This window comes from Amborella trichopoda, chromosome 4 (genome assembly GCF_054954075.1).
Source record: "Amborella trichopoda isolate Santa Cruz 75 chromosome 4, AtrichopodaSantaCruz75HAP2 v2.0, whole genome shotgun sequence".
NCBI lineage: Eukaryota > Viridiplantae > Streptophyta > Magnoliopsida > Amborellales > Amborellaceae > Amborella > Amborella trichopoda.
The window spans coordinates 48,539,706-48,682,014 of record NC_142339.1 but is presented as its reverse complement, the minus strand read 5'-3'; the positions used below and the strand labels follow the sequence as shown (position 1 = coordinate 48,682,014).

The 142,309-nt window shown below is 36.9% G+C and overlaps 4 protein-coding genes and 1 long non-coding RNA gene across 9 annotated transcripts; 3 read left to right on the top strand and 2 right to left on the bottom strand.

Annotated features, from left to right (window-relative positions):
- The first annotated feature begins 9,296 nt into the window (after positions 1-9,296).
- Positions 9,297-11,302, top strand: LOC105420402 (uncharacterized). The gene has a single exon (XM_020665323.2). The coding sequence runs from the start codon at positions 10,195-10,197 to the stop codon at positions 11,008-11,010; it is 816 nt and encodes a 271-aa protein (XP_020520982.1). The 5' UTR covers positions 9,297-10,194; the 3' UTR covers positions 11,011-11,302.
- A 28,882-nt stretch (positions 11,303-40,184) lies between these two features.
- On the top strand, positions 40,185-53,385 carry LOC18431017 (uncharacterized). Of its 2 annotated transcripts, XR_002280398.2 has the most exons (7): positions 40,185-40,423; positions 41,912-42,002; positions 42,208-42,389; positions 43,868-43,895; positions 44,022-44,130; positions 44,986-45,142; positions 52,996-53,385. XR_002280398.2 is itself a non-coding variant. In XM_011623865.3 (6 exons), exons 1-6 carry the CDS (start codon positions 40,244-40,246, stop codon positions 53,075-53,077), a joined length of 672 nt encoding a protein of 223 aa, XP_011622167.1. In that variant the 5' UTR covers positions 40,185-40,243; the 3' UTR covers positions 53,078-53,385. The 2 variants fall into 2 exon arrangements, 1 of the variants encoding a protein (XP_011622167.1); XM_011623865.3 differs by lacking the exon at positions 44,986-45,142.
- A 6,062-nt stretch (positions 53,386-59,447) lies between these two features.
- Positions 59,448-77,134, bottom strand: LOC18431026 (pesticidal crystal cry8Ba protein). Of its 4 annotated transcripts, none has more exons than XM_088865424.1 (23): positions 77,023-77,134; positions 76,397-76,467; positions 75,535-76,077; positions 72,564-72,811; positions 72,166-72,246; positions 71,873-72,007; positions 71,602-71,720; positions 66,235-66,537; positions 66,050-66,137; positions 65,799-65,904; positions 65,557-65,670; positions 64,675-64,838; positions 64,362-64,479; positions 63,903-64,127; positions 63,603-63,787; positions 62,775-62,942; positions 62,323-62,428; positions 61,550-61,687; positions 61,269-61,433; positions 60,925-61,125; positions 60,623-60,817; positions 60,465-60,536; positions 59,448-60,020 (listed from the first exon to the last, which is right to left on the bottom strand). In XM_088865424.1, the coding sequence occupies exons 2-23, from the start codon at positions 76,436-76,438 to the stop codon at positions 59,865-59,867; spliced, it is 3,672 nt and encodes a 1,223-aa protein (XP_088721550.1). In that variant the 5' UTR covers positions 76,439-76,467; positions 77,023-77,134; the 3' UTR covers positions 59,448-59,864. The 4 variants fall into 4 exon arrangements, with proteins under 4 accessions (XP_088721550.1, XP_088721549.1, XP_011622182.1 ...); XM_088865423.1 differs by having other exon boundaries at positions 77,002-77,102; XM_011623880.3 differs by lacking the exon at positions 77,023-77,134 and adding an exon at positions 76,792-76,911.
- LOC148782543 (uncharacterized) lies at positions 62,979-63,516 on the top strand. The gene is made up of 3 exons (XR_016054635.1): positions 62,979-63,060; positions 63,304-63,355; positions 63,433-63,516. It is a non-coding gene; the product is annotated as an uncharacterized LOC148782543 (long non-coding RNA).
- A 15,228-nt stretch (positions 77,135-92,362) lies between the features above and the next one.
- Positions 92,363-115,788, bottom strand: PGI1 (phosphoglucose isomerase 1). The gene is made up of 14 exons (XM_006841161.4): positions 115,148-115,788; positions 113,551-113,673; positions 109,971-110,069; positions 109,768-109,851; positions 106,970-107,113; positions 106,819-106,884; positions 106,574-106,642; positions 106,324-106,431; positions 98,122-98,174; positions 97,899-98,037; positions 95,020-95,176; positions 94,800-94,878; positions 93,074-93,140; positions 92,363-92,937 (listed from the first exon to the last, which is right to left on the bottom strand). The coding sequence occupies exons 1-14, from the start codon at positions 115,697-115,699 to the stop codon at positions 92,803-92,805; spliced, it is 1,875 nt and encodes a 624-aa protein (XP_006841224.1). The 5' UTR covers positions 115,700-115,788; the 3' UTR covers positions 92,363-92,802.
- Between the last annotated feature and the right edge of the window lie 26,521 nt (positions 115,789-142,309).

The following is a 142,309-nucleotide window of genomic DNA, read 5'->3' as shown; positions in this document are numbered from 1 at the left end:
CAAAGATTCAAGATTGTAGTCTTGGGTAAAACTATGAAAGCAAGTATGAATTTCATCAAAGTAATGAACCAACATTTTGCAAAGCTCAATCTGTGTGATGGGATGAATTTCAAAAGGTGGCAACAAAAGCTTATGCTTTTGTTGATCCCACACTTGAGGTGGCCTATGTAATTACAGATAATATGTTGGAATCGCCATCACCAAATGAAGAGAAAGACACCAAATTATCCAAATATCGACAAAAATTGATGGAGGACATTTCATATGCCACTACGTTGAGAAAATGCTCCATAGGTTTAAGCAAACTGATAGTACATCAGTCTCTACACCAATAGATCCTCTTATAAAGTTAAAGAAAAATGAAAGGAGATATATATCTCAAATAGAGTATGTTAGAGTGAGCGGTAGTTTAAATGTATGCAATGAGCAACACAATGCCTGATATTACATATGTAGTGAGCAAACTTAATAGGCATACATGTTGCCTTAGTAGCATGTTATAATATTGCATGTAGTATGTGAGTTATCCCAAGGTGTTGAAAGAATATAGTGATGCAAATTGGAACGTAGAAATCCAAGCTTTACTATCCATATCAGGATGGTTTTTACTTTGTTTGGGGGAGTGGTATCATAAGGTTCAACTAAGCAAACTTGCATTTCGCGCTCTACAATGGAGTCGAAATTTATTACTTTAGATTTTTGTTGTGAAGAAGCATAATGGCTCAATAATGTTTTAGATGACCTACCAATGTAGCCCAAACGAATGCCGACAATTACAATATATTGTGGCAATCATGCTAATATTATGAGAGCATGTAATGAAGTACAATGATAAATTTCCACACATTGCGTGCAGACACAATTACATACAAAAATTAATAAGAGATGGAGTAATAAATCTAAAATTTATGAAGCTAAAGGACAATTTGGCCTATCATTTGACAAAGAGCCTTGCAAGGGATGATATTGATAAAATATCAAGGAAAATGGAGCTAGAGTCCATAAAGTAATTTTCTACAGCGGGAACTCAACCTAGTCTCTTGTAACCTCAAAATTCTAGATTCAATGTGGTAATAACAATTGGATGTATGATTAGTTGATTAATTGACGAATCATTATTTTAAGCACCCATTTTAACGAAATCCATATTGTAGATAAGTCTAATAATGACAGTAGGTTCAATTAAGCTCTTGATGATGTTTATGGACTTTTTATAGGTCCAAGTATTTTAAATATAGAGAAAGTCTTGATAGAAATACCTATATAAGTGTGGAAATGCAGTTGCTTCCTATAAGATGTGACTTGTCTCTAAAGCACTTATGACATCGGGATATAAGTTCGATGATATAAATACCAAGCCTAAAACATGTTGGTGGATAAAGACACCAGAGATGTAATGTATAATATTGTGAGTTATACTATTGGTCTGTTGAATAACTTATCTGGTTCAAGGTTATAAGCTTATGATAGAATTTTATGGACTTTGTATCGTATACTCGAAGTGTAGGTTCAAATTGAACCATACCCTCATGGTATGCAAATATTATACAGTTGTCTAGTATTTTTCATATTATTTTGAAATACTAGAGGAGACGTTAGTATTTCAATATTATGAAATATTTCAAAATAATATAAATATTATTTTTGCTCAATTTTTAAATCGATAGAGAGAGAAAGTGGCGGGGTTTATTCACACGTTGAACCCATGTTGAAGAGTGAAGTGAGGAAGGAGTGCTTTTTACATGGGAGCACTCTCATGCCTTATATTCATTGAACAAAGGTATGAGTGTGGCTGCATGTGTCGATCATGCGAAGCGCAAGGGCGCTTGACGACGCACTTTGTACTTCATTCAAATCGGCGAATGATGCGCCTCTCGCCCAAGCTCGTGTATGTGTCAGGCTCGAGGCTCGATTAAATTTTGTGTGACGCAACTCGTGCCCACAGATGTGCGTGGAAGGAGATCCAACAGCTAAGACACTAGCTGTTGTGATGAAGGGTATGTTCGCAAATCTAACGGCAGATAGCCGTTGGTTGACTGTTAGAGACCCAACAGCCACATGTCGTGTGAACAATAGTGATTGTTCACATGATTATACACTTTTAACAACCATTTTTCACTATTTAAAAGGGATGTTTTACTCCATTTTAAATCACCTTCTTGCTAATTTGATTTTCTCTCTCAACATTGTCTTACTCCTCTCTCTAAAAATACAAAACATGTACCACTTTCTCTATCTATATCGAAGCAACTTTAGTGCTTAATATACTTGCCTAAATAATTCAAAATTAGGTGAGTATCATCAATGACTTTCTATTTCCAAATATCCTAAAGACTGGTTTGCCCATGTTACTTTTTGCACACTATTATTCTACAATAAGAGGGCAAATTACAGTATTGAAAGAGCACGTCTAGTATGATTGCAAACAAGAAAATCCTCTTTCTTTTAATTTATTTCTTTACTACATACTCTATCCCCCGTTTCACCCACAAACAATCAACAATAACTATCAGGGAAAGTATATCATAGTCACCATAGGAAATTTGTAGTTACAAGGTTTTTTGCAGTCTAATCAATGGGTTGGAACAGAGTGGAGAGAGAATAAGAGCCAACATGTAAGTTATCTAACATGTAAGTTATTCCATGTTTAGGCAAGTTTTGCTATCTTCATCATTGTCCAAACAATTGATGTGATCACAATAATCCTCATGACCACAAATTCTTATAGTTACATAAAATATTATATATTTTCCCAATAATCTCACGGTTCTATTCAAGGGCACGCCAAGTGTGGGATGAGTTGAGGTCATAGTTACTAATTATGACCCATGTGGTCATAGTTACTAAATAGTTCATGATTTTGCAATCAATGAGTTGGATAGTGATAGAGAGTATTGTTCACCATTATTCAATTAATTGAAATTTACATCCATACTCTCCCTCCATTACTGTCTATGACGATTAATAAGTTCATCATTGTGGGTTAATGATGAATATATGGATATATCATATAGTATATAGCTCATGAAAACTGTTTTCTATTAATGAATGTGTGTATAAGAGAGAGAGTTGTGGAGGTAAAACTATTACATTAACCAACTCCCCAAAAAAAAAAAAAAAAGAAACAACTACATTATTATCAAAAAAATTAGCTCAACAATAGAAATACTCTCTAGAGTTACAAAATAATGCTAGAAAGTCCTAAAAAATCTTCCAATTGTCCAAGTTTCAATATAGATACATTTAGTCAATTACATTCTTTTAACAAACACATGCCTTAAATTAACTCTATACAAATCTTTATTTTTTTTATCTTTAATTAGACTCGACTCTTTTCATAGTTAGTGATATTCAATTTTCCCACAATGCATATTACTAACAAGTATAGTTAATTATATTTACTTTCCCCTCAATGTTATTAACAAGTAGTATCCTTTCTTTCCTTCTTCTTTTTTTCTGTTATTGAAGTACTGGCTTTACTTATGAGAAAGTATTAAGCCTTAAGAGACAACCTAAACTTCATGTAAAATCTATTGTTTACTGAATAGGTAATTATGGCCAACAAGAAGTAAAATTAACAATATGTATACCTTTTATTTTTTTACAATGCCAATAATATTATTTCATAATAAAACTTCATAAACCAGATGGCATATTATTTCATAGTAAAACTTCATAAACCAGGTGTAACCCACGTTCCCATGCTAGTAAAAACAATGCAATGCCCCATTTTTCTCTACATTAGCAAACCATTGACCATCAACACAAAATGATATGTAACCCCCATATGGCATTTTCATGCCGTTTTGCAAATCATGCATAAATACGCGTAAATGAACAAAAGTATTTCATTATTACCAGGGTACACTGTAACATTTACACCTCACCTGAAAGTCATCCAAATGTGAATTTTTTTGTACTTAAACTTTGTACATAGCCTCATAGCATCCCAACATACAATCAGAAAGTAAGAAAATAAAATTTATATTAGGAGAGAGAAAATATAATCAAAGCCCATGATTTTTATTACCGAACAGATGAGCTAGGTCATGACCATCAGAACCATATAAGAATTGTGTATTAAAATCAAGTTTGTTAGAATAATGGAGGAGCTTATATGAACAGAGACATAAAAAGTGAGACTCTCCAATGTTGTAGAATTCCTGTCATCGTCAAATTCTTTTCCCAACCAACTAGTGTTGGCTCAATATTATAAAATAACCAAAAGAATGAATCTCAAAACTTGATTTATTTCGAGAAAACTAGAAAATCTAGCACATTCAACACTCATTTGAGAATGAGAGACATTACTTAATAGATGGGTTGGGCAGGAGGATAATTTTAGAAAAGAAAAAATTCTTAAAGGCCTTCAAAGAGCTGGTGACATGAGAACTATAGCTATTTTATTACTATTATCCTTATTTATTTTTAGCATTATCTGAGGATTTTCTATTACTATGTACAAAATTTACATGTTTTCAGAAAATTTCAAAGGAAGAATATGTTGAATCAAAATATGTTCGTAACAAATAATGATCTGTTTAAGCCTAGTTTGACACTGGCATAAGCTTCCACATTCCTGTCTCTGTAAGTATGTGGCAACAGCATGTGTGGATTACTCGAGATATCACTAATAAGAGTCTCTACTTAATGGAAATGTTTCTATGTGAACCCAACAACATATGAGTTATATGTGACTCTACTTTTTAGCCGTTCGATTCCAAATTGATGGCTACGATTGCTCATGCCACATTGTCATGCCAAACACTGTTCTATTTGTCATTTTTTTCTACAAAATATTTCTGGATGAAATTTTAAATATCCCATCATATAATTAGGGCGAAACTGGAAAAAATAAAAAACAAATATTTTCTATGAAAATAAATAACCAAAATGGCCCTAAATTTTTTAGGGGTATTCTGATAATTTTTTTTATCACTGAATATATATATATATATATATATATATTATCAAGTGTGTCCCTTTCATATCTATGTATACCCTAGATTTTGCTTCAAAAATTATTTATAAATAATAATACTAATAATAATATGAGCCATATGATCAAGATCTGACAGTTAAGAGCCAGCTTGTGACATTGTGACTCTAAGCCATCTCAGCCATCTACTCTGATTTGATGGTTGAGATCAAGGGTCACAAATACTATATATGCGGGTGGGGTTACATAAAAATCGAAACCTCAAACCTAAGGGTCCTTGGATTGGTACACGGTGGGATGGTACGAAATGGAATCATCCACCATTTGTCCCCATGATGAACAATGGAGCTTAGCCAAATTCTCTAGCAACAAACATTTGAGTAGATATCCATTGTCCATTATTTTGAACATTGAGTGTACTCTAATCCCTATGGGTACGCTGTATACTTTCATTTCCTAGAATTTCAAATTTCAATGGAACATATCAATAAAATCATCAAACCACCTGAAAAAGTGTAGTGGTAAAATCGGCCATTTTACTTGCAAAGTAGTCACTATATAAACATCTTTTAACTCAGGTTACTTCTCAATAATTTTGTCAAAATGTTAAACTAGTTTAATTTAGATTTGAAACTTGGAACAGGTGGCTCACTTTATCTAAATTGGACGGCCGGATGGGGAGAAGTATAGATCTTCTATACAGTAGGGGAAGTATAGAAATCTTTTCCTTTATGTATTTGCCCATATATAAATCGCATTGGTCAAATAATATAGATACATTCTGTTGTTCTGGGTTTTAAATGAGGAATGTAGTTTTTAATTAAAATCTCTTGGGTTTGGAACCTCATACAAGTGGGATTCATTTTGCTATTTGGTTCATGCGGCATGAGCCAAATGATAATGCCACCTCCACGTAGTCAAGGTTCTAAATCTAGAACATGTATTAACAATAACATGTATTAACAATTATATAAGGAATCAGTCATATACTGTAATAAGTAAGGTCCATTCAACAAACCACCATAAAAAAAAATTTAGTGCTAGAAAAACCTTCCAAATGATCATCTTAATTTCGATATATATGGATATGAAAGAAAAAGATTTCGAGTCATAATCTATTTTTAAAATTTACAAATGTTTATAGATCTACTCGGTTTGCATCATTTTTTAAACTTCAAAGTTTATATTAAAAAAATTTCATACAGATACCTAATTTCTATATAAATTTTCCAATCACCCCTTCCCGTGTTTTTCTTTCAAGTGGCATTAGAGTTTCCTTAAATATTTCATCTTACCTCCACTCCCCTCTCTACCTTCTTTTCTCACATTTTTTACGTAAAATAAAATTGCCACTAACAAATTAATATGTGCTGAATAAAGTCCTCACTTTCTTTTATCTCCTTCGCCCTTTTTAACCGTCTCTCGGGGTAAAGAGAGAGAGAGGGAACATATCATGATAGAGCGGGTAAAGAGGGAGAGAATCACGGGAGAGAGGATGGAGCATATTATAATGAGAGAGAGAGAGAGGAAGCGAACCACTAGACATGGGTAAAAAGGGTAAAAGAAAGACATGTTCTTACTTAGCATACTTTTAACTTGTTGATGCCAATTTTATGTTAAAACAAAGTGAGAAAAGAGGTAGAGAGGGGATGGGGGGTAAGTTGAAATATCTTGGAAAACTTTAATGGTGCGTAAAATAAACATATGGGGAAGAGCTATAATGAAATTCATATAAGAATTAGGGATCATTACGAAATTTGCCGCTCTCGTGGTAAAAGTACATTTCCATGTCATAATAGGGATTTCCCTCGTGGTAAAAGTACATTTCCATGTCATAATAGGGATTTCCCTCTCCGAACCTACATCTTTTGTCAGGGTTTATAAGTTATTTTGAAGGTTGGCTTCTTATATAAAACATATCCTTTATTAAAATCTCTTGCTCATGATTTGAGATCTAACTTGGAACATATTTGAAATTAGAAACTCTAATCCGTGTTCAAGATCATCAATAAGAAAGAGTATTTACACCATTTGGCTTAAGTGGCTCAAGCCTAAATAACCACCACTTAATGCAGATACTGAGAAAATACCACTTTGAACTTAAGATGGTGAGCAATTTCATGAATAATTCCTAAAATCTAAAAACTTTGTGATGCCATTTCGTTTTCCTGGTCTACACGATAATGGTCTCCTTTCCATCACAAAAATATTTTGGTGCTTGAAATTGAGGAGTCTTACTTGTTTCTATGGGAATGACACATTAATGTGACATGCACTGAATGCAATCTTGGCATTTTATTGCTGTGAATTGACAGGCCACTAACTCGGGGTTAGTATTTCCTCCACAGGCTCTAGATGCTTAAAAGGAGCACCTTTTAATAATTCAGATTGAACCATCCTCGCGTTTGATTTCGGATGATGTATGCTCATTGTAATTCTTTTTCCAATAATAAAGATGTTAACATTTGTAGGAAAAAAAAGATTGAACCATTCTTATTTAAGGGTTAAAAATAAATTTTATTTTAATTTAAAAATATTATTAATCTGAAATTTGGATTTTAGCCTCATTTTTTTGAGTAGAATTAAATAAAAATAATAAAAATATTTTGAATAAAATATATTGATTAAAATGAATTTAGGGGTATTTTGTTATTTTTATTTAATATGATTTTTATTATTTATTTAGTTTTATTTATAAAAATAAACCAACAACTTAAAATTTAGAGAAATATTTTGTTTAAACAAAAATAAAAATAAAATATGAAAGTGATACAAACTTTAAAGATATTGAGAACTTCTTGAAACCATAGAATTCCTTGATACAAACTTTAAAGATATCGACAACTTCTTTTTCATTTAAGATGTGAAAAAAATTATATAAGGTGTCTAAGAATAAGGTGAACCTAAAACCCACTAGAAAAGGTTGTTTCTATGTTGGAAAACCCTCAAATTGATCATCTCGACCTCAAGATTAGGGATTTTTAATCCTAAAAAAAGTCTATCTTCAAACATATTATATGAACTGAACATTTTCAAAATTTTCACATATCTATAGCTCTCCTTAATCGTCACCATTTCTGAAACTTTAAATCTCATAATTGAGATAATATATTTTCATATCATCACAAGGCTTTGCAGCAATTTTCAGCATAGTTTTGAAGTGCACCTTACTTCAATAGTATATGATTGACATCTTATACAGAAAGGTTGGAGTGTGTATATTATGTTCTTACAGGAGCATAATACACATTTACTCCCTCGAGCACAAGAGTAACTTGAAAAGAGTTTTTTTTTTTTATATATCCAAAATGTTGGGAAGCATAAAAAAAATCACTAGAAGATTATATTTAATAGAAAAAATTTCAATTTTGAGTTCCCTTGTACTTAGATCTCGCCCTTCAAAAATAGGACTTTCGATTCAATCTTAAGACACTATTTCTTTTAAGTCCATAGATAATGTAATTTGGATTCTTTTATTGAATATGGAATATGGTTGAGGTACCTTTCCTGACCCCAAATTTAGGTCCTAGCCATCAATACGAAATAAAACAAGTTGAAATCCATCCTAAAGCTGCATGAAAAACCCTATTCCAATTGGAAAGCCGATTGTTTTGAAAACTCAAGATCTTTTTTTTTTTTTTTTTTTAAGATTATTTTTCCATGGTTGTCATCATCGTCAAAGCCTTTTTTCTTAATTAATTGGGGTTGGCTATATGAATCTTTGTCCGTCGTTCTTCTCTATTAAGGGCCATACCTTCAATGAGACTATAAATCTTCTTATCTTTTCTCATTATTTCCAATCATGTTTTTTTGGGCATATTTCTTATCTTTTTTTAGTCTCAAAAATTCAAATAAAATTATTCTAAATAATATTATTCAAATAAAATTATTCAAAATGGGTGCTTCACCCGAGAGAATGAAAGTACACTTGGCTTTCTTGAGGAATATGCTCTTCATGCCCTCTTAATATTATTAGGGAAATTTATTAAAATACCTATTAGAGATGAAGTATTTAACACCTTGCCTAGTTGAAACTATTCCAACTCAAGAGCATGCCTTTTTCTATAGGCATTTTTAAACTAAACCAAAAGATATGGGCAAAAACTTAATTTCTTCATTTTTTTTTTTTTTGTATTTAGCCGGACCTGATTCTTGCCTTGGAACTATGGAATTCAATAAATTTTAATTGGTTCATGAATGGGAAAAAGACTACTAAGGGGGCCCATTTGGGCCTTGTGGTAGTCCTACTCTTTGATAAACATATTTATTAGTAGTAGAAAATATTTCATTGATAAAGCATGTTTGCCTTTTAACTATCCTTTGATAAGCATATTTATCTTTATAGACAATTTCAAAAAATGTAGTATTAAGTGGTCATGCTCATGTTTATGATCTTCTATTTCTCTTTCCTATTAAGAAGTTCTTTCCACATGTAATGAAAGAGGTGTTATGACCATATTTGTACCGTGCCATCTCGCCGATCACTCGTTAATGGGTGTGAGTTACGGTGCATCCAAACAGGGCCATAACGAGTGCTTTTGTCTTATTTCTTAAGTGGTCACATGAAGTGGAAGACTTTTATGCAGCCTTCCCTTTGATGTGGATGTATCCTAAATGTGAAGATTTTTGAAGTGCTCACATGGAGTAGAAGACTTCTTTGCAAGCGTTTACATGGGTTCGTCTCTTTGATGTGGATGTTTCTTCAACAGTGTTTTCAAATATGCAAGCCAATTTCTGCTCGCTATCGGTGGATAGTTGGCAAGTGTTGGACCACATACCCGCTTGCCAACTATCTTAGAAGATAAGATACGGCCTAGAAAAGCGAAAAAAAAAAAAAAAAAAAAACATTTAAAAACGGTCCGAGGATACCATTTTTTGACCGAAGGCATTATGGGAAATTTTAAAAACTAAACAGTAAGTGACCTTTCTCATAATTCATGGCCAAAATTGACTCATTTTGTATTTTGTTTATTTATTTTGTGACCATACATAAATTACTCTTTCTGTATTTTTTTTCTATTATGTACAGATGACTGACCAACTCGAGCTCCAGAGTTGGATTTCTTGACCTGGTATAGGTCTCCAGCCAATTTAGGGTTGTACTCTGTTTTTTCAAACACCAGTCCAAAATATGAAAGTGCTAGAAGGAAGTCCCCAAAAACTTCTGATCATCTTAACAGTGTGAAGTTAGTTCACCTCATCACCCTTGTATCATCCATCCTCGTCCAACTCTTAAGAATTTGTCTCTTTTTTCCATGACCATGTTGTCATCCGAACCAGTGCTGTCTCATCGTTGCTACTTTGTGATGGTCATCTTCTTTGCTTTCTCGACTACTCTGCCCGTTTGTGAATGTCACAGACCATCATTAAACAACTTCACCGATCTACAAGCATTGCTATCCTTCAAAGACCACCTTAGCTCTGATCCCTGCAATGTGTTGGGTGACTGGAACACCAACACATCATTTTGCAACTGGATTGGAGTCTCGTGCAGCAAGCACAGGCAGAGAGTCACCATTTTACAACTATTTGATAGCAGCCTACAAGGCATAATCACCCCCTTCCTAGGGAATTTGTCATTCTTGCGGCTTCTGTCTCTTGCAAACAACAGCTTTCATGGCCACATACCCACTGAAATTGGCCAGTTGTGTCGCTTGAAACTCCTCACTCTCAACATAAACCAAATGAATGGAGAGATCCCGCAAAGCATCGGCAATTGTGAGAAGCTGAAGGTGTTGTCACTCTCTTATAATGGGTTGGTTGGAACCATTCCTAATGAGCTGGGTCTTCTAAGGGAGCTAAAGAGATTGTATCTTGGAAGAAATTACATTACCGGCACAATCCCGCCTTCACTCGAAAACCTTACTCGTTTGGAGGAACTCGCACTCGAAGAGAATCAACTCTGTGGTAGTATACCACATGAGATAGGATTCTTGGGAAGTTTGTTTGATTTATATCTAAACAAGAACAACTTCACGGGATCCATCCCGCCTTCACTTGGAAATCTTTCTAGCTTAGAGCAGCTCGTTATGAATGAGAATCACCTTCAAGTTAGCATACCTCAGTGTTGAGGATTGATGTCTTGTATTCAGAGGAAATAGATCTGACAAGGTGGAGTCAAAGAGACGACTCCAAAGGACTGTTAAAATCCCAAAATTTTTGTATCCGTACATGGGGTATTTTGGTAATTTGTACCATCTGCCTGGGACTCTATATATTGTTGCGATGGGGATTCTTTTAGGGTTAAGGAAAAAACAGAGATTTCTTTGTAATACGGAAGCAGAGAGAGGCGTGAGGAAGAGATTTCTTTGTAACCCTATTCTTCATTGCCAGTAAAGAAGCTCTCATCACGTTGTCGAGCAATGTATATCTTTGCATTCTGGTTTATTGTCTCTTTTTGTGCTTGTTTCTTCTTTCCTGTTTCGTGGATTGTTTTTCATTTCTGCAAATTGGTATCAAAGCCTACCAAGTTATTCCGCTTTTTTGGGGTTTGCTATCACGATGACAGGAAAGGGTTCAAGCGTCAAGTATGACATTGAGAAGTTCAATGGAAAGAACAACTTCACTCTTTGACAATGAAAGATAAATGATCTTTTGATACAGCAAGGTCTGACTAAGACTTTGCTAGGCAAATTGAAGAAACCAGCAAAGATAAACGATGAAAAGTGGCAAGAGATTGAGGAAAAGGTGGTAAGCGTGATCCGTCTGAATCTATCAGATGACGCCTTGCGTTATGTGGTGGACCTCGAAACTGCTCCGGAGGTTTGGACAAAACTCAATAGTATTTACGTGATGAAATCCCTAACGAACAAGTTGTTCTTGAAGAAACAATTGTATTCTTTTTAGATGGAAGAAGGCACAGATCTGATTGAACATTTCAGCGAGTTCAACCAGATCATAAGCCAGTTAGCAAGCCTTGAGGTCGAAATCGAGGATGAAGACAATGCCCTACTTCTGTTGGCTTCGTTTTTAGGATCATACGATCACCTGGTTACGACTCTACTATACGGGAATGAGTCTTGAGACGGACGAAGTCATTGCTACTCTTTTGTCAAACGAGACAAGGAAGAAGACTAGCAGTATTAAATCTCAGGGAGAATGTCTCTTTGGAAAATACAAAGAGAGTCATAAAAGGGGCAGATCAAATCAAAGGGGATTAAAAAAGATCTGGAAGCAGAAGTCGATCAAAATAAAAAAGAAATGGGAAGGGCAAAATTACTTATTATTACTATAAAAGGGAAGGTCATATGATGAGAGGCTGCACGAAAAGAAAGGAGGATATAAAGACAAAAAAATAGGAAAAGCATCTGATGAAGTTAGTGTGGCTGATAGCTCTGACAGAGATGATGGAGATCTTCTCTCTATATCTTCAGGTAATAATCAATTTACTGATTCTTGGATTTTAGATTCTAGATGTTCTTTTCATATGTGTCCAAATAGAAACTGGTTCGAAACCTATAAATCATATAATAGTGGGTCTGTTTTAATGGGGAATGATACGGTCTGCAAGACCATTGGACTATGAACTATCAAAATCAAGATGTTTAATGGGAAAGTATGAACCTTATCAAATGTGAGGTATGTCCCACAATTAAAGAAAAACTTAATATCCTTGGGGGCCCTTGATTCGAATGGTTGCAAGCAGTGTTTTAAAAATCGGCCAGTCGAACCGGACTAGCCCGGTTCGACTCGGGAACCGACACAGCCCGTGCCGGTTCCGATACAAAACAGGGAACTGCCCGGTTCTAGAGAAGAACTGCCAGGTTTTAGAGAAGAACCGCCGGTTCCAATCTGGTTCTACCCGGTTCCCTCCCTGCACGCATGCGACACGCACGTGCACGAGTGCGACACGCACGTTACCCTAATATTTCTACACAAACATTTTAATCAATATTACATAGGTATTTATATACCAAAGTGGAATACCCATCTTTCGATGTGGGATAATTCCCAAACATCATTAAATGAAAAGGGAATTTAAATATATTCTATTAATCATCAAATTATAACCACATATGGTGAGGTGGCGTGGTGGTTAAGACCTTTGCTTCTTCATGTGATGTCTCAAGGTTGAGTCCACCTGTGGCATTATTTTTTTGTGTTGTATAGTTTTTGTTGTATATATTGTATAAATATTTTTATAAATAATATAAAAAGCATAAAAAAATAAAAACAAATTAATTTTTTGTATAGCAGTTAATTTTTGTTGTATATAGTGGTATAATTATTTTTTTAAATTATATGAAAGGCATAAAAAAATAAAACATAAAAAGTTTATTCTATTTGAAATCTCCATCTTTCTACTAACAATCTCTTTCACTAAATTTATTATAGAAACCTAAAAAAATAAATTTTTGAAAAATTAAAGTGTTATTTCTAAAATTTGTACGCATTTTATTAATTTTTACATTGATAACCAAATATTTTATTTTATTTATTAATTTTTACATTACAAATCATGTAATGTATTATTTTTCTTACAGTTGTCAAAAATACATTTTAAATTAGATAATATTATAAAATATTTTTAATTTGTTATTATTTGTTTAATAAAATAATTATAAAATGTAAACTAATAATTATAATTCCAGTATATAATATTATAATTAGTTAGGTTTTAATAATTTTGGATTATAGTTAGTTAGGCTGTAATAATTTGGATTTTTTTAGCGGATTAGGGTTTTTCCCCAAAGCGAGATTTTAATGGCCATTCTTTCATTGATTAGTCTACTCTTTATAATAGTCCATGTATAATCATATATTTTATCTATGATAATTCTATGATTTTTCTTTTATGTGATGCAAATTTAATGGTTAACATAAGTTTATACAGGGAAAGAGCATCTCAATATTCACAAATTGATGAAAAAAATGAAAGTTAATAATGTAGTACCTTCATTTCTTATTGGATTCCTAAAAAACAATATTTATAATGAATTTTAATAATTTTTTCGGATTTTTTTGAAGCTTTAATTCGACCGATTTAGCCGATTCTCGATCCGGATCGTCAATCCGGATCGGTTTTTGAGATGCCCGATCCGGGTCATCGATCCGCTTTTTAAACCATTGGTTGCAAGTATACAACAACAGGTGGAGTCCTCAAAGTTAGTAAGGGATTGATGATTGTCATGAAAGGTTAGATGACTGGGAACCTATACATGTTGATAGGGAATATAGTTACAGGTGGAGCTTTTGTAACCACAAATGTAGAGTCCAGCACAGATGACACAAATTTGTGGCATATCTGTTTAGGGCAAATGAGTGAACGAAGTATGATGGAACTTCATAAAAGGAAATTGTTGAAGGGTGTTCATGTAAACTGGATTTATGTAAGTACTGTGTTTTTGGTAGACAGTGTAAGATTAAATTTAGAACTGCAAATCATATGAGCAAGGATATACTAGACTATGTACACACTGGTGTATGGGGCCCCTCACCAATCAAATCCAAGGGTAGGGTAGAATACTTCATTACCTTCATTGACGATTACTTAAGAAAGGTCTAGGTCTAATTCATGAAACACAAAAGTGAAGCATTCACGAAGGTTAAACAATAGAAAGTAGAGGTAGAAAGGAAGACATAAAAGAAACTGAAATACTTGAGATCAGATAATGGAGGGGAGCACAAGTCTAAAGAATTTCAAAAATTTTGTGAAGAAGAGGGGATTGTATGTCACTTTACCACACCAAAAACTCCTCAACAAAATAGTCTAGCTAAGAGGATGACCATGACTCTTCTGGAAAGAGCTCACAGTATGAGATTGAATGTAGACTTGAAGAAAAATTTCTAGGCAGAAGCAGTTAACATGACATGTTTCATCATTAATAGGTCATCATCTACAGCAATTGATTGTAAAATTCCAGAGGAGGTGTGGACAGGAAAGCCGATAGATTATTCTATGCTGAGGATCTTCGGATGTCCAGCCTATGTCTATATGCATAGTGGGCAACATTCCAAATTAGACTCTAAGTCTAAGCTGTGCATCTTTCTCGATTATGAGAAGGGAGTGAAGGGATTCAGGCTTTGGGATCCTACTTCACATAAGGTTGTGCTTAACAGGGATAATGTGTTTGATGAATCTCACATGGTGAAGTCAACCAACATGTAAGATGATAGAGTGCAAGTAGATGAAAGTGATGGTGAAAGATCGACAATCCAGGTGGAGGTAGAAGAGTCTGAAACACCAGAAAAGAAAGAATCATCTAGCAGCATACCAAAACATCAGCAACCACATGGTGAACCCTATAATCTAGCAAAAGGCATCAAAAAACGTGTTCACAAAGCCCCTATGAGATACGACTTTAAAGACATGGTAGCTTTTGCTCTAACAGTTGGTACTGGGGAAATATCCTCTTTTGAAAGTGATGCACATAGTGATAAATGGATGACAACCATGATGGAAGAGATGAAGTCTCTACAAAAAAATAAGACCTGGGAGCTTGTCGAGAGGCCTAAGGGAAGGAAAGTGATTGGGTGTAGGTGGATCTTTCGAAAAAAAAAGGCAGTAACAGAAAAAGAATGTGAGAGATTCAAGGCTAGACTCATAGCAATGGGCTACGCTCAGAAGGATAGAGTGAACTACAATGAAATACTCTCTTTGGTTGTCAAGCATCTTTAATAAGGCCATTACTTGCGTTAGTAGCCATGTTTCATTTGGAGCTAGAACAGCTTGATGCGAAGACATCGTTTCTTCATGGTGATCTGGAGGAACAAATCTTTATGGAGCAACCTAAAGGCTTCAAGGTGCATGGAAAGGAAGATCAAGTTGCTTGCTCAAGAGATCACTTTATGGTCTTAAGCAATCTCCCAGGCAGTGGTACAAACACTTCGATTTTATCATAGTGTAAATTGGGTATTCAAGAAGTAAGTATGATTGTTGTATTATTTTAAAGTTATTGATGATAATTTCTTTATTCTCTTGATGCTTTATGTTGTTGACATGCTCATCGCCACTAATAATGCATATGACATAACCTCTCTCAAGTCTATGTTAAGTTTTGAGTTAGGTATGAATGATCTAGGAGCTGCTAATAAGATCCTTGGTATGGAGATTCATAAAGATAGAAGTGCAGGTAAACTCTGGGTAACTCAGAAAAGGGATGTTGAAAAGGTGTTGGAGCGTTACAACATGAAAAAAGCCAAGTTAGTTAGCACTTCATTGGCGAGTCATTTCAGGTTATTTGAACAATAGTATCTTACTACAGATGAGGAGATAGTGCAGATGTCTCTGGTGCCCTATGCTAGCGCAGTCGAAAGCCTCATGTATGCTATAGTTTGTAGCAGGTTGGATTTATCTCATATTGTTAGTGTTGTTAGTCGATACATGCCATGGAGCATTGGAATGTAATTAAGTGGATTTTCAGATATCTGAGTGGGATGTCAGATATCAGAATTATGTTCCCGCAAGAAGAGAAGCTCTGCAAAACTTTTGGGATATGTCGATTTCAACAATGCGGGTGACTTAGACAAGCAGAGGTCTACTATGGGATATGTATTCACACTAGCGGGTGGACCTATTTCATGGAAGGCAATCCTTTAACCCACGATTTCCTTTTCTACGACAGAGGCAGAGTACATAACAGCAGTTGACGCTACTAAGGAGGTGATCTCTTTGAATGGTTTGGTTCGTGTGTTGGGGTTGGAGCAAGAAGGCACTGTGCTGCATTATGATAGTCATAGTGCCGTAAATCTTGCAAAGAATCAAGTGTTTCATCCATGGACAAAGCACATTGATGTGAGGTTTCATAAGATCAAGGAGCTTGTGTTAAAAGGAATCATTCACTTGAAGAACATTCAGACGAATGACAACCCTGCATATATACTTACAAAGGTGGTCGCTACGGAGAAGTTCAAGCTTTGCTTGAACTTCATTAATGTCACTCATTATTGAGAGTGTGGGAAGCACCCCATGACATGTGGGGGTGTAGTCGCGTACCTTTATATAGGCACGGGGATGAAGACATCTTCAGGTTATCTTCAGAGTGGCTCAACAGAATTCAAGCCAAGGTGGAGATTATTGAGGATTGACGTCTTGTATTCTGACGAAATAGACCTATCAAGGTGGGGTCAAGGAGCTGACTCCGGAGGGTCATTAAAAGCCCGAAGGGCTTGAGGCTCGGAGATATCAAGGGAGACCTTAGTAATGTTATCATCTTAGGCCTTCTCCATGTGTAATTTACAAACAAGATTGCTTTCATGGCCAGCTGGCAATCCATCCCTTATTTACTTTGTACAAAATCGCTTTCAGCAAGGAAATAATGATTCTCAACACTTCACAAAGCTCGTTGAAGAGGACCTTCTCAAGGATTGTGCATACAACATTGAGAAGACTAATGGTATGAAAAATTTTGTATCCATACATGGGGTATTTCGGTAATTTGTACCATTTGCCTGAGACTCTATATATTGTTGCGATGGGGGTTCTCTTAGGGTTAAAGAAAAACAGATATTTCTTATTAATATGGAAGCAGAGAGAGGCATGAGGAAGAGTGTTATTGTAGCCCTATTCTCCATTGTTAGTAAAGAAGCTCTCATCTCCCCGTGGACGTAGGCACGTTGCCGAACCACAATATCTTTGAGTTGTGGTTTATTATCTCTTTTTTTTGTGTTTGTTTCTTCTTTCTTGTTTCGTGTATTGTTTTTTCGTTTCTACATCTCTCTCCTGTTTTGCCACTCAAAAAATTCAGCTTTCAATCCCTCTAGCTATAGTAGTTGCATCCGAATCTCAGAAACCCAAGAGGCAAAAAACTCTTTATTTTAAATCTTGCTGCAGACTGATGTCAAATGAGAGTTGCAGAGAAATCTCTTCTAAAAAGGTTTAAACTCCAAGTTCTCTTTATTTGGAGCCACCCATTTTATGAGAACACATGAAAGATTGGCCACTTGTATCTTACTTCCCCTCTAAGCCCCTCATTCTATAAGAGAAACTAGAAAACGAATTATTGGGCAACCCAAACCAATATTTTTGATGTTGGGTTCTTTTTAAACATGTAATTTTAAGCTTCATGTTGGAGAGGTTTAGCTGTTTCAGTTGATTTCTTTAGTGGGTGAAGAATATGGTAGGTGGTGAGGGATCTAAAAAGCCATTGCTTGGAGGGACTGGGAGAAAACCAAGGCTTTCGCATAGGATTTCTTTGAATACATTAAGGGGTGATTTTATTTCCATGCTTCCTGAAAAGGCTAAGACTGGATTGGATCCAGAGAAACCATTCCACATTGATGTGACCAAAATCAAAGGGCTGTCGGAAGGTGAGTTGGGATTCTGTGTTTTGACGTGGAGGAGTGCATTTCTTGGAATTAAGGCCTATTACCTTTAATTCTTGTATCAAATGTGCTTGACTTATTTTGTTCATCCTTTACTGCTTTGTTGTAATTTAGTGATAGTATTGAGGTATTGGATTTCTGGATCTAGCTGAGCCCCTCTCTCTCTCTGACGTCGATGTGTCTATTCTTCCCTTGTTTTCTGTGAAGGAAAATCTTTCCAAATTGTTCAATTATTCTATGAAAATTGTCATGCAACCTAAAAATGTATGTAACTATGGCAATAATTGGCATCTGTTACTCTTGGGTTAGATTATATGTCTCAACTTAATTGTGTTCTCCCGATTTATATATTTCCTTCTTGTTAAACAAAACTAATATTGAAGTATTGTGCGACGCTATGTTGTGGCAAAGGCCAAAGTTTCATAGCTTTCAACTATTTACTGTGAAAAGTGATTGATAGGATTGCAATTTAGCAAGCTTCTGCATTTTCAAATACAAAAAAAAAGATAATTGGAAAGTAGAGCAGTGGGACTAAAGCTAGGGATGCATTTTTCATCTTTCTTATAGAAGACCAACTGTGAATTTGATACACATTGAGCATTGCCAATTTGCATTTTATTCTACGCTCTTATCATGGAAGAGGTAAAAACAACCATTCATTGGACATAATAAAATTTCACATGCACAAATGCATGCTTGCATGTGCGCACAAACACACATATTAGAGAAATCGTATTCTTAGCAGCATTTGTTTTATTTTCTTTAACATTTTGATAAGATTTTACTGCACCAACGGAGAAAGAGTACTATGAGAAGCAGTTTGCTACTCTAAGATCATTTGAGGAAGTGGACTCATTGCATCTGTCCCATAGTATTGATGAGGATGAAGAACTTGAAGAGCACGCCCAACATGAACATGCAATGAAGATATTGAACATTGCAAATGTACTTTTGCTAACTTTTAAGGTAAATGTATTTTCCCATTTTGGGATGTACAACATCCGAATTTTTGGGATATTCGCGCCAATTTTCTCGCTTACTGGCGAAAAGTTATTTATTTGTTTTTTATAAAGTTGGGAAAAACACATCATACCCCTTTTACTGTCACCTAATCCCATAAGCCACAAAGTTGAAAAGATTGACTCACTATTTGGACGTGATTGTTACCGTTCTTACTGTTGCCTTTTACTGTTTATTAATTGATGTTTATTATCGGTTATTTTATAGGATATTATATTTTGTTATTAATATTTTTTGTGTCTTTTTTATTAATAACTGAAAATTGTTTTATATTGATGAAATTGTTTGTTTTATATAATTATTTGTTGTTTGTATCATGTTGATACATTGTATTCCTTGTATTGGCTAAATATTGTTAAACTTGTTTGTTTGTATTAAATTTTTTTGTTTATTTTGTATTTATGTGAGTATTTGTTGTTTTCTTTTATTTAATATTTATTAGTCTAAACTACTTCAATCTATTATGTAATACTCAAATTTTATGAACCCTAAAGTAATTAGAAATATCCCAATTTTTTGTAATTTTTTTGTATTAATTTTTTGTAACAGAAATTTTGCTATTAATTTAATACAGTAGTATTGACGATGGCTACTGAGGGAGTACAACTGGTATTCCGATATGGGGGGTCATTTGAGACGAATGCAGATGATGGATACGTTATTTATAAAGGAGGAAAATTGAAGATCACCAAGTATAATGGGAATAGTTCCTTGGAGGAACTAAAAAATCATTTTGGAAATTTAACCAACTGTGATCCAAACAAATTAGCTATTATGTACCACAACACAAGTCTATCTAGTGGGCTTGATTTGATTGATGTAAGTGATGATATAGATGTATCTTTTATGTTGGGAGGAGAATCTTCAAGAATTGTAGTATATATTGCAGTCATAATGGAGTCACAACAGGAATATGTTATTGAGGGCCCATCTTCAAGGAATAGGTATATCTATAATTTATTTTTTCATTTGTAAATTACTTTATTTTAATCTTATTTGTGCCTAAATTGTTGCTTTATCTTACACTGGCGTAACACTTTACCTGAGCAAGATCAAAACATTCAAGTAGCGCCCAACCCTAAGCTCGTATCAGAGCGTGATATGGAGGATATTGAACCACTAGAGAGTCCATGTAGAGGAGTTGGTAACAAGGTTCAATTGAATGTTGGGTAATTTTTTGAAAATGTTAATGAATGCTGGCATCATCTTGTTGATTTTGTAATGCACAACAATTTTGTTCTAAAGTTTGACAAAAGTGAATTAGGATGGGTGTGGGCAAGTTGCAAGGCAGAGGGATGCACATGGCAAGTGCGGTGCTTACAAGTTGGCAATACCGCATACTTTAAAGTGAAATCTATGGTTAAGGAGCATGCATGTAGTGGTCCAATGGGGAGAGTCCATCAGCCACTAGCTCGCAGTGATTGGGTGGCAAAAAAGATTAAAGGTCACCTTCTTAACTAATCACAAATTAAAACAAAAGACATTGTAAAGGATGTTCAACGTGATCATAGGGTCAGGCTTTCCTACATGCAAGCTTGGCGGGGAAAAGAGGTTTCTAGAGAGGTGATAGATGGATAACAACAATACCATAACCTCCGCTTGTATATTGAGAAGATCCGAATAACCAACCCGGGAACCGAAGTTCGCATCCACACAGATGAAGGCAGGTTCAAACGACTATTTATTGCTTATCGTCCATGCATTATGGGTTTTGTTAATGGATGCAGACCACTAATTGGTATTGATGAGACATTCCTAAAAGGAAAGTATCAAGGTATATTATTGTGCGCTATCGTGCTAGATGCAAATAATGGGCTCTTCCCATTGGCATTTGCAGTGGACGAGAAAGAGAACTACTAGAGTTGGTATTAGATTCTGAAATATATTGAGTGAGCTATTGAATGGGTATCCTAATCTGCCTGCCTTTACCATTATATCAAATTGATAGAAAAACCTGCCAGAAGCAATAGAAAAATGTTTTCCATCATTCTGCCTGCGACATATGGTAGAGAACTTCAAGGGCTTTATGAAGAAGTCAGCAAATACTGAAGTATTGTGGATGTTGTTTTAGAAGGTTGCCCTTAAAGTAACCATTGGTGGCTTTGAAAAAATAATGTTTGATATACAGTATGTCGACCTAAAAGCATATAAGTGCATTAAGAATATTCCTCCCAAATTTTAGGCAGATGCCTATTTTTTAACCTCTAGATACAACCATCTTACCTCAAATATGACCGAGTCTTTCAATGCTTGGATTTTATCTGCTCGAGAGAAACCAATCATTACAATGTGTGAAGAAATAAGGGTACACTTGATGACCAGGTTTGAACAGAAGAGGGAGTTAGGTAATGCTTTGAGCGGCATGCTAGTACCGAAGGTCCAATAATTACTTGACTTGGGAAAGATGAAGGCTCAATTTTTGCATACAGTTATATTCGCTATGGACACACAGTTTGAGATCTACTATCTTGGGAAGAAGTACGTTGTCGATTTAACGTATTGGACATGCAGTTGTAGAAAATGGCAACTCAATGACATTCCGTATGCCCATGCTATTGCTGTCATTAACCATATGCATTTGGATCCCACTGTGTACTGCCTTAGGTATTTCACAGTGGAATACTTTAAAAGGGCATTTGAAACTCCCTTTGCACCTGTCTCGGATAATATTGAGTTGGCAAGTATTTACAACCGGACAGTGTTGCCACCAAGGACTACATGCCTTCTCAGTAGTCCAAAAAAGAAACGAAGAATATCCGAGACGGAACATCCAATCACCAGGCCTTTGAAGTGCAAAAGATGCGGCGTAAATGGTCATAATAGGCGGACAAGCAGAGAACCGATAGAGTGAATTACTTGATGTTAATATTCTTAATATTATGTTACTGTACTTGTTGTACTTCTGTGTTGTCATAAATCTTGAAATTGAGACTTTGGAGCCCCTATTGAAAGCTATTTTAGATTGCAAATAGGCCATGTTAATTTGTAAAGGCTTCAATCAAAAATAAAAAAGTTGCATATAAATGAGAAATGCGGAGCATTCATAACAACACGACTACTAAAATTACAATTGTGCCTCAGCTTCAACATTTCTCAATTTGAGTTAATAGAATAATTGATTGATATTAATAGTTCACATGCTACTAATAAGTTGATAAAGCAATGACTTATAAGTGATCACATGCTACTAAATATCAATTGATAGTTCAAGTGTTAGAATGTTGTACATCCGAAAATGTCATTGATCACTTATACATGTGAAGTAGCAGAGAGATTAATTTGGCAGTAAATTTTAATGAGAATTAGGGAGGACCATCACTAGGATGGCCATTAATTTTGAACCAATATGCAAATTAGTGACTCAACCAATAGCCACTAATTCATATTATACAATTTCAGCACGTTAAACATTGTTACTATTTCTATCTTTAAACATTATTACAACATAGGCACCTCATATAATATCATTTGAATTTCGCAAGTAAGAAAGTAGCAATACTTAACCAAATTGTACTTAACAAAATTCATTGAACAGAGGTCAAAATGACCAATACATTACATTGCTTAAAATGAACAAAATTACAAGGGTCAAGATCCCATTACACTGGTTGCCTTCTCTTAGGCTGATGCTGTGTCTTTTGTGTGTTATATCTTCTGTGTTCTTCAACTGCTGGTTGTGTGGATGGAGCTAGGTCTTCTACAGCCCGACTACTTTCACTCACTCCATCATGACCGGCCTCGTCAGGTACACCTTCGTCATGATATTCACATTGTAAATTTTTCATCCTGGCTTCTATCATCCATATCCACATGCACAAACTTAGACATTGTTTCAAACGTGTTGTTAACGTGATTATACCCTTCAGGATTTTACTTCTGTCTAAGTGTAAGTGCCTCTGCTAACATGACTGTAATGCTTGAACTGTACTAACCTGCACAAATAAGATTACCTAATTAATATATTTAAACAATTACATGGAACTAATAGGTAAGTACAAGACTATAAGAATTTGTAGGTTAATATAAACATACCAACTGGTCCTCATAACTTCTAGGTCTCATTATATACTGTGATTCATGAGCAGGAACCACATCTTCTTCTTCCTGGTTATGAGGTTGCAATATGTCTTTGGGTGAGTTAGCGACATTATGTACTAGAGGATGAGACACTAGGTTGTACCGAACATTGTACTCTTCTGGGGCAACCCATTGTCAATATGTTCTTCAATTTTAGACATCGTACGGTCATGACGAGTTTCTCAGTGTTGGATTTTGTCTGCATTCACGGTTCATCAATCTTGCTGTCCACCTTGTCTGCTAGCCCTCTTACCAATAACCAAGGGATTTTTAGGAATGCTCTGTTTAGCTCCAAATTACCGGCGTACTCGATTTGGCGTGTACAGTTCGGCAATATCGTCAAATATGAGCATTGTTATGTACATTGCAGTCTCATATGCCTGCTGCCTTTCATCTGAAATGACCTCATCAGGCTTGAAATAGGGATTCCATATTACCTGTTATATGATATGCAATCAGTCAATATAAATAATTACAAATACTTAAATAAATTTGAAAGTAATCAATATCAAATTATACACTAACCTCAGTAGGTTGGAGGTTATCAAATTATTGTCTGATGGGAGGCATTAGGTTATGTGGATTGCCATGATATTTTTTCGGTGGCTTCCATCTTTTGGCCCTAGGCATATTTGGAGAGATACTATGCGGTATGGGCCTCATATGCATAATATACTCATACGACCAGCACTGCAATAAATTAAGATATGATAAATATTAAATATTTTAGAAAAAAAAGTCTAAACTATTACGCTTATGTCATATACCCAAAAAAAAGGTTACTTGCATGAGAGTGGTTGCACTACTAAAATGTCTTCGCTTGAAAGTACAAGCTTTTCCAAGTGAGCAATAGAGGAATGCAAGAGCTGCAGCACCCCAAGCATATCTACTGGCTCCCTCAATATCTTCAAAAACTTGTAAGTACCTTATTGGCAGTGTTGAAACTAATGCATCAACGAATATGGTGACACTGATGAAGAAGAGCAGATATGCTCGAGTAGATCTATAAACTTAAACATGGCTTGCAGCAGGTGACAATTCCCTAAAATTTGCCTTCAACCATGTATGCCTCAGGTTTGTTATGTTGTCATTAGGGACTATACCCAAATTGTCTTCTATATCTTCTATATACTGTCGCAGGTCACTGATGGGATGACATGTAACTGGCTCGCCATCTACAGCCAGTCCTAATATCTCATATACATAAAAAAAACATTGGTGTTATCTCACCAATATGAATGTTGTAATGGAATGTATTGGCTGAATCCAAAGGATAATCAATTCGACTTGGCCAAATAATAGATAACGCACCCAACCCAGACGCGTTTACTAATTGAACTTGCTCTTATGTTAGATGTCATTCATTTAATTGATAACTCTTCTCATCAATTCTAATTTCTTGTTTCTCCTGAAATACAACAAGTAGACAACATATTAGTCCCACTACATATACATGTACTTCTCATAGGATGTTTGAACCTGACTACAATTTATTCGAAAAATAACAAAATAATAGAATGGGCAGATGAATATATGCATATACATATCCTTCCCATATGAAATATGATGCATGTTCTGGATGAAGTTGCAAAAACACAATCTGTAAGAAACACACCCAATAAGCATAGACCCAATTAGTTTGTGCTATTAGGAGTATAAACCCCCAAATTAAAAACATATTTACAATTCTACGGAGACCATAAAATTCCAAGTTCTCAAAACCCACAAATTTTAAAAATCTAATTCAATCACAATGGAGCCACAAATTAATTCAGTCTATACTAAATTCACAAGAAATAACTACTATGCTTTAGTATAAACCCTGACCAAAAATCAAGTGGCAATCTAAATATAAAAAATCGACCCACGTACCTTCACTGTGTGAAATGGCTTCAAAATCCAAGAAGTATTGTCTTCTAAAGACGTACACTATTGAAAATCAAAGTCTATAAACTATTTACTAATCTTTAACAATGAGATGTCAAATTGGTGCATAAAAGAACTCACAGATCAAGAACACTGAACCAATATTCAAATACGCAGAAAACAGACTTGCGGAAGTTAAAATTTACATTCGAGCGATTTTTGGATTTTCAACATCCGAAAATTCCAAAAATTCTGATGTTGAACATCTGAAAATAGGAAAAAATATTGTTCCAGTTGGGGCTAATTTCAGATGTTCAACATCCGAAAATCTCATAAATTCGGATGTTGAACATCCGAAAAAGGGCAAACTTGTCTTTTTTAAAAAATAACGTTATGGAAGATAAAAAACGAACACGTCTGTAATAACATAAACTATTTGGTGTAATCGTAATAACGTAAACTATAACGGATATGTACGTAATTTTCTCTAAAACAAATCTATTAAATTTTTTTGTCCCATTATGTACATGATAGATATAGATAGTGGGAGTTCAATGATCTATATTTTATTTAAATAATATGCTTTTGCTTTTGTATATGAGCTCGTGTCTCCTTTTGCTTGATAAAGTTATAAGATGTCATGTATGATACTGCATGATGTTTCCAGAAATCAAAATATTAAAGCACTAGAAAGGATTTATCAAGCAAATAAAGAAACCACGAGGAGTCAACTTGCAAACTATATTAATCATCTTTGTCATTTAACACCAAATTGCATGCACCCAAGGAGATATTAAGGGAGACCTTAGTAATGTTATCATCTTAGGCCTTCTCCATGTGTAATTTACGAACAAGATTGCTTTCATGGTCAGCTAGCAATCCATCCCTTATTTACTTTGTACAAAATCCCTTTCAGTAAGGAAATAATGAATCTCAATATTTCCCAAAGCCTATTGGAGAGGACCTTCTTAAGGATTGTATATATAGCATTGAGAAGGTGCTTCAAAGATTTTCGATGCAGAATGTAAAGTGATGCGCAAGGTTCGTCACAGAAACCCTGTAAAAATTCTTACTGCCCGTTCCAACTTGGGCTTCAAAGCTTTGGTTTTGCAATTTATGGGCAATGGTACTCTAGAAAAGATGGTTGTACCCTCGAGATGAATCACATTGTAGACTAAGTTTTCTCCAGAGGTTGGACATCATGATAGATGTAGCACAAGCTTTGGAGTACCTCCATCATGATTATTCTTTGCCAATTGTTCATCGTGATTTGAAACCCAGTAATATCCTTCTCAATGAAGATAGGATTCCACATGTTGGAGATTTTGGACTTGCAAGGCTGATTGGCGAGGACCACTTTGCTAGCCAGATGAGCACCCTAGGTACATTCGGATATATTGCTCCAGGTACAAATCTTCAATGCTTGGGTTCACATAGACAATCTTATTTTTCACCAACATTTCATTATAGTATCCAGTTTGTTCTTTCTTATTTCTTGCTTCCATCATTCCAAACCCAGTTACAAAGCAAACTGCAATCAACAAAATTATGCCATCAAGAACCAATAATTAAAACAAGAAAAGAAAAAGAGAGAAAAATTGATCAAAATACATATAAGAGAAACTATTTAACATTTTATCCATATCTTTTGATTGATTTCAAAGTACCCACAAAGATATAAAAGACCATGAGTTGGAACAGATAAAAAAAGGGTAGATAGTTAAATTGTTGAAAAGTTGGGCGTACTTTGCTAAATTTTCTATGGAAAAAGCACTAAATTTTCTATAGAAAAAGCACACAAACATTTATATATAGATTGGAAAATTATTTAGAAAAGGTTACATAGATTCAAGAAATGGGTTTGGCTCATTTTTTTCTGATTAACAATTAGAATATGGTACAGGGAGCAGCGCATCAACCAGTGGAGATGTCTATAGCTTCGGGGTAGTTATGCTGTAGACATTCACTAGAAAGAGACCGACACATTCTATGTTCTCCGACGATTTGAACTTGCCAAAATCGGTGGACAAAGAATACCCAAGCAATTTACTGCATATTGTGGATCGCAATCTGTTGACTGAAAACTATAGCCATGAAAATGCTAACTCCTCGAGGCAAGAATATGTAAAGTCAAGTCTCCAGATCTTGTCAGCAATTATTTATGTGGCCCTATTGTGCACTAAGAAACGACCAGATGAGAGGATCAATATGAGGGATTCCGTCTCAATGTTGAAGAGCATAAACACACCTTCAAACGCATCTCTAATTGTAGGAGCCCCATATGATATATTCTTGCTAATTGTTGTTCTACATTTCATCGTTGTTTCATTTTCTTGAATTTCTTGTTTAAGGTTAGTTGTAGTTGGTGTGTTTGGATGGGCCACTTGTGTGCATTATATAGTACTTGTAGACGCATCTAATTGAAGGAGTCTCATATGATAATACGTTTCAAGTTCTTGCTAGTTGTTTTTTTACATTTCATCTTTCATTTCCTTTTCTTGAATTTCTTGTTTCAGGTTAGTTGTAGGTGTAGTGTTTGGATGGGCCACTTCGTGCATTATCTAATATTTGCAGAAATTTATGAAGTTATGTTTCCAACCAGGGTTTCCGACGTCGATTCAAAATCCATTCAATCCCTATCGGAAATCGATAGGACTATTCCTGACCATTTCCCTCTAAGAACCAGATAGTTGTGTGTGAAGGCCATAGTTACTGGGAGCTCCCCAACAGGGTGGCGATCGGGCTCCGGAATCCAACTCCGGCGTTTCATAACACGACTCGCTCCCATTTTATAGGGTACTCACACTGATGCACGAATAAACTCGATCCCCACATACCATGGTGCACGTTCATGAAGATTGTAGATCCCGTTCCCTAATAAATAAGGTCCTCAAACCCTGAAATTTAGGAGCGTGATCCCTGTGTACATGGAACTCCATCCTTATCAAGTGGTGACCAATGAGTTCTAGAATAAACCAGAATGAGATCTTGTTTATGTGGGAACAGGCTGCAGTGCTTAATGAGAACATGAATACATGTGTAATGGGGTTGGGTTCTTGATACAAGTGGAGTTATGTGATGGGAGCACGGACCAATCATGTAGAGAACGTGATCCGTCCTTGAATGCAGTTCAATCATTTCAAAATAGGAACACGATTCGACTTCAAATGGGATATCATTCCTATTCTAAATGAAACCGTGATCTTATTGCATATGGGAACACGGTCCTATTGTATATAGACCGCGTCCCCATTAAAAAAGGATCTAGATCCTATTGTATTGGGAACGAGCTCCACCTTCATATGGGATCTCGTTACAATACTTTTACCTGTAGTCCTATTGCATATGGGAACACGATCCTATTATATATAAACTGTGTCCCCATTAAAAAAGGATCTAGATCACATTGTATTAGGAACGCCACATTGTATTAGGAATGCGCTCCACCTTCATATGGGATCTCGTTCCAATACTTCTACCCGTACCAGAACTCGCTCCCCTAAAGCCCGATGCTCCCATTCCTAACCCCGGAGCCATTCCCGCTCCCAGTAGCTATGGTGAAGACTACACATACTCATAGGCCCTTATCCCCTTCACCTTCTTTTATAAACGCTGCCTCCCTTAGAGAATCCCCATGCTTCAACAGTGACCAACAAATAGGGTGTAACTTTCTTATAAATCCCCTTGCTTCAACAGTGAACAAACGAGTTGTAAAAAGATAAATAAATAAATAAAAAATCCTCAAAATCTCATTAAAAGAGTGAAAACTAAAAAGTGATATCCTCTTTTAACCAGTCCAAGAACACAAGTACACAACTTTTGCAGGAAAATGCAAATAATCAAAGTAGGTATGAATACTAAAAAAATTCAGCTTCCTCTTAAAAAAAATTTCAAACAAAAAAGAAAGAATTATTATCAAATTTCTCCTTTTGTGGCAGGTAAGCTAGACACCAAATCTAGGAGGACAAATTTGGACAGTAGAAAGAACCCGAATTTTAGAGAGAGAAAGAAAACTGGACATACAATTTCAGTAGTTCTAGTTAGAGAAAGTAATGAAGATAAGAAGTTGTAAGGGGCCCCAAATTTTGGAAGGGGGAAATAAAGGGAAGTCACATGAAATGGAAGTGCAAAAAGGAGCCTTGATTTCTAGAGAGAGAAAGAGAGTAGGCAGAAAATTGGGACTTAGTTGTCGAATGATAAAGAGAGAGAGAATGTGTGAAGAGTGTAGAGCTAAATAAACGTTTTTAATGCACATGCATATTTTAAACTCAACCAATCAAACGTGTCTCTCTTAAGGACTCTCAAATGCTTTTCTTTTTTTTTGTTGAATATTGACTTCTCAAATGCATATTGATATTATTTACTCAATTTATCACATGTCCTTCTCCCCAAGGCCTTTGTGCATTAAGTATATAATGACAAAATTGGTAGTTGAACCGTGATCTCACAAATTTTATTTTACATACTATTAAAAAATTGTGCTCCCCAGATTGGGCACAAAGACTCCACACGTGTTCAAGAGTTCATATTTTTCTTTTCTTTTCACTTTTAAATTCAAAATATCACAAAAATGTATTTCTTATATGTTTTGGATTTATCCAGATGGTATGAGAAATAATTTAAGAGTCCACGTTTTTATTGGCACGTATATTTTTATCCATTTTGGATAACCAAGATAGGGAAGATGAATTGTTAGCTGTGAAATGAATGAACCTGGGTAGTTAACTAATCTAATTTGAATAAGATTTGGGGAGTTTCTTGATTTGCTAGTTTCTTAATTTAAATATTGTTTGTGAGTGGATTTGTGTAATGCCTATATATAGATGTGAGTCAGAGTAGATCTAAAAAAGCCATCATAAAAGGTTGTTTAGATGTTGAAAAATCCTCTAATTGATCATCTCAACATCAAGATATATGAATCCATCATAAAAAGTTGTTTAGATGTTGAAAAATCCTCTAAAAGAAAAAAAATACGAAAAGAAAAAAATATTTCAAGTCTGTGAAATAGTGTATCTTGCAGCACATTATTTAGACTATCCATTTTCATGATTTGCATGTGTTTATAGATCTAGTTGATTTGAACTATTTTTAGAGTTTAAAATTTTATTATTAGAGATGAAAATAGATTCTTAAGCCATTGTAAGAATTTTTTATATCAAAATTACATTTATGATAAATTTAGAGTTGTGCCTTAATTGAATTGTTCAATATTGCAACCTTATGCAAACCACACCCATTGTATAAAATTTTATAAATATCATTAAAATTTTTGCATCTACTTAATTTGTACAAAAATAAAATTAGAATGTTTTTGTTACAAGCATTGTAATACAAACTTTGTAAACAAGTTCTTGTAATAAGATTTTTAGAACATTATGGTAAGGAAAAAGAATTGATTATGCTATAAATGTAATATTATACCAAAAATATTGGTATGTTTTCGAATTTTTGAGCTCATATGATATATTTTTAGGTTGTTTTTCTTATCTCTCTAATATTTCAAATCTAAATAAGACCCAACATCGCAACATGGGATTAGAAAAAAACTACAAAAACAAAAGATAAATTTTTAACTAACTGTAAGGATTTGGTGAATTGTGTTTCTTCAATTGAGTATTACAACATGTTATATGCAATTTAGTCACAACCAACTCTAAGATTGTAGGGATCTTAATTTTGGAATGTACAACAAACTATCCAAGTCTATAGAAAATACAACTTGTGATATCAATTACAATCTACAAAAAGTGTAACATGTGGTATCAATCCAATCTACAGTTACGATATCACAATCTAATCACCCAATATATCTATTGCCATAAGGTGATTAGTAGTGTGGTAAATAGGCCTATCAATATTTGACCGGGTTTAAAAGTGACATTGTAATGCTCCTCGAAGTGAGGAAGCGGATGGCAGCTCTTCTTACCGCTAACAAGGGAGGGAAAATAGCCCGCTAGACCCTATATTCCATCTGATGAGAGAAAACTTAGAGGAAGTGCATAATGGGGAGAGCAACACAATATATATGTTAAGTGTGAGAGACATGCTTGGAGGAGCCACCACATGCATTTATAGAGGGGTCAATGTGAGTATGTAAAGCGGAATTGATATGGGTGTAAGAAGCATAGGGGCACCTGGTGCTAGTTTTAGTGGGGTGGAGGGGACATTAGGGGCTAGTTTTTGCATCAAATGCAGAAAAAATTCATCCTCTATTGTACAAGAGCACATGGAGACCAAGTAATGAGCACAGAGTAGACCTGCTTGGCCCACTACTCCGGGTTCCATCAACCCATCCTTTTCTAAGGTTAAGTGGCAGCCTATAAACATTGCAACTAGCTTTTTTGAAGGTGCTAGTGAAGAAAGAAGACTATAGGGGAATGGTTCTATGTTAAAGGACCCCCCTTCAATGTAGCCAATAGCCGTAAAGTTTTTAATATTGGGTGAATATTAGATGGTATGGTAGTCTATTGTTTATGCATAGTTTGGTGTCCAAGAAACATGGCTAGGGGGCTTCTATATCTCAAAATTTGGGATTCGTGGAATAACTTCAAAACATAAAAGGGAGAAAGTATCAATAAATTGTCAAACTACCTTACAAAAGCATTAAAGTAGTAAGGTTCTAACTATCGGATTGCTACTCTAACCATCAGCTCGTACAGTGTAGTCGGGTCATAAGAGACATTGATTCTCTTACACTCGGTCTCTCGGGTTGGGGTCATCCTGAGTTAGACCATTTTCACTACTCTAACCACCGAGTCACACAGTGTTTGGGTTGTGAGGGGCTTTCCTCTCTCTTTCTCTCTCGTTCACTTTCTTCTCTCCCTTGATCACTTTTAAGTAGCTCTTTGATTTAGTGACATAGTTATAAGCTCAGTCCCGTAATTCCACTTTTCAAATCCTCCGGGTACCAAGGCTTCAAATCTGGTGCTTTTTTTTATCTCCGGCAATACCTATTAGGAGAGATTACGCTGGGAAGCTGCCCAATTTTCTTTGGTCGTCTCTTCACTCTTCACTCCTTTTATCCTATTCACTTTCTTCTTCTTTTCTCTTATGAATCAAGTTTTTACCAACTTATTCTTGTTCCCTTCTTTCTTCCCTCTTATTTCTTTAACCACTCCCATAAAGCACATCAGAGAAGAGGACATTGTATTTGGATTTCATAAACAATTTTCAAGTGAGAATCCAGGAGAGGTGTTGAGTTTAAAGAGGGGGTCAAATTCAAACTGCACCGCTGGACAATCGGAGGGCTGTCATTCACTGATCTAAGAGGGCAATTGCCGGGGCTTATCCCACGAACTCAAACCATGGGTAAGGTAGGTGCTCAAATCCATCTCTTCATTGTTTTAAAATCCTCTCATAGTTGGACATACCCATCCGCACGTGACACATGAGATGCACACGTCTCGCGAGGTCAGGCGGTTGTTCAATAGGGGGTCAATTGAACTAGGGTCCCCGAGGAAGCCCGGGTGAGGTAGATCAAGGCCCGACTAGTTTGACCTTCTTTGAATCGGACATTTCTTCCAATCAAAGAAGCGGTCAACCGTACTCATCATCCAAAAACTCTTCAGGGGAAAGATTTCTATAAAATTTAGGGAGATCAATTTTAATACTTGAATCTGACTCCCTACGTTCATACCTCCATGCATCGCGGGTCGATCACACGGTTCCTCCCTATCCCTATCCCTTTCCCTGCCCCTACGCCAATCTTATCAGACTCGGGGTGGTTGGCTGCTCGACTCTTCGTTAGATTCACACTCCTGTCGACACTGTCACACATCATGCAAATTTGGATGATCATACACATAATCAGGATGCTCTATCCCAGATTCAAGCCTCGCCTCGTGGCCATCTCCATCAAGACCCTCATGATTTGGATCCATCAAGACGATAACTTCTTCATTTGTGACACCTTGCTGTCAATCTCTCTCCTGTAGCAACTGTGCAACTATCTCCGTCAAGTTGTTGATCCTTCGATATAAAGCGGTATACCCACAGCCACCATGACCTACACGACCAACCATCGCAGTCGTCAACCGTTGCTCTGATACCACTTAATGCAAAAGGAGCCCAAAAATTAAATCTGCCCTTCTTTTGATATTGAACACCCACAATCAAATGGAAAATGTATCTATATTTCCCCTACAGCATAGAAGATCTATGTTTCCCCTACCATCCAGCCATCCAAGTTTGATCAAGAGAGCCACTCACCGTGTGATTTTAGATCCGACGTCTCAAAGTATTTTATTTTTAGTTTTTTTTATACAAATTATATGAATATGAAATTAGGTACATGTCATCTTCTCATTGGGGAGCACCTATAAAAAATATTAAAAATAATTTTTTGATAAAATATAATGACCAAAATACCTTTTAAAATTTTAGGGGTATTTTGTTCATTTTATTTTATTGAAAATATTTTTTTGATATTTCTTTCTAGTCCTAGTTTAATAGAGGATTGGACGTACAAAATTTGGTATCAAAATAGTCTATATAAAAAATATTACAAATAAAATAGTGTAGAAACGTGACATTGTGATTGGGGCAACCTTTGCCCTCCATTCAAAATGAACGGTTGGATAAGGGGAAATATATAAGTTTTATATTGTTGGGGAAGCACATAAAACTTGTCCCAATCAAATAACTCGGAAGAATTTAAAGTGGTTGTGAATTCAGCATCAAAAAAAAAAACCTTTTTTCTTCAAATAAAATTCTCTACAAAAATAACCAATTCCCCTCCAAAGAAGCATGTCCCCCGCTTTTATTTTCCTCCCAACTACAAACCCACAAAAAAAACTCTCTTGCCGTCTATCTCTCTAACAAACTTTCTCTCTCTCTATGACGTGTGGGGCCCACAAATCTCTCTCTCTCTACTTTCAGCTATCAACCATTCAACTATCCTACTTTAAGTTACCTCCTATATGGTAACTTACTCACTACCCCAACTTCTTAACTAAATATGCCTTCTCCCCCCATGCTTTAAGTCATAATACAACCAATCAATAAATAAAATTCAAACCATGCCTCAAAATAGAATAAAGTTTAAAATAAATCAATTTTTTGAATTCAATTTGCATCAAGGGTTCAAGTGGGTCAAGTGAAATGAAGCGTGTGGGTTTGAGAGAGCCGAATTAGATTAAAGCATATGGGCTAGGGAGGTGCGAATGGGTTGAGAGGGGATCAAGTAGGCTAGAGTGGATTGGAGCATATGGGCTTGAGTGCGTCGACTTGGTATAGGTTTTGTAAGCAAGTAGGGAAGGAAGGGCTAACTGAAATTCGGCAAAATTTTAGTAATACCTCCCCTCTACGGGGTATGGACGACGAAAAATAAAGGTGCTTAGTGGTTAACAGAAGCACCCTAGACGAGTTCACTAACGGGGTTTGACGGATCTAAGCCCGCCCGAGCGGCGCTTTGGAAGAGCCTCCTCTAGGGCTAACCTAAGCTAAGTAGGAGTTATGTGGGTTAGGTTAGGTGGGCTAGGTTGGGTTTGGATTGGAGTATGAGTAGGGGTAGGGTATAGGGTATGGAGTACGATACGGTATCATGTATAGATTATTGTAGGGTATATGGTGTGGACTATGGTAGGGTATGGGACATGGAGTATGGTAGTGTATGGGATATGGTGTATAGTAGGGTATGGAGTATGGTGTATGGCAGGATATGGAGGCGCGGTTAGGGTATGGAAGTGTGTTCAGGTTACGACTTGGGTATGGATGATCCTTTGTTAAGTGTAGAGACTTAACCGAGGTGGGTTAGGATTCGGTTAGGCTAACTAGAGAATGGTTTACCTAGAGTTAGGTTTGGGGTAAGGGTAAGAACTCTTTTACACAAAAATTTTCTCTCTCATCTTTTAAGGTAATAGAATTTCATTAATTTCAAAGTGAAAATAGTCATCTTTAACTTACAAGAGTGTTTTTGGGGTTTACATAGGGCTCCCCCTTAAATATGGGTTGATGCTCAAAACTTGGGGGAATTAAGTAAAAAGAAAAAAGATGAAAAATACAATGAAATTAGGGTAAACAAAAATTGTCAAAAAGGCAATGAACAATGTCCAAAATTCACAATTAGGTCATTAAAGATGGCTTCTTCCTAACCACATGGTAAGGGATCTTGTTTTTAGACTCTGTGACATTGAAACAGACGAACTACCATCAGAAAATGTAAATCATTCCACCACGATCATTTATATATATATTTTACATGAAACCATGGAGATTTGGCGGAGTTTTGGTTGTTTTGAGTTTTATGGTTTTCATGCAAATCTTCTTCAACACTCTTCAGTTGATTTCTTCAAGAATGTCGGGTTTATTAGGGATTTTTTGAAAGAAAGACTAATGCGATCTTAGCGGGGGGGTTTTTATTTATTTTTCTTCTTTTCACCTCTTTTACTTTCTTTTTCTTTTCTTTTGGCAAAAATCACTTACAAGTAGTTTTATTACAACAACTCTTGCCTCAAAGAAAATAAAAGCAACAAATCTAATATCTTAAAAACCTTAATAGCATTAAACCAATTTTCTTTAAACAAAAAAAAACAATATCCATAATTCTTATGAATATAATTAAATATGACAAGAAACTAAAAGAGAGTGCCGGGATTACCTCAACCCCCACACCGAGTCACCACCATCCAATGTCGCCGAATCATTGATCAACATTCAATCTCAACCCAGAAAACACGTTTAAGAGAAGCTACACTAATGGAACATGAACCCTTTTGATCACAAACTCAAACCCTAGGTGAATTCCCTTAACAACCTAGTTTGAGAGAGATGGATTCTCTTTTTGCTACACCCTAAAACCCTTAGCCATAAATCCATAGTTGAGAGATGAAAGAGAGAATAACTCCATAGCCTAAACCCTTAGCCCGTTTTCACAATGTGGGAGAGATAGATATCTCAAAGATGAGAAAGTGGGGCGTGCCCCTTTTTGGCTTGAGAGAGAGAGAGCTAAAGATAAGGTATGTACAGATTTTGGGTAGAGACCATCCCTTTTTTATAGGTTTTAAACAAAATTAGGGTTTCTTAGGGTTTTCCTTGACTTGTCTTTTCTTGTGAGATTGAATATGAACCGTTAATCTTGGGTGACTTGTGGATTGAGAGATTTGAGCTATCTATTCCATAGATGGATCATCAACATTATGGAAGGTACTATAACCTTTATCCCCCTTTTTTAAACCATTTTTTCTTCAATAAAAATTAAATAAAATAATTTCAAATATAATATTGTGTATACCAAAATAATGCACAAACCTTCTCATGCTTTCCAAAATTTTATTCAAAGCTTTCTTAAGCCAATACTTTTCCAAAACACATAGCAACTTGGCTTACAAGCCAAAGTCACTTATCACAAAAATAGAAAGCTTTTAAAATGGTGGGGTGTGCCACCCATGAGAGGATCTCATAGCCCCACCATTTAGGCCATGATGGGCCCATATGCACAATGAGCTCCCATGCAATTTTAAATAATTTTAAAACTCAATAAAATAATTGTAAAATTTATTTGATAAATAAAATATTCAGAGATCTAGAAAAATTCATATAATAATTCTAAAATCATATATATCATAAAATAAACATAATTAAATTTACTAGATAAAAAAATGATCCATATGGTCAAGGAATTAAATTAATAAAACACTGAGGCACTCCACCTTCAAATGTGGACTACAAACCACACTTGCCTTTTCAAACCGACCAAATGTTTTTCATGACCCACAGTCCATGTAGGGGTTCATTAGCGTGTCACCAAAGTCTGGCCGATGATCAAAGGAGTCATAATCTCAGTTTGTAGATTCATATTCTCCTCTAGGGACGTGCCAATGTCACCTAGACCTAATGCAACCACAACTTCTATGACGCATAGGGGTATCTCTCGCACATGCATAAGCTTCACCCTAAAAAGTGGTTTACTTTTCCGAAATGGTCTATCATTATGCATGTTGTGTGATGGTACATGGATGAGACTATGACCCCCGTATTGAAAGCCACTATCACACACAAGGGTCACATAGTCTCTCGGTTTGCTCATCTAGGTATACTTTGACTTCATTAATGGATGACCTATTAAAACCCTTATCCGTTAATTTTCTATGCCCATGTAACATAGGGTTTTCCCAACTGACTGTCCTAGACCGTCAAATACAAATCAGTATCAATAAACATAGTTTTATTAGTATGGTCCACGAGGGACCACACTCCCATTGAGTTCATGTTCCACTATATCATTTCATTTTACCAGCACTCATAAGGCCTTTAATGGTCACACTCACCCAACAATTTTCGGTGGAAAATCAGAGTGAATCTTGCCACAATTGTTTTGTACCAAAAAGTACGAGAAAAGACCTTCGATCAGCAAAGTTACGGCTCTGGCAAGTTGCCGGAAATCCAAAATTATGCTACAAACAAACTTGTGCCCACTTGCGAGCCCCAAATGCTCATTGATTTGGACTCTGATTGTGACGTTTCTTATGTCACGTATTTGAATTACAATCGAAATGCACCAAATTTCAGCTTAAGCAAGAGATTCAAGGGCGCAAAATTTGCCAACTTTTGATGAAGCGTAGGATTTTGCCGTGTTTGGTACTGTATAAGCTTCAAAATCCTGAAGGATGTCCATTTTTTGGAAAGTAGGGCCTAGGAAGATCCGTTTGGCACGAATATTGGGAGTCATGGGTTTTATAGACTTCTGAGTTCATCCGTGATGGCCCCGAGGCCATTGAGTACACCAATACTCATTTTTCTCACCTTCCTCATTTCTCCTTGTTGCGGCGCCCCATTGGGTTGAATTTAGGGGAGTGTCTTTAGGGTAACAAGGCCCATCTTTATGCTCTTTTTTGGGCCAAAATGACATCATACAGGGGCTCTTCAAGGCACGGGCCTTACTACGGGCTCTATAGCAGTCTGGACACCATGATTTTTATTGAGCGGGTTCCCGACCGGAGAAAAGTGGGGGTCTTGGTGGTGTGTTTGAAGCCTAAAAGTCGTTGTCGCAACCGCTTCCTCTATTATTCGCATGGGAAGCGTGGTGCAGCAAAAATGCGTGCAAAGAACTTCTTGTTGTTAAGGGTCTATATTGCTAACCCTGGACAACAAGAAGCATTGTCATAATCTGGTCGCTTCGTGTTGCCACTTAAAATTATCCAAATACCCTTGCTTATTAGTGTTATCAATCTTAAAAAGGGGTAGTTTAGCTGTTTTAATAGTTTTTTAGGAGACACGTGATTGAAATGAAACTTAAAAGGAACTAGTCTAATACTAAAAAAAGTGTTACATAGGATGAGTAGACCACAATGCTTTTGTAATTTCGTTTGAATATTTAAATAATAGTTTCTAACTTTAGACTTAACGCTAGATTTGATGATCACTCAAATGCACAGTTCATAACTCGTCGTTGGGGGAATTTTATTTGAGCATTTTTGGCTTCAAATCCCTTTCTTCTTCTTTTTTTTTTAAAAAAAAAATTACTACATGGAAATTAAATATGATACGAAAATTTTAACATTATGAGTAAGGCTAGCCACATGCCGACCCAAGCCTGAATCTGCCTACCCCAAGCCTAGTCAATGTCCCTATAGGGTTGGCCTAAGCTTGGTTCGGACTGAAGGGGTTCTGGCTCAAGCTTGGACTGTCTAGGTTGGGCTAGGCCTAATAAATTAATTGGGATTGTATATAATGAGAAGTTTGATAGCTTGGATGTGTCACAAAGTTCTAGAAAATTTCTTTTAAAGTTTAAGCTTGATTAATGGAATAATTGCAGCTACCCAATTTCACATCCAATGGTCAAGATTAATGTTTCACCTTGTACCAAAAATAAATAGTCTCATTCTATACTTTCTCATATTAGAAAGGGAAAAAAAGAAGAAAATAGACCTATCTAGGTTTAGCTAGGCTCAATAGCTTCTAAAGGAGAAAAGGAGAAAAATAAGGGAAAAAGTTAGGGCCGAGCTGACCTATTCTACTTGTACCCTTAGCTTGGCCCCTAGCTCTAACTTTTCAGGGCTCGGTTGGGCTCAGGGGTGTAAATGGGTCGGCTTAGGTATGAACCCATTCCAACAAGGTCCCAACATGGACTTGGACCTGACCTGAGTTCAAGTCTAGAAAATTTAAAAAATAAAAAATGAATTTTGTATTGTATAATATATTTTTTATATATTTTGTATGGGGCTGGATCAGCTTGGACCGAAACCCGGTCGGATAGGGCCCAAGCTAGACTGGGACCCATACAAGGCCATGTCCAAGTCATTTGGACTCGGACTCGACCTGATTGCCATCCCTACTTGGGCTTCCACCGTGAATATCATTCTAACCTTGGAGGCAACCATGTTTTAGAGTGAACTGCGATGAATCTTTCTGGCATTTAATATTTGACGAATCATATTTAAAGAGGGAAAAAAATTTATATAAGGCTGAGGCTCTAAACAATCAAATTAAAGCTCACATAAAAAAATCACTAGAAGAGGTTGTTTCAACTCCCTAAAGGCCCCATATCTATCATATCGACCTCAAGATATATGGATATGAGAAAAAATGGATTTGAAGTCTTATAAATAATGCATCTTGTAATGTATTTTTTAGATCCTTATTTTTTAAGATTTTTAAGTGTTTATAGCTCTGCTCCATCTACACTATTTTTGGAACTTTAAATTTCATAAGTAAAGATAAACATAAATTTTCAGGCCATCTTCATTATTGAAACAACCTCTCTAGATACTATTTGTGCCTTACTTTGATTGTTTAGGGCCTCAGCCTCGTACGAACGTCACCCTCAAAAGAGAGGCTTCAATCATTCAAGCAGATTTATTCATTCACGGCAGCAGAGTTTTTAATTAGCGTCGTTCTTTGGTAAACCCGCACTGTGCATTCGAAGAAGAAGAATGAGGAAGGAATACAAGACGTGACCTTCCTTCTCAGTTATAAAACAAAAACGCACGCGGGCGCGCGTACAATCAAAAGCAAAACCAGACATCGTTCAATTCAAGACCTAAAAGGTCGCATAAAAGGACGCCCTGCGAACAAAGGGCCTGGTCTTCGCAGAAGCGAAACCAGGCATGCTTTACAAGGAGCAGAGGAATTAGGGTTTTAATGGAGGTCTCGTCTGCTTCGGATCAAGGCGACCAGGTCCGCGTAAAGAGGCAGACGTTGCAGGCGGTGCTTGAGCAATGCCAGAGAGCGATGGAGCTTCTGAGGACGACTGCTGACCCCAGAGATGGAGAGGAAGTGGATGAGGGGACCGCTCAATGTTGTGATTCCGAAACAGATGAGGTAACTTGTGTGTTTTTTTCGCAATGGATTTAGGATTTTTGTTTTGCTTCTATTGAATTGTTGTGAAATTGACTCTAGGGATTGGGAATTAGTTTAAATGTCTGATATCTGCAGAAAATATTGAAGTTGATGTGTTTTGGACCTGCTGCAATGAGATCTTAAATTAATGATTGGAATGTTGTATTAATGGGATCTTGGGGCAAGTCTGAGCTGTTTGTGTCTGTGATTTCTTGAATATTTGTGATTTTGTTTGAATGTGAGAGCACAAGGGTAATTGTGATATGTGATTTTCTCCCCCTTATCAGAGTAATCGACTTTGGGAATGCCGCTAAAATTCTTTGGAGATGCGATCATTGTAACTTTGTGGATGGGATTATAGTAAGACTCATTTGTTCTTAGAGCATGTTGGGTGCCCATAATTGACTGTAATGGCCCCAAAATATATTTAATTTTTGGTTTATAGGATTTCCATGAACTAGGATTTAGGATTCTAAGGTTTCTGTTATAGAAAATTAGCTTGATGTTACAAGAATGTTTCTGGGATTTCCATGGACTAGGATTTAGAATTCTAAGGTTTCTGTTATGGAAAATTAGCTTGATGTTACAAGAATGAAGTTAGTGATCGTAATTTGCCCATAATGGATGTGTGGGATAGCCATGTGCATCCCTTTTTTTTATTTATTTGGGATGAATATTCATGTGTTTCTGTTTAGAATCATGTGATAGTTGTGAGCTTGAATTGCACAAATAGACAAACATAATACTCCCCGAGCTGTTTCCTCAGTGGTGTTTGAACAATTGGCATTGCAGACACACATACAAACAGGGCTCCTCAGTATGTTATAGTGGCACTTCTTTCTGGCCAAATCCCATTTGGATTGTATGAATTTCTGAAATTTGTTATTCATATCCTACTATCTAACAAAATCATAGGATTATAACCTGCTTAACATAAGAATGTCCCTTCACATGCTTCACTCCTGCCGCCCACTGCCATTCCTATTTATATTCCACTTGCATTTTTTAGTAATTGAGGATTGGCGCTATATTAGATAAAGGAGCGGGAGGAAGCATTGTAACATAGGCCTTATATGAAACATTATACTCGCTCATGCCCTAGCTCTTTAGAAGAGTTTTTATGGGAAACCTTATTGGTCTGAAACAATGAAGTCTATAACAGTTGCTACCCAAAATTTCAAAAGTGAGTCAACACACTTGGTTAAACAGTTAGCTAAGAAAAACTTGAGGTTTATCATTTTTGTTCTGGGTCCCTTAAAAGTTCAAGTTATTATGATGCACAAATGATGCATTTGTGCTTCTTTTTTATCTTCTGGTTGCTGTGTGGATAACCTGTATGCTGTTGATGTTCCTTTGTTTATCATACTGGCTTATTAGACGTTAGCTACCTTGAGGTTGTGATTTTATCTTTAGTATTTGATCCTTGAAGCATTTTTTTGAAGCTGTCTTTTTAATTTTTCCTTTGTGCAGCTATGTGATCTTCTCAGATCTAGAGTCGAATCGCCTGAGTTTCTTGAAAAGTTGGGATCCATTCACATGTCAGTTCCTAATTGTGCAGCAGGTAGACCTCTTAAATGCTATCAGATTGCTCAGTCAAATCGTAAATTATGTAGGCCATTAGGGAATGCCAATGGTGTGGTATTGGATCTTGGGCTCACCACTGGTTTTGGGCTTTCATTATCCTGTCAATAACTTTTGTTCTTATAATTACGAGTTTTCTAGTTGTCCATCATCTTCAAACTTTGCTGACAGATTGTTATATATAGGTGGCACAGAAGAATGCAGCACTTGGGATGTGATTAGTAAGACTGATTTATGGGAGGGTGAAAATATTAATGGAGAAAATGGACCTGACCAGGAAGATTATGTTGTGGTAAGGCAAGAAGACATTGTGGACGGAATCGCGTGCTTCATGGCTGCTTATCTATTGTCACTGAAACAAACTAAAGTATGTTGGTTTCTCTTGATACATTGTAATTTTGAACTGGATTGTGTTATTTTTTAAGGTTGCATCATTGTAATGTCCTAGGTCCTTATTGATGTCTGTATGGTAACTAATAATAGAAATAGTGTCACGGCAGGTTTTTTTTTTTTTTCTAGGAAAACCTCAATTTTGCCATTATAGGTTTTTAAAACTTCAAGATTGCTACTGTATATTTAGAATTTTTCATATATAGCATCCCCAAAATTTTCACAAATGCCACTTTTCATATATAGCATTCTACTTGAATTAACTCGCACCTCCTAACAGGTGTTGTATTGGGTCTGGGACGCACATAGCTATCCTACCTAGGTCTACTTTCTCTCATCTTATCTCCTATTGGAGCTACACTTAAGTTCTGCTGGATGTATTCATTTCAAATTCTATTGCTTCTTGTCTTGCCACTCATCCATCTCAACATCCTCATCTCAGCTACACTCATCCTATAGGTATATTATTTCTTAAACGCTCAACAGTTCGCCCCATAAAGCGACACTGTTCTCACAGTTGTCTTTTAGAACTTCCCCTTCAGCTTCATTGGTATGTGGCAATCACATATAATTCTGGTTGCACATCTCTTCTTTGCCCACCCAACTCTAATTCTATGTGTGACATCTTCCTCAATCTCGCCATTTTCCTGAATTATCGATGCAAGATATTGACAATGCGCTCTTGTTGGTATTTCTTGGCCGTCAATCTTAACTACTTCCTCGTCTCTACTCCTATTATTATTAAACTTGCACTCCATATATTGTGTCTTAGTCCGACAGTTTTAAAACTTTTAGATTCTAGAGCCCTCAAAACAGTTAATGTTAAATCTCGTATTCAATTTCAATCTAAATGTTGAAAGAGTGAGGATGTTTGAAACTGTGTGGGAGTGAGATTCTATGGGGTTTGGGCTAGAGAGAGAGAGAGAGAGAGAGAGAGAGAGAGAGAGAGAGAGAGAGGAGGGAGAGAGAGAGAGAGAGATTAAAGAGATAGGGTAGAAAGAGGCAATGGGTTTGGGACTTTGGGTAGCGTGAGGAAAAGAGCCAATGGGACAATTAAGAGGGATATTTTGGGAAGCATAGTTTAAAGTCATAAAAATCGTGGCATTAGTGAAACAGATGGAAAACCTGGGTGGCATATTTGGAAAACATTAAACTCAGGCAGCAATTTGGACTTTCTAAAAGTCAGAGGAAAAATGAGGTTTGCCCTTTCCTACTACTAATCATTTGTGGATTTTAGAGTTCAGTCAGTCCATAACTGCTGTTTGTCATTCTATATAATACACATTCTTCATTGTATTGGTGATTTTTTCCGTACATCTGAAATTATAGAACTGGCTGCTAAAGAAATGTTTTAAACCACCTTACAAATAAGCTATTTACTAAATTTCAATTTTATCCAGTTGCAATTTAGAAATACCCTGAATGGAATTTGATGGATTTCATTATGTTTTGCAGGAATTAACACCCAATCAACTCCAAGAAGGTAAGAGTTAGGATTGTTTATACTTCAGAGGGTTACTATGTGGACTCATACTCTTCTTCTTTCCATTCTTTTGTCAATTGAACATATTTTTCCTTTTACATGCTTCTAACACTAGTGTCAATCCAGCTCTGAGCAAAACATTCTCTGTCAAAAAGAAAAAGGGGAAACTTCAGAGAGCATGGGATGGAAGCAAAGTTATCTACAATGTAGCATCTTGGGGAGCCACTGCCATTGGGTAGGTTAAGGTTCTGCTTTGTGTTATTTAGCAACAATAAGACATACTCCTTTTATTCCACGTTTAGGGCTATCTGTGTCCATTGTGCATGCTTGAATTCCTGAGCAGTTTGTGGCTTCAAGAAGCAATAAAAATAAAATATTTTTTGTATATATATAATCGCTTCTGAATAATATGGACATTGGCTTTCGTGGTTGTACTAGAGTATTTCTTACATTATGGCCTACTTGTCAAATGAAGCAAGAATGTTCATTTATATAGTGAACTTTATTTATCTTTGGATTCTCAAATACTTCATCTGATTATCAAAGTTTCAAGTCACGCATGCATTTCCTATTTTTTATGACATGTATCCATACTTATGTTCCAAATTTGTAGGTTTTTCCATTTCATAGTTCCAATTTTGTTTGGTTTGACCTAGAAATGACGTGTCCATTATTTATTTATTTTCAATAGGAGTTTGAGCACCAGATTTCCTTGTTTTGAAGAATGGCCTGGATGCTATTATTCATGATCAAATGACATTTCCATGGCATTTCTAATGTCATTCAGTTCTCATTGTTGATTTTAACTTCCTGAATTAATTAGAAAATTTCTGGTTTTCTTTGGATGGTGTTTCTTGAATGTAAAGGAACTGTTATACTTGTAGACTGAAGCATGTCATATCGGTTATTTAAAATGGTGCATGGCCGCTGTGCATTTTGAGAAACGCATTTACGGTGTCTTTTGAATTCTGTACTTAGGACGGTTTAGCATGTAATTCTGATATCTACTAGAGGTTATACTTTCCAGTTCTTACGGGGGCTGCATATGCATTTAAATTTATTATGATCATATTCTTTAAATGGGTTGCAGATGATACTATTTATGTTGGCAAAGACTACAGAGATTGTCGTACTGTGTCTTGATATTTGTTCTAAAGTTGGATCTCAAAAGCAAACTGAAAAAAGGGAAAAATGTTTCAGAAAGTAAAATGCCTGGATAAGTCAATTTATGGTCCAGAAAATCATGGGTATGTGTATGTCTAGTGTTGTCTCCTTTATGTGATATGTCTCCATGTAAATATCATGGCATTTTTGTTTATTCGTTTTGCATGTTGATGTATTATTTTTTTAATTGAAAGTTTGTTTAGTCATCAATTACTCCTCTTTTAACATTAGGAAACAAATGGTATATTAGTGATACATTAAACTCCAACTACTGACAATAACTATAATTTTTTTAGTTGGAAGCTTTTGTAATTCACTTAATGGGGAATGATAACAAACCATCTTAAATACAATGGTATTGAGATAGTAGTGGAAATTGGATCCTCAAGAGTGAAGAGTGGGCAGACAGATAGATGAGAGAAATGAGAGAGGAGGGCAAAGGTGGGGTGCTAAGAAAGTTTTATATTGGGAACATGGTTTGATTGTATGAATGAATGCAGAGATGGCACATGGTCTCTAGGGAACACGGTCTGCTTGTGAAGAGCTTTAAAGGAACAGTTGGGTCAAGAAGGAGAGGATGACAGGCATGTCTTGGGAGGAATGGATTTGTTTAGGGATTGAACTCTTGTTTCTTTCTCTAGAGAGAGAAAATAAGGTGTTGAAGAAAGAGTTCAAGGTTGCTGGGAATTTGTGATTCTCTGGTGGAAGATCATTGGAAATGGTCGCAGTAACATACTCAAGGAAGACTTTCTGGTTTGGATTTTGGAAGATGTGAGGGATAGAAAGGGAGAGACCATCTTGGTGAGGTGAGGGGTCTGTGGGAGAGTGTTGCCTATAGTGGGGTCTACAAAAAAAATACTTGTGTAACACCCAAACAACATCACAAGAATAGAAAAAAGGCTTTGTATTTTTTTCGATTTGCACTGGAAAAGCTTGCAATTTTTTTAATAACAAGTTACTTTTATTTGACATCTAGCAACAATTTTGAAATATTTCTGAATTGGGTTCATGAGAGGTGAGGGCTTGTGTGTCCCAGGCAATTGCTAGCTTTGCTTGAAGGTAGGGCTAAAGGGCATCTTGATATAATGTCAATACCGAGTATCTTATTGTCTTGAAAAGCAGAATTTCTTTATAGTAATCTAAAACGTCTAGCTGTTACTTCTGAAACCAACGCCTCCCAAGAATATTTTGGAGCAATCAATAAATATTACAGTTGGGAAAATGTGATTCATCTGCTTTTGGTGTGGTGAACTTGTGTCTGTGTGCATCATGGCTGCCATATGCCCCAGCATAGGAAGAAAAATCAGTTATGGACAGGAGTTCAAATTCTTCAAAACCTTCGGTTATTTCTTGGATTTGCAGAGCATGACTGACAACTTCATAGAGATGTAAAATCGAACTAACAAACAGGAAGAAAGAGCAAGGTTCTGATAATTTGATTGAAGAAATGGTGGGATCTTACATATCTTTAGTTAAACCAGGGAACTCAAAACAATAATATCCAATGCCACTCTCAACCTTCTTTCTTGACCCATTTATAGACCTTAAACCCTAATTAAAGAGGGCTCCTAATCAAAATAAGCTTCTAATCATGAACTGATGGCCTTGCCTTTGAATAATTCTGAAATGTGCAGTACACGTGCCGCCTACATCATATATTCACATGGTTGTTTTTGATCTGTCACACTGGTATAAGTTTCATGGCCAGAAAGGTGCTTATGTAGGGACATGGGTTTCTGGCGGAGGTTTCTAATTGATGTAGGCTTCATTCAGCATTGCATACAAAATGACTTTGATTCTCTCCTTTCTACTGTAGACGTGGGTTTCTGGCATGGAGGCATTCTCGTGCGCTCGATCCTACACCCTCCATCCAGCTGCCATCCTCTCCCATCGTACCCTCTCCATTCCATCATTTGTCGTCACCCCTATCTCTCTTAGACTCCACACCGCCTCACCTCCCTCCTCTGGAAACTGAAATCCTCTTTCTCGTTGTTTTAGTCTCCTTGTCCCCTAAACCTATCTCCTGCTCTCATCCCTCCCTATTACTCCCCTCGTCACCTCCCCCCAGCCATCTCCTCATCCCCCCCTTGTCCCTCCATCATGAGCCCCTCTTTCCGAGGTCCTTCCCCCATCCACCTCTACCTTCACCTCCCCTGATGGAGCCCCTCTTCATTCCTGAGCTGACCCTATTCCCCTTCACCCAACTCTCCTCGCCCCCCCTTCCTCTGTGGCAGCTGAGGCTTGAGTGCAACTCTCACCTCTCTGGGACCTTGTTTCCTGGCACCGTATGCAGACCCTCCTTCTCCTCCTTCGCCCATGGCTCACAACAACAGAACCAGACAAGCTGTTGGAACTCGCGGACGTAGAGCATCTCTCCCTCCGGCATTGTCCCCCTCTCCACCCCCTCTTTACTTGGAAAGCACCCTCCCTATCCTACCCTTTCCATGGCCCTTCTCCTTGCCCACCCTCTTTCCTTCGATGCTCCCTCTTATCCAACACTTCTTTGCATGCACCCTCTTACTCCCCCGTATCTCTCGCCTTTCCTTGCACCCCCCCCCTGATATCTGGCCTTACCCCCAAATCAACCACTCAGCACTCTCCTTCCTTCCCCTCTTTCCCCTCTTGCGCCTATTCCCTGCATCCCGCCTCCCCCACCCCGTTCCCCCCCATCCCCCGGTGCCCCTCTTAGATCTGAGACACCCCCCCTTTTGCCCTCCCTTCGCTCAGTCCCCGGCTCCACTACCCCCCCACCAGCAATTCTTATCCTGTCATCTTTGGGCCCTTCTGCGTATCGGGAGCTTCCAGCGAGCAATTTCTCAGCCCTTTCTTCTCTGGCTCCAAGTTCATCCTCCTCGTCCTCATCCGCCCTATTGGTGGGATCCAGTTTTATCTCAACCATGGATAGAGCACATGGCGATGCTGACCAGGTACTTCGCGTGATTGGCTTCAAGTTCGACAGCTCCAAGGACGATGTCGAAGCTTTCTTGAGATCCAATACCCAAACCAAGTTCAAAGTAAGTTCCAATGGTTCCAGAGAACTCGCAAACCTCACTAGTGGTGTAGATTATGACCATGGGCTTCCCCCTTCCTCCAGAGCTCCGTCCTCCCCGATGGCTACACCTTCTTGAGCCACTCCTAGACGGTCAGGAGATCTCTCTCCCTCCCCAGAATATGAAAATTCTTGTTTGAAACATTCGGGGCCTTGGTTCCTCTCAAGAAATCAAGACATTTACTGCATACTGCTCTAAGCACTCCCCTTCCCTTTTGGCAAGTGAGAGGTTGCAGAAATCAAGACAGTTCCTCTCAAGAAATCAAGACAGATTTCCCTCACCCTCTCTTCTCCTTGTTAGACAAGTGTGGGGTCACAGACCTGCCAGTTGATCGTGCTCGAAGCCGAAGGGGCCTCAGGTGGAATATGGGTCATTTGGAACGACCCCTCCTCCATTGACCTTTCCGTCTGCCTATGTGCCACCCACTCCATTACAATCGCCCTTTCCAGAATTTTCGATGGTCTTCCATGGAAATTGTTAGCAGTATCATCATCATCATCATAGCCTTTTCCTAATTAATGGGGGTTGGCTACACGAATCCTGGTCTGCCATTTTGCTCTATTAAAGGTCATTCCTTCAGTGAGATTCCAAATTCCGACTCCGCGAGATCCCTCTCTTTGGCAAGAGCTTGATGAAGCGGCAGCCCAACTGTCATCCTGGTAGTGCATTGGAGGAGACTTCAATGTCACCTGATGGTCCCATGAGAGAAAATCTTCATCTAGGCTTACACCAGCCATACTTGATTTCGCAGACTTCATTGGACGACATGACCTCCTAGATATCCCCCTTCATGGATCTCTTTACACTTGGTCAAAGCTCATATAGATTTCTGTGTTCACCTGATTGGGACACATATTTTCCTGGGACTCTCTCTTTAGCTCTTCCCAAAACCACTTCAGGCCACAAACCAATCCTGCTGGATACCTTACCAATCCCCAAGGGACCCATGCCCTTTGAAATGGTCTGGATAGAGGAACCCAGTCTCTCTTCTTTCCTGCCCCTCTGGTGGAGGTCCTTCTCCCCACTGACTCAAGGTTGGACACGGTACAGACTTCAAAAGAAGCTGTCCTTAGTCAAAAACTCCCTGAAATCTTGGAGTAGACAGCTGCTTAGCAATTTCCAGGAACAAAAACAGTCTCCTCTCCTTTATTCAAGGCCTCAATTCGACTGAAGAAACCCCCACCCCCTCTCTTCCAATGAGTTCCTTTTTTGGTTCCAATCCAAGGGCGACTATCATTTCTTACTCAGAAAGGAAGAAATATTTTAGGCGCAACGCTCCCGGGTTAAATGGCATAACTGTGGAGACCTTGACACAGTCTTTTCCATAGGATAGCAATTGCAGGAGGAGGGTTAACTCCATATATGAAATCACATCCCACGGTATCACCATAGATAACCCACCTCTCATCGAAAGAACTATTACAGAATATTTCCATAACCTCTTCAGGGCTCCAGGTCGCCCAACTCCACTCCCAAAGTGGACGACATGTTCTTCCTTACCCTCACCTCAGATCAAGCAGTTTGCTCGAAGACCATTTGCTGAATTTGAGATTCTTTTTGCCATTTGCGCCTTGGGACAAGACAGAACCCCTGGACCTGACGGCTTCCCATTGGAAATTTTTAAGCGTTTCTGGGACCTCATGCGCCCTGATTTTCCATCATTCTTTGCGGATTTTCATACCTGAGGAATCATTCACAAGTGCATGAATGCAACATTCATAGCCCTCATTCCCAAGATAGAAGGAGAAGAGGAGCTCAAATATTTCAGACCTATTAGTCTCATGACTAGCTCCTGCAAAATTCTGCTAAACCTAGCTTCCAGGCTTAAGTCAGTCTTAATTTCCGTCATTTCCCCCAATCAGAGTGCGTTCATTCAGAATCGTCAAATTTTGGATGGAATCCTCTTAGCGCAGGAATACATCCACTCCAGGATCACCTCCAAAACCCTAAGTCTAATAGTCAAACTGGACTCGGAAAAGGCCTACGATCACATTGATTGGGACGTGCTTGTTGAAGCCAAAAGGAGGATGGGCTTCGGCCTTAGTTGGAGGAAATGGATTCGGTGCTGCATTTGCAGTCCCTATTTTTCCATTCTAATCAACAGTTCTCAGAGTTACTTCTCCTCCTCTAGGGGTCTCAGACAAGGAGATCCCCTCTCCCTCTTTCTTTTTGCCATCGTGGCCAAAGTCTTCAGTAGAGCCACCACTAGGCTGTACCAATCTGGCTTAGTAGAGGGTTTCAAAATCGGCGCCAATGGGCCTATCATATCCCATCTGCAATACGCCGATGACACACTCCTCTTCTGTGAAGCTTCAAGCAATCAGATATAAACTTTGCTCCTCTTCCTTCACTGTTTCCACTTTGCCACTGGATTCAAGATTAACTCGGAGAAATTAAAGATGATAGGCATCACCTTGAACCCCCTCACTCTTCAATCCTATGCTGAGTTGGGGCTGTGGTATTGATACTCTCCCCTCTACCTACCTCGGCTTACCTCTTTGCCACGGCAAACCCAAAAAAGCCCAGTGGAGTCATTTAGTCAACAAATTCGAGCGGAAATTGGCTACATGGAAGGGCAGATACCTCTCTCCTGCAGGTAGAACAACTCTCATTAAAGCAGTACTCTCTTGTGTCCCTATATTCTAAATATCCCTCTTCCATATCCCTGCTTCTGTGGCTCACCGTCTTGAACAGTTGATGCACAACGTTCTGTGGTCCTGAGACAGGCCCCCCAAAAGTACAATCTCTTAGCCTGGAACCAAGTATGCCAACCCCGAGCCTTTCGGGGTCTGGGGATCCGAAATCTTAAAAAAAACAACTTGGCTCTCTTAGGCAAATGGTGGTGGAGACTTGCCAATCAGAGTGGCCAACTTTGGCACCAAATCTTCTGCCACAAATAGCGCATGTCCCCATCTCCCTGGTCCATCCCCAACAGACACTTGCACTCAGCCTCGGGGTTTTGGAAGTCCATTTTCCACTTCTTTCATCTCTTCATAAATTTCATTCGCTTTCACCCAAAAGTAGGATTGAAAGTGAGGTTCATTAGCCTTCTGGTTAGGGCATACCCTCCTCTCCTCTCGCTTCCCGCAACTCTCCGTCTAGCCAGAAACCCTGCAGCCTCCATAGAAGAGCTTTGTGCCACCACAGGCTCCTCTAGACTTTGGAACCCAGACTTTCGCAGACCCATGTGGGATGTAGAGCTCCCAGGATTTCTTGAACTCTCTTCGCTCCTCCATTCTTTTCCCTTACCAAACCAAGGGGAGGATCAAATCATTTGAACCTCTGCTCCGTCTGGGATCTTCTCGGCCTCATCTTTCTTTCACAAACTAAACTCCCCCCACTTTGGGAATCAGAAAATCGTCCCACCATCACAAAAGCCTGGAACTCTTTCAGTCCTCCCAGGATTCAGGTCTTCAATTGGCTTGCCTTGTGGGAGAGAGTCCTAACAGTTGACCAACTTCAAAGAAGAGGCATTCAAACCGCCAACAGATGTGTGATGTGCTTTTCTGAAGAAGAGTCCATCTATTCATTCACTGCCCTTTTGTGGGTAGCATCTGGGAGGACCTACTTTAACTTTTTGGCTGGCTATGGGTCACCTTGGCATCGGTGCTTCACCTATTCCAGCAATCAGCTCATCTTCCTTGGCCTAAATTAGGAGCTTTGCTCTGGAAGGATACGGTAGCAGTTGTTCTCTGGGTTCATCGGGAAGGAATGAAATAACAGAATTTTCAGAGGCCAATATTCCCCCGACACAAAACCAAGGAATCTATCAAGGGCCTGGTGATTTTCTGGGACCAACCACAGCCATTTCAAGCTCCTATCAGCCTCGGACTTCCTCCTCGATTGGTCCAACATTCTTTACCATAGGCTCAGGAGGGTGCCTCATTCCTCTCTGTGAAGGCCCCCTGAGGAGGGCAAAATCAAACTCAACTTCAATGGATCCTCTCTTGGCAACCCAGGACCGGCAGGAATAGGGAGTATCTATTGAAATCATGTCCCTTGTCTCCTTTGCCTCTTCTATTGGTATTGCGGATTCCACCGAGGCTGAAGCCCGTGCTCTCCAGGAAGGCCTTGGACTCTTCAACCCTTCTTGGAGCTCTTCTCTAGTAGTGGAAGGGGACTCCAAAAATATCCTCTTCTGGGCCTCTCATTAATCTACCCAACGTTGGAGACTTTGGGCTATCTTTGACGAGATTTCCGATCTTTGCAGGCATATGCATCTCTCTTCGATGCATACCTGGAGGGACGCCAACCAAGTGGCCGATGCACGAACTAAGCAAGGAGCCTCTACGGAGTAGTTTTATGCCGAGTGTTATTTTGCGCCATTTTACATCTTGTAGTTGTAGCATCTGCAGGCTGTTTCCATTTGCCTTGATTTCTTATGATGTAATCCTGCTTTTTTAATTTTTGCTTTGTCACCTTTCTTGATGACGTGTAACCCCTTCCGGGCAATTTTTGTAGTACTTCTACTCTTAATACAATGTTAAAAGTATAAAAAAAGGGGATCTAATGGCTAACTTATTATTATGCTTTGAGTGTATGTCCTTGATTTTTATTAACTGGCAAACAGCATAGGAGAAAGGAAAAAAAAAAACATGCATGGGCTTGTCTACTAAGTTTCATCATTAGTTGCTTCTAGAGTCCCCGGTCTTCACCTGCATGCAATAGAGAGGCTGCCTTAATGGATGTGTGAAGAATAGAGAATATATTTATTGTGGCTATATTAGGGCTGTTGCATGATTTGATCCTCTTTTACATCAATTCAATAATACCTTCCGTGTGATTCATTACTAATCAAAAAAGAAAATTTGTTTCCACTAGGATTGATGTCCAAGACCAGGCATCTCACTGTTTATCTACAACATTAACCCCCCGTCTTGCTGCAGGATATACCAGAATCCAGCTTTGTTCAGGGCAGCCTCTGCGGCCTTCTGGACTTCCTGTCATGTAATATCAAAGCTATTGTGAGTTTCCTTTGTGGTTGGAGAAGACCCACTAGGGATTTGCTCTTTGGCACTCCATGAACCCTTTCGTGACCAAAGATGTGACGCCATTTCAGTGATCAGGAAATTGTGAAGGTGATTGATCATGCTTCCATATGTATTCTTCTGTATATAAATCTCTCGTCTCTCTCGCAATTTCTCATGACATTTGGCATTATTTGATATCTTAAGCTTTGTACATAAATCCATGAACCAGTTTGCAATCGAATTAATTTCCATGTTGAGCATTGCTCCTTGGCATCATCTGAAAGAAATGGTTGGTGTTTCTTGTGCTATGCCTCTCGGATTTTTATCATTGCAGCCGCTGCATTTTTTGAGACTAAGTATACCATAAAACATGCGCCTCATTGCATGCATCTTAAATGTCTGTAATGCCCTTGATCATGCTTTTTCTGCCCCCATTTATATTTACCATTCTGGTGGATCTATGTTATTTGAACGTAAGCCGACACTATTTTCTGCACCAAGTTATTTTGTTGTTAATGTAATATGCAAGTTCACTTCCTTCCCAAGGGAATGGGCTACACTAGTGTGGGGTTTTGTATGCATGCAGTGAGTAGGTTGTACATGATGTTTATAAACTTTATTTTTATTAGGGAAAAGTTTATATAGAGACGAGGCCCTAAACAATCAAACTTGAGCCTACCACAAAAAATTCACTAGAAGAGGTTGTTTTGATACCCAAATATCTTCAAATTGATCATCTCGACATCAAGATGTATGCACATGAAAAAAATGGATTTCAAGTTTCGGAAAGTGTATTTTGTAATGCATTTTTGGACCGTCAATTTTCAAGTTTTCATAGATTTATGGATCTCCACTATTTTTTAACCTTTAAACTTTATAAATAAATATAAAAATATATTTTAAATCTATCACAAAGACTTACAACATTGACCATTTGAAGGTAGGCTCTAATTTGATTGTTTAGAGCCTAGGCTCTATATAAACTGCACCTTTTATATTAAGACAGATAAACTGCAGCTTTTATATTAAGACAGCGAATATAAGTCTTATATGTTTAGATAATTCCGTGGTTAGTCATATTTTATTTTATTTATAGATTAAGACAGCGAATTTAAGTCTTATATGTTTAGATAATACCGTGGTTAGTCGTATTTTATTTTTTTTATATGATGGAATTCAAAAGCGACGTTTAAAGTCCTCAAGAATCAAACTCAACACCGCTTGCAAGGATGCAGCTTTACGTCAACGCTATTAGCTATTTGATTGTAATAGCTTCCCGCTACTTACATATTACATTATGTCTTTATTTTCCTTTAAGAAAAAAAGGGAGTTGGACTTGGGCGGGTTACTCAAGACTCGGCCAAGGCCCAAATGAATATTTTGGCTGAGTTGATTTTCTAAACATTGTATGCATTTATTTAGGCAGTTTGAAGTTTGGAGAATAATCTCTAGGGAAAGTTTTCTATGATCTTTCTACAACATAGAAGTTCTATTCTCTTTTATTAAAATCCAGCTTTCAATTTTTTATCAAGAGAGCCACTCATCGTTTGATTTTAGATCCGATGTTTCAAAGTATTTTATTTTTAGTTTTTTTAATACAAATTTTCTGAATATGATATTTAGTACATGCTATCTTTTCAAGCGTACCTATAAAAAATATTAACAATAATTTTCAATAAAAAATAATGATTAAAATACCCCTTGAAATTTTTAGGGTATTTTGGTCATTTAATTTTATTAAAAATATTTTTTTTATATTTTTTGTTAGTGTGAGTTTAATAGAAGAATGGATGTCCAAAATTTCCCACTTTTCCAAAATGCAGGCACATACACAACCAATCAAATGATACATAATTTGAGTTTTATGTTTTAAACTGAGAACTATAAATTCATTTTGAAAGTAAAATATGGCATATTCTTCAAGGAAAAAAAGAAACTAAGAGAATCAATATAAAATTGAGATTTGTTCAACTTTATTTATTATGGCTACGGTGTAAGCATCGATGGGCCCATGGGAAAGCGGGTGCGCTTCACAAAATAGTACTAATGGAATACTATATGGGAATGTGCTTTCACATGGGTGGATCCACTTTTCCATGAACCAACAATGGAAAGTGGTGGTCTGCCATGAAAGTTCTTTATCCAAAAGAAATTTACCATGGATCAAATTACCACATGTTATAACTTATTTTATTAAAATTTGAACCAGAAAATCTATGAATAAAATACACAATTAAATAAAATATCATATAAATCATTATCATAATCTTGCATGTCACTGAAACCTCATTTATTAGGACTTTGAAATGAGTTCTTCGTGTTTTAAGAGAGAATATACTGCCCATCTCTGTTTGCCAGGGGTGTAAATGGAATGGGCCGGCGGTTCTACCCAGACCCAGCCTGTTAAGCTAATAGGCCTTTGATTGCTGAGCTAACCCAGCCAGCAAGCCCTATGAAGCGGCCCAGACCTTGGACATGTCGGCTACCCGACAAGATTACACCTCTACATAACTTAGGCCTTGTTGGACCTCATACTAAGGACCGCCCTGGCCTGTTAGGACAACAGTCCTCATACTAAGGCCCACTCTGGCTCGATGCGCCCTTTGCCAAGCACGAACCCATCCTGTGACATATGGGCTTTAAAGGCACCCGGGCCTGCCGGGTTTCACGCCTTACTCTTTGCCTTTCATATCTTTTATTCCAAAAAAAAAAAATTGAACTCTAAAAGTTCATAATATTTTGAATAAAATTAATAAATTGCTACTATAATTTATTTTAAAAACTTTAAAATTTTAAAATTTATATTTAATCTTGATCCCATGTATGAAAGGGGACCTGAACTATAAGCAGATGATCCTACTTTGAGAGTAAACAAGGCTCACATCTTGATGTCCTTAAGGTTCTTAAGTAGTACCAGATCTAATTGTCCTTGAATCAGGATTTAGCAGTAACTCTTTGGCCTGGAACACTAATAGAACCAAATCTATTCGTCGTTCTTTAATTTTCACTAAATTAATTTTATTCTGCAACAAAAAGAAGGCTCGCTGTTAATAACCCCTAATTTAAAGACACCAAAAATCGATTCTTTACAATTATTTTCTTTCATATTTTTTTGTACTTTTTTTTTGGTTTTAACACATTTTTGGCCGCCCGAGACTTGTCTAGTTCGAACGATTGAACTGGCTGGTTTAGGCCAGTTGAATCGCTTCCAGGCCCATGTCCAGTTAATTGTTCTGGTTTGATTTTTGATACATAGAACAACATTGGTGTGTTTGGCCTCCAAACAATGGAAAATTGTTTCATGCGGGCTGGAACGCACTTCTACATATGTTGCCAAAAAAGTGTAAAACATCCATCTTAAAGATGGATGCAAGTAGGTGTTCCATCTAAAAACAATGGAAACTAACTGTCCAAATGTTTTGCTACTATAATTATTATTTTTAATTTTTTTTTTTTTTTCATATTCATGATCTCCATGTTAGAGATTATGTGTCTTTAAAAATTAAGTCTTAAAATCCATCTAAAAAAAATAGATTTATTAAGAAGCCCGTATTTCTACATAGGCGGGCTTGGCCGCAGAGAAAACGGGTCCTCAAACAATACGTACAACCCAAACCAAAGCCACAGGAAAACAGTTCTTTAGGGGATCCCTGTTTTCTTTTTCTTTTTTTGAGTTGGTGGGCTAGAGTTCCTTACAAGAGGAAAAGAAAACCTCTACTTACTTACCAAAGAAAAAAAAAAAAACCTACTTTCATAAGCAGATTTCTACAATTCACCAATTTGCTTTTTTCAATATACTAAGGAAGTAGGCCATAGTGCATGTGCTCGAGTATGCAGGCTTCAGAATTATGGAGGTTGAGTAGAAGCCCTCTAGCTTCTATTCAAGGGGATTAAGACAAGGCAAAGAGATGGAGTTTTGTATATTCACATCGTAGATCATTTACTCTTTGCATAAATATGGAAATTTTCATTTCATCATCCAAACATGAAGAGAGAGAAGTCAAACCAATGTTTGAAAAACTTTCATAATCGAGTGGCTGGGGGCAGTCCTTCTGTTAAATATCGGTAAGGGGTGTTATGAACGAAAATTTGAGGTTTGCAAAAAAGGGAAAAGTGTTGAAAAAGGGGGAAAAATAAAAAAAGGAAAAGCTATTGGAAATCGGAGAAAATGGAAGATTTAACAGGCAAATATTGAAAAAATTCTGTAATTTTAGTTTAGCAAAAGAAGGGCATTTTTTTTTCCAAATTGACGTCCGTAATTCCATTTTTTAAAAATAAAGGATGTTATTTCTGTTTTACCATTCTTTCATTATGAAATTTGGAAAACCATTAACAGGTATTACCTCATTATATACATGCGGTTTGTGATGGGGGGAAAATTACATTTATTATTATTTTTTTTTCAATTTTTAAAGATGTACATTTTGATTTTAGTTTTAAGATTTATTTTTTAGGATTTTTAACACTAGATCAACAACAAAACCTAGATATGGCTGATTTCAACAAGTTTTTGTGGATCATCTATCTAAGGTTTGTGATTTCGACAAAACCATGGTTGCGACATGGGGCCGTCGAAGGGGTACTTTTGTAGATCCACCTCATGATCCAATAGATGACCGAATTCAAGAACTTGAAAGGCAAGTTCAACAGCTAACGAAATAATTCAAGAACCTCAATAATGAGCAAGATAGTAATCTTTTAGTCCAAAAGGATCTCGAGCACAAACCTTTTCACTTTTGCATTTTGTATGGAGAATTGAGTGTTGAAGATAACGACAAAAGACCTAGATATTGAGAACATCACTCGGGTTTCTGATTTAAATGATGAGATTTTTTATCCTAACACAAATTACATGGAAAATAAGCAAGTTATAGATTTGGATTCACCACCAATCTTCGATATATATTTAGATGAACAATAAGATTTTTTAGGAGATCTGATCTATGATAAAGATCAAGAGAATAATAAAGAGATTTTGGAAGAGGGTGAAAAATATGGAGAGAAGGCAACATAAAGATTGATCCAAATCATAGCCTTTGATGATCTCATTAATATTGAAAGGGTGGAGCATTCAAGAGATTTAAGCCATTGAAATCATAGTAGTGCATAGAGAGTATGGTTGATTCAGAATCTGCAAATTATGGCCCTAATTCATAATATACATATCTGGATCCGTTTCTTGAGGAATTATTTTTCCACGAATAATATTTGAGCTGACAAAGAAGATGGTTGAAGAACGTGGTTTTGATGTTGAATTCATCTTAACACATTTTAAAATTTGAGAACGAGTTTTCCAAGTGAAAATGATAGAGGGCAAAAATACACTTATGTTTTAATTTCTATTCAATTTTAAATGATATATATTTTTATTTTAATTTTAATTTTAAGATTTATTTTTAGGATTTCTAGTTTTTTAAAAATTCTAGGATCTTTATAGTTTTTTTTATTCCATGAATACTATTCACAATTACTACTGTTTATCGGGATAAAACTGTCATTATGAAATTTAAATTTAAATTAAAATATATAAGTCATTTAACCTTAATAGTGAATTATAATATATAAAAAAATAAACTTGGATGTATAATACTCACATCGTTGGCAACATAGAAGATGATATACACTTGTCCTTTCCTCCTATGGATATGCCATCGTTGGGAGGTTAACATAAGGCATAAGCTTTAGGTTCAAAAGTGAAGCCTAACCTCAAAACCCAACTAGACAAATACACTTCCGATGTCAAAAACCCTCGAGGAAATTTGTGCCTTTGATTAAGAAACTTGAAGTTCCAAAAATAAAACAGATCTGTTGAATTTATAAATATTTTAAAATTTAAGACTACTTAGATATGTTGAATCCATAAAAACTTAAAAAATTATGGGATATTTTGTACCTTTGACTAAGAAACCTGAAGTTCCAAAAATAAAGCAGACCTGTCGAATCCAAAAATACTAAAAAATTTAAGACTAAAAGCAGATATGCTGAATCCATAAATACCTACAAAATTATTTAGTCATGTTTTCCCCTTCAACCTACAACCCTATGGCAAGTGCCTCCATTTGTCTGAGATCGAACTCAGAAGATTTGTTAGTGCTTAAAGATGTGGTCACAAGCACCATTCGTAAAATTTGATTGGGAGTAGGAAACAGGAAGTACAGTAAATGTGGATTCAGATTCTCAAATAACATACCTTAATCAACTGTCCATACAAGTGTGCCAAAATATCCAGACAAATGAGAGCCAAAATGCATGCTCACTGAAGAAAATCGATTGAATTGAACAAGAATGTGCACACATCACCGGGGCTGTGGGGATCCATCTCTGCCAAATGCATTCGCATAATTAAAAGGACAGAAATGCACAGCAGGTAAGGCTTGTAAACGAACCTGTATAACAGGCCCTTTTCTTGATTCATTCTAAATGAAAAATAAACAAATAACACCATTCAAAACCAGATCGGGGCTCTTCAGCATTCTTGGAATAGAACCCACTAATACAGTCCTATTTCAACTTAATTATGTCCCTTTCACCTGTACATATATATGAGCACAATCATAGAGAGAGAGAGAGAGAGAGAGAGAGAGAGAGATGAAGACTTGATTATGACATGGTTCTTATATTTTCTTGCTCAAGAGATCAGATGCATCTCTCCTGCCAGAGATTCCGAAATCTTTATCCTTTGATGATTCTTGTAGGCCGTTATATTTCCCTTCATTATCTTCAAAAATAAGCCCAATATGCCTTTGATTCACCTCTTTTCTATCTACAATATCCGGCCCATCCATCTAGTAGTAGAAATAGTTGGAGTCCTTGTGGTTTGGTGCATCCTTACAGAGCATAGACCGCACCTCCATTACTGACCTCGGAGCCTCCAAGTCCTTCTCTTGCAAAGCATGCCCCTTCAGTCTCTGCATCTGAGATGCAAATGTGTCATCCAATATCTGCAAAACCATAACCAAAAGCCCAACAAAATGAAAAGAAATGCACAAGTCAGTTGGAAAATGCATAACTCAAAATGTCGTTAAAGAGGTATAAAACTCATAAAATGATTCTGATAATGCACCCACAGAGAACACTCAAAACACTACCAAGGTTTTAGACCTAGAAAACCCTGTTACTAGACCTAGAAAACCCTGTTACAACTTTGGATGAAGGTCTTTCAGGTAATTTCCCAAGGACAGATATTTCGAGCATTTTCAGAGCATTCTCTGCAAGGAGCACCTAATCAGATATTAATAACAATACTAAAAACATCATCATCATCATCATCATTATCATCCAAACCTTATCCCAACTATTTGGGTCAGCTGACAACAACAACAACAATAATAAATAATCAAAAAATAATAACGATAACAATCAGGAAAAATGCCATAAAACATTACCGCTACTGTAACTCGTGAACCTTTATACCATGACCTATTCTCTTTCCTATTCTCCAAGAAGTTGAGCACGTCCTGCAATCACAAGGGGAGCTGTAAGATTTAAGACATCCATTACAACTCACTACTTGGACATTGCCAATAAAGAATGATAAACTAACCTGACCCATTCGATCCCAATATCCCCGACATAACGCAATGAAAACGTGACTCTCAACAACATTGTGAAGATGACAAATAGTGTCTGTGAGCAGAGCCTTCAATGGCTGCATTCTTTCTCTAATCTCAGACTCCCCAACTGCATCCTTCGTATCTTGGATGATCTTTTTCAGTTTAGTCACACCCTGAAGTCGTGTCTGCAAACCAGAAATTATATGACCTAATTATTTTCTGTTTTGTCAAAATCAAGCATTACTTAACGTGAAAGAATAGAAGTTAAAAAGCCAAGAATGGGTGCACTTACATTGTCAGCAAGCTTTTCTACGATAGCTTGCAAGTAATTTCTGAACTTAGCTCTTAGCATCACTGTAACTTCACTTAGGCGTTCACCAGCAACTGAACTTCCACCCGACGGTATGCAGGCAACCCATGACTTTAACTGCGTCTCAATCTTGGGGCGCAGCACATCTAGTAACCGTTTCATGGTATTGAGGAAAATACCTACCTGAAATAGGAAATCCACCATCAATGCTCTATAATGAATTCACTCAAGAGATGTCAATGCTTTCTTGGTGGTCCCTCTTATATAGGCTAGAAGTCATGGGTTAGAGAGAGAGAGGAGAGCAACATGAGAACCAAAATACTCACTTCTTCAGGAACATTATAAGGGCATAGAGAATTTCGTTTGGCAAGTTTCTGAACATATTTCAAGCCAAACTTTTTGGGTGTCATGCTATCCTTGAGTGGTGCCAAAACATCTGCATATTGCCTCTCTAAGGCCTCAATCACTGCCTTCTCAACATCAGCAACAGCCTTTTGTTGACCATATAAACATCATGCAAGAAAATAAAAGAGTGAGATACAAGTTTCAAGGCTATTAGAAACTAATGATAAAAAGCAAAAGAATCCATAGTCTCAAATCAACATACATTTTCTAAAACAAATGTGTATTCAGGCCACCGGCAAATGATGATCTCATACTCATTCAATGTGTCTTTCAGACGATCATACATATCGTCAACAAATGGGGTTGTGCAATGTTGTGTTGTGACCCCTGACCACTTTACCTGCATTTTAATCATTAAAACCAGGTCCAGAAATCATAAAGCTGATGCAAAATTTCAGAAATAAAATTTTACCAAACTAGGATAACAGTTCAAATATGATATGGTAGTAATTGCCCAACTAACAAGTCTTTCCAATATGTGTGCAACATTCAGAATTGATAACTATAGGTATCCAAAAAATAAAATAAACTTGCAAGCTTTTGTTTTCTTTAATTGTTCATTGAGTGAACCTGAACTGGAATTGATAATTATGAGTATCCAGAAAATAAAATAGAACTCCCAAACTTTTAATAATCGGTAATCGAGTCAACCTTAATCCTACTTCATTTGAGGCCTCCAACTTAATTACTTGGAATTGCATGGATCAAAATATTAGCAACAATCAGTGCATCTTTGGATATTCCCAACCTCTCTCATGAAAACTCTTTTTTCCAGAATCCCCTAGCAGTATCATTCTTTTTTCTTACAAGTACCTCCAGTATCGCTGTTGACTAGAGAAAAAAGGAAGTCTGGACTTCTTTTTCTCTTAATTCACTATTAATTGCATAACTTGGTACAAATAAACTAACATTCTAATAATGAAACCTTTGCTATTAGAAGATCAACAATTGGCATGGAGGGCAGGAAATTCATACCTTATCTAGTTTACATGACTCAAGCAATATGTTGCGCTTATCTTTGATCCAAAGGATTATATACAAGTGGAACAATTCTTTAGCATCAACACCTCCTTTCATAGGACTGCAAATATTAATATATGTAGATGAGTAACAGAATAGAACCAACATTTGGCATATGTCCAATGATGTTATGCAAAAAATAACTAAACTGGTTATCAGTGCACAGTCGTTTTTTATGATGACTAGATCATCATCATTATTCCCAGACCCAGTGCTATATCTTTCATGTACAATGTATTAGATCCTCGCAATTAATGTCATATAAAAAGAAGTAACCCATTCATGTAAGTTATTATTCCCAGTGCTGTATCTTTCATTACAATGTATTTTAATCTCACAGTTAATGTAATATTACCTTTCATCCAAAAAAAAGGAACCCATTCATGTAACATCCATTAATAGGTTACCTGATATTCCAGCAAGCAAGATCCTTTTGAAAATCTGCAGCAGCAATGACAAGGTCCGCGACTGGTGGTGAAGGGCCAGAAGGCGGGCATGCAACAAGAAATGCTTGCAATCTACTGCAGAGCTCCACGCTGTATATAGATGCTGTGATATTTGGGAGATCAATAAAGCTGCACAAAAGAAGAAGTACAATATTCTTACATTCTTGGAACTAAACAGGCCAGGATTCTAATGACCGAACAAAGCAGATAACAAAAAAACAGAAACAAAACAGATTATGAAATTAGGGTAAGTAAAGCATTCACTTCCAATATGGAGGGCTCACGCAAAACATCCAAGTATATAGAGCTGTTCCCAATGTAAAACAGAATTCATTAGGCACAAGAAATTAAACTTTTTCAAGGTAGTCTTTTGGTTCATGAGTAAAAAGAATAACACGAACAATATGATCATTTGAAAATTTGTTGCATATATGCAAGAAAACAAAAACCAAGACAAACGACTGACTTGAAGCTTGTTATACATCTGCAGGCTCATTTGGAGTTAATGATACACATTCATGGCAGCAAAAGAAACCACACAGGTTTCTCCTTTTAATAACATAAAGTAAATCTTTTACCAAACAGTTCCGACTTTTCTCTAATAACATATTAAATGCAGGAAATCTATGGCATAAGTTGAGAAGCTACTACATAACTATAACTCTTTAAGTGTTACAGTTGAACAAATAAGATTGTCTATGACAGAGGCATCGCAAAAAGACTACAAGGCCAACTATTCTTTTTGTGAACTTCCACTTCCGATAGGGTAACAATGATATGAGCACCAACCTAGGGAGTACATGCTGTTCATGAATCTCAATATCGGTGTAGACTTCATTCCTGACATTTACACAAAGTGTTTTCATCTTTGAGTAAGCGGTAGAAAGAGCCACAACATCATTTTCGTTATTGTTAGCCGCAACAAACTCATCAGTTTCTGACATGTGCCTTCGTGATCTCTTCTTTGCAGCAGCCTTCACATTCATCATAAATGTACACTAACTAAACAACGCTTACCAGTTCAAAGCAAATATATAAATGAACCACACTGAAAGAAGAAAGAGGTCAACTTTTTTTATGTTACCGTACCTGAAAATAACTGCATAGACTCAATTGTACTTCTGGAGAGAGTATATCATGAAGAAGACTGAAAAGCTTTACAGCAGGCACCAAAGCAGGTGCAGGAACTCCAGTTGCAGGCCTCATAACATTGATCAGACCTGAAGAAGATGACTCATCTAAAGACTTGTAATTCTCAAACACTAGCGCAAGAATCTGTTCAACCTGCTCCTCCACTTCTCCCAGGATGCGTTTCTGGCAACAACAGAAAAAGGGTTTCTAAGGGAAGATATAAAAGCCCATGATGAATTCATTGACAAGCATGTGAAGACACAGTTAACTTCCTTAATACATTTTCTTCAATAAACTTTCTAATTATCTGTCATGGATGCACATAATAAAGAAGCTACCAAACCGAAAGCTCTACGGTCATCAGTGTTATGCACAAGTCGCTAAGTAACGAACTATGAAACACAACTATTTACACACCTCTTGACGACTTAGAGTGTTCTCCAGCCGACTCTTCACTACAGGCACTAGCAAATCATGCACGAGGACCAAGCAGTCCTCTGTGGGTGTTGCCACATCCATAATATAAGAAAGGTATCTGAACTCAAAGAAATTGTTATGTTAAAACAGTGAATAACATACAGATGCAACAGGGTTACATATTGGATTAAGCACTTCAAGGCTATTTAACAACAAAGCATTTTAAAACAATGTGACAATTGAGAAGGAACATCCCCCATAATAAATGTAAAGGAACTATGTATCATTTCAAAGATGCAAGAGTCCTGACTACCTTAGTTTGGCATATGCGTCTGAAACCCCATAATATGATGCAAACTCCATGAGTAGCCACCTCCATGACCCATGCAACACTAAGTTCCTTTGCTGAAAATGTTGAACTTTCAGTGCCACTTCCAGAACCAAGTCATATGCCACAGTTTCTGCTACAGGGCCACACTGGATAGATGACACGAAATTGAAATCAAAATAATGAAGGCCCACATTTTGCGCACAGAATTCAGTGGAGAATAAATGGCTACAAAGAATAGACTTATGTAAGAAGAAAATAACTGAAACTAAGAAATAGATAGCTCATCTCATCAAGCCACACCCCAGCAATGGAAGACAAGAAATAGAGATAATCCAGATAACTGAAAAAACTGGAGACTTCCATATGCAACAATAGCGTACTAAAATATTAAATTTTCAGCTTATCATAAATTGCCTTTCAAACCCTTAGCTTATATGGAACAGGCAAAATAGCATGCCTGTTCCAAGAACATTCAGTGAACTAAGGGTCTAGAGATTTTATAAGACTGACAGAACTAGAAATCATCAGGATCTCAATCACTATTGCAAAAGGTTCCCCTTCATAATGGCAGTACAGTCAATATTGGCATGGAATGCAAAAGAAAAGAAGAAAAATAAAAAGAAATAGACTCTACTCATCATGCGAAATAAACACCAACCATAATTTACTGATACTAAAAAGACAGAAAGGGGAAACTACTGTTTCAATGACCAGAATGAACTTAAGTAATAACTTTGGCTAGGCATGAAACCATTGAATTAACCTTTTTTTTTTTGAAGGACTTGGAACCATTGAATTACTTAATTATCACAAAACATATAGGTAAATAAGAGTATCATATTAACCAGGGGTGGGTAAGTGTACCTTCAAGGAATTCAAGTCATCTGGGGTGGTAGTGTAATTTATGTAGAGTTGCAGTCTCCCTACAAGCTCATGTTCTGGCTCATGATAGATGGACCACCACCGAAGCTTTTCATTCTGCAAAGGGCAGGTTTCAGATATCTTCAAGATACCAATCTTTATCATCAAGAAACATAAAATACCATCTGCACAACTATCTATCAATATTGAGATCATAATATAGAACGAAGTGTCTGCGCCCTTACTGGATCCTCAGCAATAGTAGCCACTTGGGCAAGCACGCGACCATGAATGTTTCCTTTGGAATCAAGAACCTCAACAATTAGGTCATCCCCTAGACTGTCTGGTAAGCTGAAATAATACATATAAGAGCAGCATTAAACATAGATATGAATATACATGACAGATGAAAACAGATCCATTAGAAAATTATTCTCATGCCTGTATTGGTATAGAAAGTTAAATCACTTGGTCATCACGGAAATAGCATACATACAAGAAATGGGACTCTCCAGATCCTGGCTGCATCCTAAATGCTTCACCCTCAGGTGAACTTTTCATTCTCAACAAACAATAGTAAGTCTCTACACATCAATAGAAAATAATACCAGTCACGACCCCAAAAAAAACAAAAAAATGCAAGATGAAAACGTAACAAGATCAAAATATTGGCATACATACCTTGCACAACTTCATAAGAAGAACTGTTGCGCAATGTAGTAACCCCAGTTTTTAGAAGACTAGACACCTGCTTAATATATTGAGTGCTAGCTTGAACATAAGCCAAGCTATGCCTTGAGAAAGTAGCATGGGCGGGTGTACGAGGTATAACCCGAACTCTCTTGACAGCATCCCATCCAGCAGAAACAGTTGATTGAAAATTGGACATTCGACTCTTAAGTGAATCCAATTTTATTTTTGATGGTCCCAAAGATGAGAAACTGCATCCAGATGGCATGTCCAGCATCATCTTCACTTTACGCACTACACAAAGCTAAGTTTTAGTTTTATATGCTGAAAATAACTAAATAAAAAGACAAATAACTTAACTATAGTTAAAAAATGTAAGGGAAAATTATAAATATCCCCCTTGACTCCACTTTCTAAACATCCTACCCCCAACAACTTTTTAAAACACTAATAACATCCCAGTACTTTTTTTTTTGCACTTTGCCCAGTCAAAAATGACCAACATACCCCTCTATGCCTCATACCCACATTTCCAATCACTATCAAATTAATGTGCTGGACCGCTCTGGCACATTTTTTGTGTCAGTCCAACATATTTTTTTTGCTGGACCGGACTCATTTTTTGGTCCGGTCGCCGGACCAGCACTATGAAACTATCGTTTTTGTGTCAATTTTGCACATATTTGTTTGTCAGACCAGCACATACTCATTTTTGGTCCGGCATCAAAAAAAAAAAAGGGTATTGTAAACATGGGTCAAATGGGGATATTTTAGTTAAAAAAAAAGTACCTTTTTTACTTGTGGTTGTAGCTGCAAAAGAAAACAGTAATGGGGTTCACAGAGTGATATCAAAAGTGTTGGGGGGGGAGGGATTGCCTAAAAAGTTAAACTTGGGAAGTTTTAGTCATCATCATCATCATCATTGGCTACACGAATCCTAGTCTTCCATTCTGCTCTATTAAAGGCCATACCCTCAATGAGGCCATTAGTCCCCATAGCTTTTCGAACTACTTCCAACCACGTTCTTTTGAGCCTACCCCTTGCCCTTTTCAATCCTTCCACTAGAACTAACTCGCACATCTTAACAGGTGTTATATTGGGACGACGCCACAGATGGTCAGCCCACCTAAGTCCACTCTCTCTCATCTTATCACCTATTGGTGCCACACCTAAACTTTTCCGAATGGATTCATTTTGGATACTATCCCTTCTTGTCTTGCCACTCATCCATCTCAACATCCTCATCTCTGCTACACTCATTCTATGGGTATATTGTTTTTGTTCGCCTAACATTCTGCCCCATAAAGTAAAGTTGGTCTCACAGTTGTCCAATAGAGATTGCCCTTCAGCTTCATTGGTATGCAGCGATAAATAAATTCTAGTTGTACATCTCCACTTCGCCCACCCAACTCTAATTTGGTATGCAACCTCTTCCTCAATCTCTCTATTTTCCTGGATTATCGACCCAAGATATCGAAAGTGTAGTCTTATTTTACTTACTGGCTATCAATCTTAACTACTTCCTCATCTCGACTCCTATTATTCCTAAACTTGCATTCCATACACTTTGTCTTAGTCTAGCTAATTTTAAAACTTTTGGAGTCTAGAACATCCCTCCAAAATTCTAACTTTGTGCTGACGTCGTTTCGGGTTTCATCAATCAAAACTATGTCATCTGTGAACAACATGCACCACGGCACCTCATCCTATAAGTGCGGAGTTAAGTCATCCATAACTAAAACAAAGAGGTACGAGCTCAATGCTGACCCTTGATATAGACCTATTGTCACTAAAAACTCATTCGTCTCTCCACTAGTTGTTTATACACTAGTTAGTTAGCACTCCATCGTACATATCTCTCACCAAGTCGATGTAGAGTTTGGAGGCTCCTTTCTTTCTAACACCCTCCAAATCAAATCTCGAGGTACTCTATCATAAGTTTTCTCTAGGTCAATAAAGACTATGTGGAGATCTTTTCCCTTCGTCCAAAACTTCTCAATCAGTTGCCTCAGTAGGAAAATAACCTCGGTTGTTCACCTTCCTGCCATAAAACCAAATTGGTTTTCAAATACACTCGTTGTTGCTCAATCATTCTCTCCCAGAGCTTCACAATATGGCTCATAAGCATGATCCCTCAATAGTTCGCACAATTCTGTATGACTCTTTTGTTCTTGTAAATAGGTACCACAATACGTTTTCTCCATTCGTCTGACATTTTCTTTGTTCTCAGCACCTTGTTGAACAACTTCGTCAACCAGTCAATGCCAATCTCCCCCATGCACTTCCAAACCTCTATCGAGATACCATATGGTGTCCTAAACCTATGAATATATCTATGACCTCCACCCTCATTCTTTCTTTACCTTGGGGAGTTTTAATAATTTTTCTTAAATATAACCGTCTTTTATCCACACCAATAAACATGTATTATGACCCATTAAAACAATGTCTCAGATCTCCCATTAGTCTTCCATATCTCAACCCATTGAAACCACAGTCTAAAAGTCAAACATGAAGTTATTTAGTAGCCTTTGTTACAAGAGGCACATACTGCAGTCACATTTTCATTCCCAGAATATAATATCCATGGTGCACCTTGGACGATTACAGATGGCATCAAAATTTGTTTGTAGCAATGCATATAGTATGTTAAACGCAGCCCTGATCTTAGGTTTCACTTCTAAAATTTAACTGATGCTTCAAGATATTAATGTTGTGTTTGGGAAGGGATTGTTTGCCAGTGCCTTTCATGGAGGGACAGCTTTCCAAAATGCCACTCCCAATCTAGCTTCACATTGGGAAGGAAAAGAATTCATGAGGTTGTTTTATTCCTATGTGACTTTCCACAATCCCACACCACCAAAAAGAAAATGATGAAAAGTGAACGACGCCACCAACAAGGACAGTGAAGCTAAGTTTTGACATGAGTTCTTGGGAAAATTCTGGGCTGGCAGGTGTGGGGGGTACTTTGTGGAATTACTGCAGAAAAACCCTCTTGAAATATTTGTGCCCCATTGCATGTACATGACTCCAATCAACAAGAGGCATGAACACTGCTCTTCAGTCTAAGGAGTCTCAATTCTTAAGACCGACTGGAATTCCATAATCATAGAAGTCAACTCAAGCAATGTGATAACCTCGGCACAAAAAGAGAATAGCTAATCTTGGCAACTAAACAACATCTCTAACGAGATCTAGGATGGGCTGCGTCACTTGACAACGAGAAGCCCATGAAGAAGCCAACACTTTGTCAAAGCGTCTTTTGATAAATAGCGTTTATTTTGTGAGCAGAGAGTACATTTATAGAGCTTCACTTTTTATAGTATTTTCATAAAGTGTGTTGTGGGACAGAAATAGAGTGTCTCATGTAACAATACACTTTTACATCAATTGGTTAGTGAAAAACAGTTAACATTCAAAGACAAAATACTAAACTGAGCATACATTGAATCACTGCAATCTGACGAGAACAAGTAGCATTCACCAAATTGCTAAATTAGATGAAGCCAAGTGTACATTCCAAGTCATTGTCCATAACAAAGTATGACACGAATTAGGTTATTCTTAATCAGTGTTTAGAAAATCAACTCGACCAAGATTCTTGGGTATTGGCCGAGGCAAGTTACTCGGGCTCGCCCGAGTCCAGCTCATTTTTTCTTAAAAAAGAAAATGAAGATAGCAATGTAAAATGTATAATTATTGGGCAGCTCTTTGCAATCAAACAACTAATGGCACATTGGTCATGACACATTACAGAGAGCTGCTTCCTGCAAGACATTAAGAGTTTGATTCTCAAGGGGCTTACTTGTTTTTTAGAACTTCTATCATATAAAAAGATGACAATCTTTTAGAGTTCGATTCTCAAAGGGCTTGCATTTTTTTTAGTACTTCTATCATATAAAAAAAATGACAATCTTTAAAAAATAGATGTTCACAAGCGGGATTCGAACCCTGAGCACACTAAGACTTATGCGCCACTACTAACCGTGAAGGCCTTCAAACATATATGAGTTAGATTTGATATATTATACAAATAAAGTTTACTAACATGTTGTACAGTCTGATCGCCCAAAACTCGCCTCGCCTGTAGGGTGAGACCGAGTTACTCGGCCGAGGCCATTCTCGAGGGGCTTACATTTTTTTTTAGTAACTTCTATCATCTTAAAAAATGACAATCTTTAAATAAATAAATGACAATCTTTATAAAATAGATGTTCACAAGCGGGATTCTAGGGGGGGGATCCAAACCCTGAACACACTAAGACTTATGCGCCACTACTAACTGCGAAGGCCTTCAAACATATATGAGTTAGATTTGACATATTATATAAATAAAGTTTACTAACATGTTGTACAGTTTGATTGCCCAAAACTCGCCTCGCCTATAGGGCGAGGCCGAGTTACTCGGCTGAGTCCATTCTCGAGGGGCTTACATTTTTTTTTTAGTAACTTCTATCATATAAAAAAATGACAATTTTTAAATAAAGAAGTGACAATCTTTATAAAATAGACGTTCACAAGCGGGATTCAAGGGGGGATTCCAAACCCTGAACACACTAAGACTTATGCGCCACTACTAACCACGACGGCCTTCAAACATATATGAGTTAGATTTGACGTATTATATAAATAAAGTTTACTAGCATGTTTTTTTTAATATAATAATAAAATTTACTAACATGTTGTACAGTCTGATCACCCAAAACTCGCCTCGCCTATAGGGTAAGGCTGAGTTACTCGGCCGAGGCCATTCTCGAGGGACGTACATTTTTTTTTAGTAACTTCTATAATATAAAAAAATGACAATCTTTAAATAAATAAATGACAATCTTTATAAAATAGACGTTCACAAGCGGGATTCAAGGGGGGGAATCCAAACCCTGAACACACTAAGACTTATGCACCACTACTAACAGCGAAGGCCTTCAAACATATATGAGTTAGATTTCACGTATTATATAAATAAAGTTTACTAACATGTTGTACGGTCTGATCGCCCAAAACTCTCCTCGCCGATAGGGCGAGGCCGAGTTACTCGCAGAGTCCGAGTGGCCTTGCTCAGAACATTTCAGCCATACATAACAAACAGGAAACTGATATAGAGTGGTTTAGTAGTGAATCCGATTCGGCAAGTCCTACTCGGACTCTGAGGGCTACCGAGTCCGGAACCAAACCCACATGAACCGGCTGAAATCTTGCCGGATCCCAATATGTATTATTATTTTTTCCTGCACCGAGTCTGAGATTCCTGACTTGGGCTCCGGACCCTAGCATCTCCAGACCTAAGGCCATGGCTTAAACCACTGAACTTTAGAGTTAGTATAATAGCTAAGGCTAAGTTTGCTAGTATATCAATACCTTGCACCTTCATTCTGCCAATGGTTTTTTTGGGCTTTGGTGCAGCTCCCTCTGGCAAAATATCCTTAGCACGTGTTGCCAGTAATTCTTCTTCTGGTTGTAGCAATATCTGTTGCAAACTATTCACACATAAAGCATAGTAAAATAAGGCAAGTGAATTAGCTCTTGACTCCAGCCCGCCAACTCCAAAATCATGCATTACTGAGACATCCATGTATTTTTTCATTTTCAGAGGGCACAGGAATGGGAAAAAGAAAGTTTCCGCACTTACCCAAATGCATTTCGAAGTAGAGCACATTCATTCTCCAAAAATACAGGGGCTTCCATGCAACCCCTAGCCCATGAATGAAGGCAAAGCCGGACACATGCATCATACGCAATAACGGCTTGCCATGGCCCCTGTCCACTGAACATTGGCAAAAATGTGAGATTTTTCATATAAACAATGACAATAATACTAAAGCTAACAATTGTTTGCAATAAGATATAAATTGATTCATCATATAGTCAATATACAAGCACCAAGTTCAAGTTTGCCACAGAGATGATAAATATATTACACACCTGACATGAAAGGTGGGTGCACGTACTGGTAAAGGGCCAATGGATGAACCCACTGCTTCCCCAGAAACAACACTGGCAGGCCTACAAAGCATAATGCACAATTAATATTAAACAAAAATAGGACGCATGCATGCATTGACAATTAGAACAAATGCATGCTTGCAGACACCCATGCTCCTTAGTCATGCATGCTGATAGCATCTGTATATGGGTGTGTCGCATTCATCATGCAATGTAGCTGCCCAGGTTCAAGTGCTTTCATTGATTTACTTATTTGTTTATTTTTTTAATAATACTCACAGGTATCAAGTGTTAGTTCCACCAAAAAAGGATATCAAGATTCATATCATAGAAAATTAATTGTTTCTACAACCAAAAAAATTAACAGTAACATCAACCTGGTGCATTGATTGGGCAGCTCAGTTGCCTTATTATCATGTGCACTGACCCCATGACCTAGGTCTTTGTCCAATGTGGGGTCTGCCCTAGCAGACCTGGCTGCATCTGCAGCATTTGGTGCCGTGGAGGCAGTATTCAGTGGCTTTTGATGAACGGCATGGTTATTTTCCTTTCCAGAGCCATTAAATGGGGGAGCACTTGGAATGTCTTCTGATAGTTTGTTTTGCCGTAAAGTTCTTGCTTCAATCTGTGGTAGAAAATAAATTATCTAATTAATAAGCAAATTACAAAGAATTGGATCTTCTATATGACCATCCAAATGATCAAATGCATTTGAAAGTACCAAGCCCAATCAGTAAAGTCGATCACACAAACAATTTGCCAGAGATGCAATGCAACATATATAAAAGAATATCAGTGTTCAGAAACACTGCCTGGGCAAGGTACACGGGCCCTGCCCCAGATGAGTTGGTCGGGTGACTCGGCTCCCTCTCAAATAAGTCGAGACCTAGACAAAGCAAGAGAAAAAGCACCAAAAAATAGGGAAAATAACAAATCCCTAAAAATCAGAAAATATTATTTAAAAACTAAAAAAGAAATCATACATATGTATATATATATATATATATATATATATATATATATATATATATATATATATATATATATAACCATGAAATATGAAAAACATGGATGTTATTGGCTTAAAAACAAACAAAAAAATCCAAAATAAATATGGGAAAATAGAAAAAAATAAAAAATAAGAAGTTTATATTATGTACAGAACTAATTAATGATATTCTATAATTGAATTTAGTAAAATATCAAATATAGGAATTTAGATTGAACAATGAAAATTATACAAAATTTTGAGGCTGATTTCCCAATCTTTGAGCCCAGTGCAAATCATGCCTCCAATCCTTATGAAGTATTCCGTATATCACCGAAATGAAAACCTTTCAGGTTTTGCCAGTCCGAGCTCTTGAAAATTCAGATAAATAATACATCAGAATTTTAGACCTGTCAAAATCTAATATTTTTGTGTTTTATTGAGGAAAAAGAGCCTATGGTTGGATCAATGACATAAAATAGGCTTGGGATTCAGAACTCTTCAAGGGTCGACTCAAATATGCGAAGAAATTGCAAACTTTTCACATTCAGACAAAGCCTTGCCAGAAACTCTAGAACTCAAAAATCTCTGAAATCGGAGTTTTTGTCTGAAATCCCATGCTTCTAATGCATAGAACAAGCAAAAGTCTAGTTAAGGCACGAATCTGGGGAAAAATGAGGGACTCCAAGGCTAAAAAACAAATAGGAAATAATAGACAAGGGCAGATTTGCGCCTCCCCTTGTTTTATACTAACAGTGTACAGTACTCAGGCAAGTATTGTACTGACTCATCTGAATACCATACAAACTCGGGTACAATACTCGCCTGAATACTGTACAGGATACCCAGGGGCACCTTGTACCAGCCTTGGTAGGCTGCTGAGACCGAGTGCATCGCCCAATCCTAAGGCGACTCAGGTGAGTCTTTGAACATTGAACAATACAAAGGCCATGAGAATATGCAGTTTAAGAGCAGGCACGAAACCTATCACTTAATATGTGACTAAAAGTTTGAACATCATGTGTGTGGTGAAGACAACAAGACCGAGATGTGTTTTTAATCTCACAACCAAATTCCCCAATATAACATTAGCAATCGGTAGTGATTGGTGAGTGCAACACAGAATTAACAAGGCTGCTTATTTCTTTTCTTTTTCAAAATGGGGTCCGGAATAAAACCGAGCCCAACTTCAAAAAGTAAAGAACTAATTGAACAATGATGAATTTAAAATCTTTCAGAGAACTATTTTCATAACTAGAATAACTTGATCTATGAGACATGCACATTCTGAAGAGTCAAATGATTGGTGCAACTGCAAAGAACAACATATCAAAACAGAAAAGAAGAAAAAATTAAGTATAGAGTACATCAATATGCACCAACATTTTGTCTAGAATAAGATTTAGGCAACTAAATATCGCTTGATTCCAATACTTGAAAACCAAGACTTCCTGTATAATGCAGTGATCTTGTTTATCTAATGCAGTCATGATCTATTACATAATTACTTGCTTATCATGTTTCACTGTAGGATCAGGATTCATGATAGGGATGCGGCAACAGTTAGGATGGGTGATTTGGTTTAACTGGACTCTAAAAGGGCAAGGGACAGGCCTTAAAGGACATGGATGGAAGTAGTTAGAAAATATATTGTGCCATATGATCTGATTGAGGGTATGGCCCTCGATAGAGCGGAATGGAAGAACATGATTCATGTAACAGATCCCAAATAGTTGGAATAAAGCTCGGATGATGATGATGATCATCATCAACAATATCATATTTCGCTGTAATTAGATAAACTAATTACTTCATTCATTTGTTCCTTTTTTATAATGTTGATAAGTAAGACTTAATACAATACATGATTCTTCCCATGATTTTCCTTGTCAGAAAAATCATATTCCCTCCAAGTTTCAAAATTAACAAAAATATCTCTAACTATGATTAAAAGTCTAATCATGTCTAAACTTCTCCAGAATAATCCTAACTTGGTAGAAACTATTAAAACTATAGCTTTTTGGCAATCACAATAAACCTCCTTGAATGCAATTTCTTGCAGTTTTGTACCATGGAGTCCACTGAAAACTGCTTATGAAGGCTTCAATATTCAAAAACAGAATTCAATTTTCAAAACTAAAATTGGTCCAGCACTTTTCTGTGACATGATTTACCATAGTCCAAAAGAAAGACAAGTTCAGCACATGGTATATGCTGATAGATAGGAAACTTGTAAATACTCATATATAAGAATAAAAATATTCACCTATAGAAAGATACAAAAGGGTGAAAAAAAAAATAACAGGGGAACTTCAAATCACACAAAAAAAAAAAAGCCACAGAGGGAGAGAGAGACAGACCTCTTCAGAAATGAAGCCTTCATCTCTTCTTCCATGGGGAAAATGTTTGCTCTCCCTTTGCGTAACCTCAGAGCTCCCTGCCGAATCTGATGACTCATCCTCTACATAGTCAGCGCACTCGCCATTGGGATATCGTACTCCCCTCAATCCCGGTTTCTCTGAGACAAAGACCGGTCCATTTTGCACAGTGCCACTTGAGTTAGGCATCAAAGTTTCCCTTGATGAACTATAATCTGAATAAAGGCGATCACTTGAATACTGTTGTTGCATAGAAACTGGAGTATTGTATCTTTGAGCACTTCCATTAGAAGGCTTACGATTAAAAACCCTAATCTCCTCTTGTGGAGATGAATCGAGGGAGTATCTTCCCCCATAAATGTATTCCTCAGAATCAGTTGAATATTGCGACTCAGTACCAAAGCCACTTTCATCCCCAGGCATTACTTGGGGAGCAGACATATATGCACTCCTGAGCTTGGAGGGAGGGAGCCCAAAGTTCCTAACACCATTTCGCATGTTGAGGATTGGATCGTGCACCGAGCCCTGGTTAATAAATGTCAATATAGTATCAAAAGTTTGAGTTTATAGCCAGGACTCTGTTAAAAAATGGGACTTTTGATGACATTATCAAAAAAAATTAAAAAATGGGACTTTTGATGAAAACATTAATCTTCCCCCATCACACCCAATTCCCAAAGTAATTTTTTATGAAATTTATGGGAAATTTAAGAGAAGTTACATAATAAACTAGAACATCAGATTGAAACCATGAAAGTAGAGGACCAATCTACCATTGTAGTTATCTCAGAAATAAACAAACAAATAAACAAGAAAAAAACAAAGCAAATACTGGTTTTATTACCTCACTGGCCCATTTAAGGCCATTGCGGCCCTCTGTATACATCTTCAAGCCCCACTGTTTCTCACTCTTGCCTGGATCAAAACCCCCATATCAGCATTCAAAGCCCCAAAATCAAAGAAAAACAAAACCGTTCCACAAAAAAAAGAGACAAAATTTCTTGCACTAAACTTCAATGCAAAAGGTTTTACAACTGCATCTCTAACTGAAACCCATGTTCCAAACTACAAATCTCTACAAAGCCAATACACCCCAAATCAGAACCCACTTTCTCTCACTAACCCAGCAGCATTACAACTTCCCCTTGCACTCCATAGCTACTGAGGAAAATAAACCACTGGACATATTTAAATTCATACTAAAATGGACCAAAATGAACAAACCAGTCAGGAGACTACCACGAGAAATATAAAATTTTTATGAGAGAATTTGCAGATCCCAAGGGATAATGCCTGGCTGCCTTCTCCCTCAAACCCTCTGCTACTACACTGTTCTCTCTCTTCTCTCTCTCTTCTCTCTCTCTCCTCTCTGTTCGCCTCCCCTTTTATTTCAAAAAAATAGGTAAAGAAATGGAAAGAAAAAGGGAAATTCATATCGCTTGAACTTACTAAATAACAGCAGGGAATCACCTTTCCATTATCTAATATTAATCTCTGATTCATTCTATACCTTAAAATGTGCTCTCTCTCTTTCTCTCTCTACACAGTCAAAATATGGTTGTCTTCCTCTTTCTCTCTCTACCCGCAAGGCACGGCACGTCGGGGTTCCGTCGAATCGGCCAAACGGGAAGCTGACGTGGCAAGAGGTGGGTTCTCGGATTAACGGCCAGCCCTTTAGTGGGACGCTCACACTTCCTTTAATGTTACATAAATTACCCTGGGCATATCTGTTATATGCCAAACGAGTCCTATTCATCTTTCTTAAAATACCCCGGTAAGTGTCAAAATATTTTTGTGAGAATACTTTCATACGAAATGACTCAGTCTTGAAATTTTTTCACGGCAATTGATCTCGGCCTATTTTTTTTTCAAATCGAGTGACAGTCAATTGGTATGAAAAAACTCCGACACCTACTCATATGAGTGAGTTTTTAAATGTGAAAATACTTTCACAAAAATATTTTCACACACCAAGTAAATGCATTGTCATTGGCTCCGGAATGGGATCATGTTGCCACGTTTATACTTTTTTTTTGGGGTTAACAAGTATCTTGACATATTATTATCATCTTGCTAGGTTTTCCTACATATTTTTGTGAGGGAAATTTTGATAAATATACATAAGAGATCAACTGATTAATAGTTGACCTATACATTTTTTATGGAATTTCAAAATATCCGTCAAAATACTTATGCATGAGTTGGAATAGTTGTAAATTGTTAAAAATTAGGTACATTTTTTTGTAAATTTTGCCTTTAAAAAAAGACTTAAAAGTATGGATTTTGCATAATGCTAATCTTCTATCTACTCTCGTCCTTAAGATCCATCGACTCAAGATCCATTCATAGAGGAATTAGGATTGAGCTCAAGTGACTAGCGGTTGATGTTTAACAATGCCACATCTCATGTTCTTACACCTCGACTATCTAAAAAGAAAGAATCATTCATATATTTATAGCCCCATAATGTGAAGAGAAAAATTAAAAATAAGTTTGTATAGTTATGATACTATTTATTTTTATTACAAAGATGTCACAATTGGTAGTAGTTATTAGATACCAAAATAAAATACTGGGGTTGTGTCATAAAGTTCAATAAAAGAATTTCAAGCGTCAAATCTTACAATCATCCAATTTGAAATAGGATAAATAAAAACGATTGTGATATTTTGGTATTAAAAATAAATAGTCTCTGCACATACTTTTTTAGAACACCGCTTCATTCACAATCGAGGGCAAGGGTTTATTGGGCAGTTAATATTTCTGGACGTTTTTGTCATCAAGGACAAAGAGTGATGTACCCTTGGTCACATTTTGTCTTTCTAATTTCAAATTTTGGTGGCTTTGGGTGTGGGCCATGACATTCAAACATCCCCGTCTGGAAATCCCGGCAATTATGTTTCGATGGAGCCGCACATGGCCCAGATTTATTCATAGAATAATTGCCCATTCTCCATTCAAATATTAATACTCTACCCTTATATCATAACTCGAAACTTTGTGGAGTTTCTATAAACACTAGGCCTTATTGAAAAAAAAAAACTGAGAGTAAATCCTCACACTTGAATCTCGTATAAAAAAACACGTCCGCAAAATCTCTAAAATCTATTTTTACTTTTAATCTCATAAAACTTGTAACTCAAAAAAGTGACAAATCTCCAGGATTTGTAAACACTTGAAAATAGTTAGTCTAAATAATTTTTTATAAGTCCATGAAAATTGAAATATTGAAGAAGATGTGAGACACAAAATTAGAATTGGGTAGACAAAGTGGTGATGTGCAACTGGAATTTATTGTGATCACCGAATACCAACAAAGCTAAATGACAAGTTCTATAATAAGATAACTATGAGACCAGTTTTGCTCTATGAAGCGGAATGTTGGACGGACAAAAAATAATATACCTATAAAATGAGTGTAACAGAGATGAAAATATTAAGATGGATGTGTGGTAAGACAATAAGGGATAGAATTTTAAATGAATTCATTTGAAAAAATCTAGGTGTGGCACCAATAGATGATAAGATGAAATAGAATAAACTTAAGTAAGTTGGCCATGTGTGGCACCAACCTAATACACATGTTAAGAGATGCGAAATAGTTCCAATGGAAGAATTAAAAATAGAAAAAAGTAAGGCCCAAAAGATGTGGTTCGAAGTAGTTCGAAATAATATAAAGAGTTATAGCTTCACTACATTTAATGGAGTAAAATGAATGATCAAGATCTGTGTAGTCGACCCTAATTAATTAAAAAAATACTATAAATATGATGACGATGATAAAATAATTTATTATAATATGTATTATTTTTTCTCACATCCATAATCTACAGGGTCAAGATAATCAATTTTAAAGTTTCGACACTCGAACCGCAATTTTTTTTAGTGAGATTCAAGACAATTTTACTTTTTTCAATAAAGGGCATAGAATCAGATTCTAGGGGTATAGTAGGAATTAATGGTGAATTGAGTGTTACGCATGTAATTTCCCCAATAAATCCATAAAAGGGTTTGTCAACATCTCGTCTCGTGTGTGAAAGAGAGAGAGAGAGAAATGTCCACCTGAAAATTGAAATTGGATAATTGGGAGCCTTGGCTTAGAGTAATTGGGTGACGATATCCCCTCTCCATTCATAACTTTTAATAATAATTCTACGTAGGACCCTTCTTCATTCATAAACTTCAATAATAATTCCACATAAGAAAGTGAAAAAGGGACGTTATAATAGAAGATATTTAGGGGGAGAGAGTTCAATTTCTCATGGGGCCATGTGATACTTTCTACATTCCAGGCAAGCGGCGCTTGATATAAAGTACGGCCACGCGGTCTAAGGTTAGAGAGAGAGGTTAGAGAGAGAGAGCATTGGTTTGGGACTATATGAATGTGAGATCAGGGGTTGCACGGGTCGGATATGGGTTGGGTCCGGCTGAACATGGACTTGGACCCATATTTGTGCCTGTTGGGTTATAAGTTTACCCCATCAGAATTTGTGTTTAGTCGGGTCCATTACCACTTTCATTATGAGTTTTTTCTTTTTATCTGCATATACCAATATTATTGGCACAAAGTTACACCCCGCCATTAGATTTCAAGGCGTCGATTTGTTGTTTAATAGCTAAAGATAACTACGAATTCTTATTATATGCCAAAACAAATAGATCTTAAAGTAAAGTATTTTATCTCTAACAGGTACAGGTCCAGTCCAGCTGGACCTGAATCTGGACCCGAATGGTATTCGAGTCTAAATTTTAGACCCAGACTCAACCCACTGGGTTTAAATTCTGGACCCATACTCGGACTCGTGTAGAGTGTACCCCACGGGTCCTAAATCCATTGCCACCCTACGTGAGAAGGTTAGATAGAGAAAGAAAGAGGAGAGAGAGCATTGGGTTGGGAGTCGATGCATATGTAGGACGTGGAGTGAGGTTGTCGGTGTCCTTTTGGTTTTGGTAGGATGCCTTAGTGCTCAAGATTTCCACAATGGAGGTGAGAAGGACGATAGAGAAGAAGAATAAATATAAATTAGTAATAGTTGCTTGAAAACAAATGCTAATAGTTGTTTTTCTACTTTTTTTCGTTTAAAGCTAAACTTTAAACGATACTTTGCTCCAAACAAGACTATAAAAAATTGTTGCATTTACAGCACAAATCCCAAAATAGTGGAAACATAAAAAACATAGGAATTGTATATAAGAAGAACTTTTACTTCTCGAATAGGGGGGTCACAATTATTTACAACCATCCGTTGTGAAATCTAATAGCTTGCGTATAGTTCGAGAAAAATTCTTTTAAACTTTGAGCTTGGTCAATGAAATAAATACAGCCCCTCAATTTCATATCTAATGGTTAAAATTTATTGTGAACACCTTGTACGAAAGGTAAATAGTTTCATTATATATTTTTCTAAAAAAATAATGTTCGGATAGATATTATATTTCTTTCTTTAATCCAATTTCTCTCTTGTGGTTTCTATGATCTTCATCTTTTCTTACTTTTTTTTGCATGCATAGCTACTTTGGGTCGAGAGTTCAATACCCATAACTTCAAGCCGACTTTTAATTATGAGAACTAGAACTACAATACACAATACAAATTCTAAGTCTTTGATGAAAAGCTTGAAAGTTATTGAATCAGCAATATAGGTTCTTTTATATTAGAGTTCTAGAGACTGAAAACTCAGAGAGTTGAGAGGGAGGCTCTAAGTGCATAGAGAAACCCTTTTTATGAAAAAAAGGTGCGGATCTCATAAGAAATTCTTATCTTTTTTTTTCCTCGTCTCTTGAAGCATGTCACATGTGTTGCCTTTTCTCTCTCTCTATCGCAAGTAAATAAAACAATGCCACCGATGTCAATTTTTTTTGTTTGGGAAAGTAAATGTTGCAGATGTCCTTCTCCATAGTAATTATTGATAATATTAAAAATCGGGTACAAGGTGTATAGAGCTGAGGATCTAAACAATCAAAGTAAAGTGCACCTTTAAATAGCACTGAGAAATGTGATTTTAATACTGAAAATCTTTGTGATAACCTTAAAATATATTTTTATCTTTAATTATAAACTTTAAAGCAAAAAAAAAAGGTGTAGATTGAGCACATCTATAAAAACTTGAAAATCTTGAAAATTGAGAGTCCAAAAATATGTGATGCACTATTTCCAAAACTTGAAATTTATTTTTCTTCTCATATCCATGCATCTTGATGTCGAGATAATCAATTTGAAGATATTTGAATATCAAAACAACTTTAGTGAAATTTTTTAGATGGGCTCTAATTTTTTAGCTACATATAAACTTTTTCTATATAAAAAGCAATGCCATTAGATGTCATTCTCTCTCTCTCTCTCTGTAATTATTGATAATATTAAAAATTTCATGGAGATCCGTACACCTGCAGAGGATGGACTACTAAACCTAAACACAACGTGCAAACTTGGCGATGGCCGTGAAGGGACAAAAACCTCTCTCTCTCTCTCTCTCCATGCACATGTCATGTGTGAATCCATCTCCATTCCAATAGCGTGAAAGCCATTATTCACTCTCACGATTTTCTTAATAAGTTAAGGACAACGCCTCATCTGTTACCCGTGGATCATCCCCCTAAATGAAAACACATACTCTAAAAATTTTAGGGAAATTTATGTTGATATCTTTTATTTTTTCAGGAATGAAAAATGTAACCCATTACCCATATTATATTTTAAATTTTAATTTTAATCTTTTTCTGAAATGCCATTGGTTTAGATTCTCAAAATCCAAACCAAACCTATTAACAAATTAGCTCGAAAACTAAAATTCCAATCCAGTGTTTATGAATCAACTTATTGGAACAAAATCCAAACCGGTTTATTTGAGTCTTGGTAAAGGGATCGAGTTCAATAGGTGAACCAAAACTCAATTCGGATTTTCGAAAATTGAACTGGTTGTTTCTCAAAAAAAAAAAAAAAAAAAAAAAAGTAGTTTGGAATTTTAATTTCCAAACCGTTTGTCAATAGTTTTGGTTCAAGTTTACAAAGTTTGAAATGATGCCATTTTGCAAAAAAATTAAAAAAATTAAAAAAAAATGCGATGTGATCATATTATTATAACATAAAGGGGATAGGTTTATAATTCTAAGAAAAAAGGGGAATATTACCATAAATTTCTTAAAATTTATTTTCATGTGATAAGTTATGTTTCGAGAAACCACTAATGGTTCTGAGACGGCCAAAAATTTGATAAAAAGTTAGGGTAAATTTCACTTAATTTTCCGACCCATGTTATTAAAGAAAGGGTTATGCAAAGCCAAAATGTAACATAACAAGGACCGAAGGGAAATTCTAATGGCATTTACAGGTGTCTGATTCTCCAGGCAGTAATGATAGTATCTTATAGGTCCGTAGATAATTCAAATACCAGAATGTGCTCGATATTGAATGTTGATTGTATGGGGTAAGGTCTTGTTAAGTTCTTACTTTTGCATCATGTCACTGGTATATGATAATTTTGTTTTAAAATTCGGGCTACAACTTGACTGATCATGTTATTGAATATTGCAACACAAGGTCCCCAATTTGAATATTAGTCATGAATAAACAACAACAATGGGTTATGTTTGGATATTCATACATATAAATATTTTTTTTGGAGTAATCAATATTTTTGGACTCTTGATATCATTACCCTACCATGTAAATTTCTTTGTCTCGGCATATTTTAGGTAATTAATCAGGTATAAAGTAAAAATTCTTGATAAAAAATTATTTATTAATTACAGTGGAAAATGACATCATCCCGTGTGACATCACCTAGAGCAATGTTTTCAGCCATTAGAAAATGAAAAGTTTCTATATGTTCCCTACAACATAGAAGATTTATGCTTCCCCTACCATCCAGCCATCCAATTTTGATCAAGAGAGCAACTCATCGTTTGATCTTAGCCCTCCATTCAGAATGGACAGTTGGATAAGGGGAAGTATATAAGTTTTCTGCTATAGGGGAAGAGTAGAAAGCTTGGTCATTAGAAAAATGCTACTAGTTTCTTATAGAAATATTCATCTTACCCCTCGTAATGACGAAAAATGCCCTTATTCAAAAAATTATGTATTACAAAATAAGGAAAACTAATAATCTAAAAATATTAAGTATATTAATGAAATATAAGTACCCTAATATAATAATATAATAATAATAATAATAATATTATTATTATTATTATTATTATTATAGTTTAGGAATGAGCTCAAGGCATAAGGGGACGGGTTGCCAACAATAGATTTTGAGTAGTGACTCTAATATGCTCAAAGTTACAATCAAGTAATAATAATGATAACAATAACAACAACAATAATTTATCCATATAGCAATTTAAAAAATAATAATAATAATTCATATTATCGATATTCTACCCACCTACAAATCCTAGAATAGTGATAAACTTGCCAAAACAGAGCACCTCTTAATTATCATAAAAGAGGTTCATCCATCTCATCCTACTAAATAAAAACCGAAGATGCCCATCTCTTTATCAAGGGTGCAGTTTGCATACGGGCGTCTCCGTAGATGTAGAGGTAAGGTGCCCTTCAAATTTTATCATGGTATATAATTTTGATGTAAAATGTTATTAAGATTATCTCAAAATTTATTTTTATATCTAATTATAAAAAGTTAAATTTAAAAAATAGTTAAAATCAAGTAGATATGTAAACATATGAAAATCTTGAAAGTGGATGGTGTAGATAATATGTTGTAAATGCACTATTTTTTAGACTTAAAATCTTTTTTTTTTTCATAGTCATACATCTCGATGTCAAGACGATCAATCAAAGGGTTTTTCAACATTAAAATTACCTTTCTGATGGATTTTTGAGAGGCATCCATAGTTCTACATTACAAGGTAGCATCCTTACATAAACTTTTTCCCTTTATCAAAGCATCAAATTGTGGTTAATTTCCCAACAAACTTGAAGTCGATTGAGTGTTGACAACTTCGAGAAATGAGCAACTTAGAATGTATATTTAGAATTTGATGTGGATTTGGATTGACAATATCCTAATTCCTAAAGCTTGTGTGTTCTTCCCCACATTCCCTTCCCTTACTTAGGGGGCCATTTGGATACCTGGAAATATATTATATGTGAAATATATTACGGGCGTAATACATTACCTGTAAATGGATTATCACTGTTTGGGTAGTATTTAGATGCAACGTGGGAAATACATTGTGACTGTTTGGTAATTGCAGTAGAAAATTTTATGGTACAAGTTAAAAAATGAGAAGAAGTTTGATTGATAAACTAGAAGGTTTGGTAATTGCAGTAGAAAATTTTGAAGCATTAGAGGAGACTAAAGAGATATCTTATTTCAATTGAGCTTTTACTAATCTCTTATTAAAATTATGTTGTATGCAATTTTTTATTATGATTGTGTTGTGTAATTTCTCATCGATTACCGATTATTATTTTTAATATTTTTGTTTTTTTCTAATATCTTATGAGGATGATTATATTGTGTGAAATTTTTTATTATGATTGTGTTGTGTAATTTTTCATTAATTACCAATTATTATTTTTGTTATTTTTGTTTTTATACTAGTGCTGATGGCGAGCTACAACCCAAATGGGGATAAAGAGAAGTAGAAATTTTTTATTATGATTCCAGTTGAAAATGGTCCCCATCAAAGTCTACAACTGTTCAAATCAAATTAGATTTCCCCTTACTTTCATTATGAGATTCAGATGAGAGCTACAACCCAAATTGGGGATAAAGTTGTAGAATTTTTTTATTATGATTGCACTAGAAATTGTCATTGTACTGTTTAAATCAATCTAGATTTCCCTTTGCATATCCTCTACTTTCACTTACCTGAATAATTATACAATATAACGTATACTTGAGAGAGATAAATGTTTTTTTAAGCAAGGATAGGGTATACTTGAGAGAGAGAAATGTTTTTTTAAGCGGGGATAGGGCAGAGAGACGCACGCGAAAGATTTCTAAATCCTCATAATAGATTTTTCATGTCTCACCGCGTGTAATGGATTTTGTGATTTTTGGGGAAATCTCAAGTAATCTGACGTAAATGTCATATTTCCTTGTAATCTATTGTCATGGAATAGATTTCCACGTACCCAAACGGCATTTCCTTGTAATTCAAGTAATAGATTTCCACGTACCCAAACGGCCCCTAAAAGTGCTGAACATGAGTAGCTTACTTTGGAAATTTGAGGCCATCAAACGCAAATGGCACAAGACAAGTTAATAAGTCCTAACTAGTGTGGGAAAAATTGACCTGGAACGGTTAACCTGATATGGGCTCAGAAGTGGTTCAACTGGCAGAACCTGTAAATGGGTCGGTTCAACCATTCTAACTGGAAGAGGTGTATATCTCGTCCCAAGGTCATGAAGTGGTATGGGAGTTAGAATCTGATGGAACTTTTTCAGTTAAAAGTGGTATGGGAGTTAGAATCTGGTGGAACTTTTTCAGTTAAATCTGTGTATAATATTTTGTTCCATAATCGAATTAGATGAAATTGGCTAGTATTTAAAGGTGTTTGGAAGTGGAGGATACCGCACAAAGTTCAAGCCATAAGATAAGGCGTTAACTGTTGATAATCTTAAAAAAATGGGTAAAATTATTGTTAATGTCTACCTCTTTTGCAAAAATGATAAATGATGAGGAGAGGAGAATTGTGACCACCTTTTACTTCATTGTTCATATGTAAGTGGGTTATGGAATTGGGCAATGCAGATAGTAGGAAGCTCGTTTGTGTTACCTAGGTCGATCTCAAGTTTTGTGTCCCAAATGAAAATGTGTGGTGTTCCAAAAATTGGTTATGTGTTGTTGGGATATGTGTCCCAAATGAAAATGTGTGGTGTTCTGAAAATTGGTTCTGCGTTGTTGGGATATTTTAAGTGCAGCTACCATTTAGGAACTTTGGCTTGAAAGGAATATGAGAACGTTTGAGGGGTTGTGGTGGAGGTGGAAAAGTTGAAAAATAAAATATTGTTTACAGTTTGGAGTTGGTTTAGCTTTACTAAGGTGGGATGGGGAGTATCTAAGGTGGACATTTTTCACAATTTTGCATCCTTGGTTCATTCACAGTTTATTAAAATAAGGGCAAGGAGTGTTTGGGTGCTCCCATCAAGGGGAAGTTTTAAACTTAATTTTGATGGATCGTCATTTGGGAGGGTGGGAGTTAGGGCAGTGTGTCAAGATGATATGGGAAATTGAAAGGACTTTAAGACACGATGTATATATTTTAAAACTACTTCTTTACCCCTATACCGGCAAGATCACTTGCCATGTCCAATTATAATCAAACCACTCTTGAAATAAATAAAATCGGTTATCAATTGCTACATCTTCAAATACAGTTCTTTATTCAAGAAAAAAAACTATACTTTATTATTTTATGGGAAGAAAAATAAATATTTAAAAAATGTAAAATTGATAGAGATTACCTCAACTAGGCTTAGGTCTCCTCTTTCCGATGGTGGATCTATGATCGGTATGTAAATTTCATTATGGCAAAAATCCACTCGATGTCAATGACTTAATCTCATGGCAAAAATCCACTCAATGACTTAATCTTGATCAAGTCTTTTAGACTGATTTTAGAGAGATGAATATTAAGAGAGATGGAAAGATATACTAGCAAGGGGTTCCACCCCTTTGCCATTCATAAAGAACAGAAGTGATGACTGCCACCAAAACAAAGTACAACAACATAGTGCAACATGAAGAGAGATAAAAAATTGGGACGTGCCTCCTCTTTGGAGAGAAATAAAAAATTAGGGCGTGACTCCCCTTTGGAAGAGAGCTAAATTTTGAGTAAGGAGAAAGAGAGAGCTAAATTTTAGGTAAGGAGAAAGAGAATTGGTAAAGAGGGAGAAGAGAAAAAAAATTGGGGCGTGCCTCCCCTTTGGAGAGAGATAAAAAATTGGGGCGTCCCTCTCCTTTGGAAGAGAGCTAAATTTTGGGTAGGGAGAAAGAGAGAGCTAAATTTTGGGTAGGGAGAAAGAGAATTGGTAAAGAGAGAGAAGATAATACGTATCTCATTTTAAGAGAGAAGAACTCATTTTATAGATTTTGCCTCAATTCGTAGGGCCAAATCTCAATCCTCGATTTAATAAAACTTGTAGGGTGAAATATTTGAATCATCAATCTCTTTGATCCACTATCAACATTCAAAGAGATGAGCTAGAGCCTTATCCTTCATTTCCTAAACTTGTTCCCATAATGGAAAGCTTATATTTTAATATATCAAATCGTTAATTATTGAATCAAGATTGCCATTAAATAAAAAAAAGCTTATATTTTAAAAATCCTTAATTATTAGATCAACCAATCTTGATTTAAAGATTTAATAAATATCTCAAATATTCAATACCCAAAAGATAAGCCAACAAGGGATAAATATTCTTCCCAAGAAAAATACGTGAATGGGTAGGGTGTGCCACCTTTTTGGTGGCCACGTGTAGGCCCGCCTAATCTACATGTATTTAAATTTTGGCCCCCATATTTTATAGAAGTCTTATATATTTTTAGAAAATATTTTATTTCATATTTAGAATTTTTAAATCTTGTATTTTATTTAAAACATTGAAAATTTAATTATTTTAATTTATAAATTCAACTGACAAAAATAAAATATCATAAGATTCACAAAAATTCAACTAAATATTTTAAAAATCACATAACATAAAATTAATTAATTTTGATGGGAATCGGATCCGTTAGATCTAGGAAATTAACAATATATGGGAGCACTCCACCTTCAACTGCGAATCATGATCCGTCGAGTTTTCTCAAACTGACTCAGCAGTTTCCATGACCCACAGTCGACTACAAGGGCTCATGATTAGACCACCAAAGTCAGCCAATAGACTAGATGACACAATCCCAGTTTATGGATTTCATGTTCTTCCCTAAAGACAAAAAAAAAAATCATGGCCATCCAGACCATGATACAACTATGACTCTATGGTGCATAGGGGTAATCTTTCATACATGTACATGTACATGCTTTACCCTCATTGGCAAATATCAAAACGGCTATCTATATACATGCCGTGTGATGATATACCAATGAGGTTTTAGCCATGTTTTTAAAGGCTATTCATCATACGCAAGGGCTACACAATCCCTTGGCTATCATCTGGACATACTCACCTTGGCTCTCATCTGGGCATACTCCGACCTCATCAAGAGATAACCCACTAAACCTTTCTCGGTAGATCCCTATGCCTAGGTATCTTGGGTTTTTTCAAACCTCGGCTAGCCTGGCTCGTCAAGTTTAGTCCGAGTATCAGTAAATAACATTTGCCTAGTATGTTACACAAAAGGACCACACTCCCACCGAGTTTATGTTTCACTATATAAAATGCTCATATAAGCTCTCATAATGCCTTTAAAAGCTACGTAAACCCAATAGAAATATAATATATTGTTATGCTGCCCCTGGGGTGACGTGACTGCATTTCATGCAGAATTGGCTGCTTTACTTCAAGGGCTTGTCATTCGGGAGTTCGTTGGTAATAGAAGGAGATTCATCTAATGTAATTAATTGGTGTAGTGGAAGAGCCAGACCTCCTTGGAGACTTAGGTCTCTTTGGTTGCAAGTGATGGATTTGTCTTTAACTGGTGTGGTGTCTTTTGGCCATATTTATAAAGTGGCCCATGATATTGCGGATGATATTACGAGGAAAGGAGTTTTACTTGACTCTCTAGTTATTACCCAGTTCCTCTATTGAAATGTATCTGCAGCTATTTCACACCTTTTTGATTCGCAAAGAGGCCCGAAGATAGTGGTAAGCTACGACAGAGAGAGAGAGAGAGAGGAATGAGAGGAGAGGGAAGTAAGCTAGGAGAGAGAGAGAGAGAGAGAGAGAGAGAGGAATGAGAGGAGAGGGAAGTGTCATTTTGTACGGGTGCGAACCCTCATGAAGCCATATTTATTTTGATATTTTTGCCAGGGAAATGGCAAAGAAAATGAATTTTTTTGGACGAAGGCAAAGAAATACGTTGTGCTATTTTGGCCTCCATGTGAAAATACGATTTCTGTCAAAACAAATAAATAAAAATTCTTGATAATTATTTTCCAAGGATTTAAATAGGCAGCCAAACGACTATATGCCAAGCATATCGCATAGCTAAAACCGTGTATGGGAGTGTATTTTATATTTTTTGGGACGTAACTTCTTCAACAAATCAATATGAAAGAAATAACAGTTGAACATACAATAGAGACTGTCGACACATACTTTAAAGTATTGAGGAACTGAAAATTCAATTTTTTTTTGTTTTTTTAGGTTCTCATTTGGTGATCCTAAAGTACATCCCTAATTTCAAGACTAAAATAATCCTCCTAAAAATCTTTTGCCAGTGAGAAAAATGATACATCTATAGGAACACACCATATCATAAGTATAAAAATCAGATGGGAAAGGTTGGTCCAACCAATCAAAGTATCAATTGATGTTTTGGTCGGTCTAATTCAAAAAAAATATTTGGTTTGTTTAAAATTGGCAAAAATCAATATTTGATTGATTTTGATTGAACTCACTCAGGACGCATTTATTTGTTTAATCCCTCATTCCTCTCACATTTTCTTCCAAATTTGTTTCAAAATCTTTGTTTCTAAGGTCAGCAATAGGCCGGCCCCAGCCCTAGCCCAAGCCCATCCCACCTCATCCTTCTCTAGGCCAAAGAGTCCTTGGCCCAAGCTGGGCCCTAACCCTCTCAGGGCCGGGCTAGAAATGCTTTTACAAAAATAGAATGTAAGGTAATTAAAAATGAGGGCCGAACCAGGCCAGCCTCGTCATGCCCAGCCCGGCACTTAGGCCACATTTTGTGACCCAAGCTCTCATCTTTTAGGGTCAAGCCAAGCCAACCGGCCCCTTGCCACCCTTATTTGTTTTCTATAGTTATAGAACACATCTTTCGTCATTTTACATTTGTGTGTATTTGGATTTCTCATCCTAGGTTATCAACAACAAAGATCTAATTGATAGACAAAGCACCGTAAAGATCAATGATTGAGGTTTTGGGCCATACAACAAGATCTGCTTACTTATGTCAAGATATGAGATATATAGGTAATAGTCAATTTATGTAATAGAGTTGATCCACTAAGGTGTTGAGTAGCGGTGTAGCATCGAATCCCTTTTATTATCGAGAATGGTATTTTTCAACAATTCTATATGAATTTCTATCCGAACGAAAATAAGATAGTTACCTTTTAGAAAATTTTAATGATAAAGAAAGAGAGATATATCTATGCTTCAGCTTCATTCTTATGTGGGAGGAGATAAAACTGATTATTTGATGGATGGAAATTTGAGTTTGAAAATCATGCAACTAAAACACGTCTTTCATCATTTTACATTTGTATGGATTTGGATTTCTCATCCTAGGTTATCAACAACAATTTTTTTTTTAACACTTTCTTTTTTCAAGCCTTTTTTGCTTGTTCTTCCTCCTTTCACATCTATCTTGTCTGCAATTTGTCCCAAGATCTGTACTGGTGAACCCTCATAAGATCTGCACAATTATAGTTCTAAAAGATTGGGAGTTCTTAAAAGACTTGAGCTCAGATCTGTCAGACTTCAAACATAGCTCTTCTTACATGAGGTCCAAATGATTTACAGTTGTTTAACACATTTAAAATATTTTTTAAAATTTGATTAAAAAGAAAATCAATAACTTTTGGCCTTTTGTTTTCTTCTTTAAAGAGAAAAATAACCTAAAACTTCAGTTCAAATATTTTATTTCACCTTTTTTGGGATTTTCCCAAACATGTCCAAATTGGAACCAACCATGGACCAGTTCAGGTCGACCAAGCTGTTTTTTCATACACCATGGCAGATAGAACTCAAATTAACGAACAGATACGCACAAGAAGCTAGAATTTGGGTTATTGCCAGCAGCTCTCCAACTGTCCGATGTCAACAACGGACCCTTGGAGTGTGTCGTTCATCTGCTTGGTGTCCATTAACATGATAAGAGTGTTTAGAAACCCATACCAGCAGGTTGAACTCGACATTTGGAAAGCAGGTCAGCGACTGATTCTCTGGCGTGAGAATTGGCATGTAAAACTAAACTAAATAGCAAAATAATAAACAAAAATAATGTGTAGGAACAAGAAAATCTGGCTGGCCTGGATCGTTTGATTCCTTGACAGACTCTGACCTGGTTCCTGAAAGAACCAGGTAAGTCCACAAGCACTGAACCTATTCCTGATTCAACAACGAACCAGGCCGGTTTGGACATCCATCAGGCGACTCCATAAGAACTAGACCACTTCCCGATTCATCAATGAACCAATGAAGAAGGTCCGTTTAGACTGATTCCCAGCCCGAATTGGCAATCCCCATCCGGACTGCTAGTATTTAAACATGGACCCGGCCTGCATATGTAGAAATGCGGGCCTATTAATAGATCTGTTTTTGAGATGGATTTTAAGACTTAATTTTTAAGGACATGTAAACTCTAACATGAAATCATGAATATGCAAAAATAAACAAATTTTAAAAACTATAAATAATAATTCTAGTAAGGAAACATTTGGACCGTCAGTTTACATTGTTTTTAGATGGAACACCTACTTGCATCCATCTTTAAGAAGGATGCTTTACATTTTCTAAACCGCATATGTAGAAATGCGGTCCAGCCAGCATGAAACAATTTTCCTTTAAACATTGACATAAACTACTTGCATCACATGGATTGTATGCTATGAGACAATTTACTTTTGACACAGAAAGATGACAATCACTTATAGCCATCTGATGTTACATTTGATAGCTTGAAGGTGTATCATAAAGTTAGAAAATTTTCTTTTTAACTTTGAGCTTTTTATTGGAACAAATGCAGCCACCCAATTTAACATCCAATGGCAGAAGACTAATTGTGACTTGCTTGCATCAAATACAAACGGTCTAATTGTATACTTTTCCCATGTATATATGTGTGGGTGCCTTTTGCTTGACAGCAATTAAAACATATATATAGAGAGAGAGAGAGAGAAAGAGAGATTATTTTGGTATAGAAAGTAAAACAAAAGCAGAAAACAGTAAAGTAAAAAAACAAAGATACAATTAGACATGAGGGTCCTGGAATACTTTGGCATACACCCAATTACGTTTAGATTCACGAGGCATTTTCGAACGGTTGTGGCACCCGTACCTTTCTCATGAGCTCAGATTCCGTAGCGCCCTTTCTAGTAAAACTTCCAATAAAAAGGGATAAATATGATGAATAAATCATCTAAACTCAAGCGTATAGCTCGTCCACATTACACTCTCCAAGGAAAACTTTGATGCTTCGTGGTGATCCACAACTGCCTTCAGCTATCAGCGCTCTATCATTCGCTGCCATATGTGCAACAATCTTGTATATCATTTCAATCTGCTCCAAAGCACAAACGAATAAGTTCATCTTTAAACCACACGGAACATGTTGTGTGTGTGTGTGTGTGGGGGGGGGGGGGGGGGCGGGGGGGGGGGGGTGTTGTGAGAGAGATTTTGCATGCAGTAAAACTTACTTGTTCAGGCGCATGGCAACGCTGTGCAATCTCATCCAATGTCAAGGGCTCCACAGGTTCTTTACAGCTGAAGAGGAAGACATCATTATGATAAGAGCATTAAGAGCGAGGTTGATAATGCTAGTTTAAATGTTAGTAGTGGTCAGGGCTGGCTCCTATATAATACAGTAGCAGCCAATATATAGAAGTTTAAAACAGAAGAACAAACTAGTAATCATTTCTCAAAAATAAAAATTTAACCGGCATTATTTGGAAAATATCATATACAACAGATGTTATAATGGATATAACAGTGGTACCATAATTGTGGGAACCTTGGGGTTAAGGCCACGGTCTCACCTTAGGAACTCAATCCCGTGGTTCCTTTGAGGGATCTTAGAGGGAGCTGGGTTTAGAGAAATAGGGATCTCGCTCCCTATAAAATGGGATCTTGGTCTACATGTTTGTAGGATCCCTCGAAAGAGAGGAGATATACTATTAATGAATAAATGGTCTTCTCCTTTGTATTATAAATTTATTTCTTTAAAATATGTTAAACTATGATGCATATCAAATTGTGGTGTACTAGAATTATGGTATTAAAAGACCATATGTTAATATTATAGTAAGCCAATTTATGATATTATTAAACTGCGTTATTGTAGTAAATTGGAGTACTATAACTACAGCATTGATAATAAGCTAAGGTGCATCATAAGGAAAAGCTCTATCTTATACAATTAATTGATCTCATTTTAAGACCTTCCAAGTCAAAACCTCGATCCCACATGGGATCCCCCTCCCAGGTATCCTAGGATCTATAGCTCTTTAACATGTTGAATGTACGGACGCCGACCCTAACCCTAGGGAGCTTCCACCCTCTTGGGTTCAGCGTTTTTCAAACCGATCCTGATACCGCTCCCGAATCCAACTATGGGTTAATATGTCCAAGGAAACAATGCATATAAAAGGGCCGTTTTTCAGAAAAAGGTATACAACTGAGTTTACATTACCTGCTTTTCTCAAATTTCAAAAAGAAGATATTGGCACTCATCCCAACATGTAACAGCCGTATAGACCTCAAGATTGCTGATATTTGACCATATGGGGCAATTTTGACTCCATAGGGTACAACGTCGAGCATCACGTATAGATGATCGTTCAAAATCATGAATTGCAACTGCTTATTAGTTAGGATCCAATGAGAAACCAATTGCGGCAACAGTGGTTTTTCCCAGGTTTGATTTTTAGCTGGATGCAACTGGGGGATAGTTGTGACTCCATAGGGTACAGCGTCCAGCATCACGTATAGATGATCGATCAAAGTCATGAATTGCAACTGCTTATTAGTTAGGATCCAATGAGAAACCAATTGCAGCAACAATGGTTCTTCCCAGGTTTGGTTTTTAGCTGGATGCAACTTGGGGATTGTTGCCTGTTTTTTCACACTAACAAAGAAAAACAAATACGAGACATTTTTTCCATTTTTTGGATACAAGATTATTAAGTTCTTTTGCTAAAATATTCAGGTATCATTAGTTTCAAGTATGCTACTTTTGTGCATATTTAAGCCAATTTTTTAGTAATGGTGCATTACAATATGTTATCCTTCAGAAAAGAAAACCAAAACAGGTGATTGACCACAATCTCAACATCTGAAAATTCTCATGCTAAAAGATACTAATATATATGCAACTAAATATTTTGTAGCAATCTACTCAGACAATTTAATCCATATAAAAGTTACCTGGCCTCATTTAAAACAGACAAAATTCTCTTCTGAAGACCTAATACTTCCCCAGCTGCCTTTTTGCCGGCTTCAACCCCTGAAATACAAGGAGATCGAAAATGAAAACAAAAAAAAAAATCAGACACTACTGAAGTTACAATAAAATTATGAAACTGACAATTGCTAAGAGTATTAGACACAGCGAGCACGAGCACACACAGAGATGTAGCATATATACCAGGCTGGTGGTATGCATTAATGTTGATCAGGTTAGCATAGATTCCAACTGCTCGCTCGTAGAGTGCTATTAGTGCTCCCACTGATCTGGGTGTCACTTCTTGCACTGTGACTGAGATAGACTCCCGGTTGTTTGCATAAAGAGCCGATCTAGTACCCTGCATGACTCAAGGCATTAAATCAAGCAATTAACAAAGTATAATTTCAACAATAAAGTTATCAGTTTCAGTTCCTATCTTTTTTGTGGACATACCCAGTTGTAATTTGCATAGCGCAATGATTCAAAAATTGCAGAGCTGACTCGGAATCACCCAAGTCGGTTCAGGACTAGCCCGAATCCCCCAGAATTGGGTGTACCGCTCTTTTTCTTTATTATTTTTGCTTTATAAAACCGAAAATAAAAAATTTGATTTCTCTCTTGTTTCTTCACAAAATACTCTCAAAATGTCACAAATCGATCATCTTTTAGTGATCTACAATAGCCGTCAATGTTCAAGAAGGCAGAGGCAGCCGCCTAGGCAGTGTGGGGTCTGGGCTGCCTAGGCACTAAGGCGGGTGCCCAGACCCAAAGGCAGCTTGTGTTTTTTTTGTTTTTTTATTGCTTTTTTTTTTTTTTTTTTTTTCTTAAAAAAAAAATTTGGATCCCCCACACTTTCCCCCATTTTATTTTATATAATATATTGTTAAGATGCCAGAAGCACAGATCAAATAAACATTCACGACTTTAGATTGTAAATGAATAATGGTTTATGAATCATACAAGTAAATTCATGGTATAAAACTAAAAAAAAGAAGTAAAAAACAATATTCATTTGGTTTGGAGGCAATGGACATTTTTATTAAATTGTTTTCCCAAAGACACAAACCACATATCCAAATAGGAAAATAATAATCCAAATACACAATAACATATTAAATATATATCACAAAGTATACAAAAAAAATACAAATAGCAAATAATAACATCATTAGACATTAAGGGGAAAAAAAAATACAAAACCTAATGACAACTATTGAAATGTACCAACCTTCTTGAAATGCACTTGATTTCGGGTCAAACCGAAATGTTTGGGATCCCAAATCTCCTCCTTTTACAGCCCTTCTAAGCCTCCAAAAGATTGGGGATGAATATCCTTTAATATCGTGAACATTCGAGGATTTTAAATAAAATTTCAATCTCTCAAAAAAACTTCAAATATAGTTTTCTTCAAGTTGTTTCTTACTCTAAAGTTCACTAAAATTGTTTTGGGGGGCAAGAATGGCTCCCAAACCTTTATACCCCCTTTTAAGGGGGTAAAATTACATTTTTTGCCCTCTCCTGAATTTTTTTTTCTGCCAAGTTCGAGACGGCGCCTTGGCCACCTAGGCGGGCGCCTAACTTATTCCGTCTAATAGTGTCCACCTAGAACACGCCTGGGTGTTTTTCCAAAAAGTCCACCTAGGCAGCCAGGCGGTCGACTTTTCGTTCATTGATAGCCCTAAAACAATTTTAGGATCAATCAAAACATATTTTCATTAGCATTGAGAGATAAAAAACTTGCCATTTTTGAGCTCAAAATCCAAGATCTGCCATTTCTTTGATTCCCCAATTTTCTTAACCAAAAATTCATGAAAGTTGGGTAAACAAATCCACAATGGGGCTCTCTAAAAAATATGCAATACAATTTCTACGATAAAAAACCTTGCTTGAAGAGATCTAAAGTCAAAAGTGGCAGGTTTATTTTTACTAACAGAACCCTCGGATTTCAGAAAGGATCATATATTTGCTTTTTTTCCCCAGATTTTGTTAGGCTTTTTTTGCTGTAGACAGTCTTATATTAAATCTAAAATAGGTATTGCAGAATTTGAATGATATTTTAGTAGATTGAAATTTTTTCCTGCAGAAAAGCTTGGCTTTTGGTTTTTTTAGAAAAAAAGGTTTTATTTTTTTGGTTGTTCTCGGGCGGATTTGAAATCTGCCAGTTATGGGCTGGATTTGTCTTGAAATCCAATCCAAAAAATGGCAGATATGCTTTCAGATCCAAAAGAAAGCCTTTTTTATTTTTTTTTAAGAAAAACTTGTTTTTCTTTAGCAGATTTGAAATCCTTCATTTTTGGGCTGGATTTCTATTCAAATCCAGCCCAAAAGTGGCAGATTTTGAGTTTTTTTTTTATTCTTGATATTCTTTCTTTTTACTTGTTATCATTTTTTAATTTATTATATTTCTTTTTTGTCAATTTTTTCTTCCAACAGCACCTACTTGCTGAGTCAGCTTGGACCGGTGTTTCACGGGTTCGACCCACTGATCTGCTTTTTAAAACATTGGTATGGCATATACCCTTCCAATATAGGGCTGGTGTAAAAGGCCTTTTTTTTTTGGTAGTGTGTAAAAGTTCCATTAGGAAAAAGGATAATCATAGAGGTGTTCCTCATTCCCTTGCCACATTTCATTTGCTGAGGCATGCTCATTGAAAGAGACAGATGAAAATATTACATTCTAATTTTTATGAATCTGCAATGTTCACTTATAGTGCCCATATGTGATGCTACAAGTACCATATAATCAACATGAAACCAGAAATCCGGTCAGGTAATCCTTGCCATAACAGTGCACATGTACTGTTTCCAGCAGATACTTCAAGAGAACTTGATTATCGAAGTTTTATGGAGCTACAAACATGTCAGAGAAAGAACAGAAAGGCCCATAGGCGCATGGTCACACAGAACAATGCATCCAGAGGAGACATACAATAGGTGAATAAATTTAATCTTGGGTGATGTTAGTTATTTCTAATCAATAAGTGTCGATTTCGGGTTTAAATGTACATCAAGAACAGAAGTAATGGTAATACAGTAACACAATAAGTAAATAAATATATAAATGATATGAAATCACTCACCTGAAGCATACCGAAAAGATAATCACCGCAGGTAACACCTGGTTCAAGTTCCCAATCATGACCAGGTGGCCTATCACGTAAAACCTCAATGAAGGTCACGAAAAAGTTGTGCACTCCATCCCTCAGTTGTTGAATGTAGCTGGAAGCAGGGTGCAGCAAATATTAGAAAAACTAACCATTTTTACCAGTGACAATAAAAAAAATCCTTATGAGAAAGACCTACGCATGTTGATCAGTGCTCCCTTTGTTTCCATATACAGTTAAGCCTTGGTTAACCTGTCACAGGAAGGAAGGTAGATTAGAGATGGTCAAAACAAAACCCACAATCATAATAACTGCACGGTGACATGATCAGACCAGCCTGATTTTGAATTTGATCCTGCAAGGTAAGTTGTCCTGCATGGCTTGGTAAATGTAAAATATATCTCAAAGATGTAGACCTTTTGAAGGCCACATCAAATTAACACCAAATTATATATACAGGAAAAAGATTATGATGTTTAGTCTGACCACCAAGTTAGGTCATCTAGCCCTCAAAAAACATGAGAGAATTTTTTTTAGTTCGAAATTTTGCAGATATCCTTTAACTCACCTTGCGAATAATTCAAAAAAAAAAAAAGTTGAGCTTTTCCAACCTAGATTTATCATATTTGCTCAAATGGACAGGTTCAGAGAGCGCCTTTGAGGTGGAATTGATTTAGAGCATTTTTTGAGCTCCAAAGTCTAAATCATAGTTTTTTTATCTGTTTTTGGAATTGATTTTAGGGTTGGCAACAAATAATTTGAAATTTTTCAGGAAAAAAAAATCCCCCTAACAAGGCCCAACCATGACTTGAAGGTGGTCGGGCTGACCACCTAAAACACACCCATATGTGTGTATGTGGAGGAGAGAAAGGAGTATCCTCTTAACCTGCTCAACATTCATAGGGCAGTTATTATCCTTACCTTATATTTTTTTTTGGGGAAAAGTTGACAATTATATTGATTAGAGAAAATAAGAGTACAAAATTGGACCGCCTGGAGAAAACAGGGGTTATGTACAACAAAAAAAGGCTACCCTCTATCAGGGAGCTCTATACAAAAATACCCCTGGAGGACAGGAGCCCCAGGATGGGGATTTGACTGAGTTCGCAAAAAATGCTTAGTCGATAACATTTGAAGCACCAGCCTTGGCGAGAGAGTCTGCTTCTGAGTTACTCTAGAGATATATGTGTTTCCAAGTAATCGTGAGTCCTCTACTCACGTGAGAAATTTCATCAAAAATGTGGATCAGAGGCCAGGGACAATTGGCCAAACCAGAAGCCATGATATGACATTGTTGGAGTCACCTTCAACTATCAGTGATTGGCTCCAGGACCTATCGAACAATTTGAGACGCTCGAGTAAGGCTGGGGCTTCCGCGGTTTGAGAGTATGAATGGCCTATGTACTTTGAGAAGGAAGCCAAAGTCGACCCTTCGTGGTCCCTAAAGAGGCCTCTGATGCTTGCAGGACCTGGGTTGCCTAGGGAGTAACCGTCGAAATTGAGTTCTACATAGCCTGGTTCAGGTGGTCTCCACAAAAAGGCTCGAGGAAATGATCTGTTTGGTCATAAAGAGTAGGTCATGCCAATGGAGGTGGAATGCCGAAGGGGCAAAAGCGTTTGAAACACTTGTGTAGCAGCTCAGAAGATTACCGTGGATTTAATCCGATCGAACGGAGCGGCAGTGGTGGAATACTGTCCACGGAATATTCGATTATTGCATTCTTTTCAGATCTCCCAGAGGAGGGCTACCGTGGAGGCCTTCCAGAATAGAATGCCTGAAGAAGGTCAGGGATAGGGGTGGAAGGAGGAGAAGAGGAGGGGAATGGTTTTGGGGGTCACCCATTGCCATTGAAAGAGTTGGATTAAGGCACCCCAGAGGTAGTGAGCTATAGGGCAATGGATGAAAAGATGGGGGTTTGTTTCTTCGCTTCTAGGCACATTGCGCAGCAATTGGGTAAAGTCATGCCTCGCTTCTACAATTCATCGACCGTTAAAGCTCTCTGGGAAAGTGCAATCCAGTTAAAGACTTGGATTTTTGAGGGAGCAAAGGAAGACCACGCTTTAGCCACTATGGAAGGAGAAGCATGGGGAAAAGTGGGTGGTTTGATGAGTTTTTGGTAGTAGGAGGCGATTGTGAATGTCCCCGAAGGGGCAGGGCACCAGATTATCTTGTCTTCACTGGAGGTGGAAAGAAATATGGGGCTGAGAAGGGATGAAAGGTCTAGGAATTCCTGAAGTTCGAGGTCAGAGGGGGATGTTCTAAGGTTGGGGCTCCAAGTTCTGACAGTCTTTAATGAGAAGAGTTCTTCAACAGTAGCTTGGCGGTTGAGGGCTAGAGGAATAAGGCAGGAAAGAGGTCTTTCAAAGGGTTTTGGTTTAGCCAGTGGTCGAGCCAAAATCCGATTCTTGATCCCCTCCTCGGTTGGAATCTGATGTTACCTTTGAAGAGTTTGAGGACGCTGAGAAGGGATTTCCAAATGCCAGAGGCTCTACAATTAGCCCGGTAATCCGGTAGCCAAGAAGATTGGTCGAGGTGATATTTGTAAGTAATGACTTGCTTCCACATACGTCCCTCTTGAGTGGCGAAGCGCCACCACCACTTTCCCAGTAGAGCTAAGTTTTTTTGAAACTACAGATCCCAAGGCCCCCTTATTGGAGAGGTAGGTTAATTTTTTCCCAAGAAGTCAAGTGAAATCTATGCCTATTGTCGTCCCTAGCCTACAAAAAATTGCACATAAGTTGTTTGAGGCAAGAGCTAACAAACACCGGCATTTGGAAGAGTGACATTTGATAGATGGGCATGTTGGAGAGGGTAGCCTTGAGTAGGGTAACTCTGCCTGCTGGGGACAAAAAACAGCCTTTCCAAGTGGCCAATTTTCTGTCAAACTTGTCTATAATATGGGCCCAAAGGCTCTATTTAGGCTTACCGAGGCACAAGGGAAACCTAGGTAGGTTGAGGGTAGGCATTCAGGTTGGCATCCCCATCTTTCAGTGAACTGCTGGATGGTTAGTGGGTTGAGAGCCACCCAAATCATCTTGAATTTATGCATATTTACTTTGAATCCAGTGGCCCACTCAAAGCATTTGAGAATGAGGAGAAGGGAGTCTACCTCCTGGGAAGAGGCTTTGCAGAAGACCAAAATGTCATCTGTGTACTGAAGGTGGGTAATAGTAGGTCTGTGGGCTCCTATGGAAAAGCCATGAAGCATGCCTGAATGGAAGCATGAACTGATAGAATGGCTGAACACTTCAGCCACTATCGCAAAAAAGAAGGGGAGAGAGGATCCCCCTAGTGGAGGCCTCTCGAGGCTGGGAAGAATCCCTTGGGAGACCTGTTGATCAAGGCTGAAAGGTGTAGTGTTGAAATGAACCCACGGATCCACTTCCTCCACTGGTTGCCAAAACCCATACGAACTAAGGTATCATCAAGGAGTGCCCCATCTACGTGATTGTAGGCCTTCTCCCAGTCAAGTATAACAACTAGTCCAGGCAATTTCGACAGATGCCTTGAGTGAATACTTTCATGGGCTATGAAGGCATTGTCCAAAATATGGTGGTCTTTTACAAAAGACCCTTGCTGCCGGGAAATGACCAAGCCTAAAACCTCACGAAAGCGAGAGGCAAGCACCTTTGAGAGCATCTTGTATGAGCTATTGATTAAACTGATAGGGTGGAAATCCTTCAATTCTTCGGGGATCAATACTATGAATATTGCATTGAGAGCTTTATGAAGAATAGCCCTCTTGAAGAATTCTCTTAAGAAGGCCAGAAGTTACTCTCGAATGGAGGTCCAGAAATGATTGAAGAAGGCTATTGGGAAGTCGTCGGGACCGGGAGAATAGTCTTGGCCCAAATCATAGGTGGCCTTAAGGATCTCTTCTTCCTGAAATGGGTGTTCGAGCCAAGCTGACTTCTCTAGGGTCAGGGAGAGAAGGAGATGTCACCCGTGGTGGGTTTAGGCCCTGAGGGGGCAGTGAACAATTGTTTGAAGAAATTAAGGATGACCTCATCCACCTCAGCAGGTTGGTCCAAGATTACATTGTCAACCTTGATCTGTGAGATGGAATTGGTGCACTTCCTACAATTTGCAATCTTGTGAAAGAACGAAGTATTGAGATCCCCTAGCTTTAGCCACTTGCCCCGAGATCGTTGGTACCAAAAAGTTTCCTCCTGTTTGAGGGTGGTTTGGTAATCTAATTTCACCTGGACTCTTTGTTGTCTCTCTTTGCCAGTAAGGGTTCATTGTTCTTCAAGTTCATCCCCACTCCTGGATGACCCGTATATAGAAGCTTTGCGAGATTGGAAGTTGCCTGGGAGCTGTTTGCTCTAATCTTTCATGGTGTGTTTGTGCAGTTGGATCTTGCACTAGAGGCGAAATCCAGCCCTGCCTGAGATGAGAGGAGCAAAGGAATTCCACCAAAGGGGTAAAAGGTGAAGGAACTTAGGTCCTTCTAACCAGGCCAGTTCAAACCAAAATGGTTTGGGCCCCTAAGAACAGGTTGTGTGTTGAGAATGAGAGGGCAATGATCTGAGGTGGGTTTGGGGAGGGCCTTAGCATGGGATCCTGGGAAGGAGGCATCCCATTCAGCAAGGAAGACAAATCGATCTAGTTTTGAGAGAGAGGGGAGGAAGAATGATTGGGCCATGTAAACCTTGCTCCTTTGAGGGGGATGTCAATGAGGTTGAGGCTAGAGAAGAACTCTGAAAACTGGATCATTGCCGAGGTCATTCTGGAGAGAGCGTTGCATTCAAACGACCATCTCATAGTGTTGAAATCTGCACCCAAGCACCTGATTTAATTCTTCCCAAAAATGATTCCTGAGACTGTCGGAATTGGGGCCATAAACTGCCGTAAATTTGCACGGGAGTCCATCAGAATTCCTCGACAGTGCTATAGTCACCGAGAATGTGGCGACGTAAGATGCCGTAAGGGACAGCCATGAGGGGCTCCAATGACCCAAATACCTCCCAAGGCTCCCACAGCCAGGAAGGCTTCCCATTGGCAGGGTTGACGACCCCAAAGCCGCCTGACTTGTTGGAGAGTACGATAAGGTTTCTTTGTTTCAGTGAGGGCTAAGATTGAGGGGATGGCAGACAGAATAGTCTCTAACAGCACCACGTTTCATGGGGCTGCTCAAAGTCTCAGACCCCTTAAGTTTTAGGAAAGGATAATCATTGTTGGGGGTGGGGCTCAGGTCTGGAAGAGCATCTAGTAGAGGGACAGACCGGAAGTGTCGGGGCCTCGAGAAGGGCCAATGAAGGAGAGTGGAAGGAGCACTGTCGTAGTTGATGCTGCAAGCCCGATTGGAAAGCTCCCTGCTACCTCGACCCTTACTCTTGGTCCCCGGTTGAACTTCTGTTTTGAGGAATGCTTGAAGTGCTTCCATTGGCCCATCAAAGTGAAGACACACTACTCCAAGTATTTGAGAGACATTCCCTTTCGCTAGATCCATATTTGTGACAAAGGTGGAGTCCACCAACTTGAGGGAAGAGGAAAGCGATTCCAAGAATTAGAGGAGAAAGGAAGGGAGCAGGGGCGAAGGCTTGACTGAGGAGGGAGGAGGGAAAGTGGGGAGGGTAGGGGTGTGGAGCAGGGGGCCAAGCAAGAAAAGGGGGAATGGGTGAGTGAGAAGGAAAAGGGGGCAGAGGAAAAAATCCCCATGGTGAGGCAGAGGATAGGAGGGGAAAGAAAGATAATAAAGAATGGGGGGGGGGGGGTTGAACGGGGGCCAAATGGGCTGAAGGAAGAGAAGAGAGAGGGCCAGCAACCGATGCCAAGAGAGGCACATTGCCCCTTAAGAGTGGGGTTACAGACAAGGGAGAAGGGGAAATGGAGGTAGACACAGGGTAGGTGACCAATGAGGGGAGGTCAAGGGCTAAAGGGTTGGCAAGGGGTGTGGGGTCGATGCAAGCAGAAGGTGATGAAGGGGGGGGCCTAAATGAGGGGCCGCACTAGCCACCAAAGGCAAAAGAGAGGGAGAAGGATCTGAGGAGGAGTCCTCCAGGGAGGGCTGGCTGAGATGGTCCTATGTTGAGCAGAGGGAAGTGAATGCTGGGGAGCTGAAGAGAAGAGGGGGGAACCTCCGAAGCGGAAGAGGAATGCAACGATGGACCAGGAGGGAGGGGCCAATCGGAGAATGGAGGGTTAGAGATAGAGGGAAGAAAGGGAAGAGTAGGAGGCATGAGTCTGGGGGAAATAGGGAAGGGGACAGGTGTATTCGCCAGGAAGAGGGGAAGATCCAGACCACCATGTGGCGTGGGGTCAGGCAACGAGGAGGGTGTAGCCTCGGATGACCTGCCGGTGGGGGGAGCAGGGGAGAGAGAAAGGGGGGACAAACTGAGAAGGCGACGAGGGGTGGGGTACATAGCAAGAGGGAGGAAGCGATGTCAAGTGGGTTGTAAGATGAAAAGCAGGGAGGAGAGAGAAAAAATTGGGTAGGGGAGAGAGGAAGACAGCTGAGGGTCAGAGGGGAAGAGGACAGGTGTCGCCTTCTACTGGGAGAGCTTGTGCGAGTACGGACGTGGCGATGAACAGGGTAGGTGAGGAAGGGAGTGGACAGCTGGCAGTCAGCAGGGTAGGTGGGAGGGCCGAAGAAGGAGCTTCGATCTCAGACGAAGAATGAAGTGAAATGGGAGCCCTACAATGCGGTGGTGGACGGCCGTGGGCTTACGCCTGCGGATTACCTTGGTCCACTCGCTGTGCCCTGGAGGGGGTTGGCAACCAAGCTCCAGAGGTCGAACATGGCGAGAGGAAGGAGGAGAGGCTGGTTGCCAAGCCAAAAGAATCCGGTAATATAGACCTTCCAACTCAAGCCACAGTGAATAAGGGATGGATTGAGGATCAAGAACCTCAATCAGCAGTTGAATGGAGCCCATAGGAAGGTGTTCGATGGATTTCCAGTGGATGGAGCTGAAGAAACCGCACGCATAGGCAATGAATTTAAATGGGTCAGAGTCCACGCATGGAGAGAAATGTCGAAGACCCTCAACTACACTCTCTGGATTCCGAAGGCCCCAAGTTCTTGGGACCAAGGGGAAAGAATAGGGAGGCCCCTCTGAAACTAGCATAGGAAGAATTCACCCCCCGGGATGCGTTCTCGGATGAGGGGAAGGTGAAGAGAACTCTACCGTTAGTGAGTTTCCTGCAACACAGGTTGGCCCCAGAGACTCTTGCCCCACTTTTCGATACCTTAGATGTCATCTCGTCGAGGTTGGAAGGAGCCTACCAAGGACGAAGTGAGCTTCGCTTTCAGGGCAGGGTTGTGTCGACCTGAGATAAATGAAGGGGGCCGAGAAGGGTAAACAGAGAGAGAGAGGAAAGAGTGGGAGAAGGGGAAGGTGAAATGGAAAAAGATAGAGAGTGAGAATGAGGGACGGATGCAACAGGGGGCGTAGGGTTAGGCAGAGACCGCAAGGGAACAGGAGGAACGGAGGAGGCTGCTGGACAAGGGTGGTGGGGATGATGGGAGACAGAGGGAGACTTGAGCAGTTGGGTGTAGTTAGCGTAGAGAGGAGGCCAGGAGGAGCTAGAGGGGGCACGGGCACCCTGAGACAGAGCCATCTCATTCTTACTTTATATTACAACAAGTAAGCAACAAAATAAATATTCTTGTTATAAAATGGCATTTTATTAGTTGTTAGAAAGCAATAAGTACTCTATTTGGATGATGTGATGCTCCACATGGATGATGTAACATCCCATTTGGGTAAAGTCATTCCTCAGCATAGTCAATAAATGTTTTTGTTTCTACCCAAAGTTTCTATTTAGCACTTGACCAGTTCCATAAAATACCTCTAGACAAAAAGTGTCGACATTGTGGATAAGGGTGTAAGTGTTCAAAAAAATTGAGTTGGTTAAGAAATAAGCCAGAAGAGGGAGTAGCCTAAAAAAACCATATATATATATATATATATAACTGCATTCAAAACCATAAGGATGGAAATCGATATATTGGTTAATATCACTGAGCACGATAGCCACGCAGTCATTCGCAACATGACAGTTCTTATTGTGAAGTTGAGAAAGCATGTTAAAGTATTGTGAAGTTGGACTAAAATCATAAACAACAATCGTATCACCATCTAAGATACACGTCAGTAGACAGATGCTATGCTTAATGGTCATGGTCACAATTATGATTAATTATAAGAGTTAGTAAGGATAAGTGGATCTTCCAAATCAATGACAACCAAAGAAAGAGGAAAGACGGGTAGTGAAGATTGAGTGGAAATGGGGACTCTTTCATGCCTATGCTGAGATTCTGTCGATAAACTTCTTAAAGTTTGCAACCATTAGGGAATGAGAAAATAACTCATCAATGTCACTCAAAAAAACTAGATATGAAGATTTGCATCCAAAACAAAGTAGAACTTTAAGAAAAATGTGCACACAGTTACACACCCGATTACCATCCAGATCATATTCCTTTCCAAGAGACTCCATCACCAACTGCTGCAAATACCTGCTAAAAAGTAGAAGGCTATCTTTGTAGGGAAGTACAACCATATCCTACAAAAAGGACAATGAGACGATTCAGAATTCATGTCATGTTATCCTATTTTGATCAGAGAAGCAAACAATAATAATAGTAAGCCATCATAAGCATCAATTCTAGTAGAAGAACAAGGATATATCCAAAGGGAAACCAAACCTTGGATCCCACACCATCAGAAGCCCAGTACCAGCATAAAGCCAGTAAGGCAGCAGGATTATTTTTCACCTGAACACAAGAATGACAAGATATGTAGAGTAAGCACAGCAAATTTAAGCAATGCAACTAAATCGATTAGACAAACTATATAAGGTGATATTGTCACTAACATAGAGAATAAAGCCACTAACATAGAAAATAAAGTAAAAGGAAAAATTAATAACAATCTGGCAATGCTATTTTACCACAGGAGTTCGAGTCGCCTCATCCATCAGGGCTGCACCAGCAAGCAGTTCTCTGATGTCAATTCCCTAAAAAATAATACGTTAATAAATTAGTATGGATGTCTGGGAGGAATATAATGGGAGCTCATATTAAGCTACCACATTAGCATACCTGGAGTGCTGCTGCAAGTAAACCAACTGCAGACATTTCGGAGGTTCTGCCTCCAACCCAGTCGAACATTGGAAACCTAGCAAGCCATCCTTCAATTCTTGCTGTATTATCCAATAAAGAATTTTCTTGTGTAATAGCTACACCCTGAACAAGAAGTCCAACTTAAAAGAATCCACTACTTAGAATATATCACAACATAAAGCATCTTAAATAGAAGTCGGAACTTCCAAAAAAATAAGCTAAAGGAGCCCAAAGGTTCATTATCATACATTGGCTTAGATAAGGGAATTAGTATATATTTTTTTACCAAATAGATGTGCCTAATTATGGATGGACTAAACTTGGCAAAACTTCTCAGGCCCCAGAAACTCAAATATCATGGCAGATAATATTGCTATGACAACTTAGGTTCTCAGTAATTTCTCAGTGGGGTAACTTTATGTGAAGTTCTCATTGTTCCCGTTTTCGGTCAATTCTCCAAAATTTAAATGAATAAAAAAGGTACTAGAAAAGGAGAGAATGAAAAAAGATAGAGCTTAAAATTACTTCTTCAAGTAATGCTCCATAAACTTACGTTTTTCTTGTATATTATGTACAAATTTATAATGCATATTTTCTGTAAACCTATATTTACAGCAAAGCATAAATTCCAATCTTTGATAAAGATGTAAGGAATTTCTGAACAAGATAAATCTCTCCAGATATTACTGTAGTTCCTTTCTCTTAGTTTGGGACTTGGCACCTGGCTTGATTAGCTGTGGTGTTGGCAATTGCAATGCCATCCCTGGTTCACATACCTCTGCAGACCTACCCAAAAAGAAAAAGTTGTTATTTTTTTGGATCAACCAACAAATATTAAACTTGAGAAAGGTTACAAATAGGCTAAGCGAAAGCTTTGGAGATGCCAAGGTAGCATATCGATGACATGCAAATTTCATGGAATCGTTTTGCTCAACATCTCCATTAGCTTGTGCATCTGTGGCGCTATCAGCATCCCTCAAAGCATGGTGGACTGCTACTAGGTGAGGATACACCTCAATCCTCAAGCTTGTCAAAGATCATCACCTAATGACAAGGAGGGGAGCATCCCCTCTAGTCAACCTAATAACATTAAAGCTACCATCCTCCACAATGGGCACAAGTTTGGGAACCACAATTGGAACCCTTGCTTCAATAAGTGCTTTATCACACCATTCTAACCTCCATAAGAAGGAGAGTAGAGTTTATCACATATCTCAAATGTCCTGCAATCCCACCTTGACCAGGTTTTCCCTTGGAGCTCCCATCAGAGTTAACCGATGTCCAAAAGGTCACCATCTATCTATGTCCTTGTTGGAAGATTTCTAACAGCAAAATGAAGGAGTGCATTGTGATTTCATAATTACATCTAAATTCATCCTTATGGTGAGTTGTAGAGAAAATACTTTTCTCTTGTGATGAGAACAAGGAAGAGATTGGTACCAAATTTACTGCCCATTGCAATTATAAACTAAGTCCAGTTACCACTATGAATAGAAAGCATGGGCTAATTTTCATTAACTATGAAACTGCATTTGCATGGAGTAAATAATTGGAATTTCCAAAAGTCTGTATGAAATGGTTCATTAAACTCTTATCAAGAAACCATATCAACTCATTATATCGAATCAAAGGAGAGATACACAAAAGCAAAGGATCGAGGCTAAAAGAATGTTATGAAATTCTATGGCCCAGCTTAACAACCTGGAAACTAAAAGTAACCTTCCAGGAACCATCAGGGTACTAAGACCACTGTAGTTGTCATTTGACTGTTGACTCATGCAGCTGACCAATATTACAACCTAGATACCATGTACATAGCAAATTGTAACCAATCACTTCGGTCAACATGAACCAAGAACTGCAGCATGTCAATAAGTGCCACAGTTCACAAACTTTGCATTTGAAACAAACAAGAAGCACACAGCATTGGAGTAATTCATTAAATGTTGCATTGATCAAATGCAGAACTGCTTAATGTGTCAATTTCACAAATGCAATGTCTGTGATTCCAACTTCATGTAAATTGTCCAAAATGTCAAACTAGTACAAGAACAAAGAGTGGTCTCTTAAATTTGTTTCAGGTGAAGTTTCATTGTTTAGATTTAATATTAATGATTTATTAAGAACATGTGTCAAAGGCAGGAATAAGATGTTCTTCAAGAAACAATATTTTACTAGCAATATCAGACAACAATGAAGACCCATGGCAGATTCCAAATCCAGCATTCATGTTAATCAATGGATATTACTAGAGGAAAACATATACCATGAAAACTCTATGATAGCTAAATTGCGAGCCAATAAGTAACTGCATTGCATAGCTGTAAGCACATTACTGAGAGCAATATCCTGAAATTTTGATATGGGAACAACTAGGGATTGCTTTATAAAGAACTATTAACCAACATCAGCACACCAAAGGCTGCTGCTCGGACACACAAACTTCAAGAACTGTAAACATAGATGATGGGAAAAGAAATTCCAAATATGAGTAGTAATGCTCGACAGCGAGTCATGCAAGACAGCATGGGAAGAAAAGGTTTCCCAATAGGATGACAGAAACAGTACAGCATATTAGGGAGTCGTCAAAAGAATGAGTGAGATCATAATAGAAAGGAAGTTAAGGCCTCGGTAACAATTTCATATCCAACCTACATTCAGCTAGACTAAAACAAACTTAAGATTCCATGTGTGTGCAGGTAAAATAAGAAGAATGGCAAAGCAGCTGATGTTACGAAGGAAACAAAAAGCAGAAATGGAAAACCTAAAATCAGAACCTGTTTCGAGAAGTCCAGGCCAGCTTCGCGAAAGGCCTTCTGCACTTCCAACAACCCATTCCTAGTTTCTGGAGTGCCTCCACTCTGACCAGATGGAAGTCTAGATAAGTCAGGACCATTCATGAGCAATACATTCAAGTGTTCATAAATTTGTAGACCTTTAAAATCAGGTACAAATTAAAAGAAGAAAAAACAATTCAAACCTTTGAAATCACAACAACAAGGGTAGAAGCCAGCTCAGGTCCAAGCTGTGCAATCTGATGATCAATTCCAGCTGGATCTGTATTGTCAATAAATCTTATCTGCCATGTGTTACAAGTTATAGACATAGTCAGCCAAGCAAGGACATCAGGTAAGACACATGACCAGCTTCTAGAGTTTAAGAAAACGTTAAGCAAGAAGTCAAGAAGCTTGGGAACACACAAGATAGATGATATATGCAGGTTTACAGTTTCTAGCTAAGAGGTTAGTAAAAATTAAGCACACAGTATCCCAAACCCCAAAATACACGTAATGACTCACAACAAAAGAATCAGGCTAAAAGCCAAGTCTTTCCCTCCAAATAATTGGCTGCTAAGTCCGTCAAACTGGAAAAAGCTCTGATGATGATGATCATGATCGGTTCTTGAGTGCGAAGATATTTTATTCAACACCAAGCTCAGGATCTGCACTAGGCAAAAACTTTCTCCTGGATAATCTGTACTAGGACAAAACTTTGCCCCGCATAAGCCTACAGTTCTCCAAATTGGGGTACAATATGTATGGTTTACGTCCCTTTGGTAACGCCTTTGATGCCGTTATCAAGAACAGGTAAATTGGGCCCTTTTGGACCAGATGCAATCCATATGAAGTCATATATACAGAACTACAATAATATCCACTCTTGAAGAGGATATAATGAATGCTCCTCCATACAACACTAACAATTGATAGAACCCTCGTGATAAATTCTACAGAAACAAACTTAACAATCTCCTATCCAAAAGTCATCTGTGTATCCCCCAGACCCTGACTTGCAGATGTCCTACTCATACCTCCCTTTTATCCCTTCAAGGATCTTCCCAAACCTCCCAAACCTCATCCCTTTCATTTTGAGGACTGTAGAGCCTCCTTAGTCCCAAAATCTTCCCTCCCTCCCGCAGCATGAGAGCTTGGAAAGGACTATTAAAGCTTTACCAATCTGCCTCCCTATTAGTGGTATCCTATGCAACATATCTGGCGATCACATTTTGGAGTGTCCGACACCGGCACCATACATGATACATGTTGACACTTCAGAAACTCCAGCTGATATTTCTGCCAAGATGGCCAGGCTTGTCTCATATTTTTTACATGTGAAACAGATAGGCTCTGCATGTTAACCATAGATACACAAGTCCATGTTCCAGCTAATTATGCCCATGATTTAAACATGTTATCAGGAATGTAGGTATCTAGGAAATCTCATAAATGTGGCTGTACCTTTTTTGTTTTCCTTTTTTTTTCTTGGCTACAAGTATCTGCAAGTCGGACACATGTATTTTTACTATTTAATTATTGCATACCCCAATAAATAAATACACATGTAGGTACATATGCTTACAGCCTAGCACTATACAAATGTGTCATGGTGGCCCACCAGTATTCAGATGACATCTCGAACATCCTGTCCATGTCACACAATGACACTCATGTCCATGTCCTCACAACATAGGCACCTAGGCGCTTTCCCAGCAGTTCTTTACTACTATGATTATCCTATTCCTGTCAAACAAATAGAAATAGGAAAATAGCTTCTCAGTGATCTTCACCACTTCTGATGGTTGAACGGCTCCTCTTTTCAATCCCCCAATGCCTCGCTGTCTCCTCAGTTGCCCTTTGTGACAAACAAACTTCAACAGCTCTTTTACAGTAACTACATGCTGGCCCCAAGCTGTTGTTTCTTCACGCATTATTGGATTCTTCTTGTCAAAATTTCACTGTTCAAACTTCAGAGTTCAGATCTGCCCTGTTCGACTCAACCATTTCATTCTAACCATGGGGAACTGTTGATAAATCATCTTCACCTCCTCATGCAAGGGTGCTTGCTTCACTTTCATCTGGGACCAGGATTGAGCTCTATTCTCTCCTATTTGACCCAAGTTCTCCTTAGACCATGTATTTGTCTCCAGCCCTATATCTAGCAGACCCTGATACTCTATCTTGCACTAGGAAGATAATAGCATCCAACTCCAACACATCAAGCTCTATGTCAAAAACTACCGTTAGCCTGGGAAAACCTAGCATGCTCCACACCAAGAATTTGTACCTGCTTTGAACTCCCCAAACAATTCCTGTATCAATCACAGGGAAACCTTGTTATAGGACTCTAAAGCTAGATCACACCAAAGCCTCTCCACCAATGGAAAACCTCCACCTGCCACTAACTCTTCCAAACAACTCCCATGATGCAATATTGACCACCACAACCTAGATGTTCATTCTAAAGACAAGTCAAGGTCGCTGGTGTCCCAGAAATCAAAAAGCAGATGTACCATGTTCATATGTGTGAGACTCGTCCCAGCACCACCTTCAACTTCTTCTTGATTCAATGCCTCACATAAGAGATGTCCAAGTGATGTGAATAAACCAAGCCTACTAGGCAAAGTTTGTGCATTGCCGAGGAACCCCTCATGGCCTTTTCGAAACACGTCTTTATGCATGGCTGAGGAGACTTGACAGTTAGCCAACTCTTCAGATATCTCCTTACGTGCGCATATATGGATGCCATTAACGTGGTTGGCGTCATGGCTTGCAATGGAGCATCAAGGATGTCTCTTAGTGCCTGAGATTTATTTCCCTCAAAATACGGTACCCATGTTCTTTTTTCCTTTTTTTTTTTCTTTTGTATAAATCCATGTCCTGCTAGTTGCACTACACACATTTAATACAAAAATTAGATATAAACGATAAAGTACAAGTCCAGGGGCATAAAGGAAATGACTCGATTAGGGAGTGTAATTCACTAGCACATGTCAAGCAAGAGGGGCCCAAACACATAGTCCAGCAGTATAAACTGCGATTAAGATGTTAAAGCGTAGCTCCAACGGCAGCTCTATGGGCCCTTATTTATCAAGAAAATAGCAGGCTAAATCCTAGTGGTCTACAAAGGACTTATGCCAGTAAGGCATGGACAGAGGATTGTTGACTTGGATGTGCATAATCTCCGAACAGAAGTTGGGGCCCCTCAAAGTTTATTTAGATGGATGAGAGAACAGACACTATTCCCAACAGAAGAATACTGAAACTATAACAAGAGTTTCTTTAGATCGGTAAACCAATTAACATATACTTCTGTCATGTACTACAGGATGTCAATGAGGTTGCCAGGTCTCTAAGAAAAGAAAACATCCTCAAATAAGCATTATTATCAGATTTCCATCCGCCACCCCAATAAGATTTTACATAACTAAACAAACGTCACTTATCCAATAATGAAATCTAGGACATATGTAATCTATAATAAAATAATCTATAGTGGTAACAATCATAAAAGAAGTAGAGACTTGAGAGTAAAGTATGAGATGAGGTCATCCAAATTGAAATGAAAGAAAGGAGAACCCGTAAAATCAACATCAATAACAGATTAAAAAAAGGAAGACTCAGCACAAAACCAACCAAAAGTAGATTAAGAATAAACCACAGTGTCTCGAAGAGAAGCATCCTCAATTATTATACATCATTTAGAGGAAGAACAATAATTTAATAAAATTAAAATCAGTTATAAAAACCTAAATAAAATTAAAAACAGTGTATTTAGCGCACCTTAAGAGGCGGATTATCTGGAGCCAATGCCTCTGCAACAAATTGTGGTCCTAGTGCTGATCCTCCAATTCCAACAGAGAGCACTTGGGTAAAGCGACCAGCTGGAGATGATGGGGGCTTTATCTGTTCTCCTTCAAAACAACAGACCAGAAATAGAATGACTACACTGCATAAGATAAGTAAAAATGAGACTATACAAGTAATTTGACAACTAAAGAACTTCAATTTGCTATCTTGGGCGATGAAGGAACTTCAATTATTTAATAATATCACACACATTTTAATATTTTGTGAGAAAAGATGATTTGGATGCAAATATGATCCATAGTTTGAATTTTGGGAAAGAGTTCACATTTATCAATAATTATGTGATGCTATCATCATCGTCGTCGTCGTTGTTGTCAAAGCCTTTTCCCAACTATTTGGGGTACATGAATCTTGATCTGCCATTCTGCTCAATTAAGGATCATACCGTCAGTGAGGCCAAGAACACCCCAAAATAAGCAGATATCACAGATTTCAGATTCATGAAAAGTTTTGGCTAAGTATTACGTTGGCTGCCTACATAACACAATTTTACCCGGGTTTGGGACAGGTTAAGGTCCTCAAACTTCTTAGACCAATTCTATGATGCCTATACATCTGCGATAGATATCTCCACATAAATTCGTAACCAAAACAAAATTCATGATAATCATTAACAAAATATGACACGAAGTCTATGGCTACATGAGTTTGTAAAAGCTAAATCAGGAGGAGGGGGGAATGTAGTAATTGATACATGTGAGAAACAGAGTTCAAAGACGTTTTCGAGAATGCCATTTTCAATCACACCACCAAGAAGAGGTGGAAGACAGATGATGTATCAGATCAGACTGCTCTGGAAGAAAGGTATGCCCAGCTAAACGAGCTTGAGCTGGAGTAAGGGAATCAACAAGTTGAATATCAGTCTCCAAGTACCACTCTTTGGCAATGTAATCAAACTTTTCTGCCGGAGTCATCATGGAATGATGATACAAGATAGGTCCAATTCGAGTGAAAGCAGCTCCCAATGAGCGATTATCTGGATATGTGGCTTCCACCAGAGTGACAAGGTAGGGAAGGATCAGCCCTTACTTTACGGAACAAGAAAAAGGGATGCAAATGTAATATATAGATGACTGGGGGACATCCTTCTAAACATCAAAATGAATAGAGGGAATCATTCCGTTGATGCAATCCTAAAATAGATAAAACCTAGGAAAAACAAAGAATTCAATAATGTTTCCGTCTTCTTTCCTCATGTACTTCATGGCACTATATAAGGTTTATCCGAAGTTCTAAACCATACCGAGAATATACTCCAAAAGCCAAAAACATTCCATACCCTAGGGTACATATCCAAAAGGCAAAAACATTCCATACCCTAGAGTACATATCCAAAATCAACTTACTGTCTCATTTATTTTTTCAAACTGCTTCTCATACCATAACAGTTTCATCCACTCCATCCACCAATCTCAGTCTACTCACGCACATAAACCCTAATAATCCCATATTTATCCAACACTCTCCATCACGAAAAAACTAATAACAAGTTGAAGTACAAAAAACTGACCTTTCCCCTTGTAACATCTTCCGAAAACCTACAAATGGCCTCAAGCGTGGTATCAATCTGTTGCCTAAGAAACGCAGTAGGAGCAAGGTGAGAACTTCTAAGCCAGTAGTGGCCAACCATTCGCCCCTCATCAGGGTTAGCAATTGCTCCTCTCTCGAGCTCATCCATGGCCTTGAAAGCTGCTTCAAATCTAGGAGTCATGCTTTCGAAAAACTCATCCGTAAACCCTATTCGACTAACGTCGAGAAAAATCCCTAGCTCCTTATGCTGATAAAGCCAGTCCACATATCGATGCCAAAGAGCATAGGGATCCTTTTCCAGCCCCTTCACCGCTTTCTTCTTCAGAGCCTCTGAAATTAGAGATTCCGCAGAGACCTCTCGAGCCACTGCTTGGGGTGTAAATCTCCGGAATTCATGGTGATTGCCTGAGCTCCGGCCAAATAGCTTTGAAATTCCGATCAAATCTCTTTGATTTTTTGGGGAATTCCGAAGGGAATTAGGGGAAGAGATGAAGGTCGAAGAAGATGAAAAGAGGCCGGAAATCGACGACATGGCCGGATTTTATCAGAAAATTTGCAGAGGGGCCGGAAAAGTTCGATTTTTCACTCTATGTTTTCTGTTTCCTGTGAAATTTGATGCCTTTCTTTCTTAATTTTGGAGCGGGTTTTATAGTGCAGATGCACGGGGTTGAAGATCCCGCCGGCCGTGTCACCCGTGTCAGGAGCAGCGTGCGTGCATTTCATGGAGTTGTTATTTGTCTCGTTCAAGTTGGTCTTCCACCCTTGCATTTAGTAGTCACACCCATTGTGAGATTGGAAGTTGGAAGATGCCTTAGGTCGGGGCATTTTTGTCGCTATTACAAATATCGTACGATGGAACGCGCACCAACCCGCTAATTTACGTGACAAATTTGAAAAGCCATTGTAGCATTTAAAAAAGGATAGATATGAAAAAGTTCAAAGAAGGTGAACGCCATATATTGTAGAGTCAAGATGTATCTCAAAATGCATCGATATGGGAAAACCATCGATATGGAAAATAAGAAATATTTAATACATTTTTTTTATTTTTATATATTTATAAATCTGCTTGATTTGAACAAATTTTAGAATGAAAGGTGGTATGAACAATATTTATTTTTATTATTATTATTATTATTATTATTATTATTATTATTATTATTATTATTATTATTATTATTATTATTATTATTATTATTATTATTATTATTATTATTATTATTATTATTATTATTATTATTATCGCTTCAAAACCATATAGGAATGGGTCAATGTTTGGTGGTCAAGGCGACAAGGTGCTACAACATGATGTATTGAGTTTCATTTTTACTATGAATAGGAGACCTGTTCTCACTAACTGCCTAAAAAAGAAAACAACCCATGTATGTGGTGGATTATCTGCCCTATAGATCTATGTTGTATCGTCTTATCACTGACCTAGATCCATCCATGATGGTGATGTGGAAAAATAATAAAATGGGGGGTTTAAATCTACGTTGTATCGTCTTATAGATCTACGTTGTATCGTCTTATCACTGATCTAGGGACCTGAAAGAATACTAGATAATCTTGAAAAAAAAAAAAAAAGAATAAAAAGTGTGAAAGGGGGAGTTTTGGGAGGGTGACTAGGCGGCTATGGATACTTTCCCAGAATTGATCAAGTCTACCTCTGCATGTATCATTCCTAGCTAGATAATCACACCCCAAACGTAAGAAGCGAGTTCTTTACCTAAACCAGATAAACTCTCTGCATGGTGGGTGCCATTGCCTTGCAGAGTGTACGAGTGCTTACACACTATGGAATCAAAGCATCAGAAGAAGGAGAGGAGACCCGCGAAGTTTGCAACGATGCATTAATTGTAGAGTGTGTATGTACCTGTACTGTGTCGAGGAAAATGGTTTTGATAAAAGTATTCCTGAAAATTACAAAATAAATGATAAGCTATTCTATAAATCTATTCAATGTTATCATATTCGCCTCGTCAATGTTATCATATTCGCCTCGAAACGTTTTTTTTCATTCTAGAGTTTTGACATAAAAGAGATGCACTTTGGTTCATCATAAGATTTGGGGAGGCCTTTAGGTGTATTTTAAGAGAACAAAATTTAATTATAATTGGCACTTATTGCAAAAAAAAAATTAAAATAAAAGGCATTTCTTAGAAAATTATGAATACCATGAGTTATAATTTTTTGAAATTTCATTATTTGGATAGCAGAGAAAGCCATATGTGTGTGTAAGGGTAACTTTTTATTTCAGCAAGGGATTGATTTGCTTTGCTTCGCTCTAGGGGTGATCGGAGGGAGAGAAGAAAATCGGATAAAAATGAAACTAACTTATTGGATCCTAATTAGCACTAGAGGTTTGATTTTTTTATTTTTAATTTCATTTAGCTCATGTGCCTCCTTAAAAATATCTTGCCTTTATTCAGGAATAAGGGTCATGAATAATTTCATTATTTGGTTCGGACAAAGTTACTAAAATCCCTAATTTGTTCAAGTTTTTCAATCTTGAATAAAGACAATTTGATATTTTTTACTCTAATTTTTAAAGAGGCACTTCAGTGAAAAAAATTAAAATAATAAGCACTACCAACTTTAAGGGGCATATTGGATCACCTCAACGATTTTCAATTGATATTTTTCCATACATTTTGCTTTTTACTTTGGAAATTGTGGTATCGCAACCAGATATGCTTTTTCCTCATGGTCACATTGTTACGAACAACATGGGTGTTTGCCACGTGTCATTTCTGGGACTCGCATCTGAATGACTCTCTTTCCTACCCATGGCTTCAAATAAGACCTACCTCTTTCCAAGGGGTAGCAATGGACCCAGACTCGGACCCAGACAACATGGTCTAGGCACGAGTCTAACATTTGGACCGCCCGGTCCAATCCAGATTCAAAACTTGGACTGAAACACTATTTGAGTTCCAGTTTTTCAATCTTGAATAAAGAATTTCATATTTTTTACTCTAATTTTTAAAGAGGCACTTAAGTGAATAAAACTAAAAGAGTAAGCACTACCAACTTTAAGGGGCATATTGGATCACCTCAACGATTTTCAATTGATATTTTTCCATACATTTTGCTTTTTACTTTGGAAATTGTGGTATCGCAACCATGAATGCCTTTTCCTCGTGGTCACATTGTTCGGAACAACATGGGTGTTTGCCACGTGTCATTTCTGGAACTCGCATATGGATGACTCTCCTTCCTACCCATGGCTTCAAATAAGACCTACTTCTTTCTAAGGGGTGGCAATGGACCGAGACCCGGACCCGGACGACATGGTCTAGGCACGAGTCCAACATTTGGACCCGGCCGGTCATATCCAAATTCAAAACTTGGACCAGAACACTACTTGAGTCATGGTCCAAAACATGGACCTAAATATTAATCGGGTCTAGGTCCGGGTCCACTCAGACCAAACTAGTACCCGACCTGTTGCCACCCCTACTTTTTTCTCCTTTTCTTTGCGAACTTGAGTAGAGCGTTGTTCCTAATTTCCAGCATCATAATAATTTGGGAAAATTTACGTACAGATTAGAAAACGGTCCATTATAACCGTTTGGCCCAAAAATAGGCCGATATTACCAAGAAGGACAGAATTCCTTTTTTTTTTGACAGCTTTGCCCCCGGTCTGATGTTCCTAACATCAGACTACTCTTAACCCCTTTATGTCCGCTTGTCCCCTTTCCCCGTTAAGTTAAATGATTTTTTTTACCAGTCTAGCCTCGGTCCAACATTTCGAACATCAGATTGCCTTACTTATACCTTCGATTCATTTTTCTTCACTCATTTTTGTCACTCTTTCTCTCTCTCTCTCTCTGCAGAAACCCTCCCCTGCTCTCAGGCCCCTCTCTCACTCCATTTGAATCTATGGTCACGATATGGAGATATGTAGCCTACAGTTTGGGGGTTGGTGACTCGTAGCTTCTTCATATATAAGGGTAGTTCTATACATGACTGCTTATGTGACTTCAGAATCATTTATGTCGTTGCCACTTTCCCTCTCCATGCTTGCATTTATGACAACATCATATCATGTTCGCGTTGAACGTCATTCATAATATCTTTGTATCTCATATTTATCTGGTCAGTTAACCAAGGTTTAATTTTCCTTGCTACCCAATGGCTTCGAGCTAATGGCTAGTGAGCCTTTCCGATTGGACCCATACAAGTGTGGTTATCTATCAACTCTCTCACCTTAAAATACTTTGTGGTGGAAATTCTAGAGCATCGCACTTTCTATTTGCACTCCTCCTCAGTACGGATCGCAACTAAACGATCTTAGTCATTCTTCATGTACCTCATAATAAAATTTTAATATATGCAATAATCTACTGAATGATTATGGAGTAGCCTGACATCCTCGCATTCTTGTCCTACGTAAAGTTGAATATGCGAGTAGACTGAACTGCATGGAGATTCCAATAGATGCATATCATTAGGATTAGGTCCGATGTGTCTCGCACTCTTGGAGTCTGCATCATATGTATGTATTACATTTTCGACAATGGGGACGGGCAGTGGTTGAATGGGGCGGCTGAAAAAGGAAGTTCAAAAGATTCAATAAGTATTAACGATAAATAATGAAATACATGATACACATATATGTCATGAGCATTACCTGATCCCCGTTGATGGACCACATGATGGAGCTATGCCCGCTACATCTAGTTGATGTTCCGTATGTGTTGCTTTGGATAGTTGGTTCGCAACACATACATGAACATTGGAAGCCACCAACAACATGCATGTCACACCTATAACTTCATTTTCTTCTACTAAAATATCATTTTCAAGATACATAATTGTCAAATTGTTAGGGTTGCAATGTGCGATAGATGCCATATGCATATTTAACTACTTTTAACTGCTCCAATGAGTCACTCCCAATATATAAAGTAGCTTTCATATTTCCTCCCTTGTAGTACATTTATCTATCATTTGACCTTCTCTCGAAGGAACCACCGTAACGACATAACGACCTCACTCCACTTGTAGCCATTGTGATGACTCAAATGATGATCTTATAGACTTAAAATACTTAAAGGCACCCTAAAGCCAAAATGATAGAGCAGATAAATCCAATGAGCCACTGATCAATATTTTCAATGATTCCATACATAGAGCACTCAAATGTCAATAAACCTAAAAAACATCACATCATTGATTCAATGAGTAATAAAACTAAATATATAAACTTTTAGCAACTCTCAAATCTCAAAATGCACATGGAACATAGAGATATTGATTCAATCAATTTGTATTAAATAAAAAGATTAAGTAAACACATATAGAAAACCCATAGAGCTCTTCCACTTGAACATGGATGTTCATTATATAAAGAATTAGCACTTTAATCTACAAAACCAAATACAATGAAAAAAATTAAGAATAAGATGAACAAACTGTTTTTAATCTTCAGATTTCCTTTTTTATGAAATTCAACCTATTCTATACGATAACAATGGCAACTCACAACAAATTTAATGGAACATAATAAACATACAAAATAATCAATAACAATAAAAAATATAAGAGAATGAAAAATAAAAAAAACCCTTAATCAATATTTGTGGTACATAAATACAAAAATATGTACATTTGATATAAATTTGAGGAAAAACTTACTAAAATGGCATAACCCTAAAATATATGGTACATTCATGCAAAAAAAAATAGAAAAAATAAAAAATGGAATTGTGACAGAAGATACAATCCAATCCGATAGAGAGAGCGATGACAATGTTGTGGTGACGGAGAGAGAGGGAAGTTTTCAAAGAGAGACACGAAAGATTTTAGAGAGAGAGAAAATGAAATTTACTAAGAGTGAGAAAGACGGGGAAATTTGGGTTTTTTAACCCCAATAGTTTTTAACTTAAATATTAGTTCGATGTTTGAAACATGGGGCTGAGGCTAAAAAAAAAAAAAAAAAACAAAGGCGACTTAACAGGATCACGGGGATTTTGACATGAAGGGGGGTTAAGAACGGTCTTATGTTAGAATCATCAAACCAAGAGTAAAGTTGTCAAAAAAAAAGGGGATTCCGTTCTTCTTGGTAATATCGGCTCATTTTTTGGTTAAACCGTTATAACTGACATTTTTTGGAGTCCGTATATAAATTTTCCTAATAAAATTTTCCCCAACCATTATCCTAAAAAATCAAAGAAGACCAGCTACATATATCTCTCTCTAGGTAAATGGTGATAAAAAATCGAATCTTTTTTTGTCTCCATCACACAGTCGAGTTTAAAGCATCATGTGATTGGTGATCCATGCGACAGTAGTGGATCATGCAAGCCAGGCAAGATTAGGAAAAATCCACCAATTCCGGCCAATGTTTCTTTCATGCATGTGAATAAGAGAGACACTAATAGTGATGTTTGAGTAGTTGTAGCTGTGAGTATAGTTATTAGCATCGGATCAGCCATTTAAACTAGTCCATTCGAAACTAGTTTGAACCGACAATTAAAATGGTTGGACAAGCTCCATTTAAACAATGAAGAATCTAAGTCCATTCGAAACTAGTTTGAACCGACAATTAAAATGGTTGGACAAGCTTTTAAATAAGGTGCTCAAACTATAGAGCATTTAAGATTGTACTCAACAAATTTTTGAACACTTATATATTTTTGTTGTGTACATGAAACATTTTCTTACTAAAGGTTTTAATAATCATTAAGAACGGTGTCACATTCTAGGCAGATGTAAATTATAAAAGAGTATTAAACCTCAATAACTAGTCCGTTACCCATAATATATATATATATATATATATATATATATATATATATATATATATATATATATACAAAATGCCTATAGGGAAAAATGAACAGTGATTTCACCTACCTTCATTACCATCTAAAGTTCATTGCATAGTTACGATTGTTCAGTAGTGTTTTATTTTTCATTTTTTTTCTACAAATCAGAATGATTTGAAATTTGGAAAGTGTGTTCATAAAAAATAGGAAAATCTAAAAAAAATATCAAAAAAAATATTTTACATAAAATAGATTGACCAAAATACTCCCGAAAAATTTCAGGGGTATTATGGTCTAATTATTTTTTGTGAATTTTTTTTTTATATTTTTATTAGGCGGGCCTCACTAAGAATACACATGCTCCAAATTTTAGATCATTCCGATTTGTAGAAAAAAAATAAAAAATAAAACACTACCGGACAATCGTGACCGTGCGATGAACATTGGACGATATTGAAAGTAGGCGAAATCACTGTTCATTTTCGCCTATAAGCGTTAGGAAGACTTTTCCTATATACATATAGGGAAAATATTCTATTATCTCTTATTTTTAACTTCTATATCTCATCAGACTCAATAAAATATTACTTGTAAGCAAAGTGACTCCATCTTTTTTATCTTTCAACCCTCTAAACTATTTTGATCATGTATTATTGACCTCAACAACTTATGAAATGACTTTATCTCTCTCTCTCTTTAAAACTCTATCTCTCTCTCACATCATCGGCTCCCTCTCTCTCAAAACTTCATTTCTATCTAAAACCCAAACTTCATCTCTCTGAGGTGGGAACACTACGCAACGCCTATAGCTGAAAATGAATAATGATTTCGTCTGTGCTCATCACTGTCCAAAATTCATCGCACGGTCACAATTATCCAGTAGTATTTCAATTTTCATTTTTTTGTTATAAAAATCTGAAATTTGGAGCGTGTGTTCATAAAAAATAGGAGAATCTAATAAAAATCTATAAAAAATAATTCGTAAAATATAAATTGATCAAAATTCCCTTGAAATTTTATGGTCGTATTTTGGTCAATTTATATTTTGTAAAATATTTTTTTTATATTTTTGTTAGGTTTACCTCACTAAAATGTACACATACTCCAAATTTTAGAAAAATAAAATACTACCGGACAATCATGACAGTGCGATGAACTTCGGATGGTGATGAGTATAGGCGAAATCACTGTTCATTTTCACCTATAGGTGTTGGGAAGACTTTCAATATATATATATATATATATATATATATATATATATATATATATATATATATATATATATATATATATATATATATATATATATATATATATATATATATATATATATATATATATATATATATATATATATATATATATATATAACATGTGTTTCTATAATATGCAATACACGGGTGAATTTGGCTCCCATGTTCATTTAAAACTATCTGATCCAATTTAAGCACGACCTTTTCGGAGCGTCCACCTTTGTAAGTAAATACAAAGGAGTTATAAAAATGTCATTTTTCCACCTTTGTAAATAAATACAAAGGAGTTATAAAAATGTCATTTTTATTACCTCTTAGCAAAACTTGCAAAATTCAATGCCAAAACCATTGGGACCTGCACTCTCATTTTTCATATCCCATTTGCAATCGTTGATTTCTTTCACAGTGATACCAGCTATAAGTTCGTTATACTTAGTTGAGGCAAATCACCAATCGTTGAGGAAGGATTGTCGTGAGCGTGGTTAGGTCTTGGAGCTAACATATTTCCCAAAGAACCCACCCATTGGTCCCTAAAAGCGCTTTCCATTGGTAAGGAGGTTTCCAAAGTAGTCCTTTAGTAGACAAATTGTATGATTTTTTACGCATACTACAATTGATAAATATAAGTATTTGGTATTCAAATCACTATCTCTTAGCCAGATCTCTCTTGATTGCTATCGCCACATACTCTCCCCATATAAAAGTAACTGCTGCAAATTCGTAGGCATTGAAAGAAAGATTTATGTGATCTTTTGCCGAAAAATACAATTTTTTTATTTTATTTATTTTAATAATAATCACCCTTTATAATTTTGACAACAAGATTACTCCCATATGGTCTTACAAACAATAAAAATTTCAAAAATAAATAACACATCAATATAAAATAAATCTCAACTACTTGATGTCATTCATACAACCTAATACTGTGCTTGAAAATATAAAATAAAAGAACAAACAAATAAAAGAAAATATGTCAGAGATTACCTCAACCGAGCTTTTTACACCCCACACCGAGTCACCACATCCAATGGTGTGGGATCTGTGGTCTAGCTTCAATCTCGAACTAGGATAGGTGATTTCAGCCAAACTAGGTAACCACCCCTTAAAATCTCTACTAAACCTTACCCTCAAAAATAACTTAGGCCCCTTCTAGTTTTTTCAACCCTTAAAATTAACTTAAGTCTAGAGAGGAGAGAGAAAATTAGAGAGAGAAATATGGAGGTGAGAGAGAGGTTGTGTATAGATTGGGGGGAGAACACCTCTATTTATAGTGGATATTTAGGTTTAGGATTTCTTAAAGTTTTCCTATAGTTTGCCTCTTTCATGAGATTGAATCTAGACCGTTGATCAAGGTGACTTGTGGGGTGAGAGATCTGAGTCATCCATTCAATAGATGGGCCATCAACATTATGGAAGGTACTTGAACCATGATCCCTCTTTTCTTAAATCATTTTCCCATCAATATATTTAAATAAAATAAATATCATGCATTCCATAAAATTGCATGATCCATGTCACATATTCCATAAAGATATGTCAAATATTATCAAGTAAATAAATACTACCAAATATAAATAAGATAGGGTTAATATTTACTATCTATTCAAATTGACCATATTCCTTTATAGCAAAATTGTTATAAAACAAATAAAACCATGGTCAATATATCCCTTCCAAGATTTGACCGCATGCCACAAATCAAACTTACCTTAACTTAAAGTCTTGAACACAAAGCAATTAAAGAGAATCCAAAGGGTGGGGCGTGCCACCCCTTTGTGGCACATGTAGGCCTCCACCCACATGCCACATGGTGGACCCATGTGCACTTTGGGCCCCCATGAAATTTTATAAAAAAGTTTTAAAATTAAATAAAATAAATTAATATATATATTTGAATTTTTACAACTTTGTAAAATCAATAACTATATTTTATAAGTCCAAAAATCACAATTAAAATATTGAGAGATTCATAAAAATTTAAATAATAAAACTACAATTATTTCAATAATAAAATAAACACAATTAAATTAATATGATAGGAAAATGATCCATATGGTTTTAGAAATTCAATCTGTAAGAATAGGGTACCCCACTTTCAACTGTGGACTACAAACCACACTAGTTTTATCGAACCGACCCAGTGTTTTCTATGACCCACAGTCCAAGCAGGCGCTCATTAGCGGGTCACCAAAGTTAGGTCGATGAATCAAGGGGTCGCAATCCCAGTCTGTGGATTATATGTCTTCCCCTAGAGACGAGTCAAGGTCATCATGACCTGATGCGACCACATCTCTATGATGCATAGGGGTATCTCTCGTACATGCATACGCTTCACCCAAAAATGGATATCTGACTTTCCCGAACGATCTATCAATATGCATGCCGTGTGATGGAACATGGATGAGGTTTTGGCCCCCGTCTCAATAGGCCTACCAGCACACACAAGGTCACATAGTCCATCGGCTCTCTCATCTAGGCATAAGCTCCGACCTCATCAAGGGCTAATCCAAAACCCTCATCGGTTAATTCTTTATGCCTAGGTACCTTGGGTTTTCCAACCGATTGACCTAGATCGACAAGCACAGTCCGGTATAAGTAAACACCATTCGTTAGTATGGTCCTCAAGGGACTACTCTCCCATTGAGTTTATGTTTCACTATAATAAAAGTATTTCAATACACATTCGTAAGGCCTTTAAAGGATACATAAACCCAACAGGCATGCCATCCCCTTTGTCATTGTAAGAGGTTCTAATAACATTCAAGAAACCCAGTGCCATTTGCCAACCCCTAAAATACCTTAATGGCTTGGGACCAGAGGGAGGGGAGGTGCATGTGTGAGAGAAACCAACAAAGGGCAATAGTCTGATGACCTTTTTAGCAATAATTCCACCCTAGACTCGGGATAAGATAAGACCCATTTGAATTGACCAAGGCACGGTCCAAATGCTCTCAATTGCGGCTTGCCCCATCTCGACTATTTGTTTAGGAAAGCCACCACCAAATAAGCCTCAATCAACCAACTCGCAGTCAACAAGTGTGAGCAAATGATGAATGTCACCTGAGATCGACCTTGTACCACCCAATTTTTCTGAGTCATCCAGTAAGTTATTGAAGTCATCCAGGATGAGCGCAATATTAGATTTTAAGATCCATTGCTTATTCAATGGATCTGACCATTAAGAGGCACTATAGAGCCATAGACCCCCATAACTGTCGTTAAACTGTTAGTCCTTATACGGAGGGATGCTATGGTAATGAGCTAGAAACCAATACTTTTGATATCGATAGAATAAATATCCGGGTTCTGTAAAACAATGATCCATGATTTACCCACATGACTATTTGCACACACAGTTATAGGAACCTAGTTTGTGAGCCCACCAAAGGTGTAACTTACTGCACACTTTCCTCCAGAAATTTATGTCCATATCCCCTAATACTTTTGTTATTTAAAATTTACTTACATTATTATGCTTATACCTTCTTTTTTTTTCTTTTTTTCTTCCAATTTTCTTGAAATGACTAAATTGCCCATATTTCAATCTTGTAGGTCCAAAAATAAACATTAGAAAGTAAGCTATATTTTGAAATTTGCGGATCTTTAAAATCCCAAATTAAGTGTCTGGAATTTGTGAAATTTGGGCCTGATTTTTGGACTTTGAATATCTAAAATACAGTAAATCCATTTCGCAATAATATTTTGAATTTTACTGACCCAAGAAAAATAATATTTTGAATTTTTAATATCCAAAATTTATTCAACCCGAAAATTACAAAATATTTAGTAATTGTAGAACTCCAAGATCCAAATTATCTCTTTGCTCACCTCAGTAATTCCACTTTGAATATTTGTAGTGTCAGAAGTCACTTTAAATATTTAAAATATCTGTAATCATTAATGTTTTGATAATATTATTTGACATTTTTTTTATTGGGGCTGAACATATTTGTATGTTTTAAGATGGCAATTAATGTTTAGATGATATTATTTGAAGTTGGGAAAATATCAAATGGGATTGAAACATCTTACAATATCATTAAAAGAGTCAAAATGTGACAAATTATACTTAAGAGTATGCTTATTCCATGTGAGTTAGGTACTTCCTGAAAAAAAGTAAGCAAGTAAATATAGGGGTATTCAGTAATTGGGAAAAGTTTATATAGAGTCGAGGCTCTAAACAATCAAATTTGAGCCTATCTCAAAATTTTCATTAGAAGAGGTTGTTTTGATGTCCAAATATCCTCAAATTGATTATCTCGATATCCAGATGCATAGACATGAAAAAAAAATGGATTTCATGTTTTGGAAATTGGGTATTTTGTAATGCATTTTTTTATTGTCAATTTTCAATACTTTCAAGTTTTCATAGATATATCGATCTACATTATTTTTGAAGCTTTAAACTTTACAAATAAATATAAAAATATATTTTAAGGCTTTCACAAAGATTTCCAGTATTAAAACCACATTTCTCAATACTATTTGAAGGTAGGCTCTAATTTGATTGTTTAGAGCCTAGGCTCTATACAAACCGCACCTTTAGTAATTTGACCCCTAAACGGCCTAAACGGAATGACATAAGTACCTTTATAGGAGTAAATTACTAATGTATGTTCTGACTTTCTAACACTAAACATATAAAATTTAGGGTTTTTTAATGTTTTGAAGAATACTTAATGAGTGCGGTTTGTATAGAGCCGAGGCTCTAAACAATCAAATTAGAGCCCACCTTCCAATGGCATCGAGAAATATGATTTTAATATTGGAAATATTTGTGATAGCCTTAAAATATATTTTTATCTTTAATTATAGAATTTAAAGCTTAAAAAATAGTGTAGATAGAGCAAAAAATTTGAAAATCTTGAAAATTGACGGTCCAAAAATGCTTTACAAGATGCACTATTTCCAAAACTTGAAATACATTTTTTGTCTCATGTCCATCCATCTTGATGTCGAGATGATCAATTTGAGGATATTTGGGCATCAAAACATCCTCTTTTAGAGAAATTTTTGAAGTATGCTCTAATTTGATTGTTTAGAGCCTCGGCTCTATGTAAACTTTTTCCATACTTAATTGATATAGAAATTTAAAATATTTTGACCTCCTAAAGGAGTTTGAACTAGAAGTGTCAATGGGGCATGTTGGGTCTAGGTCGGCTGGGACCCAAAACAACCTGACAAAGTTCCCATGGATTTGGATACCAGGCCTGAGTAGGGTTTTATTAAGATCTGGGCCCGACCCGTGCTTAAGTCATTTGGACCCAAACTTGACCCGGACCCGGGTCTCGATATTAAAAAAATAAACGATTAATTTTTGTATTGTATATCTATACTACATTCTTAAGCCAAAGTTAAGGGGTAGATATATATGAAAAGAATATGAAAGGACCTCATATAAAGAAAGATTGTGGAGTACCTTCTTTCACAATAGAACTGTAAAAAAATAATATATCCCTAAACCATAGGGGGAAAGATAGATGGTTATGTGGGGAGAAAGATGGAGTTTATTTTCTTCAAATCTCCTAAAATCTTGAGAGAAAATATTAATGACATATCAACACTCAAAAAAAATTATTAAGGAGATATCTTCTAAAATTTTAAAAGATGTTGGAGAGAAAGATGCTATCTAAGAGACATCTTATATCGTTAGAGAGAGAAAGTCACGTGGAGTTTATTTTCTTAGAAACTCCTAAAATCTTGAGAGATAATATTAAAGAGATATCCACACTAAAAAGAAATATTAATGAGATATCTCCTAAAATTTGAAAAATTGATATTGAATAGAGAGATCCTAAAATTTAGAAAGATGTTATATAAGAGAGATCTTATATGGTTAGAGAAAAAGAGTCCAAAACTATGAGAGAAAGAGAGAGAGTTACGTGGTTAAACAATAAGATAGATAAAATTGAGAAAGATACAATTAAGGAAAAATTACGTAAATATCTGCTTTTAGTTTCCATTATTACTAAAATACCGATTACTTTTTAGTATTACTGAAATATCCTTTTTTTTGAACTTCATAATAATTTTTTTTTAAAAAAGATGAAACTACCCATTTTTTGGTTTTCAAAAACCAAAATGAGCTATTTTTTAATTTTCAGTTTTTCAAGAATCGAAAATTTTTCTCTCTTATGGGTTCGACGTATTCTCTATCTACCTCTCTCTCTACTAGTTGAAAATTTTACTTTTGAGATGCCCTTCTCAGTGGAAATAAGAGCGATGGGAAAATTTGCAGAGAGAAAGAGTAAAGAAAAATATGAAGATGAATATTCATGGACACGGGTTAGAGAGAGATGGTTAGACTGATTTCAAAGGAGGAACAAGGTGAAGATTTTGGACTCTGGAGGAAACAAGCTTTCATGAGGTCACAATTTGGGAGGATGACAAGAGAAAGAGGATTGTTGAGAGTTCTGATACAATTAATAATATGAAGGCGAAGATTCAAGACAAGGAAGGCATCCCCTGACCAGCAAAGGCTTATATTTGTAGGGAAGCCGCTCAAGGACGGTTTCACCCTTACGGATTACAACATCGAGAAGAAGTCCACCCTCCACCTTGTCCTCCGTCTCCACGGTGTGTTCCATACCTTCATTTTAAGTTCATATTGCAGGTGGTGGTCTGAATGGTTCTTCTTCAATAGATGCTTTCCCCATGGTTGCTGCAAGTAGGGTGTCTGCATCTTGAAATGGGCGGGTCTTGGATTCTACCTTATGGTATGCTGGTTAATTAATCAAGAACTCTGTTAGTTTCAAATATTTGATAACTGTCAACATGGATGATGTGTATGAAAGGGGTTTCCATGAAATTTTAATCCAGTATACAAGGCCACTTGATTTGAGAAATGTGAGGAGGAAAAAACACAGGGTTTTCTATGAGAAAGAGATTTTTAGAGATGGCATTTAGTGAAAGAGAGGGGAAGAGAGGTAGAGAGAGAATACGTAACGGTGAGAAATAAAAAATTTCAATTCTTTAAAAACCCAAAATTTAAAAATTTTGGTTCTTGAAATAGGCGTGATTTCGGTTTTTGAAAAACAAAAAATGAGTAGTTTCGTCTTTTTTAAAAAAAAATTATTATGACATCCAAAAATGGACATATCAAAAATAATGGAAAGTATTTGGTATTTTAGTAATAAAGGAAACTAAAATGGATATTTATTTATTTATTCCTAAAATTAAAATACATACATTTAGGGAGAGATAAAGAAAAAACATTCATATTCCATCTCAAGGGAGAGAAAGGGAAAAGTTTTTTTTTGGATATAGAGAGAGAGATTCCCAAACCTTGAAGAGAGAGGGTTAGGTGGAGAGAGAAAGAAGGTGGGAGGGAGTTTCTCTTTTAATAAATTTATTTATGAAAATTATATGAGGGTTACAATATTTTAACTATGTTTTTTAATATTTATAAAAAATACCATGATTTATTTTAGGTAAAGAGAGAATTGTGTATCTATCCTAAAACATGTGCTAAATCTATCTCCAAAACAATAAATATGTGATCTTTAGGGGAAGAGAGAGAAATAGATTGTACGTACCTAATATAGTTAGAGTGAGAGAGGGAGATTTAAAAGAGAGAGAGAGGAGAGAGACACACCTAACAAAATTCAGAGTTATTTTAGGAGACCAAGATTTTAATAGGATTTATTTATTGAATGTTGAAATCAAATATTTCTCATGTTTAGGGGAAGAGAGAGAGTTAGTTGCATACAGATCCTAAAAATCTATCTCCATAAAAAGAGGAATATGTGATCTTTTTTGGGGGGAGGGGCATTAGAGAGAGAATATGCACAGAGAGAGATAAATATAGAGGATAACACCAATTTTAGTAGGAGAATAAAATTTAATAGAGAGATAAAAAGAATTGTGTACCTATCATAAAACATACCCTAAATCCATCTTAAAAAAAAGAGGAACATGTGATCTTTAGGGGAAGAGGAAGAGAGAGAGAGAGAGAGAAAGAGAATACACACCTAAAACCAAATTTAAGAGAGATAGAGGAGAGAAAGACGCACCTAACAAAACTAAGAGATCTTATTATGAGACCTAGATTTTAGTATAATTTATTTTATAGAGTGATAAAACGAAAGTAGAGGATGTAATTATCTTTTTAAACAATGTTGTCATATTCGCTTCGGTTTGGTCTAAAAAATGAAGCAATTTGGTGTTTCGGCTAATTTGGGGGAAGACTTCAGTTCCTATTCATTTTATAATAAATAAAAATTCATTTTTTAATTTTACAAATAATAAAAATTTAAAAATAACAATATATAAAGTTATTACTACACTTAATAATAAATAAAATATTTGAAATATTATTTTAATAGTACTAATTTTAAAGTTACTTTTTTAATGCCTTTAGAATTAGGAGCATAAATACTTGAGTAATTTTTTAAAATATCAATACTTTTGACTTTTATTTTGACCCCAATCAAAGATCGTAAGGTGGTATTGCCTTTTTCTTTTACATCTCTATACATGTCAAATGTTTATATGTAATCACTTATTTCATTCCTATGTGCAACACATGTAAATCTATCTTTGGTTACTGCTCCCTAGTTTTGGTTAGGCCATTGGATTGATTTAATAGTTTGTTATCCAATTCATCACACAACACCAGTAGTTCACCTAGTTATTATATTGCCTTTATATATAAGGGCCTTTTCATATCCACTATTGTTAATATTTCTTTATGTGTTATTGTTTATTTGAATTTTTTGACATCCACTACTGGTAATAGTTCTTTGTACTGTTAATGGATGTACTTTTAATGGTTTTTTGTGTGCTATAAGCAGTATAACGGAGATAGTTAGGTAAGTTACAAAGAAAACAACTAATGACCAAAGGGGCTACACATATTATAGTTTCTAGAAAGACTAAAAAAATGAAGTGCACAACTTTTTCAAGTATTATTTCCAATTCAGTAGCAAAGCCACTTTAAAGGTAAGTTGTAGTAATTATTTTGTCCTTCCCATTTAAAGGTAAGTTGTTATATTTTTTATTATTTATTTTTAAATTTTATTACTACATGTATATTGTAGAACGAGGTTAAAACAATGATCAGAGTAGTATCACACTAGAGAAACCTAGCCTTTCCTAAGGTATACAATTATTTTATTTAAAGTTCATAAGCACCTGCTTTGAATTAATTAGTTCATGATCTTATTCTGTAGATGTTCTCTTTGAAGTAAAAGTAATAAACAATACAACTGGGTGTCATGGCTCATAACCAAAAGACAACAATGAAGTTGTTTTGGTGTATGATGTTATAGATTTCATTTTGACATTCATGGAGATTGTCATTAGAAATTTTTTATATATATTCGCCCTATATCTATCATGCATTATGTGTGCTCATGCAATCATTATTCATGTATTTAGTATATAGTAATTGTTGTCATGCATTACGTAATTATTTATCATAAGATGTCCAAAATTAGTAATGATATTATGTAATAATAGGAAATGTGTAATATTTATGTGATTAATTTGTTGGGTTTATGTGGCCTTTAAAGGCCTTATGAGTGATTGTAACAAAACATTTGATATAGTGGATCTTGAAATCAGTGGGAGTGTGGTATCTTGTGGACCATACTATGTAAATAATGTTTACAGATATTGGATTGTACTTATCGATCTAGGCCAGTCGGTTGGAAAAAACCCATGTTACCTGGGCATGGTGAATAAACCGAGAAGAGTTCTAGCGGGTTATCTCTTGATGAGGACGGAGTATATGCCCAGATGAGTGAGTCGAGGGACTGTGTGATTGTTGTGTGTGATGGTAGCCAACAGAGATGGGAGCCAAAGCCTCATCCATGTACCATCACACGGCATGCATATTGATAAACCGTTCGAGAAAGCAAGTAAGCCACCTTTTAGCGTGAAGCGTATGCGTGTGTGTGAGATACCCCTATACGCCATAGAGCTGTGGTCGCATCAGATCTTGGTGACCTTGACTCGTCTCTAGGGGAGAACCTGAAATCCACAGATTGAGATTGCGACCCCTTGGCTCATCAGCCAAACTTTCGTGACGCGCTAATGAACCCTTGCTTGGACTGTGGGTCATGGGTAACGCTGGGTCGGCATGATAAAGCAAAAGTGATCTGTAGTCCATAGTTGACAGTGGAGTGTCCAATTATTGATTAGAACATTTTCTAATTTAATTATGTTTCTTTTATGGTAGATATTATTTTAGAATTGATATTTGAATTTTTATAAATCCTTGGATATCTTATTTATAAAATTTGGGTTTATAAAAATAAAGATATTATTTTTTTTATGATTTAAATATCCAAATAATATTCTAAAATTTATTTTATTATTATTAATATATGAAATTCTATGGGGGCTCATTGTGCACGTGGGTCCACCATATTTTAGAAGGTGGGACCTATAAATCCCTGTCTTGACTGGCAAGTCACCTCTTTATAGGATTTGTTGATATTTTATCTCAAATTGGTTTGAGTTGATAAAGTGTTTTATCTTTAAGAGATTTGAGTAGAAATTTCTAGAAGGCCTGATAAGGCTTATGGATATATTTTACATAAATACAATATTTTAATTGCTTAATTTTTATTTGATGGGATAATGGTCAAATGAAAGGGGGATAATAGTTCGACATATTCCGTAATGTTGATAGCCCATTTATGGAATGAATGGTTCAGATCTCTCACCCCACAAGTCACTTTTGATCAACGGTACAAGTCACCTTTGATTGACGATTAAAATTCAATCTGATGAGGCAAGCAATGGAAATCCAAAGCCCAGTTTTTATGAGGGTTCTATCTTCTTCCTCTTTCACGTGCCTCTCTCTCTCACACAACTCTCATGCATTTCCTACTCTCTAACAGCTTTTATCTAAAAGTATAAAAAAAGGGCGCCACGTGCCCACTCCCTCTCTCTCTTATTTTATCCATAAAAGGGCTTATGTGCCCACTCCCTCTCTCTCTCTCTCTCTCTCTCTTACTTTATCCATAAAAAGGGGAGGCATGCCCCATTTTCTCTTAACTTTATCTCTTTTCTCCCGCATCTTTATCAAAAGAAAAAAAGGGATAGGGTACACCCTTCTATTCTCAAGGCATTCTTTTCCCTCTCTACTTTTGGAGTTGAGGAAAATTAAAATGGAGATATCTTGAAGTAATTTTTAGGGGATTAATCCTGAAGAGTTTTGGGTGAGCATAAGGGTCCTATTGAAGAGCTTCCATTGTGCTTGGTCAAAATCAGCTTTCCCAGTTAAGAGTGAAAGAAGACCGTCGATCCCGCGCCATCAGATGGTGGTGACTCGGTGTGGGGTGTAATAAGCCCAGTTGAGGTAATCTCCGACACTCTCCAATTTTATTTTACTGATTAATATTTATATTCTCAAGCATAGTAAATTGTTATTGTAAGTGATCTCTTACCAAAACAAAAGGGGTATTACTATTAAAAAAAATATATTATTCCCCAGCAAAAGATCACATTAGACGCACTTTCATAATTAAGGGATTGGTCATTATATTTCTATTTTGTATATAAACAAAATTATTTTTGTGCTAGCTTCATGTCATTCTACATGCGAACCTAATCCATCTAGGAGGTACAATATTCAAGTCACAATAGTCCCTTTTATATGTGTATTATGTATTTTAGTGTATTTAGTGGCATAGGTTCCTGAATAATAGGGCACATTGATGACTGATATTGAGATAGAGAGAGAGAGTCAAGAGGGAGAAGAAAATGCAATTTGTTTATTTATTAGTTGTGAAACACAAGAACTCACTCTACTAACCTAGAAACACCTCTCTAAAAAAAACCTGTCATGTTGGCTAAAAGGCAAAGTATTGAGCTATCTAGGGAAAAGATTGACCAAATTGAGAGCACTTCCTCTGAAAATGCAATGAATTTAATCATCAAGACAACAACATATAATGGAATTGGGTTCGGTTGGGTTAGGAACACAAATTGCAACAGTTCCAGAATAACTTTGTTTCTTGCATTGGTTACCACAGTCTGAAAAAGATCGAACAAATTGAGAGCACTTCCTCTTAAAGTGCAATGCATTTAATCAATAAGACAACAACAAATACTGAAATTGGGGTAGGTTGGGTTAGGAATGCAAATTGCAGCAGTCCCAGAATAACATTGTTTCTTACATTGGGCACCACAATCTTGTTTATTTTTGCATGGCCCTAGGTACTTGCAATTCATAAGCATCCTTCCACTCCCATTATTTCCACTTTGTGCCTCTCCTCCTATACACATGATATATATAGGTTAAGAGCTTCTCTTGGTTACAAAATTTATTGGATATGGCTTTCCATGTGTCCTTAAAAGAGCATATAATTTATCTCTATGATTTTGATCGGATAGGGGTGTAACAACAACAGTTTGCTCATCAAATAATTGTGGCGACCTTTAGGCTATGTCTTAGTGAAAATGTCAGCAATCTGATCCTTAGAAGGATTATAGGAAGTGTTATTTCTCCCCGTTCAAACTTTTTCCATACAAAATGACAATCAACCTCAATATGCTTTGTTCTTACATGAAAAACGGGGGTTGCTTGTAATTTTCATTGTGTTTTAATGATCACAAAATAGAGGAGTTGGGGAAGCTAAACTAACCCCATGGTCTACAAGAAGTCGTCATAGCCAGATAATTTCACCACATACTTAAGACATAGCCCGATATTCTAACTCTGCAGAATACTTTGATATCAAAGGTTGTTTCTTAAATTTCCAAGAGATCAGTGAAGGGCTAAGAAAGACACAATAGTCAGTAGTGGAACAACGTATATCTAGGCAACCAGCATAATCAGCATTGAAGTATGCACGTAAGTCTAAGGACGAATATCAAGCATATGAAAGAGCCACGTCAATCGTGGATCGAAGATACCAAATAATGAGATGAAAATCATCAAGATGAAGTCTTCAAGGATATGAAAGAAACTGATTGACAAACAGAACGGCATGAGCTATATCTGGTCGTGTGACGGTAAGATAGATTAAGCTTCCAACAATCCTCCTATATATAGTCAGATAAGTGATGGGGTCGCTCTCAGTCTTGCTATATTCGACATTCATTTCCAATGGTGTGTCCACTTGTTTATCATCTGTGAGTCCAACCATCGCTATGAGGTCCTTGGTGTATTTTCTTTGACTAACCAGATAGCTTTTTGGTGTTATAGAGCTTTCCGATTGTAAGAAATAGGTAATATAACCCAAATCCTGCATATGAAAAGAATTTTGGAGAACTGTTTTCAATACTTGTATACCTTGATGATCATCTCCTGTAATTAATATATCATCAATAAAAATTAAGACGAAGACACTCCCATTTAATGTGGATGAACTGAACAAAGAGTAATCATTGCTACTTTGGTAGTAGCTCGCACCTTGAAGGGTACTTTTCAACTTTGCAAACCACATGGGGTGCTTGTTTTACCTATAGATGGCCTTTCGTAATTTACACACCATATGAGGAGACGAAGTAAGATACCATGGTGATGGTCTTATATAAATAGTTTCAGATAGGTCCCCATGCAAGAAGGTATTATTGACATTCATCTGGCAGATATCCCAATTTCGGGTTCCAGCAACAGCAATCAAAGCTCGTACAGTAGTCATTTTGGTAACTGGAACAAAGGTATCATCACAATCGAGGCCATACTCCTGATTATAGCCCTTTGTCATGAGCCGAGCTTTATAGCGATCTAGTATTCCATCAGACTTTAATTTTATAGTATGTACCCATTTGCTCCCTCCCACAGTATGGCCCTCTGGGAAGTGGGACCAAATCCCAAGTGTGATTAGCTTCTGATGCTTCAATTTATGTCTGCATGTCTTGACTCCACTTAGCACTGTCAGCTGCCTATTTGTAAGAACTATGAATACATAACAGTTCAAGTGTAGAGATTAAATAAAGATGAACAAGTGGTTTTGAAACTCTAGTGGAACATCGTAATAGCAATGAGGTAGGAGGAGGAGGAGGTGGTGTAGTTACAGTACCTGATTCTGGAGGTAGTGGTGGAGGCATAATCAGGGAAGCTCTTACTTATTGTTCAGACAGCTGTAACATGTCATGAAATGAAGACAAAGAAGTTGGTGAATTGGAAGGCAATTACGAACATGAATATTTGGAATGATATGAAATATTTTCTAAGAAAATCACATTTGATAGACTTTTTCATACATTTGACAGACTTTACATCCAGCTTAGATCCGCTCAGATGGAGGTCGAAGAACAAAACATATATATCCAAAAGTTCGAAGTAAAGAGTAGTTAGGTGGATGCCCAACTAATTTTTTGACTAGTGAAATATGATTCAATACAGGAGTAGGTAAACCTATTAATTAGATAAACACTAGTTAAGAACGATTTTGCCCAAAAATATTTAGGCATATTGAAATGAAGAAGAAGTGCCCTAACAGTCTCTTTCATATGTCTATTCTTTCGTTCTGCAACACAGTTTTGTTGTGTCGTATGAGGACAACTTCGTTGATGTAAAATTCCTTCTTTGGCCAAAAAATCGTTGAATGCTTTTGACATATATTCTACCCCTGAATCTGTATGTAAAATATTTGCCCTTTTGTTAAATTGAGTGACCACCTTTGCATGAAATTCTTTGAATACCTGTAAGACTTCAAACTTTCGATGTAAAAATATATCCAAGAGTATCTAGACCAATCATCAATGAAGGAAATAAAATAATATTGTTTAGTTAATGAACCAATGGCTGTTGGTCCCCACACATCACTATGAATTAAATCAAGAGAACAATTGGCCCTCGCCATACAAAGACTAAAAGATAACTTCGCAACTTTAGCAAGAATACAATCCTCACATGATTTATCTACTACATACTTAGGATCAGTTTTATTCAATAAGACTCCTGAAGAAAACAATGAAGCCAAATTCAAAGTATGAGGATGACCTAAACGATAATGCCAGAGCTTCCATAATTTATTCGCAAAATTTATTTCAGAGCTAGAATGAGCAAAAAAACACTGAGGAAATGTTGAATCAGTTCCAAAGTCCAAGACAAAGAGTTCCCTTTCTTATGGCCTTTCCCAATTATCTTCCCAGTTCGTAGGTCCTGTATCAAACATCCAAAAGTGGAAAATGAGACAATACAATTTTGTTTGACAAGTTGACTAACACAAGTTAAATTTGCTGATAAACTTGGGACATAGAAAACATTAGAAAGAGATAAAGGTGGAGAGTTAGAAAGTGTAATGAGTAATGAACCAACTTTTGCTACATGGAGGGATTGACCATCTGCAATATGAATACTTTGAGTGCCTTTATATGGAGTAACTTGTTTTAAGAATGTCAAGTTACCCGTCATATGATTGGAAGCACTAGAATCTAACACCCAAGAAGTTTGAAGACTAGCCTTACCAAAACCAAAAACATGGAGGCTTGTATGATTTGTTGAAGCAATTTTATTATGAGAGGAGGCTTGTATGATTTGTTGAGGCCATTCTATTATGAGAGGAGGTGACTGACTTTGAGAGGGATCTGATGTTGGTATAGGCACAGTAGAAAGATGAGTGGGAGTGTTTGAAGCCGTTTCTGAAGTAGTTGTGATAGCAGCATCGGCTCTAGGAGGTGGCCTCCTGTTTTGAGGTCGTTTTCTGCACTTAGTAATTATATGTCTAGTCTTCATACAATAGTTGCATATATTATTCTTCTTGCAATTACCAGTTAAATGGCCATCTCCTCACAGTTATAACATAGAACTTTGCTCATGTCTTGACCTTTCCCTTTGCTTAAAATAGCTAAAAGGGCAATATCTCCATAGACTGAAAGTGACTTTTAGCAAGTAGTTTGTGAATAATTCTATCAATATCATGATTACCTTCTCTACTGAGAACTGTAGCATGCACATGCTCAAACTCAGACATAAGTATTATTAAAAATTGTCAAGAGCGCTATCATTGCCTAAATTTGTGTATTGTATCTATGCTCTTGTAGGAATATCAATATCAATCATATCCATTTCATTCCAAATTAACATCATTGCATAATAAAATTCTTGAATACTTTTTTATCCTTGATTCAAAGAGCTTAATTCTTGCTCAAGTTGATGCATCATTGCTTAATTGGATTCCTGATATACATGCTTAAGATATTTTCACATAGCCTTTGATGTGTGTAAATGGCTCAGATTGACAATAATAGAGTTCTCAACAGACTTCATGATCTATGTTTTCACTTTTGCATTATTGGCTGTCCATTTGGAATCAAGAAGTCCATAAGTCGGTCCTACAATAGAACCGTTGATGTAACCCCATAATTCTCGGCCTTCTAGAAAATTCCGTAGATAGGAGGCCCACAAGAGATAGTTTTGCCCATTCAATTTAATAGCTAAGTTATGAGAATCCATTATGGGCCCAGATGATATTGTGTTCTGTTATAAGGCAAGAGAATAGCCCAACAAAAAAAAAAATGCCCCAAGTGAACCCACTTAAGGAACTTGGGGCAAGAAAAAGACATCCGTCCGCATCTATCTCCTTTCAAAAGATGCAAAAAAAGGCATTTGCTATATGCAATGGCATTGGGTTTCCAAAAAGTGCATACAAGGTAAAAAACAAACTCCCATCAAAGAGCCCCTATCTCCTTTCAATAACCAGAAGCAATGAGCTAAAGAAAAGATCCAATAAGAAAGCCTGGTCTACATTCTAGGAAGAGGTCAAAGCAAAATCAATGGGAATGAGCACAAATTACTTGCCACTAAGAGAGAGAGCACGAATTCATCAAAGGAAAGAGATCATAGCTCTGATACCATGTTAACTAATAAAAATATATATTTTCTCTCATTCTCAACCTCCTTAAGAATATGTATAAGACGTTATCTTTGATATATTTTCTTACAACTCCGACATGCTGCACTAAGCTCATATTGTATGATCCTCCTAGGCTTTGTGATGTTCTAGCAACTTGGAGCACCTTGTCTCTCAATCAAAATTGTGGACCATTTTCAAATTGAAATGCATGAAGCACAACTCACATGTTAATTGTTTTGAGGATGCTATCAAAACACCTCCAACTTTGTCTTGAAAATTTAACGACATACTCACTCATGATTGATTATAAGAGAGAGAAAAAGAAAGAGTTTGAGTCAAAATATTAAAAGAAAGTCTATAATAAGACCATTTACTTTTGGTACAAGGTGGTCACACTAATCTTGACAATTGGATGTGAAATTGGGTGGATGCATTTATTTCATTGACCAAACTCAAAGTTCAAAAGAATTTTTCTTAAACTTTCTGGCACACCCAAACTATCAGATCTCACATAAGATGGTTGTAAGCAATGTTTTAAAAAACGGCGAGTCGAACCGGACGCCCGATTCGACTCGGAAAGTCGCCCGCCCGTGCCGGTTCCAACCGAAAATCTGGAGCCGCCCGGTTCTAGAGTGGAACCACCGATTCCCATCCGATTCAGCCCGGTTTTAGAGTGGAACCGCCAATTCCCATCCGGTTCAGCCCAGTTCTAGAGTGGAACAACCGATTCCCATCCGGTTCAGCCCGGTTCTAGAGTGGAACCGTCGGTTCCCATCCGGTTGAGCCCTGTTCTACAGTGGAACCGCCGGTTCTCATACGGTTCAGCCCGATTCACACATGACATGCACGTGCGAGCGTGCCCCACGCACACTCACACGCGCATCCCATCCGGTTCAGCCCGGTTCTACAGTGGAACCGCCGGTTCTCATACGGTTCAGCCCGGTTCACACATGACATGCACGTGCGAGCGTGCCCCACGCACACTCACACGCGCATACAGGTGTCCGAGCACACTTGCGAGCGTGCCCTACGTACACTCACATGTGCACACATGTGTCCGAGCGCACGTGCGAGCATGCCCCACACACACTCACACACACACACGTGTGTCCGAGCCCACGTGCGAGCGTGTCCTACGCACACTCACACGCGCACACGTGTGTCCACACGCACATGCGAGGTTGCCCTAATATTTTTATACACATTTTATAATTCATATTGCATAGGTATTTATATACCAAATTTGAATACCAATCTTTCGATGTGGAATAATTCCCAAACATCATTAAATAAAAACGAAATGTAAATATAGTTTATTAATCAGCAGTTTATAATCACATGTAGTTAGATGGCTTGATGGTTATGACTTTGAGTTTTTTACTTGAGGTCCCAAGGTGGAATCCCCTTGGGCATGTGTTGCATTTTTGTTGTGTATATAGTGGCTGGTATAAATATTTTTATTGTTTTCGAATCCCTTGGGCATGTGTTGCATTTTTGTTGTATATATAGTGGTTGGTATAAATATAAATATTTTTGTTGTGTATATAGTGGTTGATATAAATATAAATATTTTTGTAAATAATATAAAAGACATAAAAAAATGAAAAATAAAAAAATTAATTTTTTATTTAACCGTTAATTTTTGTTGTATATAGTGGTATAATTATTTTTGTAAATAATATGAAAGGTATAAAAAAAATAAAAATAAAAAGTTTATTCTATTTGAAATCTCCATCTTTCTACTAACAGTCTCTTTTACTAAATTTATTATAGAAACCTAAAAAAATAAATTTTTAAAAAATTGAAGTGTTATTTCCAAAATTTATACGCATTTTATTAAGTTTTACATTGATAACCAAATATTTTATTTTATTTATGAATTTTTACATTATAAATCATGTAATGTACTATTTTTCTTACAGTTGTCAATAATACATTTTAAATTAGATAATATTATAAAATATTTTTAATTTGTTATTATTTGTCTAATAAAATAATTATAAACTGTAAACTAATAATTATAATTTCAGTATATAATATTATAATGAGTGAGGTTGTAATAATTTTGGATTATAGTTAGTTAGGCTGTAATAGTTTGGGTTTTTTTAGCGGGTTAGGGTTTTTCGCCAAAACGAGATTTTAATGGCCATTCTTTCATTGATTAGTCTACTCTTTATAATAGTCCATATATAATTATGTATTTTATCCATGATAATTCTATGATTTTTCTTTTATGTGATGCAAATTTAATAGTTAAAATAAATTTATACAGGCCAAGAACATCTCAATATTCACAAATTGATAAAAAAAAATGAAAGTTAATAATGTAGTACCCTCATTTTTTATTGGA

Excerpts from the sequence above, each read along its gene's own strand:
- LOC18431017 (XM_011623865.3), top strand. The coding sequence starts at position 40,244 with ATGGAGGTCTCGTCTGCTTCGGATCAAGGCGACCAGGTCCGCGTAAAG. Across the intron at positions 40,424-41,911 it reads GTGATTCCGAAACAGATGAG|CTATGTGATCTTCTCAGATC; the intron begins GTAACTTGTGTG and ends TCCTTTGTGCAG. Across the intron at positions 43,896-44,021 it reads ACCCAATCAACTCCAAGAAG|CTCTGAGCAAAACATTCTCT; the intron begins GTAAGAGTTAGG and ends GTGTCAATCCAG.
- LOC105420402 (XM_020665323.2), top strand. The coding sequence starts at position 10,195 with ATGACCATGTTGTCATCCGAACCAGTGCTGTCTCATCGTTGCTACTTT.
- PGI1 (XM_006841161.4), bottom strand. The coding sequence starts at position 115,699 with ATGTCGTCGATTTCCGGCCTCTTTTCATCTTCTTCGACCTTCATCTCT. Across the intron at positions 113,674-115,147 it reads AAGATGTTACAAGGGGAAAG|ATAAAGCCCCCATCATCTCC; the intron begins GTCAGTTTTTTG and ends GAAGGAGAACAG. Across the intron at positions 110,070-113,550 it reads CAGATAATCCGCCTCTTAAG|ATAAGATTTATTGACAATAC; the intron begins GTGCGCTAAATA and ends AACACATGGCAG.
- LOC18431026 (XM_088865424.1), bottom strand. The coding sequence starts at position 76,438 with ATGTATACAGAGGGCCGCAATGGCCTTAAATGGGCCAGTGAG. Across the intron at positions 65,905-66,049 it reads TCTGGAGAGTCCCATTTCTT|CTTACCAGACAGTCTAGGGG; the intron begins GTATGTATGCTA and ends GTATTATTTCAG. Across the intron at positions 62,429-62,774 it reads CTTGCTTGCTGGAATATCAG|TCCTATGAAAGGAGGTGTTG; the intron begins GTAACCTATTAA and ends TAATATTTGCAG.